The sequence below is a fragment of the Clarias gariepinus genome, chromosome 22 (assembly GCF_024256425.1).
Source record: "Clarias gariepinus isolate MV-2021 ecotype Netherlands chromosome 22, CGAR_prim_01v2, whole genome shotgun sequence".
Lineage (NCBI taxonomy): Eukaryota > Metazoa > Chordata > Actinopteri > Siluriformes > Clariidae > Clarias > Clarias gariepinus.
This window is the reverse complement of record NC_071121.1, coordinates 5,154,715-5,293,741: the sequence shown is the minus strand read 5'-3', so window position 1 is coordinate 5,293,741 and position 139,027 is coordinate 5,154,715. Positions and strand designations below refer to the sequence as shown.

Below are 139,027 nucleotides of genomic sequence, written 5' to 3'. Positions count from 1 at the left end.
CCTGGATTCTCATGACTGAAATCCCACACCTCGGAGTGACGGATCCGATCTGATTGGTCAAACGGGGCTCTGATGTTACCCAGCTACAGCTATGCAGGCAGCCATGGTCAGTCATGGATATGATTGGAAATAACCAACATTTGCATAATTCAACTCTCTGTAGACCTGCGCTGGCTTACGGAAATCTAGGAGGGAGTTTTTAACCTCCTGGAACATTGTGTTATCTGGTAAAGAATGTAAAGGAAATCTCTCTCGCACTCACACAGAACACATATTTCCCGTGAGCAGTGTTTTTTTTTCTTTAGCCTGGGTTGGCATGTATTGTCCTCTGTCAAGAATGCTACGGTGGAGACGTTACATACCTCAAAAAAAGCCTTCCTGCTTTTAGGAACATTACTGATAACATTCCAGTAGCATTTTCTGCATATGTGCAAGAAGAAGGTCAAAGTTTTCCTTTATTTGTCCATGAGACAGAGAAAAATTACCATTCAGCCTACTTGACAAAGGCCTGTATGAATTGGATAATCATGAAAAGGAAAAGGAAAAACATGGAACGTGTATTGTACTGTATGTTTGTAATTAGAGTGTTTAATATATTCTGTATGTACCTTTATCGGACTTAAGATTGCTGTACTGCACATTGTTGCTACATCCATTCCTCCATCCATTCCTCCATCCATCCATCCAAACATCCATTTAAGTTGCAATTGGCTGCAATGACCTACAACTTTCACACTAATGATCATTTCTGTTTGGGATATTACATTGTTACACACTTACACACCCAATGTTTTCCTATGGGCAGTTTGGAAACATCAGTTAGCCTACAACACATGTACTTGGACCGTGCAGGAAACCAGATTGCATGGAGGAAACCCACCAAGAACGAGGAGAACGTGCAAACTCCAAGCACGCACACCAGACGGGAAATCCAAACCCCCAACCCTGGATGTGTGAGATGTCATTGTGCCACCTTGTTGCCATAAAAAACTATAAATATGCAAGAAGTAGACATTTTTTAGTAGACATTTTCTACTACATGCTGCCGAAATATTGTTTTCTTTGACCGGTATCTTCATCAGAATTACAGTTCAAGTATTTTAAAGTCTCAAATTCAAACTGAACACAAAGAAAGCTGTATATAGATTTTATTCAGCCTGTGAAGAAAGAGCATTACTGACATTTTCACAGCCGGCATCTGATTACAAACTGAACTGATTAGGAGCGAGTCCATTTCGCTTTCCGCTGTGAGAAAATCACACTTCGCTAGCAAGGATTTAGATGTCTTTAAGAACACTGGCTGTGCTTTACACTATGTTGTTGCCCAAAACATCCACAAGATGAGAAGTCATAGTATGGTATTGGTAGAAAAACACAATTTTGGCCAGCGATACAGTATCTAATGGAGGCAGGTCCATCACTGTAGATGTGACATTTGGACACATATTGGTAAACAAAAAGCCTCGGAGCATGGACATGCTTCCTATCAGTAAACTAATTTTAATAATTTTAATGTAATATTATCAGCTAAATCAAACAAATCTTGGATTACTGTATATGCAGCTTTTTATCAGCATTACAGATGTCAAATTAGCCAAAAAAACTTTTAAAGAGATTGCACAGGTTTTTAATACACGCTGAATTTTCAAAACAATGGCAGGGAGCATTACACATTTACTAGAAGCACACAAAAAGTGTTAATTTTAAAATGTTTGGAATTAATGATTTAATATAATCTGCCATTACCAATTAGATATTTTTATATAACAGATGTTTCGTGTCTGAATCAGCCCTGAATCTGTGAATAGTTAATTATTTAAGATAATAATTATGACAAGAAAAGTACCTAGAAAATTATTAAATCCGCAAGTGTTTGTCTTTTTTTTTTTTAACCATTAAGTCCTGGTATTTTGGTTTTTTAACCATTAAGTTCTGGTATGTCTTTGGTTTCAAGCAACATGTCTTCATAATTTGGTGTAATTCTTCATACTGTAAGCCTTGTTGATTGAGCACAACTATTTGCGAAGAGTTACGAAGACTTGTTTTTTTAAAGATGAAGACTTTTGAAAACTGAAACTGAAGGCTTAGGAAGACTTGTTTAATAAAAACAAATAATTTTTTTTCTGGTCCTTTCTTTTCTTTTTCCTTTCCTCTACATTTTTCATAATTTTGTTGATTTTTTTGCTCAGTATTGAACTTTACTGTTCAATGTACAAGTAAAAGTTTAGTTAGTAAAAGCAAACGTAGTCACTTAGTATTGTAGTCTATGTGGTTCCGTAAGAACCCTATGAATTATGCCTTCCTTTTTCCCCCACTGGAAGGTTGACATTTGCATGGAATTGCCATGGATTTTCCCAGACTGCCACACACATACTAATTCCCATTAAATCTCCTGAGTCATCCTTTTCCTGTTCTGAACATCTTCAGCTTTCTATCTTATCAGTTTTCTGTGTTTAAAATAAATTAAAAAAACACTTGTTAAGCATAAGCACAATGGAAATATCAGGATTTTAGCTATACGAGTTCATAGTTCATCAAACCTTCTTAATAATTCTACTGTACTTACTAGCACTATCACATTTATCACCTAACACAGTGAGTATAGAAAAGAAACACCCCCTTTAAAATAGTCACATTTTGCTGTTTTTGTACAGTTTTTGTTTTATCCAGCTGTCTATACTTAGTGCAATTTTTACCATCCAAATGAAAGATTAAAAACAATGTACAATTTTTTTCAAAACAGAATCATAAATATGACAAAGGAGCACCCTCTCCTAAAAATTACTTGTAAACCCAAGCAGGTAAAGCTAATTACATTCTTAATGTGATCTGTGATCAGCTGTGGTCATTTTCATTAGCTCAGCATGAAAAGCTGGAGCATTTCAGTAGCTGGTAGTGCAAGTGTTTACTGTTCTCAGCTCACTACTTCAGCTCATTACCTCATTAACCATTGAGGTAATTAGCACAGTATTGGATTGTGTCATGTTGTTTGTCGCTTCTGTTTGCACATTTGCACGGGCACTTTATGTTGTCTTTTTGTTTGTACAGTATAGTACTTAGTTGTTGTTGTTTTTTATATAGTGTTAACACGTTAGCTTTTATTAACATTTATGTTGTTTGTATGTAGCATTCTCCTTGGTCCAGAAAAAACACTGTTTTGTTTCAATGTGTTCTGAAATAACAGTAAAACCCTACTTGACTACTTGACTTGACGTGAAGCAAAAAATCAACTATGGGTGCCAAGGCACTGTCAAAAGATCTCCAGGATGGCCTCCGAGTGGTAAAGCGCTCGCCCTATCATCCGGAGGTCGCTGGTTCGAACCCCGGGTGATGCTGTTTTCCTCTCACAGCCGGAGGCACAGAGAGAGCTGATTGGCCGATCAGGGGGGCGGGATGAGAGGTACTTGCGCTCCCACATTAGTCACGGCGCTACAGCCAATCAGGGGCGTCTGTGAGCTCGCACACACGGAAGGAGCGGCTAGCGCTTTCCTCCGAGTGTGTTACTCCGCCCCTAACGGTGCGTGAGCGAGCAGTTCGAAAAGATGCGGTCGGCTCGCGTCACGTGGTTCGGAGGAAACACGGGATAGCTTTCGTCCTCCCAACTGAGTGGTTGTAGTAGCCTTGATGTGTGTGGGAGCCCCCTAGTGACGGGGAGTAATTGGCCACGACTAGATTGGGGAGAAAATCGGGGAAAAAAGAATTGGACAGGACTAAATTTATTAAAAAAAAAAATAAAAAAAAAGATCTCCATGATAAAGTTGTGCACAAGTCATAGAATACAAAACATTTTTAAAGCCTTTATTGCTGCCTAAAAGCACAGTCTATTTTTAAGAATTAAAAGGTATTTGGTACAACAAAGACCCTATTTGGACCAGAATGCCGCTCCAAACTGGATGAAAGAGCCTGGAGGAAACTGTTCCGAGAGGCTACCAAGAGGCCTACAGCAACTCTGAAGCAGTTGCAGAAAATTATGACAAAGATGGTGGTCATTGTGTCGTGTGACAACCAAATTACAAATTCTCCACAAATGTGGCTTGTATCGGAGGGTTGCAAAAATCCAGGTGGTCAGATGAGATTAAAATTGATTTTTTTTTTTTTTTTGCCACAAGACAGAACGATTTATCTGGCAGAAATCCAATAGAACTCACTATCCAAATAACAGCACTCCTACAGTAAAGCATGGATGTGGAAATATGTTGGTTTTTGGTGGCCACTTGAATAGCAAAAGTTAGACTAAGTAAATACAGCAGGATAAAACAAAATCTGTGTCTGTCTCAATTTTGTTCAGCTAATATGTTTACAATTTTTACAGAACAGCTTGGTAAATAGAAATAATAATAATAATTATAATTATTATTTAAAAACACACACACACACACACACACACACACACACTAATAAAAAAGGGAAAATACAAAGCTAAGTCCGGGAAATCCTTATAAAGGTAAGCAAACTGGTTTAAAGGCTAACAGGAACTAGCGAGTTCAATAAGCAAGTGAATGAAAGAGGCTAATATCTGTACTGGAATGGATTATGAATGTAAGAGTAGCTGCCTATTATTAGCTCTTATTAACAATCAGGTTAACTGCTTCTCAAATTATTTTATCCAGTTGAACAGGAAGTAGTTTATTATTAACTGTGCAGAGATGTATGGGATAAATGTTGTCTTTTAAGGTATGGTGTGATGTTTTGGAGATACAAATTGCTCTTAGGTGTTATCTAATGGCATTGCATCAATGATTAAGAACCAGTAAGTACAGTAAAAGCTTGTGTAACAGTAAATACAGTAAAAGCAGTGTGGGAACACACAATATGTATATCTATTAAGTGTTTAATGGTGTGAGAACTTTGGACACCAAGAATAAAAAACTTGAAGACATTTTGTATTTATCCAGGTAAACTCTATTATATAAAAGTATAAGAGTGGAAACGTGACAAAAACATTTACAATCTAAAGGTAAATAATGCAAAAAATGACTCCAAATGACAAAAAAAAACAAAAACAAATGTAATTATATAGTGCATTGATCTAATATTGAGATGGGTGCTTTTTTTTTTTACAATGCTGTTGAATTCTAAACTCTGATTAGTCAGAAGTTGTTGAATAATCACAGCTTTAAATGAATTAACTTGTTTTAATAGATTCACACATTGCTGACCATTTGGGAACATCAGTTAGCCTAGTCTGCATGTCTTTGGACTGTGGGAGGAAATTGGAGTACCCAAAGGAAACCTACCAAGCATGGGTAGAACATCTAAACTCAATGCACTCACCCAAGACAGGAATCGTACCCGACAGTTCTAACCACTATGCCACCTTGCCACCAGGTCCATGATTGTAGAGTTGACATTTGAACTCGTATAGGTAAACAAAAAGCCTTGGAGCATGGACAAGTTTAGTATCGGTGAATATCAAGATAATATGCAGCTTTTTATCAGCGTTATGGATGTCAAATTTAATGGAAATACTTTTAGAGAGAGTGTACAGGTTTTCAGTAAACTATGCATTTTTAAAGATGACTGCAGGAAGAATTACACTTGTACACAACAGATACAGTACTTGATAAACACAAAAAGTGTATATATTTAAAAATGTTTGGAATAAATGATTTAGGGTAAGGCAGCGTTATTGGTGAGTAATTTTCATGTTATAGTAGTTTCATATCTGAATCAGCACTGAATCAGTGAATAGTGACTTTTTCTGGTTCTTTCCTCTCTCTCCTACCTCTCCTTTGTGGTTTTCATCATTCTGTGCCTTTTTTTTGCTCAGGATTTACACATGGAGATTTAGTAAGTATAAGCAAATGTAGTCATTTAATATTGTAGTGTATCAATATGGTTCGGTAAGAACCTTATGAATTATGCCTTCCTTTTCCCCCCATAGGAAGGTTGACATTTGCATGGAATTGCCCATGGGTTTTTCCAGACTCCCACGCACATACTAATTCCCCTTAAATTTCCTGAATCATCTTTTTCATGCTCTGAACATCATCAGCTTTCTATCTAATCAGTTATCTGTGTTATTAGAACAAAAAAATGACAGATTATTACACTTAAAGTTAAAAGTATAACAGAGTTTGTAGTTCATCAAACCTTTTTAATAATTGTACTGTAGCACTAACTAGCATTAGCATATTCATCTACTAGGCGTAGATGCTAGCGTGGTAAATAGAAATTAAAAAAACAACAACACAGTGATAGAAAAGGGAAAACACAAAGCTAATCCTGGAAAATCCTTTCAAAGGTATGCAAACTGGTTTGAAGGCTAACAGGAACTAGCGAGTTCAATAGGCAAGTGAGTGAAAGAGTACTGGAAATGGATTGTACACGTAAGAGTAGCTGCCTATTAATAGCTCTTATTAACAATCAGGCTAATGCTTCTAAAATGCTTTCAGCCAGTTGAACAGGAAGTAGTTTATAATTAACTGCACTGTGATATACACACTACCGTTCTAAAGTTTGGGGTCACTTGCAAATTTCTTTGTTTTTGTTTAGTGATTTATTTTCTACATTCTACAACAATAATGAGGATTTACACATATGGTTCATTTAGAGTTATCAGCCTGAAAAATGCCTAATTAACAGCCCCTCAGATTAGAGGCGTTATGAAGTCTTTACAGAGCATAAATAGCAGAAACATCTCACCATTAACTGTTCAAAGGAAATTAATGCATTTTTTGGACGCCTTCAGCATTCCCATGTAGAAAGGAATAAAAATCAGGAACGATCATGGAGTTAGAAAGTGACCCCAAACTTTTGAATGGTAGTTTATGTGATTGATATTGTCTTTTAAAATGTGTCACATGATATTTTATAAGCTACAAATTGCTCTTGGGTACTAACTAATGGCATCGTATCGATGATTAAGAACCAGTAAGTACCTTTAAAGTGTGTTAAATTAGACCTTAATGCTTTCATCATGGAAATGGAAACACACAATATGCGAACTGAGTGTTTAATGGTGTGAGAACCTTGGACACCAAGAAGAAGAAGCTTAAAGAAACCTGAGATTTATACAGGTAAAGTCTTTTGTATGTACAGTACATTAAAAAAGAATGAGAGTGGAAATGAGACAAAAAACATTTTCAATGAGATGGTAAAAAAATGCAAAAACAGACTCAACACTATTAAAAAAAATCTAATCTCACATTGAGACATCATGGGTTCTTATTTCACAATGCTGTCGAATTCTCAAATTTGATTAGTCAGATTAAATGATTGAATAATCTCAGGTTTAAATGAATGCAATTGTTCGAACACATTATCCTTTCTGTAGTAACAACTTTACAAAAAGATGTACAGTACTGTGCATTAGTCTTGAGCCCCATCATTTCTTTATATTAAATTAAATAATAGATTAATAAATTAAAGAAACTCGAAAAAAAAATACTGTAACAAACTGCAAAGTGCCTAAAGGTTTTTTTTTTAAATGGTTGATTATGTAACAACCTCAGCACCAACCTCATTTTCCCTCTTGTCTGTTCCAACCACTCAGCATCCAGCATAACCGGTCTACTAAGCACCAGTCTGATCATCTCATTCTCATTGGTTCATACTTTAAGTTAGGTTTTTTTTTATGATTGAATAATTCATATGTCACTGTGTGGCTTAACAAACAAAAAACATTTCTCTGAAACTGGACTGAAAATGAGAGCTATTCCTCAAGACTACATGAGAAAATAAAAGAAAGTCTGGCTCTTTGATAGCAAAATATGAAAAAATCAGGGATGGCACAAGACTTCTGCACAGTACTGTATATCTTGGATGTGACGCATATTCGCAATAAAATAATTGATTTTAAATGTTTTTTTTATTATTTAACATTAAGGTTGAGGTTTCTGTAAGGAGATACAGTATGCAGTACATACAGTAACACTTATGGGAGGAGTCTACAGTATCAGTAACTTTATCAGTAAGTTGTCCACCTTTTAGTAATATAATAGTTTGCTTGTTTATTAGCAACTTCTCAAAAAAGAAAAAAATCTGCCAAGGGAAAGACTATTATATTATATTATATATCACGTTTAAGTAGCTCACCCTTTGTCCTCTGTGTGCAGAGTTCTACCTATGCCTGGTGGGCGGGCATCCTATTGCTCTATGTTCCATAGAATAAGCATAAAAAAAACCTGCACCCACAAGTTATGCAGTGTACAGTACAGTACATAATAAATGAATGACTGTTTTATCATATTATATTGAATGCATTATAACTCAATCGGTAACATAAACTCGTTTTGGAAATGTCCCAAAACATATGATGCAACAGTGTGAAGTGCCGTTCATTAATAAATAATGCTTTTTTACTGTTGTTGTGGTATAAGAGGTATAAAACATCCCAGGATGTGCTGTTCTAGTAAAGTAAACAGTGCTGAAGTCTTGGAGGGTTTTGTTCCTAACATACTATGATGGAAAGCTAAGGGAAATCATAAGCATCTAGCACTAATATAGAGTCTTTTCTATATAAATATTTAAATGTTACGTAATTGCAGGGCTTGTTTTAGATAAACCTTGTGATTGGTTAATAACGTAAAGTCTCCTCGTTACTCCCGATTTTGATCTTCTTATTAACCATACTGCTTCTTGATTAAATCACATCTGAAAACCTCTTCATCAACCCCCTGCCAGTCTGCCTGCAGACAGAAAGCCTCCCCTGCCTTCATTAGCGTTCTCATTAGTGACAGTACAGCACCTCAATTAAGTCTTATCATTTCTTCTTTTTTGTTCAGGCAGGAAATGAAACACACTGATCCAGAATGTTATTACCCTTCATAAAAGGTTGAGCTGATATCTGTGAGTGTGTGTTATGGCTTGGTCTACTGAGTGCCTGGCTGCTCTGTATTCAAGGTGTGTCTGAGCCGTGACTCACGTAAGTCTCCATCAGGGTGCTGCACAAGCTGATTGGCCAGGGCACGCAGTCTCTCGGGCCAATCGGAAGCTGCTAAGATGACCGTCGAGGCATACAGGACGCACGGAGAAACCGCTGTATCCAAGCAACCCCCTCCCAGGATCAGATTAAGACCTCGGACAAACAGTGTTGAGGAGAAGTATGTCATTCCAACAAAGAAATCCTAAATTAGACAAAAAAAGAAGAGCACACAGGGAAACCTGTGCACATGGTCATATCAGATGTTTTGGATCTGATTCATATTGATTGTGTTTATACAGTATTTTGAAGTTTACTGAGATGCTGGACTTGAAGGTTTGGTTATGTTCCTGTTCAAGGTCATAGGAGCCTGTTGTACTCCTCAACAAGATATTGTGGCAAAGTATACAGTAGATCAGGGTGTTTTAATTTATTGTCATTTATACTGTATAGAATACAGTTTCCCCAGGTGCCCAACATATCGACTACAGTATAGCTAAATAAATAAATAAGGATTGTAAGTAATTGTGGAATCTTTTTAATGTAGTTAGCTAGTTACGTATTCTTTGATTTCAATGAATAATTGATTCATTATATGCATGTTTTACATTGTCAGAAATTTGAGACATAGTTGGACACTATTGCAGATCTGTGTAATCAAACACAGTGTGCTGACAAATGACAAAAGCCAGTGAAATGCAGAACATCAAAAGCCAGACACTGAGAAATGAAAAACAGGAACTACATAACTTTTTCATTTTTCTTTTACTTTTTTCGTATATATATATATATATATGTGTGTATGTATATATAATATTTACAAAAATATTGTTTGCCTAGTACTACACTGTATCTGACTACTTATACTGCTAATACTATTACTAGTTTTACCACTTTCAAGTCAAACCCGGACGGCTTTCAAGTCAAACCGGGACTTTTGATTGTGCTGAGAGTAAAAACTCCCTTTATTTTCTCTATATAATCCCGTGCTACAGGCTACAGTAATGCACTTATCCCAGTGTTTCACTAGTGCTTGGGCACCAATAAGGTAGGAAGTTTTCACAATCATTCACCAACACAACTCGCACTTTACAGGAAATCGTCTGGGAGTTATTGCCACATCCACCATACAGTCCTGACCTCGCTCCGGCAATAACTCCTAGTTTTTACGGTTTACTGCCTTAACAAAAAACTAATTCAACTTAGACTTTAGTCTAAAATGGTGGTTATTTTTTAAATAAATGATTTAGCATAAATTAGTGTTATGGATGTGATGTGCCTGAATCAGCCCCACAACATTTTAACATAATTCTTTCGAAATAGTAATTATGAGTAAACTAAGTAGAAATTGATTAAAACAGCAATTACTCTTATTCCTGACATTCTTTGTTTCTCATCCTTTCCCCTCCCTTTTCTTTTTTTTTTGTTAACATTTGTATGCCTCTTTCTGGTTTCTGATGTTCGGCATTGACCTTTACTATTTAATTTACAAGTCAATTTAGGCATATGTAGTATTTTTAGTGTATCAGTATGCTTTGGTAGGAACCCTATGAAATTTGCCTGTTCTTTCCCATGGTAATGTTGACCTTTTCATGGAATTACCCAGTAAGTTTACTTCTAATAGCAGTGTTTCTAACAGGAACCTGCTAAAATCAGGCATCTGATGTTTTCTAAGAACCCCTTCTCCTGAGTAAGAAGTACAGGGACTAATCTTTACAGGCTGACAGATCAGCAGTTTATCCCCTGATTCACGGTGATGATCAGCATCTTTATGACCTGATGCTGGCAGATTCTGTGATCCAGCCTCAGTAAGACTCTTTCTGTCAGAACACTGCTCACCTCAGCAGATATCAGGCTTATCAGTCTCCCTGTTGCCCGTAACACATAATGCTACAGTGTGTGTGTGTGTGTGTGTGTGTGTTAACTCAAGCAGTGCTGATAATTACCACAGCAAGCTCGGATAAGGAGCATCATGAACGGTCTTCCTGAACCGAAGACTTTTTAAGTAATATAATGTATTAACACGACGTTTACAATTCAAATGATTTTTATTTCAACAGCATTATGGGTAACATGATGAAGAAACCCTAAGAGGATCCAGACCTCTGGATTTTGACCTCTGAATTATAACATCTGATAATGTTATGTCATCTTAAACAACACTTAAATTGCTTATGTCATCCTGCATTTTATGTACATGTTGTGTTTCAATAATTACTGCTGCACTGACAGGTTCATGACCTAGCTCACTGCTACGATGAGCTACAAAGCTAACTGTATTCTAGCATAAGGCTGAATCCCGAATTCCTCTCAAATGCCTGATCAACAGCACTAATTATTGTGTTCAACAAGGATTCTACACCCTCTATAGCTTAAAAGTATTTTTTGTTTTTTTAGGTTTACTTTTTAATAGTTTTTTTCATTTTTTTACGGTATTTGGAATTCAATCCCAGAACAGTTAGTAAACTAAGGTATTCTAAAGCAGAATAACTGGAAACATAAAGAGACTTTCAGGACTGTCCACCACCTCCATGGTTTATTCTCCTTACCGTTTGGCTGCACAATAAAAGTAGGAATTTAAAACTACTTTATCTCCTGGTCACACATGAGCATTTAGTGAAAATAAGTCTTCCTTTGCCAAAACCAGATAACCGACTGTCAGTCAAACATTGAACTTCCTTTCGGCTGCTCCTGTCGAGGGGTCACCACAGCAGACCATCCAATCCTCGTACAACTTGGCACAGGTTTTATATGCTGGATGCCCTTCCTGATGCAGCCCTTCCATTTTTTTAACCAGGCTTGGGGCCAGCACCGCATGCAGTGGCTGGGTAGTATGGGGTGTGGCGTTGACAGTGGGGTTCGAACCCAGATCCTCAGATCCTTAAAATCAACAATTGAGAGCCTGAACACTCTTCTTTAGTGCCAAATTCTTGATCCTAAATTAGAGGAGATATTTTTACATAATTAAAACAATCCCACACATTTCACAGATCTTTCCTGAGGTATATAATCTACAATACATAAATAAACAATAAAACTGTAAAGTTGGTGTGTCTGTACATTGAAGATATTTTCGAAAAAATATTTGGGGGGGATGTAAGATGAGTAATAGAACACATCAAGATGGTTTTTGGAATTTTTGCCTGTCTGTTTGTTTGTGCACACATCACTTAAAAACTACTGAACAAATGTCAATGGGGTTTTCTCAGGTGTATTTGGCCAAGCATGTTGTAACAGATACTGTAGGCTTTGTTTCATATATTTGAAATGGAAATGGAAAATGGCCTTATGTCATAATAAAATCTACCTTAAAAGAAATCATTAGTTTATCTTAAAATTAAAATTAGTTCATTCCAAAATTTGACAGATGGCGCTGTACATTTTTTAAAACATACCGTGCAATTGAGTGTTTATTTCATGCAAACAAAGTCACGGATACAGCTTGTAAAAAAAATGACAATGTGCAAAAAAAATGTTTTTGCAAATTAACTTTTTAAATTGTTATAGTACTGTACATTACTAAAGAAATCTTTGGGTCATTTAATATGAAAAAACAAAACAAAAACAAATCTATGCTTTTTACAATAAAAAAAGCTGGTTAAATGCTGTTCTATACTACATTAATTTATGTCAATATTTATAGCTATCACCCAAAGTGTATATTTTATTTGCTTTTCCTGGATAAAACTTGATACTATCATTTTGGCAAGTCCTCACAAAACTAGAGAAATAGAAGTAATATTTACTTGAACCAATTGCATTCAGTGTACTGTAAGTGCATTTTCTTTTCAGATTATTCAAATTCCAGACTTATCAGAATAACAACAGCTGATCAGAGTTGTAAGGCAAATGGCTTTGTGTGCCATTAAGAAGGTGATTAGCTTCACCTGATTGAAATCATTTTTAAGAGAGGGTGATCCTTTTCCAAATCAGTGTTTTGTTTTGTTTTTTTTGACTTCTCCTCTGCAGCAGAGGTATGTTTTAGTCTTGCTTTCCTGGGAAGGTCTTCGTGAAAGCCAGTTTCATCATGGGGCTTGATGGGTTTTGCACATGCACTTGACACAATATTGTTCTTGCATTGACTCATAGTTTTTAAATTAAAAGGATTTTTAATTATAGAAAATATTTGGTGGATGAAAAAATTGAGGAGTAGAGGTTGTTAAAGAGAGAGATAGAGAGAGAGAGAGAGAGAGAGAGAGAGACTTCTCCATCCTCCTCTTTTCACATTACAGCTAAGAATGCTGTGTCATGGAGCTGTCTACAAGTGTGTGCCTGTGTGTTTAGGGCCTGAATTCCACAGCCCTGTTCCACCTACCTGTTTGCCGCTTCAGTCTGCACATATCATTCACACACTTCACAACAATGCTGAATGGGTGGATTATCCAGAGGTGATATCTGGCAGCACAGATGACGCACGTGTCACACTCACGCGCATACACACGCACAGGCTCACAAATGCAACCTTTGTTTTGTTCACAATAAAGCAGCCAGAAGGAATACTCATACTCTCTTATTTTTTCCAAAAGAGGAAATAAAGAAACAAATGAGTGTGAATGTGGCTGTCTGGACATGCCTGGTTTGAGTGTGTCATGGGTCGGTTTAACAAAAGCGTGCGAGGCTATAAATCTGTAGTCATGCAGGAAAACACATTAGATGTCGCCGGGGCTGAGTTCTTATTTATGTTTTAATCTCGCCTGTGAGATCTTTGATCTGCTTTGATCATGTTACAAACATGAATTACAATAATGAATAAAATAAAAAAAAAAATCAGTTTGTGATCAGCTTTCAAAATGTCTTTGATGTTCCTGTGCAAAAGAAAAGACAGGAAATCCACTAATGGTTTCAACTTTCTTACTTTATATTTGTTCTATTTTAATATTTAAAATACAAATATTTTACAATACCACAATTTCTCAACCTTTATTCCTTATTCCTGTTGGTATCTGTATTCAGTGTTACTGAATGAAGTAACTGGGTGTGGCCTAAACATGATGTTCATTATTACATACTATATAAACCCCAGGTTTTTATTATTTTTCTTTATTTATATCTTCAAAATTTATTTTTATATTTATTTTTTATTTTATTTATTTTTACATTCATCCACCTAGGAACCTCTGTAGTCCGACAGTCATTATTACTGTATTTTTTTCCTATTTTTACAGCTGTGGTAGGACCTCCAGTCAACTTTCACACACACACACACTACAGGCAATTTGGACCACCAATTAGCCTAAAATGCATATCTTCGGACTGTGAGAGAAAACCCACCAAGGACTGGAAGAACATGCAAATATCATATACACAGACCCATGGCAGGAATCGAACCCGGACCCTGGAGTTAAGAGGACACAGTGCTAACCAGTACATACAGGCATCATGTCAGCATCGATTTATTTAAACCACCGTTACCTCGACTAATCAGTTACCATGGCTCATTGCATATTTGTATTAAAGAATATGGTCTTAAGGTCAAATCATCAGACTTTATTGTAATTTCTTGTTTATTGAATGCCAGTGTGTGAACTTTCCCATTCCCATGGATTGGGACATTGAACAGCCAAAACACTTACAATTAAATTGAATATCACTGATTATCAGTTATATACCAATCAACTGGTCGGAGGATCATGGTCACCCAAGACTCATCTATGCCTGTGGACACCAAAGGCCATCTCGTCCAGTCCGATCCCACTGAAAAGCCAATGGCGCACTTTTTTTAATAAAAAAAAGTCAATGCTTTTTTTTTTATGAAAAAAAGTCAATGCTTTTTTTTTTTTTATGAAAAAAAGTCAATGCTGGACACAAAACAAAGCCTCTAAATTCCTCAGATGTCAACCTGATTGAACATCCATGGAATGTACCGGACAAACAAGTCTGATCCGTGGACATCCCACCCTGCAGCCCACAGAACCCAGCGGCACAGGGGGAACCGACACAATGCAGGGAATAATATTTAGCATTTTCGCTTTTTTTCTTGTTCAGTTTAAGCAAGTGAAGCATTGCAGGTAATGTATTTGTATTTGTGTACATCTCTATCACACATACAGTATAGAATATATTACAAAAAGAGAGGAGTGTGTGACATCTTAATATACTATTAAATTGGAATCTCTCTTTGTTGCCTCTCTCTCTCTCTCTCTCTCTCTGTCTCTCTTTCTTACACACACAGTGACACAGAGGCCAACAAGTCGCCAGGGCAGTCTGTCCATGTACATCTGCAGCTCTCACTCTGCGCACTTTAGCCTACACACAGCTGCGTCGGAATCTGCTAATCTGCCTGAGTCACCCTCTCTAATCTGTCATCCCTCTGTCACCAGTTCTTCATTCCTTTCAAATAGTTTTTTTTTTTCTGTTTAACTGGACACTCTGTTACTCGACAACCTTTCAGGACATACAGTCCAGTCCAGCGTGGTAGTCCATCCAGCCCCTGATTACGTCATTCTTGTTCCTTTGTGAGCTTGTGTACATTGAAACGAAGCACTGGTGGTAATGACAGTGATGTAAGATGACAGCAGAAGTTTAGTGTGAGCTGTAAGGCTATCCTTTGTAGCTTAAATCCAGGTGGTGAACTAATCACTAGCCAGAATGGATATAGCTTCAATTTACAGTAAGGACGACTATGTTTGGGGAAGAAGTTACAAAATGTGTGTAAAAATGAAATCACACCTTGAAGCGCTTAATTCTACGCTTAAAAAAAATTGATCCGAATAATCAGAGCATCTGATTTTGCAATTCTAGGTACTGGCTATACTGGTACAGTATGTCTCTGAACAGATACACATAGTTCTGGTTATGTCCACATTATGTCCTTTCACTTGACTAAAGTCAGCAGGCTGACCGGAACTTAGAGACCTTATTTTATAAAGGGTGTTCAAGTCCAATCAGGACTTTGCATTGCGCAGAATCTCAGGACACAGATATGAGAGAAAAAGCGACTTTTATTTCTCTACCTAATCGTCTCACTTGGATGTTTGCTTGGATACGGTCTGGGTAGAACGTTCTCTCAGTTCCCCCGGAGCCATGATCAGATGTCCTAGCCTTCTGTGTCAAAATGTTTCTTCAACTGATTGCAGATTAGCAATTTTCTGTGCTGGTTGCAGGCGGAGAGCTCTCTCAGTACCCATCATACCGTACACCCTGGAAATTCAGAAGGAGTTGCAGCACGGTCTGGACTTCCTCAATGTGATTGAGTTGAACAAATCTAATAGATCTAAACCATTTTAGATTCACAGGACTGCTTCAATCTAATATTCTCTGATTCAATAAATTTTCTCCAAACTGCTCCTGTTTGTGCATCTACTGTGCAAATCGCAGTCCTTAAAACTGTACAAACAAGTGCACTCTATGTCCGATTGAGGACGTTTGAGTGATTTGAATCTATTTGTGATCAATCATTTTTAACATGTTAAGCATTTGGAATTAATCAATGCTTTGAAGCACTTCTCAATGCCGTTGCGAAACTCTAAGAGCATTACCTGAACATCACAACACAATGGATAACCAGCAAAAGCATGTAAAAATAGTTAGTTTATCTCTCAAAAGTAAATATTTATGTCAATGAACAGGTCAACGACCTCAGAATGACAAGTCGTTGTGTTACTGTTGATGAGCAAGGTGGTCACAATGCTTAGTCATCTGGTCAGTATCACAGTAAACACTGTGAGCACACGCCTGGCCAAAAAATAAATAAAATAAATCACACACTCTTAGATTTCATTTAATTCCCTTAATCATTGATTGCGGCACACAATGTGGTGTTCACTCCATGTGCGAAAATGATTTCTCATGCTCCCAGAAGCACTTTTTCACATTGTGAGTCCTGGAATATGCCCGTGCCATCAGGAAAGAACAAATCCAAACTGTAGATGTCATTAATCTGGTGATTCAGTACATTCAGGTCGTCAACTGGCTTCATTTTATTGCCACACAACGTTGCTGAGTCTAGCCCTGACCCACTGAAGCAACCCCAGATCATAACACCGTCTCCCGAGGCTTGTACAGTGGACACTTCTGTTTATCCATCACGGATATGAGAAATAAGGTCAATCTTGACTCATCAGACCACATGACCATCTTGCATTGCTCCAAACTTCAATCTTTTACGGTCCATAGCAAACTGAAGACTTTTTCCTGATTAGTTTCAGTTATAACTGTTTTTTTCTTTTGGATACGCAGCTGTTTAGTCTCAATCCTGAGTGAGTTCTCATCAAACTGTGTGCATATGGAAATCCTCTTACTTTCACTATTAAATATACTGTACCTAAGGTTTTTATTGTTGTTTTCTTACCATGCAAACTTCACAAAGTGTTTAATGGTTTGTGCATTAAGGATTTTTTTTTTTCCCAGATTACGTCTCTTCCAAAAAGTTAACAGTTCGGCACTATCCTTCCAGGCTTTGATAATGTTTTAAAGGTTTTTTTTTTTTAATCCCAGTTTCAGGAATTTCAAATATCCTTAGTTGTTGTCTTTGCTTCATGCAGGCCAAAAAGTTGACCATTTTGAAACGCCAATTTTTTGCAGAGTAAATTCTGATCAAAACCTAGCCATCAAGCAAAGATTTGATGACACTGATTGAAAATGCACAAAGCTGCACATTTATCAATACAAAGTACAAAGTGGCACATTACTGTATGTGGAGGATACAGTACAGGACTGTACACATACAGTAGCACAGTATGAGGAATAACACTGCAGTCTTTCTGCACCTCCTGATGTTCCTGTCTATCTGCCCAAAGATTCCTATCTACATTTCAACGCAACACTGAAGAAGTCTTTTGGAACATCCTATCCATCGTCTGTAGTCGTCTGCTCCAACGTCCTCACATAGCGCATCACATGGCAGGAAGGTATTTAAGGAGAGCTGGTCGATTAAACGCTTTAAACATTCCTCTACACTGATGAAGTCAACATTCACCTGCGGGCAGCACGTGCATTTAGGACACATTTACAGAACAAAAAAGGCTAAGATAAATGTCTAGAAAGTACTGTACAGTATGTATGACATTATCACAACCGGTTCAAGCATTTTTGTTATATACAGTAATGACACATACTGTACAGTGAGCTAATGCTTTGATGTTTTGAATGGTAGACTATTAAACAGGGAAGCAGTATAATAATATTTTTTGATTAGCATGACATAAGTGACTGATAATGTAAGAAAGAGCAGACAGTTATACATAAGCATTATAAGCATTTTATACGTATGACGTATAAAAGTATTTGCAATTTGTTCGAAAGGTTGAGACATTGCTTTTATGATCTGCACAAATGACTATAGATGATGTAAAGTTTGTACAAGTTTAGTTGAGAATTTCAAGCCCTATTTGAGAAACATACCAAAGCGACTGAGAAATCCTGACACCCCTTTTTTTTTATTTAACTTCTATATTTACATTTATATTTAGCCATTTGGCAGATGATCGTATCCAGAGCGACATACATAAGGGCTTTGAAGTTTCCATCATGAAATATGTTCTTACACTGGTTCACTAGGTGCGGCACGGTGACTTAGTGGTTAGCACTGTCGGCTTGCACCAGGTTTGATTCCAGCCTCAGTGTCTGTGTGCATGGAGTTTGCATGTTCTCCTCATGCTTGGTGGGTACTCTGGTTTCCTTCCACAGTCCAAAAGTTAGGCTGATCAGCGTTTCCAAATTGGCCCTAGTGTGTGTGCCCTGCGATGGATTGCTGTCCATGGTGTACCCCACCTTGTGCCCTGGGATAGGCTTCAGGCATCCCATGACCCTGTATACAGGATTTACACACAGACCGAGTGGTTGATACTTATCGGAAGTATAATTCGTCATTTTACAGGGTTCACAGGGCCAGGAGACTTTGGGTGCAATTTGGGGTACACTCTTAACAGGGTGCCAATTCATTGTGGGCAATTTGGGAACACCAATTAGCCTGCATGTCTTTGGATTGTGGGAGGAAACTGGAGTACACGGAGGAAACCCACCAAGCCTGGGGAGAACATGCAAACTCTATGCAGACCCGAGGTGGGAATTAAACCTTCAACCCTGGAGGTGCGGGTCGACAGTGCTAACCACTACGGCACCATACCACCTGATGAGCAGGATGTGTTTTTTTTTTTTGGGGGGGGGTTGGGGTGAGTTAACCCAAATACCCAAGAAACAGATCAGGTCTTGGCTTAGAGTTGTGGTTTAAAGATTGCCAGTGACTCAGCTGTACAGACATCTAGAGGAAGTTCATTAATTAGTGAATGAACGACTGTTTCCTCTCTTTCTCTTCCTGATGCTCTCATTCTTTATACTGATTATCCTGTACAGGAGCCTGTAGCCTATCCCCGGCAACTCGGGGCACAAGGCGGGGTACACCCTGAACAGGGTGCCAATCATCCCAGGACACACAAGCGCACACACTCACACACTACAGGCAATTTGGAAACACCATGCCTAATCTGCATGTCGAACCCTCGACCCTGGAGGCCACAGTGCTAATCACAACGCCACCATGCTACCCACGACTGTACATCTATTATAGCTGCTGTGATGTAAGTGCTAACAGGAACAAGCATAAACATAAGCACAACATTAAACATAAAGATGAAACAATTAAATATATTTTATATTTTCTGTAAAAGATCCTTATTCTTTCTTGTTTTACTCCTTACACAGTTTTGCTAAATAGTATGGTTTAGGGGTTACTGCAATATTGCAATATTGCTTTTTACAATGTAAAAAGTAAAAAAATAAATAAATGCATGCATAACAAGATAATTATAAAATTATAATAATGATGAGACTGTGATGTCAGCTTTTGCCTTTCTGGTGGTGACCATTAAGGTTGTGCAAACTGCTAAGTTTGTCATGCTAAACCAACCGGGTATGATAGCAGACAAAACTGCGCATTAACTTTAAAAATGACTTCCTTATCGAATGAAGGCAGAGGAAATAGCGTGAGATCAGCCTGGCCCCTTTCATCCTCCTCTACTCGACAGCCTCCTACTTTCCTCAATCTCCACTATCATAAGGCTGATGGAATCCTTAATGACTTCCTAATACACACACACACACACACACACTCAAAGACACACTCACACAAAGAGCACCGGGAGCCAGTGTGTCTCCTCTCCTGCTCCATTTTATGACATTCCAGGCTCATGCTGGTCTAAAATAGCTAAGCTTGCTCTGCACAGGAAGTGGGGTGTGTGTGCACAGGAAGGAGCAGACAGGAGCTGGAGACAGCAGTCTGCTCAGCTCAGCTCGGGGTCAGGGGTGACATACAGCTCTGCTGTTCAGGAAACACATGCACACACAGAGCAATCGACATATACAGTGTATATTAAATGATATAAATAGCTGTTACGAATTTAATCCGGATATATATAAAAGTGGAGATAAGGGCAATATACTATGTTTAAAAAAAAAAAAAAAAAAAATTCCCTGTCTCTCCATCAATCTGAAATTCAAATACACACACTCCGACACTGGTTCACTTTCCCTCTTTTCCTGACTCAGTGCTCCTCAGGTCATCTCTCACTCTTCCCCTTACTTCACCACTTTCCATTTTTAGCTCTTTTTCATGGTTCGTCAGTGAGACCCCTGATACCTGCTGTCTTTTTAAGGGCTGATCAAGGCAATTCCTCAGGAAAAGGCTCTTTGATGGATGAAGATCTAAAGGAAAATGGGACATGGCATGACCCAGAGAGAAGGCGTCAGGAAAAAGCTAAGAATACAAACCACTGACTAGCATTTATTCCAGGCCCTCTCTGTGAGTGATTGGTGACCACGGGCAAAACCTTTTTTGGGCTCTTTTTAGCATTTTCAAACCTTTTTCCCCAAACATACAGAAGAAAAATCTCCGAAAAACACAAAGGGTCAGCAAAAGATAAGGAAGTATATTCAGCAAAACTAGCAGGACAACTTTCAGCGTAATTATTACTTAGACTGATTTATTATCTATAATTAAGGCACCTTAAATGTAAACAGTGTATCTTTTTTTTACCATATCTTTTCATAATTGTTGCATAACGTGAACTTACAATTTCCCTTTATGATTAATAAAGTACTATGTATGTATGTATGTATGTATGTATGTATCTATCTATCTATCTATCTATCTATCTATCTATCTATCTATCTGACTGTCTGTCTGTCTGTTTGTCTGTCTGTCCATCTTTCCATCCATCCATCCATCCATCCATCTATCCAATCATCTCAGTTCATAATGAACTCCCAGTCACACATTATTCATTAGAAGTTATAAACTATTCGTTCATTCCTGCATAGACTCTGAATAGTTATCTATGATTGATGGCTTTTTCAGACTTTTAATCACCACAATCTGATCATTTTGATTCGTACACATTTTCACATTTTATACAAATTTCCATAATTTTATTTTGAATTTGTGAAGTTTATGATTACAATTACAACTGTTAAAAGTGCAATACAAATAAAATTTAATTGAAGTTGATATTCTATTTATTACTCTTATGCCATCTGATCTGCCCAGATAGATAGATAGATAGATAGATAGATAGATAGATAGATAGATAGATAAATAGATAGATACTGTAGATACTTTATTGATCCAAAAGGAAATTTCAAACATTCATTAGCAAGGATAGTAACATAACAGACAATAGACATGTTGCACTTACAAATTGTCAATTGTGTAGGGTCATCTCAGTCAAACATAAAATCAAAAAAACAAACAATAAAAACCCTGCAAGATGACTATGATTCAACAGAAATGATTGAGAAACACGATATGGCCAAGGGCAAAGGTTAATGATGGTTAAGGAACTAGATGTGTTTATGATACAGAATGCCAGGTACACTTACTGGTGTATTCCGGTTTCGGCCAGCATGGGACACATTACACATTACACAGGCGAAAACCACAAACAAGGCCTATAAGATGATCATGACTCATGTTAAGGACTTGTAAATGATTAGCTTCTGATCAACGCCTGTCGTATTTGCAGAGACTAAAAACACATTGGGGCGCAGAAGGAGCGTGTGACGACAACAGTGTGAAGTATATCTAGATCAGAAGTCAAGAACTGAAACCTACATGTAAAAAAATATAGAAAACAAAAACAGACATTTTGTTCTGACTTTACTGTAATAGCCTTGAACTAGCTAGCCTTGTTAGGTTTCATCAGAAGCTGGTTTAGAACTTGTAGAACCTGGCTCAGATGAGAAAAATCGAGCTGAAGATCCAGAAAACGAGGATCATTCAGAGACATATTAAATCTGCTTGTAATTTGCAATGTTATATATATATAACAGAACACAGGTATGAAAGTTAAAACTCCCTTTATTTCTCTATATAATCTCCCGCTACACTAATGCACTTATCCCAGCGTTTCACTAGTGCTCGGATATCATCAAGGTAGAGAGTTATAAGTCGTAAGTTCATGTTTCTCCGAGCCGTGAACACACTGTACTGAAAAGTCAGGAAAATGCGTTAACTGAACCAACTGAAAAAACAACGTAATAACATATGGAGTAATTCTTACTAAATCACTGTCTTCCCCTCTGTGGTTTCCATCACGGCCTCTGCAGGTCTTTGACCCCTTTTAAACTTTAATGCCCTGCAATGACGCAACACTCTGACATACCAATCTCCCAGCACCTCTCCTACACACACAAACACACAAATACACACACACACATGCATGGAAACCCTGCTGGCATTGTTTATGTACTTATTTGCAAATCACTGCAAATGAGCTTACCATCGATACATGTATACATTTGAAACACAGCGGGCGAGAGACATAGAGTCGAAGTGTGAGAGAGATACTGGGGAAAAGTAAGGGAAGTAAGGAGTAGTAAGAAGTAAGGGGAAAAACATGATGACGACATCACTGTTTAGCGTCCATATGACTAACGCGGACAGAGATAGACTGTAGTGTCATTACACATCTATAAAAGTAGAAAACTATAACAAACACAGGCCTTGAAGAAACTGGATCACATGTGGAACTTGTAAATGATTGTCTTCTGATCAATGCCTGTGAGTTTAAAAACACAGAGCAGGAACACGTGCCAACAGCGTGGACTAGATCCAGATCAGGAGTCAAGAACAGAAACTTACATGATTACAATGTGTGCACAGCAACACACACACACACACACACACACAGACACACAAGAAAAATACCCGAATCACGCAAATCGGCTTATGATCAATATAGGTATACATGCTGAGAATGACAACACAAAGAAAGAAATAGAGTAAAGAAAAAACAAATGTAGAAAAACAAGAGAACCGACCATTAAAGGTCACTATAGGACATCAATGTGATGAAGCCGGTGGAGTTGTTGCATGTTGACATCATCACCTGTTTGAAATCACATCATTATTTAACCAATTTTCCTGATTACTAGCCTTAAATTGCTCCTGTCCCAACCTTTTTGGAAATGTGTTGAGGGTCTGAATGACAGGAAAGGATGTACTGTATATTTACAAATTAAAAGTTGACCAGACAAAACATGAAATATTTGTGTTTATATTGTCTGCAATGAAATACAAATCAAAGTGAATTTAGAAATCACTACTTTCTTTTTTTTATTGCGTTTTTTGCAATTTTTTCTGATTTGAGGTTGTAAAAGCACTATTGAAATTGGAAAAAAGTAGCATAAAGGTGGCACATTGGCGTAGTGGTCTGCGTTGCGGTCTCGCCACTCTAGTGTTGAGCGTTTAAGTCGCGAACTCGTGGAGTTTGCATGTTCTCTCCGTGCATTTTGGGTTTCCTCTGGGAACCTACAACCACAAAGACATGTGGAATAGGTTTATTGTAATTTCCAAACTATGTGTGTTCGCGTGCCTTAAAATGGATTGGCACCCTACCCAGGGTGTACCCCGCCCTGCCCAGGGTGTACCGATGATGAATAGAATACATTGAATACGTAAACTTTTTCAAGATAACTAGAAGAAGATCAGATATCAGAACTAGACAGTTCTAATAAAAATGAACAAGGATTGTTTGTTTGGTCTTTCCATAAGGCGACGGTGCAGAAAAGAAACAGTGTGTGTTTCCTGAGTGGAGCCTCGCTGGCACGCAGCTCCCTCCTCTTCCTCAGCCTCTTCCCCCAGTACATCTGAATAGAAGGTTATTCCCGCCCGTCCTCTGAGAGACTGGGACTGTCACACTGCGCCGTTGCATAATGAGGGAATGACTTTGTGCTCGCAAGCGAGTGTGTTCGCAGGAAGCCGATGTGGTGACTGAAGAATCTGAGGAAACGCTGATCAGGAAATCAGCTGGTGCACGCTCATTGTTAAGCATCTGAAGACAGTACACACACGAATAGACGCACGAGGGGACAGTCTTTTAATGACAGCCCGAGACGCCTGTCTAAACGGAAAGGATATAATAGACAGAGGGAGCTGTTTAGACAAAGCATCTGCATACTGGCGACACACTCGCACACAATGTGAAGGAAACAAAGGCACACTTGCTGTAAGGAGTCACGGTGTCTGCCATCAAGCTTAGAAACACACCTACACTACACACACACACACACACACCCTGTCCAGTTTTATCATTCACTATTGTCATAATATTGGCACGTGTGTTTTACGCACACACACTGGGTTGCACTTATACATCATCCACATGTAAAGAACAACTGATATGCCTCAGACATGCTTATTTCACTTAATATATACAGTATATATATATATATATATATATATATATATATATATATATATATATATATATATATGTACTATTTTATTTTCATAAAATTGACAAAATATTAATATATAAAATCTAAATTAATATATAAAGTTTAAAATCATTTCTGCGACTGTGACTGTTCCCATAATTTATTAGAATTTATCAGAAAATATATTATAATTAAAAGCACTGGATCTCATGTTGTTTACACAAAGGGAAAGAACATGGGAGTGCGCAGTTACAGAAAAATTATCAAAAACAGTGTGGTGTGACGTAATATAACACAATGCAAGTGGAGTTAGGATACAACCCAGAGGAGCTACAGCGCACTCCAAAGTGATTTGGTTAGATGGATGGATGGATGGATGGATGGATGGATGGATGGATGGATGGATAGATAGATAGATAGATAGATAGATAGATAGATAGATAGATAGATAGATAGATAGATAGATAGATAGATAGATAGACTACAGTCAAAAGTTTGGACACCCCTTTTAACTCCAGGGTCTTCCCTGATTTTTATTTCTTTCTATGCTGTAAAACATTGCTGAAAACTTCCCAAATATGCAATAATCTCCTTTGATCAGTTGATATTGAGATGTGCTCTGTAAATCCTTCATAACGGCTCTAATCTGAGGTGCTGTTTGTTAATTGGTGATTTCTGAGGCTGGTGACTCTAAATGAACTTCTCTTCTGCAGCAGAGGTAAGTTTTGGTCTTGCTTTCCTGGGAAGGTCTTCATGAGAGACAGTTTCATCATGATGCTTGATGGGTTTTGCAAATGTACCTGACACAATACTGTTCTTGCAAAAACTGTTCCAGGACAGCTGACTTCCGTGTCTTACAGTAACAAGTGACTGTTTTTACTCAATTCCCTAATGTTACATGTTATTTCATAGTATTGTTGTGTTGTTCTAGAACATAGAAAATAAATCCAAACTTTCGACACTGTAGATTAATAGATAGATACAGTAGGTAGACCAACCGATAGATAGATAGATAGATAGATAGATAGATAGATAGATAGATCTAAACAAAGAAAAAACAAAAAAAAAACGTTATATTCATGTTTGTCCATATTCTTGTGTTTCTTTGGCTCTATTTATTTTCTTGACACAAATAAATTGTCCATTTCAGCACTTTATGTGTTTTTGCTGTGGATTAGTGAAATCTAAACCACCTGCTGATGCAGGGACTGAATGTGGAGACAGCGTGGCTCAATCCAGATGTAAAATAAAATAAAAAAACAGTGGGAGTGACACTGAGAATTTAGGACAAGGCCAGGAACTTTTTTGTGGATTTTCCATCTGTGTGTATACTCTCGGGGGCGTCAGAGTGGTGTGTTCATGTCCTCCAATTCAAAGAGAGCCCAGGCCCCGCTGTGGGAGGAGACTGACGATCATAGTGAAATCAAAAGCAATGTAACGTGGCTGGCGTCCAATGTCACAATGTGTGTCACAATGTGCCCTGTGTCCACTGCAGCCCCGGGTGTCCTTGAATTGAACGCAGTCAGTGACGGTCAGCTCTGAGGGCAATAATAATGTTACAAGCCAGTGTGTTATTTCACAGGATTATTGACTTGCATCACCGTGGATGTCATTTGATTGTGGAGTGTGATGATGATATAATATCATTTAGAGACATTTGTAGACAGAAAATACAAACATACTTAGTCTGCAAAGCATGGTCATTATTCAGCTGAGTCATTTTCTACGCTGTTCTGCTGTAGGCAATAATGTAATTATCTTCACACTGTGATTCACCGTTGACTTGATGTGTGTGTGTGTGTGTGTGTGTGTGTGTGTGTGTGTGTGGGCATGTTTTAATATCTTGGTGAGGAACACATTTATACAGAAAATTAATCTTTGATTGTTTTGACCTTCTGAGAACATCTGGCAGGTCCCTGTTAGAAAAACTGCCTTTTTTTTTTTTTTGAAAAATGAGAAAGAAAACTTATTCTCGTGTGTGTGTGTGTGTGATTTTCATCTCCGTGCTTTTCAAAACGGGTTTCTCCTGCAGCATGGTCGTTTTAAGAATGAGAAATAACGGAAGAACCTGGTCATGGAGCAGAGCTGGAGGAAGCCTCAGGTCCATCATTAATTCGTTGCCACTCTTTCCGAATATAGCATGATGCAAAGAATTGCAGACTGTTGCAGACTGTCAGAGTTCACACAAGGAGTCGGTTACTGGAAGCTGGGAGATAACACGCCCACGTGTCTGAGGGCGACCTCCGGCGTTTTCAGCACATCGGAAATGAAGAAATATAGTCGCTAGATTGATAACGTACAGGCAGCGTGGGTGTGTGAGGCCTCTGCGTTACATAAGCGCAATGCTAGTGAGCAACAAGAACACCAGAGGCAACTGAAGTTGATCTGAAGTTGAATGGTGAGGCGAAGTATTTTAAACCCTAAAGGAATTGTTCAGTGAGTAATTTTTTAATTGGTGATGGATAGAAAGGCAGTTACCACTACATACAGTATAATTAAGGTGCATTGAAGTTTATATTAACAAATATGTTGGTTGAATTAGTAATTAAAGCAAAGTCAAGACGCAACAGTATTTGTGTCAAAGTTCAGACTGTAACCAATGTAGCAGCCTTTAAATCAATACTTTAACTTGAACTTTAATCAATTAATTGCAGGTCAAGGGCCTACCCTTTAGCCCATCAAGTGCGAGTCAAGGCTGAGACTTTAACCAGTCAAGTACGAGTCAAGGCTAAGACTTTAACCAGTCAAGTGCGAGTCAAAGCTGAGACTTTAACCAGTCAAGTGCGAGTCCAGGCTGAGACTTTAACCAGTCAAGTGCGAGTCAAGGCTGAGACTTTAACCAGTCAAGTGCGAGTCCAGGCTGAGACTTTAACCAGTCAAGTGCGAGTCCAGGCTGAGACTTTAACCAGTCAAGTGCGAGTCAAGGCTGAGACTTTAACCAGTCAAGTGCGAGTCAAGGCTGAGACTTTAACCAGTCAAGTGCGAGTCCAGGCTGAGACTTCAACCAGTCAAGTGCAAGTCCAGGCTGAGACTTTAACCAGTCAAGTGCGATTCAAGGCCAGTCAAGTGCGAGTCAAGGCTGAGACTTTAACCAGTCAAGTGCGATTCAAGGCTGAGACTTTAACCAGTCAAGTACGAGTCAAGGCCAGTCAAGTGCGAGTCAAGGCTGAGACTTTAACCAGTCAAGTGCGATTCAAGGCTGAGACTTTAACCAGTCAAGTACGAGTCAAGGCTAAGACTTTAACCAGTCAAGTACGAGTCAAAGCTGAGACTTTAACGAGTCAAGTGCCAGTCAAAGCTGAGACTTTAACCAGTCAAGTGCGAGTCCAGGCTGAGACTTTAACCAGTCAAGTGCGAGTCAAGGCTGAGACTTTAACCAGTCAAGTGCGAGTCCAGGCTGAGACTTCAACCAGTCAAGTGCAAGTCCAGGCTGAGACTTTAACCAGTCAAGTGCGATTCAAGGCTGAGACTTTAACCAGTCAAGTGCGAGTCAAGGCTGAGACTTTAACCAGTCAAGTGCGATTCAAGGCTGAGACTTTAACCAGTCAAGTCGAGTCAAGGCTGCGACTTTAATCAGTCAAGTGCGAGTCCAGGCTGAGACTTTAATCAGTCAAGTGCGAGTCAAGGCTGAGACTTTAACCAGTCAAGTGCGAGTCCTGGCTGAGACTTGAGACTTTAGGCTGATCAAATGCAAGTCATGTCTGAGAGTTTAGTTTATCACGTTCAAGTCAAGGCTGAGTGTTTAACTGATCCAGTTCGAGTTAAGGTTGAGACTTCACCCAATTAAGTACAAGTCAAGCCTGAGATTTTACCTGATCAAGTGTAAGTCGAAGCTGATACTATTGCCAATTAAGTTCAATTAAAAGCTGAGAGTTTAGCTGATCATGTGTGTGTCAAGGCCAGGGCTTGAACTGATCAAGGTTTAAACTGAGTCAAGGTTCAGACTTTAGCTGATCATGTGTGAGTCAAGGCTGAGAGTTTAGCTAACGGAGTCTTGAGCCAAATGTTTAAACCAATCAAAAACCACCACTCATACCATCCCCTTTATTTATTATGGAGATCATCCAGATGTCAAGGCCAAAAATTTTTTGAGTAGAAAGATATTTAACCTCAAACCTGCACGTACACACACACACACACACACACACACAACATCAGTGCCAGCACCCAACTGTATTTGCCCTGACCAAGGTGAATCTAACTTCCACATGGTTTCATTTCAGAGAGTGTGTATGGAGTTGAGTGTGTGTGTGTGTGTGTGTGTGTGTGTTTATTTAATTGCTACGACTCAGAAAGAACCCATTGACCTAATTAACCCAGGTTAGTGTAACCAGGTTAGCCAAATCCAATTCTGCCAAGTCACTGAACACATACAGTAAACACACACACACACACATACACACACAAACACACAAATACACACTGTGCTTATGCAATACAATGCAATACACAGGCACAGGAGTGATAGGATTTTCATGCAGGTCTTTTTTCTCCACAACCAGCGGATGGGCTGGGTAGCGTTGTTTGGCACACACACACACACACACACACACAGCTGCAGGAACTTCCACTGGCTACGTGATCTTCCACCGTGTATTTCCTGGGTCATGCGCAGGCAAAACTTTGAAAGATTAAGGGCAGGGCTCATGTCTAGCTTCATTCATTTTCCTTTCTTGCTTTTCTTGCTTTGAGTTTGTTTAATCTGGACGGTGTGAGTTTATTTCACAGGTTCCAGCGATAAGCCTTTCCGACATCCACCCTCGAGGGCCCGTACAGGAGCCTCAGGCTACACCGGCCTTATGCTTCCTTCTCACACCATATTTACACACACAACCCCTGCTCACCATTTTCCATGGCTACACTGATGAGGGTTTTAAACTCACACATGTGCGAAGAACGTGAGGTCCATGCACGCTACAATTCATTTTTTTTATATCAGAAAATAAAGTCAGCGGGGTTCATTACACGGTGTACACGCTATGTCTATGTCCCTATTTAGAGTTTTTTGTGATCTGAGGGTGTACCTGGTGCCGACACAATGCACAGAAGAGCATAAACTGAAGCGTTTGATACTCTAAGGAAGGTTAGGTGAGCCTGAGAGTATGGAACGTAAACATCTTCTAAGAAAAATTTAAAAGTCAAAATTCTTACAGTCGTCTGGAATTCTCAAGATCCAGTATTGGGACATTATGAGGAAAAAAGGTTCAACGATCAACAGTGCTCGTCACAGAGACGCTCATTTAAAAGACAAAGCCTAAACGCAGACGAGTGCTATTTAAGGACATCGTGATCTTGCATGACGACGCACGCCTGCACACTTCCGCCCACACTGTCGACAACTTCATTTAGAAGTGCTAAAGCGTCCTCCCTATAGTCCTGATCTCACTCCGTCACCTGTTTGGTCTCCTGGAAGCAGCCCTTCGAGGATGAAGATTCACTTCTGATGAAGAAGTGAAGACAGCGGTGCATTCGTTTATTGCGGGAATACAGAAGCTTGTTGACAGACGGACAAAGTCTATTGAAAGGCAAGGAGGCTATGTTAAACAATGATGTATTGGTCCATTTTAAAAGGTAATTATAATATACTTATTATAAATAATTTTTCCCTCGCCTTCGTATAATCTATTTTTACTGAAGCACGTGTTGAGATGACATTCAATCTAAAATATTTTTTAATGTTTTGTACAGTCTTGTGGCGTACAAGCTCGAGTGCACACTGTCGAAACATTTCTGCTTTTGTATATCCGTCACAGACTCATGTGAGACCATCACCCCTGGATTATGGACTAAATGAATAAAGAAGTGCTCCGAAGAAGTTAAACCTGCTAACATGAATAAAAGCCCTGCAGTTTACAGCAAAGCCAAAAGCGTGCAGAGCAGAACTGAGAGTGTTCTAGCACTGACCCTGCGGCTGCAGTGCGCCGATTCAGCATTTCTGTGGTCGGGTTCTGGATATGAACGTCGACCCGAGTACACGGCGCTCGGCCTCGCACGATAACAAGCTCTCTCGCGCATTTTCAGCACGCAGGACTTAGGCCAAGCCAAGGGAAACAAGCTTTTCAACTCTGTGCGTGCATATGTGTGTGTGTGTGTGTGTGTGTGTGTGTGTGTGTGGTGTGTGGGGAGGCTGTAGGGTGGGCATCGGCTACAATCAAGTCAAAATACAGGCGCTGAGCTGAGCTGGGTGTGGGTGCAGTCAGGCTCAGGGACGTGACTGAACCCAACGTGTTTCCTTTACTCTTTTTCTTATTTATTCAAGGGAAGATTCCATCTACTGTATAAGTCTTAAATACAGTACTCATTCATGAAGCAAAAGAATATAACCAGAACTGTATGAGGCGGGACTGGATAAACACTTCTAATTTAATCATTATAACGCTTACAATGACAAAAATGAACAAGAATTCACTTAATGAATTTTCAATCTTTGTAAGTCCATGATTCACTTATTCACTTACTTCTCCAAACAATCTCCTGTAATAACTGTTAATTCTTAAAAACTCAAATGGCACAGATCTGTGCCAGCAACACAGCATATGTCAATTATTATTATTATCATTATTTGATCATAAAAACAGCCAAAAAGAACATTAAAAACACGTGCTTATGTGTATCTGTGCTACTTCTTCCCCTATGTGACCCTTTTAAAAAAATTTTGCTGTCATTTTTGTATAGATCTTAAAAATGAACCAAAATTAAGTTCATCATATTGCCTATTTTATGCTAAACAAAAGCATATGTTATGTTATAGTGCACAATCCTGAGCCCTATACTGTACTGTATATGTTTATTAAAAAACAGCAGTTTTTTATAGGGGTGGAATGGTGGCTTAGTGGTTAGCACTGTCGCCTTGCACCTCCAGGGTCCGGGTTCAATTCCCTCTCCTGTCTCCATGGAGTTTGCATGTTCTCCATGTGCTTGGTGGGTTTCTTCCAAAATACTCCAGTTTCCTCCCTCAGTTCAAAGACATGCAAATTAGGCTGATTGGCGTTCCCAAATTGCCTGTAGTGTGTGAGTGTGAGACCCATCTCATGGGATAGGCTCCAGGCCCCATGCGACTCTGTATGAAGGATAAAGCAGTATAGATGATGAGCGAGTGAGTGAGTTAGAGTGTGGGTTTCATAAAGGAATCAGATTCTTTAAAATGGATGTAAAAGCTACCTCTAAAACACTTACCCTCCTTCTCGTAAGCAGATCTGTGAGAAATAAAGCGCTAACATGAACGTTTCCATAAATCATTCTGCATGTTTACGTCTGCACACCCCGCAGACGTAAACATGAACGTGCCATAAAGCCAAACAAACACCATAGTCTTGTCTATGTTTAGACATTTTTATACGTTTACTGTATACAGTATACATATTCGAATTCAATTCAATTCTCATCTTTTTTGGTAATTTTGTATAAGGGGCGTTCAAGTCAAACCGGGACTTTTGTCTTGTACAGACTAACAGGACGCAGGTATTTCTCTACATAATCCCCGGCTACACAAATGCACTTATCTCACTGTTTCACTAGTGCATAGACACCATAAAGTTTTCTCAGTATGCCGGAGTCATGATTGTACAGCCTGCTTCACGTCTGAAATGCTGGCCTCCCAGGAATTCCTTTAATGGTCCAAACATGTGGAAATGGCTTTGAGTGAAATCAGGACTGTACGGGGGATGTGGCAATAACTCCCACGTATGAGGTCGTGCATTGTCTTACAAAAACAGATCAAACTAGGCTGTTTTTTTAAGAGTACATAAAGGATAGGGCCATTAAAGGACTTCCTGGGGGGCCAGGGTTTGAGGGGTGACGATGATGTAAGGCGTCCAAGGATAAGTGCATTAATGTAGCAGAGGATTATATAGAGAAATAAAGGGAGTTTTTACCCATAACTGTGTTCTGTTATTCAGCACAATCAAAAGTCCTGGTTGGACTTGAACGCCCCTGTATATAAGCTAATGTCATTTACATTTGCCAAATAAAATGAGTTAAAAGATTCCCTTTGGTTACTGAGGTTAAGGGGAGATGTTTTATTCAGTTACAGTCATAATAATTATGTCAATAGAAGGTCCTCACCAGGATAGTAAGACAAGCAATTGTGCGTGTGTGTGTGTGTTAAAATTCACTTTTGCCACCCTAAACGTCCCATAAGGTCTTTGGGAAAGCAATAGCCTGGAAACCTCATTACACCTCACACACCGGTGTGTATCGAGAGCAAAGTACTGCTTATGAAATCTAAAGTAAATATTAAAAGAATGTGAGCATCATGTGGAGGGATTTTCATTTCAGCCTCAAAGACTTGAGAGCTGCTTCTTGATTTCATGGTAACTGGTCAAATGAATTCACCAGAAAAGTCTTCTTAATGGATTCGATTATTTCCATACATTTCATATACTATCTTTAATTTACTGATGTTGAATTTAGGTAGATTATAAAATTTAGTTAGGTTTACTAGTCATGGGTTAGGACATGGTTTTTGCATTTTGGACATAAAGTTAGCTTACCGATTCTGGTAGCACAAACATAATTCAAGGAAATTCCTTTTTGCTTCTATGCTACTTACAGGGTTGCCGGGAGCCTGGACACAAGGTGCCAACCCATCGCAGGGTTTGAGAACGGCAATTAACCTACTCTGTATGTCTTTGGACTATAGAAGGAAACCGGAGAACCCAGAGAAACTCACAAAGCAAAGCACAGGACAAGCAAACTTCATGCACACAGACCCCAAGACAAGAATCGAACCCTCAACCCTGTAGGTGAAGGTGACAGTGCTAACTAAGTTTCTGTGCGGCATATACAGTACTGTGCAATTTGTGCAGGTTTATATCTAAAACAGCTGTTAGGTTTTACTGAGCTTGCTGGAGAATATGAGTTCTTCTGGTAACTTTGTCACACTCGCTCCTTTCCATTTTTTCATGCAAATCCCAGGAGTGTACATTAGGTTTTTTGTTTCCATCTAAATAACTGGTCTGTCTTATACTATATATTTTTTTCATATGCATATGCATATATTCTTCTGTAATGTTATTTATATATAAATTTTTAAGTTATATATAGAAATACTGAATGATCTTGTACGTAATTATGCAGACATGATAAACATTTTTAACATAATTGGTACAGCATATAACAGTGGTTCTCAACTGGTTTGGCCATGGGACCCATATTTTTACATGGTCATCAAGCCGCGACCCAAATTTTTAGGAACTATAATACAATTTTAGGAATTATAATTAATTTGCATTTATTTGTTAACATACACAAGTAGTGACGGATAAATCATAAGAAAATCACCAAGACATACAAATAAACAATATTTTAGTGCTGTCATTTACTTTACATATTCGGGGTTGTACTTGCGCTTCGACATATTTGTTGCTATAATTAAAAGAAATTTCATGTGTCAAACGGTACGGTTGTCGCGCGCGCATTTCAAAAATAAAAGTCCTGTATAAGCAAAATAAGTTAAAAATGAAACTTGTGTTGTTTTTTTGACCACACATTTCGCGACCCACTGAAAATGTTCCCGCGACCCAAAAGACCCACCAGTTGAGAAACACTGGCATATAATATGGTGCCTAAGACTTTTGCACAGTACTGTATACACACACATACACTTAGTGTGTGTGTGTCTGTGATTAAACATTACATTTATTAGACATCGCCTAATTGCTGATTAATTTAGAACACTAAAGCTGACCAATGTGGTTCGTTCCACTTGAAGGTCCTGTAATCAGGTCTGCTTATTGTAAAAAGTAATTAGAAAATGGATGCAATAAGAGCCAGAAACCCATCTCAGTACATCCTGAGTGAGGTGCCAACCCGTCCCAGGGCACAAGCACACACAACCAATCACACCACGGGCAATGTGGTAACGCTAATCAGCCTACACTGCGTATATTTGTGATCTGAGTATGTAGAAGAAACCCACCACGCACGTGTGCAAACTCCACACACACACACACACATGTCTTAAGGTGAGATTTAAGAGAAATGGAAAATAATCACTTGCCACCTAGATCACCACCTTGGCCTTTTTATTTAATCAGTCGCAAATTAATACAATTCCATCAAATTAGATTTCTCGAAAATGTGCACAGGAAAAAAAGGTCAGCGTTTTTATTCGTCATAGAACAACATGTCAACATGTATTAAGGTGCTTAAACTCGTGGACAAAAATGAACAGAACCCTGTGTGTAAAGAGAATACTGTAAGGGATAGAATGAGATATCATATTATATCATATCATTAGTGCAGTTGATAAAAAAAAACTTACTAAAAAAACTTAGTTGTTTATAAACAGGATGTTCATGATAAATCGCCACACTGACTAACAGATTTTTTTTTTAACAAACCTACTCATATCTTATATATGCTTGCATTTGAAGTTGTAAATTGTTGCTGTTCCTCTATAATCCTGCAGGTGGTGCACTCTAAACTATCCTGAGTGGTGGCGCAAATTATGTATTATTAAGTTTGTTTAGTAACAAATATGGAATGATATAGTATTTAAATAATAAAAAAATTTACAAAATCACGATACAAATCGAATCGGTGCCTAGGTATTGTATCAGGAAGTTCATGGTGATTCCCATCCATATTATTATTACTCTGTTAAATTCTTCAATAAAGCATTCTCGACTGAGCTAAACTAAGATAAAGCCCTTGTACTCGTAGTGATCTCCGCCAGACACGCCTATGCAACGCCTCAGTACTTTACGGCGATAGTTTTAACCTCGGTGAAGAAGTGATAGGAATCTTTTCCTCCTTCTCTCCCAATGCCAGAGCTCTTCATTCCTCCAAACGGCAGGTTCAAATCTCGGATGAGCCAGCAGTTGGTCCACACTAACCCGGCCTGCAGTCGCCGAGCCACTCTGTGAACACGGCCCACGTCTCTGGACCACACCACCGCCGACAGGCCGTAGCGCACATCGTTAGCCCGTGAGATCACTTCCTCTTCTGTATCGAACGGCGTCACGCAGGTGACCGGGCCGAAGATCTCCTCCTGCATCACGGCGGAGGAGTCTGCCATGCCCGTGATCACAGTAGGCAGCATGAAGTATCCAGACGCATTTTTAGGAGGGAGGTTGAGGGAGTCGACCCCCTCTCCGCAGTGCACCTGAGCTCCTTCGGCCTTCGCCAGAGCCACATAACCCCGAACCTGAAACCACGACACAACAGCCAGGCACACCGAGGTGACGTTAAACATCTACCCTAAATAATATAAAAAAGATAAAGAAAATACAAAACAACTGGTTTGAAAAATCAATACATGAATTGAATAAATATTAACACAGTTGTAGCTGTTCCACATTTTATTATTGAGAAGGACTGCTTATGAAACCTAAAGTAAATATTACAGGAATGTGCGTGTCACGCCGAGGAAAATTCTACCAGATATAAAAGCAAATATATAAATCTCCAACCTAAGGGGAAAGTTACGGACTTTAAGCTTATAACCTAAGACTTTGTCTATTTGTCTTGCTGGACTGCCTCCATGTTAACGATTTAAATTCATTTGCTTTAAAAAACAATACTTCTTTAAAGTTATTTCAAAGGAAAATTGAAAAATGTTTTTTAGATATTTTTCCATAAATTAAATACTTTGCTTCAACTGCAACAAAACAGAATGGAATAGAATTTTATTCATTGTGGTTTTGCATATCACCAATTTTCTATCTGCTTTCGCTAGCTAGTAAGTGAATGCTAGCTAGCTAGCACGGAAAGCTGCTATGATACCGTAGCTATACTCTTCCAAAAGACAAATATAACAATAGGTTACATTAGAGCTGTGAATCTAATCTGGACTCTCGATTCAACAGAATTTGATTTGTGTGCTATTGGATTCCTCTGGTTTCCTCCCACAGTCCAAAGACATGCAGATTAGGCTAACTGGCGTTCCCAAATTGCCTGTAGTGTGTGAAGGAGTGAGTGCATGTGTGTGTGTGCCCTGTGATGGATTGGCACCCTGTCCAGGCCTCATGCCCTGCCCCCCTCGTGCCCTAAGTCTCCTGGGATAGGCTCCAGGCCCGCTGAATACAGGCGACCCTGAATACAGAATAAAGCGGTATAGACAGTATAGCGGTATAAAAGTGTGTGCATATTGTATTTTAGCTCCAGGGTCTCCTAGAACCTCTTAAGTTTGCTGCATTTTAGGGTTGCTGTCTGTGGTTTCACATGTTATCACTGATTCCCTATGAGTCTTCACCATCCATTAATCAAAATTCTATACTGATTATCCTGTGTAGGGTCATAGGGGAGCTGAAGCCTATTTTAGGGAACCTAGGACACATGGAGTGTACACCATGGCCAACACTGATCTTCCACCAGATTCTCCAAATTCCTCAACATTAAAAAACCTCTGAGTGTGAATGTGTAAACTTTGTGTGAACGGTGTCCTAGGGTACTGATATCTCATCCAGGTTGTATTTTCACCAGTGTGTTCTTCACCAGTATAAAGCACTTACTGAGGATAAATAAATTATTTCTAAGGATAAAAAAAAAAAAAAACTATTTTGAACAACGTATCCTGAATAAACATTAATGTGTGTTCATGCACCCTCGAAGCCATCCGAAACCCAAATGTCCATTCAGTGCTGTCCAACCGTCTGCATTAAAAGTTTTAAATCGAGTCAAACAGTTTTATTATCACATTGTCTGACCTTCTGTAAGTGTTCCTTGCTGACAAGCGCTCCATTCTGGTTCGAGGGGTCAGAGGGCGCGCCGGTTTTCCACTGGCGAGCCGCCTCTACAAACTTCGCTAGGAATTCTGGGTAAATGCTCCGTTCTACAAAGATCCTGCTGGTACAGAGACAAATCTCACCCTGAGGAAGGAGAAAGAGAATATAGAGATGAGAGTTTTATGAAGCATGAGCGCCTCCATCTGGCAGCACATATTATAGGTCAACCTTTAATATATTACCCAGAACTAAAGTAAACATTTTTAAAAACCTATTTTAACCAGATAAATTACTTGTATAAATATTCTATGTTTCTTTTTTAACACAATACCTATTTTGTTTGCTAAAACCTCAGGAAACCTCATTATCATGTGACCAGGTGACTTTTTTTTTCTTTTCTTTTCTAAATTACCCAAATGTAGCTTAAATTTACAATGTCTGCAGAGGACTGGTACAGAAATTAGCCAAACTTATGTAAAGGTTTTACAACTTTAAGAACAAGAGCCAAATTACATCTTAATCTAGAAAAGCAGACTTATTTTTTATAGTATGTGACACACTGGGACCTCTGGTGGTCAAACCATGGAACTGCATCAGATGCATAATTAATGGGACGCTCATGCGCGCAACCGTTCACAAATCACATTTTCATATATCACAATGCATCTTCGCACCCCTACTATTAAGTGCTAAATTACGTACTGTAACATAGACAGTACTAAAAAAAATTAAATTGTGAGCTGATTGGTTGCTCTGAGTAAAAGCGCTGACCTGATTAGAGAAGCTGGAGCGCACGGTGGTGCTGATGCACTGTTCCAGGTCAGCATCAGCGAACACGACGGCTGGATTTTTCCCCCCGAGCTCTAGGGAAAGTTTCTTGCAGTAGGGGGCGCTGCGCTCTGTTATCACCTGAGCTGTAGCCGTGCTGCCCGTGAAGGAAATTAGCGGCACGTCCGGGTGGGACACGAGGGCATTGCCTGCATGTGGACCAGTGCCAAACACTACATTCACAACTCCGGGTGGGAAACCTGCACACACACACACACAGATATGTTACATACAAATCATGTATATAAATACACACATGAACAGAAATGTTACATGAGAAGGAGGATGTTTCAAAATAAACTGATTATAAACATTAAAAAAAGCATCTATACACATGATATTAATCCTAATTAATGCTGAAAAAAACTATACAATGTTACAATCATGTGACACCATTTTGGTTAAACACACTTGCTGATAATTTCTTTCCTTAAATAGCATTAATAGAAACACAAGGTTACTATAAATATTTGCAATTATATGGGGAATAAATTACTCAGGAAAATCATTAGTAATGGAATGCTGCGGTGTGAACCAATCCAAAGTGGAATTCCTGTTCCTTGTCGGGGAAAAAAAACATCCTAAAGTTATAGTTTTAATTCAATTCAATTCAATTTATATAGCCCTTTTAACAATGGTCATTGTCTCAAAGCAGCTTTACAAAAATAAAAGAAATTTAAAAAAAAGAATTTTTTTTTACTCAGAAACTGCTGACACTGGAGACTCCTTCCAAAAATTTACCATACAAGTACCTGTGTTATTGCAATGAGCACATTATCTATGACTGATTCAGACCGTGCTCAGGAACGATTGCTCCCCCTTAATTTTGAACCTCTCTAATGAGACTGGCTTTTGCTTTACACGCACGCTGTACACACACATACAGACACAAAATAAAATATGTTTTACGCACACACACGTGGTCACAGTGTTATTGTAAACAATGCACAGATGTTGAGTATCCTGTACCAAAAAGAGACGCGCACTAAGACCCTGCAGAGGAGACGATTACCCACAATTCCGCAGCACAAGAGAAAGAAAAACCGTTGGCTCAGTTGTGACCTTGTGACGCTCGGCGTCAAAACAAGCGCATGCGTGAATACATACTCGGTACTCGTAAACCAAGATTTGTTCGTTTTCCAAGTCAAAATTTATTAAAAATCTTTGCTCGTCTTGCTGAACATTTGCAAACCGCATTACTCGCAATCCGAGGCTTCACTGTACTTGTCTTATGAGACACGATTAAACACAAGTAAAAAAGAAAATTTATATTTTTCGTGCTATGCCTAATATTATTGATATTTCATGAAAATTTTTCGAGTGTCTAAACAGTGATTTACTTCCATTCTCAGGTACAACTGTTTCCATATTTGATTGGATCCACTTACACTGGGTTAATAGGTTACTAACTAAGATTTGTTGTTTTTTTGGTGCACCAGTCCAAGTATTGAAGAAACAGATACATCGTGAGTCATCATTTAAAGATCGTCAAAAACTCGGCTGTACAGACATCTAGAGAAAGTTCATTTCACCACCAAGGTGCCAGAACAGAAAAGAATCTAAATCAATGTCTTCCTTGATCCCTCAGAGATGGTGGGATGAGGCAAGCAGTGGTGGAGGTTCCCGAGTGCAGAATGATTGTGTTTTTTACTGATCAAAATGAACCAGAAGTACTCTCGACTCGGAAACAATCCCAGGGTCCTAACGTGAAAGCACCCTGAGATATACCATTGGTATGGCACCACAGGAAATACTATCTGGTAAGCTGTACTGTACCATCAGTTGGACTTGCACATGCACAAACACACTCACCAGCCTCCTCCAGTAGTAGGCACATCATCCAGGCAGTGACTGAGGTCATCTCACTGGGTTTGGCCACCACCGTGTTCCCTGTAGCCACAGCAGGAGCGATTTTCCAGGTGAGGAGATACAAAGGCAGGTTCCAAGGACTGATCAGACCAGCTATGAGGAAATAAGAGTCTGTTATTATTTCCATCTCGTGCATAAACACACACACACACACGTATACACTTACCCACTCCTACAGGAGAGCGCACAGTGTAATTGATGCAGCCCATGTCGTCCATCTGACTGCAGTCGGTCAGGTGGTGCTGGACAGATGAAGCGAAGAACCGGAAGTTGTACGCAGCGCGTGGGATGTCAACATTTCGCGCAAAGTTTAGCGTCTTACCTGAGTAAGAAAGGACCAGTAATGAATTTGGGAATCGGCTGTTCCCTTTCAGGGGTCGCCACGGCGAATCATCTGCCTCCATCTAACCCTATCCTGTGCATCCTCTTCTCTCACCCCAACTAACTTCATGTCCTCTCTCATTGCATCCATAAATCTCCTCTTTGGTCTTCCTTTAGACCTCCTGCCTGGCAGTTCCAACCTCAGCATCCTTCTACCGATATATTTACCATCTCTCCTCTGAACATCTCCAAAACACCTGAATCTGGCCTCTCTGACTTTATCTCTAAAACATCTAACGTGGGTTGTCCCTCTGATGGACTCATTCTTGATCCTATTCATCCTTGTCACTTCCAAAGACAACCTCAACATCTTCAGCTCTGCTACCTCCAACTCTGCCTCCTGTCTTTTCTTCAGTGCCACTGTCTCTAAGTCGTAGAGCATCGCTGGTCTCACCACTGTCTTGTACACCTTTCCTTTCATTCTCGCTGATACTCTTATAATATCCATAATATTTCAATAATAATGGTACTAACAGCACAATCAGAATAAAAATGCACCATATTAACACCGGGATCGGAACAGTCTGACCCGATCCGGCCCAAATGGAACAAATAGGCAGAATGAGAGAGGGGTCTTTGATAATCTGTTTAATCTGTTTAGTGGGTAAATATTAGTCATGTAAACACTTGATTAGGTGGCGTGGTGGCATAGTAGCACTGTGGCCTTGCACCTCCAGGGTCCAGGTTTGATTCCCACCTTGGGGTCTGGAGTTTGCATGTTCTTCCCGTGTTTGGTGGGTTACATCAGGGTACTCAGATTTTACAATCATCAAAATCTTTTGTTATCCTCCCAACATATTAAACACTTCGTAGCGGGCAGAAACACTTTTCGCATATATATTCTGATTAAATGCTTTCATCATATAAACACACAGTTACTCTAATTAGAGTGAAGTATTATTGTCCATGAAAACATACTGTAGCTACTGTATCATTTTTATTCCATAGACACACTGACCGCTGTGTGATACCGTACATAACATAGTCTAACGATGGGAATCACGCAACACAGGATACCATGTTATCGTGATACCCAGGTGTCGATTCGATTTGTTTTGCGATTCTGTAATTAGCACAAATTTATAAATATGCTTATTGGGTATTACTTTTTTTTCAGATACTGTTACGATTCTATTAAAAACTAGCGAATAATTGCTAATCGCTCCTACCACACAGGATGCCGTGCTGCCTGCCAAAGTGTGAAGTTTTTAGCACCACCTGTAGGATCCTAGAGGAACTGCAACTTTTTAGAAGTTCATGTAGCGTTACCAGCCTCAGAAATCACTGATTAACAAACAGCACCTCAGATTAGAGCCGTTATGGATTTAGGGATTTACAGATGATATGTAGCAGACACATCTCAAAATCAACTGTTCAGAGGAGATTATTGTACATTATGGAAGCCTTCAGCATTGGTTTTATAGTGTAGAAAGAAATAAAAATCAGGAAAGACCCTGGAATTTAAAAGTGTCTCCAAACATTTGACTGGTACAGTAGTGTATACATTTAAAATGAATTTAAAAAAATTAATTGACGATAAATAAACAGTTACACAAAAGAATCAATTCCCCCCCCCCATCTCTATTAATAACATTCATATACAATAAACCAATCTTAGATACTTTAGACAATGTCTCAAAGACATGTATGTGTCTATGTGAGTGTGTGTGCGTCTGTGTGGTGTGTGTGTAGTGTTACCCTGGTCCTTAGACTCGGCCTGAGCGAAATCCTCTAGACGCGCTTCTATGAGATCGGCGAGTTTATTCAGGACGCGAGCTCTTTCTGCTGGACTCGTGGCTGACCAGCCGGGAAACGCGTCTTTAGCTGCTTTCACTGCTGCCTCCACCTTTACTTCCACAAGGATTAACACACACACACACACACACACACACACACACACACAGAGGATATTTTTTGGAGTGGTACTGTATAAACCCAATTTAATTAATATTTGCTCTGGTAAACACCAGACCATCACACCCATATGTGGTTCCTCAAACTGTTGCCTCAAAGTTTTATAACACCTGTATACTGGAGAATTACAATTTCCCTTTAATGGAACTTACAGGTCCAAACCTGTTCCAGCATAACAAAGCTTCTGCCCACAAACTGAGCTTCATGAAAACATGGTGTGTAAAGTTTGGAGTGGAAGAACTGCACAGAGAATGTCCTGAGGGCCGATAAACGATATCATATTGAATCGCGATTTATTTTATTTTAATAACGATAATAAGCTCTAGGCATTTTTTGCTCAATATGGATTAATCTAAGAGCCAATCACACAGCAGAACAATATGACAACAGCCAATCAGCGTGCAGCTTGCGGTGCCGTGCATGTCAAAGTTTGTTAATTTCCTACCGCACTTTGCGAAGCAAATTTGACACCAGGACGACAAATACAATGAGTGGAAGCAGCGACGCAAGTGAATCTAACATTAATGTATTCACACTGCCCTAAAAAACACCAACTTGCGTGTGGTTGTGCGCTGTAAAGGCAGATATAAATAAATAAATGATCGTCTAGACCTGCTTGACGCTTTTTAATAAATATGCATATATATTAAGCATGTTACATGACGTTAATGTTTTAAAAAGTGACTAATGCATCTGTTCTACAATAATAACGTGATAATTTCTCATAATTTATTTCATTTTGTTGTCATTGCATGCTTAAGCCATTATGTCAGTTTATTAGGGCAGTGTGAAGTAGCCTTTATTCAACGCCGAATTGTGGGATAAAAAATGTTGTTTCTCATTCTTGTTTGAAAATCTCAAAACATCGTAATTTATCATCACAAAATACTTTTTATCATCACAAACAAGTTTTTTTTTTTTTTTTTAATAAAAATCTTTGCCTTGTAAAGATTCTGAGCATGTGCCTATAGTATCTTAATTTTTAAGGCCAAATCCGTCATCTGTTTTTGTTAATAAACTATACTTTAAAATGTAATTTAATTAACTCTCTTATTTTTGTGGTTTCTGTGATTGTTGGGATACTGTTTTAAAGCTGGCAGCATTAACAGCTTATATCGAAATATATATTGTTACCGTTCAATATGGGTAAAAATTACCGAGATTACATTTTTGCCATATCGCTCAGCCCTAAAACCTATTGTGCAAAATTTTTAGTCATTTTTAGCCATTCAGATGGGTGACATAACTCGAGTACAACTTTTTTTACAAGCTTTTTGTACTTTGTCCAATTAAAAAAAGATATATAATACTGTATAATATATATATATATATATAACAATATAGATTTACTGTCCTCTGGAAATAACTCAACATACAGCCAATAGTGTCAAAATCGTTACCTGGCAGCATAAGTGAGGACACTCTAAATGATAACAGCTGTACATCTTTAACCATGCAAAGTCACATGACCTATTCATTACGTTCATGTGTTTGTCAGTGGACAATTATGTCTTCAGATATGAACCCTATTGAGCACCTGTGGGACGTCCACCCCAAGCGGAAGGTGGCGAAGCGCGTGTGTCTAACAACCAGCAGCTCCGTCATATCATTATGGAGGAGTGGAAGAGGATCCCAGTAACAACATGAGCAGCTCTGGTGAATTCCAGGCCCAGGAGGGTTAGGGACGTGACAGATAACAACGTTCACACAAAATACTGACACTTTGGACACAGTTTTGACATGTTCACTTAGGGTGTCCTTATTTTTTTGTCAGTTATTTTAACAATAAAGTCTGCATGTTGAGTTATTTTTTAGAGGACAGTAAATCTGTACTGTTATACAGGCTGCACATTGACTACTCTAAAGTACAGATGGAGCCACGCCAAATAGCCGCGGAAGTGTGAATGGCGTACGAATGGCGTACGGCTGCCTTATGCACGCCGTAATCCCCCCTCCTTTTCCTTCGAGAAAGGCGTGTCAAGATTTCACAGTAAACACGCCCATTCAAGCCCTATTTATGCATTTACCTGGTTCCACCACTAGATGGCGCTTCGTTCTCAAGGACCCGTTAACACAAGCCAGCAATTTAGTTGCGCTGAGTTGCAATCACGTGATTTTACCAACCCACCCCCACCGAACTGACGCTGCCAAACTGCACTAGAGATGAAGATGGCGGCTTAATGGACTAAGTAAAGGTAAGTGGTGTTTTTATTTATAAAATTTGTTTGGGATTAGTTTACAGTTTATTTTCCAGTTTAGTTTTTTTACCGGCCGTTTTGAAAATCACTGGCAGCACCAGCAACGGTCAGATGTGACTTTGGATAACTTAATGATCTGTTTACCAAGTCTGGAGTTAACATTACAGCTTACTGTCAGTGTCACAAACTCACAATGTCACTCCTCTTTAACTAAAAAAGACACTAAAGCTTCGAAAATACTATTAATGTCCCTATTACAAAAGCTGCACTACCGGATGAAGAGTGTTTGTGCTCTATAAAAATGCCTTTAGAATCTGACCGCGTGTTGTCTGGATTAATTCAGCATTTATTTATTCTTCGGGTAAGAGTTAATCTGCAGGTTATATCTGTGAATATAATGTGATGCAGTTCATGAAGGACACAAGCTGAGGATAGATGTACAGGAGCTCGCGAGCTAAACGCTCATAACCCGGTTTATATTTTTCTCAATTTGGCCGTGACTTTTCGCGGTAGCGCGAGCGCTTAGTTACCGAGATGGATAAAAACTCTGAAGTGTTTATCAGTTAAGGAGTGTGGGGGGGGGGGGGCAGGTGTGTGTGTGTGTTTGTGTGGGGGGAGGTGTGTGTGGGAGGAGATGAGGGGGGCTTCAGTACTCGGGTAGTTATAGTTTGGCTTCAGAGATTAACTAATATATACGAGTGTTATATCGCCTAACTTATTTGTATGAAAAGCGCATTTTAATTTAATGCAGACGATAATACAGACAGACCGGGGTTAACACTAACAAAGTTCAATGGTTAAAGTTGTCCCAGTTTATTTACATTCCAGAATTCCCCAAAACAGTATTTTACACACTCTGTGGTGTAGGTTTACTAATATCTTTTATATTTATTACAACTAGATATTCTGTAAAGTTTATTTATCTTTGTCTTCACTAAATTCTCCTGTTGTCTTTAATCAGGGCTCCGCTGTGGAGGATTGGGGGGTCAGACGGATGACGGTTGGCCTTTTGGAGCTACTGGAGGAGCCTGAACAAGCTGTTAAAGGGAGCTGTAGGAGGGATGACGTCACAGTGCAACAGCTTTAGAATGATGTTTGGTCAGGTTTACTGTATATTCTGAACATAGAATTGCAAAACGTCTAATACTTTAGGGGGGAAACAAAGAATTAAACAGTTCCATCTTTAATATTTTTAAAAAATGATATTTTAATATAAAAGAACCAGATAGAGACTGATAAGCAGCTGGTGTTATCCGGGTATTTTAATGACCTTTAAGCAAAAATTAAACATGTTTTCACCTGTTTTATACAAATTATTTGTTTTTACTTTTACTTTTGACTAGTTTTGAAAGAATAAATTTTATTAAGAAAAATTTATTTTAAGTCATGTGTGCGTGTTTTAATTGTTGGGGGATTGTTTGTGTATTTAAAAATACATTTACTTAAACCAACAACTTCAATGTGCAAAAAATGGGACCCGACGTTGTTTTAAATAGTCAAAGAGTTAGGCTAATAATAATGATAATAATAATAATAATAATTATTATTATTATTATTACTGGTTATAGAAACGAATGAAAACAACAGTTAAACACTTGATCATATGTATCTGTGCTAGTTTGTGTTTGTGACCCATAATCATTTTTTTTCTCAGTATAATGTTTTGGGGGGTTTTAAGAATCCATTAAAAGAGCAAAGACAAACTTGGAAGGTAAGAAACCTCAGTGGAGAATACTGACTATGACATGGTGCTAATTGCTCTGTGTGTGTGTGTGTGTTTGGCGGGGGGAGGGGTACTTCAGACTTACTTGTCTCTGCCCAAATGTTTGTGTTAAACCAACGGAGAAATGCAGGAGCGCGCGCGCACACACACACACACACACACCTCTCATCCACAAACGCTTTAACTGTTGTCTTGTAAATCGTTGATTAAACCTAAGAACACAGCTGTTCAGCATCAGTCCTAAACACAAGCGCAGGGTCTGTTTTTGTCCTTAATTAAAAGACACCAATATGTTAATTTACACAATGATAACATGTTGTTTATGTTTAATGTTTATTTTGCGGGAAAAGGTAATAAGCAATATTTAAAATAAAACAAACCAGGAAGTAAGTGTTTCATACATTAAGGTGCTGTGTATAACCAAGTGCTCCAACAGACATAGCAACAGTGTGTGCGCTGTGGGGGATTGGAAGGTGAACGAATATAATCATTTACAAGACAAAGGACGTTCAGAGGTGTGTTATACCCCCCTGCCACGGAATCGCTATCTTCAAAGAAAAGCCGCCGCCCCTTTTCATTCAAACGCGTTAGCGAGTGTTTTTCTTTCCCTACGCTCGGTTTTGTGAACACAGCTGCGTTCAGTAACACGATGGAACCAATTACCTAAACAGCAGCAACAACAACCATTATGATCACACTTTGTTGAATTTATATTGCTTAAATATTTCGCAGCTCTGTCCTCTTTGCATTGCTACGTGTTTATTTACTTCCTTTTCGCATCGTATAATGCACTCTAAAATCGACACTATCAAACTTGGAAATTATATAATATTCAATCAAACATCAAGTTATTAAAAGTAACGAATTTGTCACTACTCTTCTCTCATGCAGCACGGCTAAAAAGATAATAAAAATTACACCAAAGTGCTGCAGGTTTGGTGTCTGTGAGCTTTTCCTAATCAGAGTTACACGGGGGGCATTTTGTGGCTGCCCCAGTTACACTCTACTTAGATATTACACAGAGGAGAGTTCACTTCTGTTCTCTTCATCCTAGCTTAATTTCATCTCATGACATAATAGTAAGTTTTGTAAAGTCTGAGTTCATCTCCCCAGCCAGTGTTGTGTATGGGCAGGGTAGCATCATGGCAGGATTGGTGTCATTTTTATTATCTTTTTAGCCGTGCTGCGTAAGAGAAGAGTAGTGACGAATTCGTTACTTTCGTTACTAGACTATTTTGTCTGCAAGTGAAATACATCTATACGTTAATAATTTACACCACGATAACATTACTGCAGACGGATCTAGAGACGTGACTTTGAGACGTTCACAGTATATTCGAACCGTAGACAGAGTTTATTCTGCATAACATTACAAAACAGCCATGTCCAATAAAACAGTGCATCTTTAATAAGCCACATTGGTTTCGAGTCAGTAGTAAAATTAACGAAAGACTGAGAAGCCCCGTAATATATATATATATATATATATATATATATATATATATATATATATATATTTTTTTTTTTTAATGTTCAAATTAACGTTTCAGAGTAGCCTATATAATTTGTCTTGTCATCCGTTTACAGCGTTGGCTGATTTTGTGATTGAGACCCATGGGTTACATTGAAATATTTTTATTAGTATTAGTAAGCCAGTCTTTAGTAACCTTGAATAAATCACAGTATAAGCCCTCTCCCGCGCACGCTCTCTCTCTCTCTCTCTCTCTCTCTCTCACACACACACACACACACACACACACGTACACACAAACAAATAAAACATGAAATCGCGTAAAACCAAATGAAACTATGGCAAAAAATATATAAGCAGTAAAAATTACAGTAGTATCCTGTAGGTGATTCCTGTCCTGATAACAGGCGCTGACCCTCTGGAACTGTTTAGTTCTGTTAGTATTGTGTTCAAGTGTGAATGTTTATGGGGATTTAATCTGTCTCTGCTGCCGCATCTATTCACTGTAGTGATAAGTGATTAATGTCCCATCAGATCTTTAATGGGGGACGTTATACTGGTTAAATGACTAAAGACATACTGATCCGTATGGACAGATATTTGTTCCAGATATTATGCGTTATTAATCGATTTGTTTTGCCAATTTTTGACTATCAGCGAAAAAAAACATCAGCGAAAACATCAAAAATATAACGAAAACAAACTCAAGCATGAGTTAAATTTTAAGCGTTACTTTGCAGCAAAATATTATCTACCAGTGTATTAAACGGAAATAGATAAAATACACCGTAATGTAAAATACTGTACATAGCCCGCATTGTATTCCGTACCTACAACGACCGGTATAGATAAATTACAGATGTTACCGTGTCTTTAAGTATTATTAAGGATGTCGTAAAAAATATTGCAATAAGTAGTTTTATTAATTAATTTAATCATTAATTAAAAATAGCATAAGCATCATGGATTGTGTATTGAGTGATTTAAATCTGTTTTATGAATCGTTTTTTATCCCTCTTTTTTACCACATCATCTTTTTATGAAACTATGTTGACGTAAGTTATGTTATAAATATATATCAAATATAGTAACCGGCTGCTTGGACACTGCAGTCAACTGAAGCAGTCAATGCTCCATCTGGCGGAATTATACAGCATTGCAACCATCTTTTTAGAAAGCGCATGGGGGCGTTTATGGGGCGGGGCATCGTTAACTACGTCATCGCGGGGGATCACATTCCGTGCACGGATCGATCATGGTCCTGTCACGGTCCTGTCATGGACCTATCATGTTCCAAGCGGCTGTTTGACGTGGCTCCCACTGTATATCCATGTTTTCTATAGTATTGGCCCTTGAGAACATATAATAAAGTTGTTGCTGAATTGTGAGGGGTGTACTAACTTTTGTGAGATATTATGTAAATGTAAGTTTATTACCCTGTGCTTAAATAAACCGATGACATTTTCCCACTATTATATGGCCATTGGTCTGCCATGCGGAACAGGAATACAGGACCGTTAAGTTGACTTTTGGTTCTGCTGAATCATCATGTTTTTGTCGTTTGGTGGAGGTTGAACTCTGCTCACAGACTCCAGTTACTTTTTAATCATTACCTTGGCATGAAAGGGCAAAGTGCAGTCTGATGTCAGAACCGCTTAATCATGACTGCAGAGCAGAAAACTCTTTAATTAACTCATAGCTTTCTTAAACACTGGTAAATAGTTTAAGATAGATGATTTTGATTATGCCGAGACTAAGAGCTGTTCCTGGAGAAAAGGAAAGAATGGTTGGAGCTGACAGATGGACTACGGTAACTTACATATCCACAACCATGGCAAGCAGAGAAAAGATCAGGATATACAGTAAGGTCAGGTTTTAGGAATCTAAGGTGAATCCAAGTGTTCACACTGCAGGTAAAAGTGGCCTATATCCGGTTTCATAATCCGCTTTCAGTGTGACCTGTACTTGTAACAGTCTGAACAGATCACTATTATAAACTGACCCTCATGTGCGAAGGAACATTGTGTCACTGCAATCCTCCTCTATCTTCCCCTAGTGTGACATTACAACGAATGCCATGCAGGACTTCTGATCTGACTGTTTACATTACAAGTGATTTTTATCTGACTCTAACGTCTATCCTCTGAAACAGCACGCGTGTATCAGATATATATCCGATCTATGACCACATATGTAAGTGAATCAGCACCAATCTGAAACACACCAGATTTGTGGGTTTAAACAGCCTTAAAACAATCTGATTAAATTCCAGTCACTTAGGGTTGGCAATGTAAACACAGCCAAAGTAGTCCAAATTAGAACTGAAAAGATCAGATTCTATTTGAGCAACATGAAGGCACCTCGAGGGTCAGGATTCGATTCCCGCGTCAGGTCTGTCTGTTCCCTGTGCCTTGCACATGCACATTAGGCTAACTGGCGTGTCCAAATTGCCCAGAAAACAGAGTTAAAGCCACCAAGCACAGGGAGGACATGCAAACTTGATGCACACGGACCCTGAGGCGGGAATTAAACCCTCAACCCTGGAGTTGCATGACAACTGTGCTAACCACTATGCCACCGTGTCGCATACACACACTATATTGCCAAAAGTATTCGCTCGTCTGCCTTCACTTGCATATAAATTTGAGTAACATCTAATTCTTAATCCATAGGGTTTAATATGATGTTGGCCCCCGCCTCCTTTGCTTCAACTATTCCAGGAAGACTTTACACAAAGTTTAGGAATGTGTTTTTTGGAAATGTTATGTTCCTCCAGTGCACAAAACAAAGTCCATAAAGACATGGATGAGTGAGTTTTGTGTGGAAGAACTTGACTGATCTCAACCCGACAGAACACCATTAGGATAAATTAGAGCGGAGACTGCAAGCCAGGCCTTCTCGTCCAACATCACTGTCTAACCTCACAAAAGCACTTTTGGAAGAATGGTCAAAAATGTCCATAAACACACACCAAGACCTTGTGGAAAGCCTTTGCAGAGGAGTTACAGCTGCAGGAGGCGGGAGCAACATCATATTAAACCCTATGGATTAAAAACTGGATGTTACTCAAATGTATATACATGTGAAGGGAGGCAAGCAAATTTTACTTTAGGCAATATAGTGCATGTTCACATTCATAAAACTTTGAACAATATTCAGAATCTCCCTTACGCCTTACTTAGGACCATAAAATTCTGCTATTTTCTGATTTGCATTCTTAATCACCTAGCATTTACCTCCAGCAATGTAAATATTTATATACCAATCTGCATGCAGTATCTGTGGCCCTTCAGCTTTTCATATCCTGGGTAGTAAAAAGTTCAGTGCACGTGCAAACATTAGTCCTTTAGTTAATATGTAACAGATTATATACAACACTGCTTAAATGCATGCATGCATGCAAAAAATCTCATGTTCAAATCTAATTATGCAACTAAACCCACAGGCTCAGATTAGTCAACCATTACCTACTCCTCATATACTGTATCAGTGAACTACTTTATTCTCACAGATGCAACAACCTGACAACTCGGCACTCGTCCTGTGCCTCACGTGCGCCCTGCGCGCGCTCTCCTTACCTCCGGCGCACCGCTGTCCGGGACTCTGCAGTACACCTCTCCGGTGGACGGGTCGTACGAGTCCACGTGCCTGGGGCAGGGCACAAACTTCCCGCCGATGTAGTTCTCCAGCACGAGGGTCACAGACATGTCGTATCTTTTTAATGATTTTTTTTTTTCCTACCTCAGAAGCTTTCTGCAGCACGCGAGCGGTGGTAATAAAGTGTGCGCGCGGATCTGGTTCAGCGTGCGCTCTAGACCTCTGGAGGTGTTGCCAGATTGCGCTGATTTGAACTTATTTGCGCAGGTGGATAATGTGTAATAGTTTGTGGGTGGAGATGGTTTTACACGGCTGGCAATGAATAAGTCATTAAACAGTTCAGTGCTGTTAAAGGAAAACAATCAATGGTATCAAAGACAGATAAAAGATTATTTATTGTATTAATGAATAAAATAGGGCAGCACAGTGGTGTAGTGGTTAGCGCTGTCGCCTTGCACCTCCAGGGTCCGGGTTCGATTCCCGACTCTTTGTGCAAAGAGTTTGCATTTTTTCCCCAAGCTTGGTGGGTTTCCTCCAGGTATCCCGGTTTTCTCCCACAGTCCAAAGACATGAACTGGTTTGTAATACCTGTACACTGTAGAATTACATTTTTCCTTTAACGGACCTTTCAGGGCCAAACCTGTTCCAGCATAACAAAGCTTCTGCCCACAAACTGAGCTTCATCAAGACATGGTGTGTAAAGTTCGGAGTTAAAGAACTGCACAAAGAATGTCCTGACCGTAACCCCTCTGAGCACCTTTGGGATGATGTTGATAGAGCAACTCTTCCTCTATTACATGACAATGTCATGTACAGTATACGGTATAAAGTGGTATAGATGATGAGTGTGTGATAAGTGAAAAATACACACAGTGGCTCAGCAATTAGCATGCAGTGGTGGATTAGGATGGTTAACACACACATTTTACTTATAATGATTTAACAAAAAATAAATGCCATGTGTAATAGCGTTCCAAAAATACTGTATTGCAAAGCCTGTTGAGGCCTTGTACCCTGAGCCCCCTGGCATAGGCTCCATTCCTGCTGCACAGGATTGATGTTATGGAAAATACGTCATCACTGTTGTTGTGGCTTGTTAAAAACTACCTTCTTAAAATGGGGACATTACTGATTGTTGCAAAGTGCTGAAACTGGGGACTACCTAAAGATTTACTTTTTCTTTTTGGTTAAATATCAGCACACTTTTTAATGTTTTAAAAGGGCCAAATTATTGGCCCAAATTAAGCAAAAAATAATTTAAAATTAGAGTTATTGGATTGAGAGCTGTCCATCACATTATTAAAAATCTGGAAGAATAGTGCTGAACCCTTTTTCTTTTACAAAGTTGCTTTGTAAAAAATCATCAGGAGAAATCAGAGCTATGGTTAACAGTAACAGGATTTCCATACACACACAATGTGATGAGAACTCAGGATTAGGACTGAACAGGTGTGCAAAACACTTACCCTTGACCTAATAAATGTAAAGATTTAATACTGCTGGGGCCTAAAATTTATTTCACCTGGTTGTTTCAGACATTTCTTCGCCCTCGGTTATTAAGGTGTCTTGGATGTCAAGGCTGCTGGGCTAGACATGACCTCAAGTGTGATATTGCATTTATACAGCAGTAATTACTGTATAATAAAAATTAAAGAACTCTTCTGCAGACCTGATAATTCATTCATGTTTGGAAGGGGAAATAAATATCCTATGCACAAATCATCCAATGGGTTTTATGGATTTAGAACAACCCCATCTGGCAACCAGTTAGTGTGGCGTGTTTTTATACAGTAATCATTGGTTTTATACAGTTGTTAACCAAAGGTTCAATGCATCAATGCAATTTAATCCACAAAGAATCTAGAAACTTTTCAGTTAAGGATGGAATTTTAAAAATCAACTTTTAAATAAATAAATAAATATATATATATATATATATATATATATTTTTTTTTTTTACAAAATGTTCCATCCAGGTAGACAGATCTTATTCTGTTTTTGTAGTAAAATTAGGACTTGTACAACAGGTGTTGCATGTTGCAACTTGAAATTTTAAATGTGTAATTATTAGGAAATTCTCAAAAAACATGATGGTGTAGTTTATTTGCATTATTAAAAAAAAGAGTCAAGAGAAAAGAGTTTTACCCTCCTGAGATTTGGATTCAACTGTTGTGTACACTGCAGCTTCTTCTCACCGTTTCTCTTTAGAACCCCGATAGAACACCTTTGGAATTAATTAGAGTGGAGACTGCGTGCCAGGCCTTCTTGTCCAAGATCAGTGTCTGACCTCACAAATGCACTTCTGGTCAGACAAGAAAGGTCAAAAAACTCACCCTAAACACACTCCTAAGACCTTGTGAAAAGCCTTTCCTGAAGAGTTGAAGCTGTTATATAGTAGCTGCAAAGGGGGTGGGGCCAACATCATATTAAACCCCATGGATTAAAAATCGGATGTTACTTAAGTTCATATGCATGTGAAGGCAGGCGAGCGAATACTCCCTTATGCTTACTTAGTACCTTAAAATTCTGCTATTTTCCGCTTTGCATTTTTACTTTTTACCTCCAGCAATGTGAAAAAATCATACGGGATGGTGAAACTTGTAAAGTAAAACCATAAGGTCTATGCCATGTCCATGTGACCAAGTGGACACAGACTACCTGATTAATGTATGCACCATTCAAAGAATCTGACACATCCAGCAGCCATTTAGATGACTTTATTTTCATACCGAAGCAGCATTCAGATGTTTCGACAAGTTCAGCTTCATTAAACCCCAAACAGCAATTTAAATACGTTTCCCTCCTGCCAGAGTTTCTTATGAGTTCAGACACGTTCTTCAGGTGCTTCAGCTCGTCCTCTCCCCAGGAGAACCCTGACCAATGTGCGCCTGGCCTGCTTAAACCTCCTTCTCCCGGCTCAGATCGGTAGTGTTACATTAGTTGCACAGTTTAAGATTGTTGTTTTTATTAACTTTTTTTTTGTTGATGTTGTTAAACATAAGTGCAGGCCTGAGCAGGCTGTTCATTTCCATTCAGTCACAGGATTAATCAGCAACACTGAATACCAGAGAAAGGTGTCTTGAAATAACAATGCATATTATCATATTTGGTTCTGAGATGCCAAAGCCCTTGATGAAGAATTCATAAATAGACTCAAACAAGAACAAAAACAAACAAACAAACAAAAAAAAAGCACCCTTAAAACATGTCACCTCATTTAGGGTGAATTGGCCTTTTTCCCCCTACTAGCTTTTTTAAATATTTTTTTTTTAGCCAAATTAAGATTTAAATTAAGCTACGTAAAATAGTCAAATAATCAAAATGCTGTTTTTCAGTTTGTTCATCAGAGACGTCAAACAAACTGTGCTTGTGTGGTGTTAAAGAGCCACTCGTGAGACAAGGAAGGGGATCGGAGGCATGCAGACACAGAGACTTTGGGTGGGACTTGTTTTAGACAAGAGCGGATATGATCAGGATGAATATATGTGTATGCGTGTGTGTGTGTGTGCGTGCGTGTGTGTGCGTTTGAATGACTTTCAGTTTAGCGGTGGAACTGCACTTCTGTTCGGTGGCTCCTCAGTCCAGTTAGCATGTCCTGAAGGACGTCCTGGGTGCGGCTGCAGTTTATTCTTTGATCTACAATGTAAAAGAAACAGTTATTAAGAGCTAAACAATATGACATCAAAGCGTACTGGTAAGGGCTTAATGCAATTAGCATCATTGTGTTATCATAATTAACAAGACTCATCTCTAAACAGACTTTATAGTGAGCAGTGTTGGGGGACGTTACTTTTTAAAGTAACTAATTACAGTACATTACAAAATTACTGTCTTTAAAAAGTAATCAGTTACATTACAGCGTTACTTTCCGATAAAAGTAACTAGTTCAAGTACTTTTCCATTACGGAAAATAAAAACTCCTTTGTGATTCCTCATGTATGTTGTTTTAGTCAAGACCTTTTATAATTATTCTACCATCATCACTCAGTGAAGTTTGACCCATTATCTGTTAATTGCAAATAGCACTATCTCACCTACGCGGTTTTGCGCGGTGGCCATAAGTACGGTCCATCATGATTCACCGCCAGTTTTGGCGCTGTAATTAATCTCATTTGGCGCATCTTTCTGCACATCGGTACTGATCCACTGGCCTTTTACCCTCAGATTGTTTTTTTTTTATTCACATCAAAGCTGGGAGGTTGAACAAACCCAGGTCAGTTTGCTCAAGTGTCTGACGGCATTGGTGGCTCAGTGGTAGGTTCCTCACCTACCACGCGGGCGGCCCACATTTAATTCCTAGCCAATGCTTAAACTTCAGTGACTGGATGCAGGGCCGGTCCTAAACCCCGGATTAAAATGGGAGGGTTGCGTTAGGAATGGCATCCGGAGTAAAAACCTGTGCCAAGTTTTTGTGTGGATCAGTTGGTCTGCTGTCGCGACTCCTCGACGGGAATAGCCGAAAGACCAACGATTATAACATCTAATGTCAGAAGTCAGAATCAGCTGAGAACACTCACTACACTGAAGGAGGAAACCGACATCAGTTCTAATACAATAAAAAAATTTTCATTGCCAAATCAGTTTGCAGTAAGTAAGCTTTTAAATGCATTTTTGTTTGTGGATCCAGTTTTGAGCCCCCCCAAGATGTACGTACTGGAATACTTATTATTCATTGGGAATGTGGAAACGTTTAATGTTGTAGCTTGCTGCTATAGATCACGTCACTTTATAATACGTTTATGTATAACCTTCGCTGCAACAATGAGTGAGTGAGTGAGTGAGTGGGAGAACGATTGACTAAGCATGTGAGTGGGTAAGTAAATAAGTAAGTGAGCTAGTGAGTGAGTGAGCGAGTAAACAGGTAAGTAAATGTGTAAGTGGTTTAAGTGAGCTGGTGAGTGAATGAGCAAGTAATAAAGTAGGTTTACTGAGTAAGTAAACAAGTCACTAAATAACTGAGTAAGTGGGTAAGCAAGCGACTACGGAAATGAGTGACTGAGCGGGAAAGCGAGTGATAGAGTGAGTCAGTGAGCGCGTAAGTAAATGAGTAAGTGCGTAAGAGACTGACTGATTAAGTGGGCTAAGTAAGTGAGAAGGTAAATGAGCGAGTGAGAAGTGAGTGAACAAGTGAGTTAGAAAGTAAACAAGTGAGATTAAGCAAGAGATTGAATAAGTGAGTGAGTGAGCGAGCGAGCGAGCAAAAGACTGGGCGGGCGAGCAAGCAAGTGTGTGCGTGTGTGAGAGAGGAAGAAAAGGAGTGTGAGTGAGCGAGTGATACCTCTGTGACGACCCCAGCAGCGATGGTGGAGCCGACATAGCGCAGCATGAAGCGGCCGAGTTCTTTATAGTCCTTATAGAGCTCCAGAGCCACAGGTCTCTGAGTCTGAATCTCCACCACAGCGTTCTGACCTTTACCCAAACATCTACACACACACACAGACACACACACACACACACACACACACACACACACACACACCACATTGACACAACCGGCACGAAACGTAATCTTACCCTAAACTTTATCAACACAGTGCATTTATGAAATATTAATACAGTCTATTCCATGTGTATCTCCTTATTTGATAAAATAGCTTAATCAGAGGTATTTTGGGATTTCTTTAAATATTTTTATTCTCATGCAGTTCTTTAAAAAAGCGCATTGGTTTTAGCATTTTTAGACAAGAAAAATGTGGTTTGCATACTTAAAACACAAACTTATATAAATAAAAATTATTTAAAAAACCTAAATAATATGAAGCTCCCTGTATGATATGACTGCCGTCCATAAAAAAAAATACATAAAAGCATCAATAACATCTCTACATGTTGATAAGAAAAAAAAAATGTATTTAATAAATGGGATTTGGGATAAACAGCCCAAATAAGAAGAGCAATAGCTAATAATACATCAGATTAACGTATGTTTTTCTCTCATTTAAGTCATCATCAGGCCCTAATTACGGCTGCATTAACATGATGTGTCTACAGATTCCCAACACTATACCACACTCACTTGGGTTTCTTTTTCAGAACCTCGCCGCTGGTTTTGTGTAACACACTGACGAGCTTCCTGATGGTGGCAGGCTCACTCACTGTCTGGTAGTGCAACAGCACCTAATAATCAGAAACACAGTTTAAAATGATGCACTAGGTATGATGATAATGAATCGATTAATTGCTGTTACGAAATTAAATTATTAACAATGTATTAAGAGATAATGTTTGTTTTAAATGAGGATGCTCCATAGCTTGGTAGATCTGTTTATTCACCACAAGAGGGCGCAGTTGCCGATTAAACCAGTTAGATTTGTCTTGCCTAACGTACCATTAATAATTAATGATCGATAACCTCATCTTAACTATCAGTTAAGAAAAATGTGTGAAATCTGAAAGATAGGGCAAATGCAAATAGTTTAAAAAGGCAGACAGAAAGAATTTATTAAGATAAGCCTGAGGTTGAGTGAACTCACAGGGATTCCTTGTGTAACCGGGAATTCAATGTTAAACAGAAGGATTCTGGCTCGGAAGCGAGTGCAGGCCCTGATGGGCTCCTTGGGGTCACAGAAAACACAGCCGACACTAAAGAACAAGAACAACAGTGTGAATGCAAAAAGCTATAAGAGGCTAAGAAAAAAAAATGACTTAATGCTGTATGTTTACATTTATTTTATACATTGTTTTAAGTAGCGATAAATCATTAAACAAGATCAAAAGCATGCAGCGTTAATGCTTTACATGAGAAACATACTCAATATACACTGATCAGCTATAACATTAAAAACCATTTTGGGTTCCCCTAGTGCCATGTAATTTATCTTAAAATATTAATGTTATAATTCATATTAATAAAAAAAAACTGAAATGGTCAAACGAACAAAAGTAAAACTTTGCTACAATGTTTCTTTGCACACTCATTGTAAGAGAATCAGTTAGGTTGTGTTGTTAACTAAACTATTACACAAATGATTCAACTTTCATCAGAAGTCTAAAAATACATTTCCAATGATCTGTTTTATTTATGTTACTTGTGTGCACCCAGTTAATCATCTGAGATGAAATAATAAGATATCCAGTGTAGGTCCTGGAGAAGATATTGGATATTGAAGAAGACAGATCCGACATCAGAAGTGAAACACTTGGCCAAAAATTGGATCTAGGAAAATTTTTTGGAAACTGAAGCTAATTGCATGTAAGTGTTTTTTTTTTTTCTTCTTAGTTTGTTTGGATTAAATTGTACCTTGTACCTTATTTAAAATGAAAGTGATTTTCGTGTGAGAAAGAGTGAAAGTGTTTTTTAAGTCCTTCAAGTTAAGGGGGAAAAAAAGCCGGACGAGTATTATAGGAAGAGGATTGTTAATGACTGACACTGAGAAGGTTTCAGCATCGGTATAAGCATCTTAAAAGAGAAACTGCTAACTCTAATGATAATTGAGAATTCTGGGTGTGGTCAGATTAATTTTTTATGTCTATCTGAAGAGTCACTTTTAAAGGTCCCATATTTGACCTCAGACCTCCTGCAAAGTGTCTGGTATGTACCAGCTGAAATACACTGAACGGACAAAAGTATTTGGCCAAACCTGCAATGACACCGTATCCAAAAACATATACTTTAATATGGAGTTGGCACTCCTTTTGTAGCTATAACACCTTCCACTTTTCGTGGAAGGCCATCCACAAGATTTTGGAGTGTTTCTGTGGGAATTTATTCTGTAGAGTTGAGGTCAGGGCTCTGTGTTAGGTCCAGTCGAGTTCAACTCATCAATCCATGTCTTCATGGTGCTTGCTTTGTGCACTGGGGTACAGTGATGTTGGAACAGAAAAAGGCTTTAACCAAACTGTTGCTACAAAGTTCAAAACTAACAGTAGTGATGTCCAAGATGTCTTGGTACATTATGCTAAAGCATTAAGATTGCCCTTCATTGGGAATAAGGGACCTGACAAAAAATTTATTAACAGGTCCGGAGAAATACTTTTGTCCATATAGTGTCAATTTAGCTTTTATTTAATGCATTTTAAATACCTCACTTACCCTTTATTTCACTCTTTCTCCACATGCACTATTACAGCGTCTTCATACTGTAAATTAGTTACTCTTGAGGCACGCCACACCATAAAACAGAGCGGAGCAACAAGCCGGGGGAGAGGATATTTTTATGAGGTCACAATAGGAGAAAAATCTAATTAGCTTGTTTAAGCCCTAGTCAATTAAAAAAAAATGTGAAAAGGACATGAAGGTAATGTATTTCTCACTTTCTGTTTGTACAAATAAGCTGGGGACCGTCGAAATGTCTACATGTGACTAAAAAGCAAATTTTGCATAATAGGTCCCCTTAAAGTAACCCACAAAAGAAGAAGGGTGTAGTGAAATCAGGAAGTAAAATTTAATCATCTTGCCATGATTTCCGTTCACAAGAAGTCACGTTACTGGCATTTTTTTTAAAAACAGTTGCAAAACACACTATAAAGCCATCATTGTCCGGGTCTGCAACTCGAGACATACAATCCCATTATAATTACACACGTGTGGATGTAAAAAGATTTAAGGTATCGATTAAACTGTGTACATGTTTTACATATACATGTACATCCCTCTTACAGTACATCTCTATTACACTACTGCACTTATCCTAGTGTTTCACTAGTGCTTAGACAACATCTAAGTAGAAAGTTCTCTCAGTACCCCGGAGACATGATCGGACTGCCTACTTCACATCTGAAACGCTGGCCTCCCAGGAACTCCTTTAATGAGCCTAATATGTGGGATTGGCTTGGTGCGAGGTCAGGACTGTATAGGGGGAGGGATGTGGCAATAACTCCCAGCTGAATTCCTGTAATGTGCAAGTGGTGCTGGTGAATGATCATGTGTACAGTTCTCTCAGACAGGTTTGTCTCTTGCACAAATTGCTGACAAACCTTTTACAGGAAAGGCTTCAGTGGGCTCCGGGCCACCTCAGCCGGGATTGTCGTTCACGGACAAACAGCCTTCTTTAAAAAAACAAAAACAAAAAAAAAACGCGGGCCTCCGAGAAAGCGCTGGTTCGATCCCCGGGTGATGCTGTTACCTCTCACAGCCGGAGGTCATTGGCCGAGCTCTCTCAGAAGGGAGGGATGAGAGGTACTTTGTGCTCCCACAACACCAAACTGAGTCGGCTTCATTCTCGAGAAGGTCCTGGTTTGAACACCCCTCATGCATGTACAGTATGTAATATATTATTAAAAGCAATTAACATTATCATACTTACTGTAATATTGACCGTGTTCAGTTTAACAACACTTTTCTTTTTCAAATGCTTCAGTGCTCTCAGGTCCACTTTGTGCAGTTTTTCGATTGTCATAACATTTTGATAAATCTGCCACTTCCCCTTCTATAAACTCGGTCATACTGTACCTCTTTCAGTTTTCCAAATGAAACCAAACAGACCTCATTATAATTTTTGTCCTAAAAAAGTGGAGTATACTGTAATATGTTGCTTCCTGTACTGCCACACAAAATTTGCAGTTTTTTTTATTTATTTATTTTTTTACGAATCTACTTTTTATTGACTCAATAATAAATAATCATAAAATGAACATTTAAAACCAAATGTGTACTAAATTAAATTATGGCACGTAAGACCCTTTGCAAAGTACTGTACATGTTTTTAATTTGTCATGTTTAAAAATCATGTTTTAATGACTTGATTGTCTATAACCAAGGAAGGACTTTTTTTCAAATCCTAATTAGCTAGCCACTTTGCTAGACGCTTAGTGTAATGTAGTGTAGTGTGATAGGGTTTAGTTCAGATCGGCGTTTCTTGGTCCCAGTGGATGAAAGCCAATAATCAAGGTCAAAGTATAATACCATGTTGCAGGTACCAGTTCCCGAGACTGTAACCTTCATCCTCCACAGGAAAATAAATCTCCTTCTGCCTTTATCTACTTACTTGATCTTTATAATGTCCATCCCTGTGACGGTCAGACTGACGTGGTCACCGGCGGCCGCCCAGTCTAACGCCTCATCGTGAAGACTGATACCTACACACACACACACAAGACGCATGGTCAGATCACCACAAGAGGGCAGTATTACGTTACTGCAACATGAGACGTGATCTCAACACCAACCGTCAACTTGTTTTTCTCCTGCTTTAATGGTCAAGGTGAAGATTTTGAATTTGGAGCGCGCATACACACAAGTGACTGTATCGATGGTGTTACCTTTCACAGTGCAGGTCTCGTTGGGAGGCATGGCCAGCACTCGGTCGCCTGTCTGTACGAAGCCGGCTTCGATTTTCCCGGACACGCAGAAGCCAGAACCCTGATCTGAAAGCACATGGGGTTTCTCCTCATTACTCATGCCAAGCCATCATTGAAAGTAGAGAAGTTCAGGGACCCGGGCGGGAGAGGGGAGACAACAAACAACCCAAACACCTCAATTAACGTAAATGAAGCCCATTAGTCAGCGTGCACCCGATTTCTGTTGTACGTTTGTATAGTTTGGAATTAAGAGTTGCATAGTTCATCTTGTTCACAAAGAAAGAAAGTCGAAAAAAAAAAAAAAGATGAAAAGCGTAGTACAAGTGCATAGATACGACTCTTTGGAGTAAGTGGAAAGTTCTAGAAATTTCTCCACCCACTTGTGCACCTTTCAATCCAGATCCTGGTGTCAATAAGTTTTGACACCTTTCATCATTTTTAATGCTCATTTGGTAAAAAAACACGATGCCAGGGCCTCTGCTTCTACCTCAGAAACTCTGAGAATGGAAAAAAAAAAAAAAAGAACTGAAAGGTGAGAACAGAGCGATGGGCGAGAATGACTAATACGATATGCCGCAACACTGTGCGTGAAAAGTAAAGGAGACAAACGCTTTGTAATGTGAATTCACACCGTGTGTGCAAAAATGCAAAAAAAAGTGCTGAAATATAGCGAGAAAATGTGAGAACTGAAATAAATTAGCTTATGAATGCTTTCACACCTGTGAATCAGCGCGCAAATTAGATTCAGAATCAGAATGAAACTGACATATTTGTTATTTTGGTTAGAATATTGAAAATGGAAATACATTTTATTTCATTTAAAATTGAATATTATTTTTGAAAAATATAATTGATCTTGTGATCAATTAAGAAACATTTCAGGTATCATAATTAAATAAATAAATGCCATAAGCAACTAATCATTAAATGTTACCTTTTTAAAGCTTTTATAAAACTTTATTTTATAAAAAGGAGTGTTTTTCATTGCCAAAACATTCATTTGTGCAGACATGAAATAAATTCTGTCTTTTACTATTATTATTATCATTATTGTTATATGGTATATCTATATATACACTCCCCAGTCACTTCATTACATACACCTGTTCAACTGCTTGTTAGCACAAATATCTAATCAGGCAATCACATGGCAGCAACTCGATGCATCTAGACATGTTTAGGAAGATCTGCTGAAGTTCAAACCGAGTATCACGAAAGAGAAAGAAAGGACTTTAAATTTAAGTGACTTTAAACATGGCACGGTTGTTGGTGCCAGACAGGATGGTCTGAGTATTATTTCCTGAACTGCTGATCTACTGGGATTTTCACATGCAACCATCTCTAGGGTTTATAGACAATGGTGTAAAAAGAGAAAACACCCAGGGAGGGCAGTTCTCCAGGCGAAACTGCTTTGTCGTTGCCAGAGGTCAGACTGGTTCGAGCTAATGGAGAGGCAACCCAAATTCACACCAGGTGTCAGTCCTGTCTGCTAAGAACGGGAAATTGAAGCTACAATTCACACTTTTATTTCTGCTGCATGATTTAGTTCATAAGATCAGAATTACAAGCCTCGTATTCTTGGTGCTGGTGTAATGGTGTGAGTGAGATTTTCTTGGCATGCGTTGGGCCCCTTAGTACCAAGTGAGCACATTTTAAACACCATAGTCTGCCTGATTGTTGATGATCATGTTCCAGGATAACGCGCCATGTCACAAATCTGAAATCATCTTAAACTGGTTTCTTCAACATGACATTGAGGTCCCTGTACTCAAACTTCCTCCACAGTTTTTTTATTCTTTACATTGTATATTTGTGTCAAAGGTGAATAGGATTCACTTTTTGACGGACTTATGTACAAATCCGATGTACGAACGTGCTCCCGGAATGGAACTCAAATTCAAATTTTATTTGTCACATACACAGGCATACACAGTACGATATGCAGTGAAACTCTGATAAGTTGGGGACTAGGAAGGTGCACCTAGCAAACCGAAGTGGCCAGTGAGTGTACATTTGTTAGCAAATCAAATATCATTCATACAGTGTATGGAAAATGTATCTTAAATCATCATTTTTTTTTTGCTCATACATCAAGTGCTCATTTTCGTTTTCGACCAAATTCCCGATTGCGCAGCGCTCCTGCAGTGCTATGGCTCAGGCTCAGAGTGCATCACGATGTGCAATTTAGCTGCTCGCATCTACAAAAGGAAGAAAACCAAATACACACTGCATATTTGATTCACTTCCTGCAGTCGAATTGACTCAGACTTGAAACACTCTCTCGTTGCAAATTTAACTGCAATAGAGACTCACACGCTCCCGGACCGCCTGCTAGGTTGTGTATCCGGGTGTTAATGCATTTTTCTCACCTGTCCAAAATGAACCTTAAGGAAACAAGGAGGAAACACATTCGGTTTGGTTCCATTTGACTAAACCATGCATTCGTGAAAGCACCCTGATGGTCCCGGTTAAGAAGGTTGAGAAGTGTGTGTGTGAGATTTTGTGAGGGTGATGTCGCTGACCTTTAAAGACGTCTGACACGCAGAGTCTGAAGGGCTTCTCGACTGATCTCTGAGGTGCTTTGAACGAGTCTGCAGGAGAAAGAGAAAGGGAAAACCAAGAATCCAAGTTATTGTTTTTTTGGGAGATTTATGAATGACTAAGCCAGAGCTTTTTCAAATCCAGCACAGGCTGTTATTCACCAACACTTAAACACACCCACCGAACCCGGCAATTAACAGATTAGTTAAATCAGTTGTGTTTGAGCAGAAGGATCACCAAATACCGCTGGACAGCGGCCCTCCAGGGCAGGATTTGAACCCCTGGCTGTAAAAGGTTAACACTTCAGTACTTTCCTGGTCTCTCTTTTACTGTTAATCATATTCATGGCCTGGCGGAAAAAAAAAACTCCTCACCTTTATATGTCTACATACAAAGTGACACACAAAAAGTAAAAAATGTCTTTAAATAGAAGAATTAATGTTTGAAGCTAATGATCAAATTAGAAGTCTATATATGATGAATATATAAACATTAAACATTTCTTAAAGTAGCAGATGTTCCATGCAGAAGTGATTTCTTTCACAACTGTGGATCTAAGCTGATTCTGACCAAAAAACAAAAGAAAAAATGCCTATAGTGCCAGTCTTGAGCCCTCTCATTTCTTCATATTTTGCTTTTTAAATATTCTTATATTTTAATGCAGTCTTCTGGGAATAGTTGTCCAGGCTTTCTAAATGACTTATAAAATTTTTTTTATCAGTCTCATTTTCAGTTCAGTCCCTGTACCTATGCAGTTTCAGAGTAATGTTTTTTTTAGTTCAGCCACGCAGTGACATATAAAAGATTCAATCTCAAGGCATAAACCAGTAAGAAACAGGTACAGATGATGACAGATGATCAGGCTGGTGATTTCATATACTGCTGATGCTGAAGGGTTGAGAACGGACGAAAGGGGGAAACAACCAAATTGTTAAATGCCATATTTAGGCACTTGGCAGCCTGTCGCAGTAAAACACTTGTTCAAATTTGTTCCTTTAAATAAACCTGTCATAGAAAAATACATTAAAAAGTCAGAAACCTGAACCACACGTTGTTCAAGCATTTTCAGATCTGCTTCCTCCCCCTTTCTCCAAATTTATAAATATTGAGTAGGAGTCCACAATAGGAGTCCTCATTAATCAGTCTGCATCTTCTGTATCTGTCTTCATCGCTAGTCGCTCATTATGACATCTTTTCACACACCGGTAGTTATGGAAACAATCACTGATTCATTATCAGTTCTGTCGAGAAAACTTCCTGCCATTTTATTAACTCATTTAAGCATTTTTAAAAAATCATTATTATTAGTCCAAGCTCTTCTGTGTGCAAGCATTTATTTATTTTTTTCTCCATCTGAAGATATGAAACAAGTACAAATTGATTTTAATTTGCTATCAGAAGCCACTATTGAAAAAACTTGATTAAATCATTAAAAAATATACATAAATAAATAAATAAATAAATTCCTACTTAAGCCAACAAGGCTAATAAATATGTTTAAGAAGACGAACTGTTTAACCGTTGTGTCCGTTTTACCTTCTCGTGTATCATCAGGCAAGGATGGAAAGTACAGGTCTAAAGGCTCATTAGAGATCAATAATTAATTCAGTTACAGATTGTGATTCTTTTGTGTGATAATTTATGTATCGTCAGACTGACTCTAACAATTAAAGTTATCCGGAATTAATTGTGGAATTGTAATGGAGTGGCTAGCACCGTTTTAGAATCCGAACCCTATTGAGCTGTTGTGGAAGCAGCGTGACCGTATAGACCGGAGAAAGACTTCATCATGCCAATCCATCTTGTGAAGATGCGTCAGGAAGCACGGGGTGAAATCTAATCAGATTATCTTAAAAAATTGACAGCTAGGCTATAATTGCTGCAAAAGGTGTTTTTTATTTGTGATTAAGGCAAAGTTTAAAGGACACATTTATCACTTCCATCAAAATCATTGCTTCTAATTATTTCTAGCATGTCTTGTTCTTCAGCTACTGTATGTTATCTATTCAGACTAAATGTCATGTGTGCGTTTCCTTGAAAAACAATTACATTTCTAAATGATCACAAACTTTTAAGTGGTAAGTCTACTTCTTACTCGACACAAAGTTGGAAGTGAATATTTTTGCACTGTATGCTGTAGTATTACTGTACAATGTGACTCGAACTGAATTAGTTTACGAAGCAGGTGGGGTCCCTTAACGGGATATGCCCGTGATTACCTTAAAGTCGCCTAACAACCAGCAGAGGGCACAGAAATCTACGCACAAACGCCTTCTTTAAAAATCTATTAACTTTTGACACACAATTAAAATCAACACCGACTTAAATCAAAGGCGGTCAAAGCGGCGCAAAAACACCTACATGTGTGAAAACCTTTCTGGGTTTATCTTTTTGATGCACACACTACGTTTTACAAACCTTCACACCTACTTGCAAACCATGTGCAGCTCTACGGAAACCACAGTGTGTTTAAAAAAAAAAAAAAAAAAACACTGACCGTTCACACAGTGACACTATTTGTTTCTATTAGGATTTATTGCCATATCGGCATCTCAGGCTATTTCATGGCAGATACATATTAAACATTAAACTGATTTATTTATTGTTACAATATAATCGATTTAAAGAGTTGTGGAAAAGGTAAATAAAATAATAATAATAATAATAAAAACAAATAAATATCACCTTATAACATGGCCTTGGCCAGAAGAACAAAACTTGGTAAGGTTCTTTTGCACTTTTGCTAAAAACCGTAAAAGTTTTTCTGGTTTTGTCCTGCAAAATATGTTTTTTTTTAAATCTTGTTCTGGTAGAAATATGCTTCATGGTATTTGCTTCATGGTTAGAGCAGTGCTACGGTGCTGACATTTTGCAGCTTCTTCACCCTTTAATAAATACGCATGGGTTAAATTTGTATGTCCTATACGGCCCCTTGTATATACGACCTGGTCGTGACTGGATTCGAAGGGGTGAAAGCATCTTTTTCCCCCCATCACTGGGTTTATTTCCAATAATAAGTTGTTTTGGTACTGTCTCCATTCTGCTTGCTGTTTATTTAATATATACTGATTCAGTAAAGACAATATTGTGATGGTTTTTCTGTAGTTGGTCTTGATTAATCTATCTATAATTTTTGGGTACAGGATTACATTTACAGGATTGATATAGCGGTGCTGCGCGCTTACAAACAACCATGCGCAGACCTGCGGGCGCTACAGGCTCATGAAGAAAAAAATTAATAAATTTGTATTTGCATTGCACTAAGACAACATTCATTTTCTCAGCACACATCATGTGATTTAGTCCCATGTGATGTCATTACCAACAGGGAACAGTAAATGATGCTGCTATTTTATTTATATTTGGATTGTAAACGGTCCAAAACTAATCTCTGTGCCCTTAAATGAAACTAATACTGTGCCTTTTAGTCAAACCAGGAAATTAAGCGAATGAGTAATTAATGAGTATTAACACTAGCGCTACATGATGAATTCCTATCACAGAAAGTACAGAATTTCTTTTGCGCTTTTCCATTTGTGTACTGATCTAGATAAATTTACTATAAATTTATAATATAAATGTACGGGTTGATCAGCCGTAACCGATCCGCCTCGGACAGAACCGATTCTGTGGCGAGTGCACGAGCTTCTGAGTGGTGCAACAGAAACTCATTTTTATGACATTACATCATCAAAAGTTGCACATTAAAAAGCCTCCGATTGGCCTTTTACTCCAAACTCTGCGGTCGATTTAGTGTTGAAACACACTCATTACACACACGCTTACATCAGCCTCAAAACACAACGGATGCTGATTAGTCTTGAAATATATGCGTTACACACAACGGCGTCCCATTTGGTAGAAATAACAATTATGGCGAATGACCAAAATACATGCTGCTCAGTAACAATGTAGCTTTTTTTTGTTTTATTTAATTTAAAGTTAAATGTTAAGCTCTTGTATTTGAAGTCAGTTTGTATTGTTTAAATGCTGCGTTTGGTTTTTAAGTGAGAAAACTAATGTTATAAGGAATGGACTACAATTAAATACTCATGTTCAAGTCAGTTTTGAAGCTGTCGAATAGAGCTAAGGTAAAAAACTTTCTAGTTATGACCTTTTTTTTTTGTTTGTTTATTTCTTAAAATTGTAACAAAATTGGGATTGGGATATTAATAAAATCGTAATACAAATTGGCACCAAGATATCGTGATAATATCGTATCGGGTGGTCCCTGGTGATTCCCGTCCTTAATGAACATCAATTAACTCAAACTTAAAATATTCTAATATTTTGAGATACAAAATTTTCATGACCTGTAAGCCGTGATCATTAAAATGAAAACAAAAAAAAAGCTTGAAATATTTTACTTAAAATGTATTTCAATTTAAGTGGAATGAATCTAGATTATTTGAGAGTTTCCTCTTTTTAAATTAAATAACTATGTAATTTATATATATCATTTTTAAACAACTTTCTGGAAAAAAGTATTTTCTTTCAGAATTATCATAATTTTTTGAATATTTATGATAATTATGAAATAATAATTATGAAAGAAAACACTTTGTATTCAAAACTCCTGATTTTAAACTATAAGCTTTCACTCCAAATATTGACTGTTTATTTTATTACTCTTTATTACTCCTTATAGAAGTTTCTTTTATGTAGAAATGTTTTCAAAAGCATCTTTTTCTTATGCCATATTTTTTTATGTGCCCAACACTTCTACACAGTACTATAAGTGAAACAGCTGTTAGGTTTTACTGAACATGCTGGAGAATACGAGTTCTTCTGGTAACTGTCACACTCGCTTCTTTCTATTTTTATGCAAATCCCAGGAGCGTACATTACATTTTTTGTTTCCATCTGAAAACTGGTCTGTCTTATACTATATATTTTTTTTATAAATTTTTTAAGTTATATTTGGAAATACTGAATGATTTTGTACATAATTATTCAGACAAGATAAACATACATAACAAAATTGGTACAGCTCATAATATGATGCCTAAGATTTTGCAAAATTTTATGCAAAAACTTCCAAATTTAATTTAAAAAGAGGAAACTCTCATATTCTAGATTTATTCTATTAATATATACTTATACATTTATTTATTATATTATTTATATATAATCATTTGCCCGGCACTTCATAAGCAGGATCTCCCCTCTTGGACAAGGCTCAGGATTAACCGTCTGGGGCCTTTTTTTTTTTTTTTTAATGGAATCAAACTAGGCATGCTACAAATTTTATCCGCATTCGTGCGTGGGTTCACACACTGGTTAACTGCTGGAAAATCCTAATTAATACACACAGCACCAACTCGCAGGTTTTCTGCGTGAACGCAGAATTCTGCAAAACCTTAAACCTTGTATCAAAAGGACATACAGACCTATCTGTTCCAGCAGACTTGGGCCTTTGTACCAGGCACTGAGGGCAGCTTCGGTGCTTCTGGTGGTGAGATTCTGTCCTGACAGACCGCTGGTGGGGACGTAATACACATCTGAGTCCTGTAGAGCAATCACATCGCAAACAATACGTTAAACCGAGAGCACAGTACATTATCTACCCTGGAATTAGAGATAAACATTTAAACAGTCTATGTATGCACACACACACAGGAATATACACTGATCAGCCATCACTTTATGACCATCCATCAGATGTGGAGTACAGTAGGTCCCCGATTTTGACACCAAAATATGATGTCACTCACAGTTCCATTGGCCTTATATGACCCTGTCATTAGTTCAGCGATTTCCCTTTCTTGGATTACTTTTGATCAGTCGTGACCACTACAGACCAGGAACAAACCACAAGACCTGCAGTTTTGGAGTCTGCAGTTATGGCCCTTCTCACGGTAGCAACATTTTCAATATACACCTACATTTGCAACAGTGCCTGGAAGTGGGTGAGACATACAGTATAGGAGTAAGTGAACCTTTTTTCCTTAAGTTGATATGTTGAAAGCAGAAAAAATGGGCAAGTGTAAGGATCTGAGTGACTTTCACAAGGACCAAATTGTGATGTCTAGACGACTGGGTTAGAGCAACTCCAAAACTGCAGCTTGTATGAGATGTTCCCGATCTGCCGGAGTGGGGACAAACCAAAAGGAGGGAGATAAACTGGTGAACTAGCGACAGGTTCATAGGCGGCTAAGGCTTACAGTTGCACGTCCAATAGAAGAAGAAAAAAAAAAGTTGTGAATCAGTGTTTTGGTGATAAAAAAAAAAACACGTTACTTAATATTAGGCAGGTGGTCATAATGATATGGCTGATCGGTGCATATACAGTACTTGTTACTTACTGTGGTATAAAAGGTAAACAAATAGTTTTGTGTAAGAAAGAAGTCCCCGCTGTCTGCTGTCCCCCCAGTTGCAGGTCTGAGACGAGATTTTCCTTTACCGTAGCCACTTGTTGCTGACAAGTATTTTTTGTTTTTTTTTATTATTAATTGCTTAGTGATCATTTGTATATGGGTTAAATTCACCTCCAAATGGATTTTAAAGCATGTCATTATGTACTGCACTACATTTCGAAAACCTGTTTTGTACAATACATAAAACATTTCATAGGATGATGTTAAGAAACAGACCAGACGAGGGTGTGTTAAGAGTTAACTGTGCATCGTGTCAAGCCACATCACACAGACACTATGGCTTCTTTGGTTATTTTCCTGTACCAGCACACCCACGGACTGTTTTGTTTTCCACGTCATTATAAATAAGGGAAAGTACAAACAAGTGAGTCAAAGGAAAACCTTAACTTTTTTATTGTATATTGTTTATTACTAATTACTCTTACCACCCATAACATTAAAACCACAAAAACGGATCCGACTCGCGCCGAGCCATGGCCTCGCATTGACGTCTGAAGGTGTGAAAGTATCTCTGATTGAGACGCGAGGTGGATCATTTGTTCACTTCATCACAACCCACAGAACCGGATTGCGATCCGGGGAGTTTTGCAGGACAGCTCGGCACCCTGAACTCTGTCGTGGTCCTCGAACCCATCCCTGAACAACTAATGCTGTGTAGCAGGGTGCATTATTCTGGGTCTGCACTGATGTTTACTGTATGTAGGTGGTACTGTACATCTGGAAAAAGCGTATAGAGTGAAAAAGGTTCCTAGCAGAACGGCTATCATACCACCTTTCCCTCTGTCTTCCTCCCATCATGCATTCTGGTGCAACGTCTGTATAAATGATATAAAACCTGTGATTCATTAAACCAGGCGTCTTTCTTCTAAATTGCTCCAAGGTCCCGTTGTAATGCTCATGTTGGAGTCCGAAGCCAATAACGCCGGTTTACCAGCTCTCATTCACTGAAACACTTTCATTAGGTACTAATCCCTACGTCTGAAAGTCTGACTAAAATCACATTTAAATCTAGACTTAAATCTCATCTGTTGAGCTGTGCATTTGAATGAGCACTGTGCTGTGTCCGAACTGACTGCACTGTATTTTATGTTTAACTTGTACTTTTAACTGTTTTATTTTTATTCTAAAACTAATTTTAAGGATCACTACAAACTGTTTTTTTATTTTTAATAAAATTTTGCTATTATTTTTTATTTCTTTTTTATGGTTATTTTCTTCTCTTTGATGTAAAGCACTTTGACTTACCATTGTGTATGAAATGTGCTATACAATTAAACTCGCCTTGCCTAAGATGTCAACGGTTTTAACCAGGGGTCAGGGGTAGCTCTGGACTATGCTTCGGGAGGTACCAGGTTTAAACCCCACTACCACCAAGGTCCTTAATCCTCAACTGCTCAGATGTATAATGCAATAAAACATTTTTAAAAAGTCGCTCTAGATAAGGGCGTCTGACAAATGCCATAAATGCAAATGATCTGTGTTTATCTTTACTGTTTTAAAGAATACTTTTCATACTTCTTTCAAATATTTCCCGCACAAGAACCCTTGCTATTAATTTTTTGGAACATGGTCTTGCATTAGGATTATCCTGCAAACCACGATCTGGAACTGCCAAAGTGCATAAAATTTCCAGCCGGTGCGAGAACATCTCTCTCTATCTCATTTCTGAATATAGAGGACAAAATCAGCAGATGATAATCGGCAGACTTACATTGGTTTCCTGGTATCATGAAGCTGCCGACTTTTAAGCTGACAGCTTTATGATACCAGGAAACCAATGCATCATGAAGCTGTCATCGAACAGGTTTCTTTGAACTCCAGTGTATTAAAATGAGTCAGTCCTTATGATAGAAATCTACATCGGACCTTCTTAAACACCCAAACTAGCATCTCTTGCGAGCAGATCATCACATTTACGCTCGCGGGCTGTCTTACTGTACCTTGAACCCGGCCTGCTTGAGAAACTGGCCGAGTTTGGAAGTGATTTCTTGGAACCTCGACTGTTGCCAGTTCACCTAAGGTCGCAGACACACACACACACACACACACACACACACACACACACATGGGAGAAAGGTGGAGGAGGAGTTCTCAGAGGTTGGGGGAAATTTTGATTGACACTACTGTGGTTAATGTGGATTGTGTGGTCGCCTTTGTAACTCACCTGGTCCATCTTGTTGACAGCGATAGCGAGTTGGGTGACGCCGAGGGATCGTACGAGGAGAGCGTGTTCTCTGGTCTGACCGCCTGCCTCGAACCCGGCCTCGAACTCTCCCCGACTGGCGTCCACCACCAACACGGCCACGTCTGCCTGAACACACACACACACACACTTCTAGTCACAATCCTACTTAAAACAGCTCCCTACAAAGTGATCTGACACTTAGTCAGAGTCAAACTCCCCACCCCCCATCATTAACACAACTACACACACACACAAAACCACCAGAGTTCCACAACACTCATTTGCCTTAAAATGATACAAACTGATTAATATTTCACATAGAATAGTCAAGGTTGATGTGAGTAAAATATTACACCTGCACAGGGTACAAAATAAATTTGTAAATTCAACAAAAAAAAAAAAGCAGTAATAATTAAAAAAAATTACACCATTCAGAAATAAGAAGGCGAGTAGATTGATTGATTGGAAAAGCAAAAATAATGTTACTTTAAGCGATGACTTTAGACACAATAATTATGATCATGCTGTAACATGGCCTGTTTTTTTTTGGTGCATATTGAAATTTGTAACACCGTGCACATCCTATAATCAGGGTTATACCAGAGGCACGATTATGCCCATGTGGCAGAGTCTAAGTTTCGCTTTGACTCTTCTGGTAGTCCCTTAAAAACCTCACATCAAGAACAAATCGCACACTCAGGAAGGAAAAAAAAAGAAAAGGTTACACACGCACACAAATATAGATATACTATAGATATTCTATACAGTACATATATATCACATTTTCTCATGTTTGTTTGTAATAAATGATGCAACTCTCGCTATAGTTTGTTGGGAAATCACCTCCTACACCTCAGCATTTGGTGTACAGGAAATGAGGTCAAGCGTGTTCTCTACTTCCTGTAGCATGGACATGGTGTTGGTTCAAAAATTGTGTGTGTGTGTGTGTGTGCTCTTCTTTAATTAGTTCTCTCTCTTTCTCCCGCTTCATGTTCTTCCTAAAACACAAAGGCTTCACATTACAACCAATTTGGACACCAGGTTTCCGTGTTGTTTGCACTACATAACAGTTATTTGTCCAGGTCTATATCTAACTGAATAAACTAAACTCAAGCGGAGCTGTGTTTAATTCGGGTGCGGCCCGCGGACGTTTGCCAGCATCAGTGTCGCCGTATTTGTCTTATCTTTCTAGTCCACATGTATTGCAATAGGTTCTTTTGTTGCTCATGTTGTCGTCTTCCACAGGAGATTAAAAACCTTTGTGACAACTGTTGTATAACCCTTAGCGGAAAAAATACATCCACGTTTAAAAATGTCTGTTAAAAATATACCACATGGTCACGCTACCGTTTCATCGGATCCTCCTTTAGCTTGGATTACGGCACACAATGTGATGTCCAGTTCATGCATATAAAATAATTCCTGGTGCTCCCAGAACCACAGTGCGAATCCTGGAATATGGTCGTGCCATCAGGGAATAGAAACTCCACACTGTAGGTGTGATAAACTGTGATAAACATTCAGTACATTCAGGTCGTCGGCTGAGCGTTGCTGAGACTCGGCCAGGCCAACCGTAGCAACCCCTGGTCGTAACATTTCACAAGGGTCACATTATTGTGCTGAATCAAGCAAAAACAACAAATAAGGAGATTTGAAATTACTGGAACTTGGGTTCTACATATTATGAAAACGTTGTAGGATAGTGCTGAACCGGCAACTTTATGAAAAAAAAGTGGTTTGGGTTTTAAAAAAAAAAATCAGTAAGAGCATTTCCGGCGGCACGGGGGCGTAGTGGTTAGCCTTGCACGTTCCGGGTCCTGGGTTCGATTCCTGCGTGCATGGTGTACGCATGTTTTTCCCGTGCTTGTTGGGTTTCCCCCCCACAGTCCAAAGACACGCAGATTAGGCTGATTCCCGAATTCGGAGATGGTCCTCTGGAGAAGGACAAGAAAATGGCAACCCACTACAGTATTCTTACCAAGAAAACCCAATGGACAGCGCTCTAGGAAGGCCTGGCGTGCTTAGGACCAAACAGCTGTGTAATCAGAAAAGAGTCTTCAGTTTTCTAGGAGCATAAAGGTTGGACTTTGAAGGAATGTAAAAAAAAAAAAACGTCATGTGGGCTGATTGACACTTTTCCAGACTGGGGGGTTTAAAGAGAAGCACATGAAGCAATGCACCCATTGTGTATCGTGTCCACTGTACAAGCCTCTGGAGACAGGGTTATGATCTGGGGTTGCTTGAGTTGCTCAGGTCTAGACTCCGACAATAAAAGTCAGCTGATGACCTGAATGCACTGAATGACCAGGGTATCACATCTATGGAGTTTCACTTCCCTACGGGGGTACGGGAACATTCCAGGTGTCAGATTGTGAAAGAGAGATTGTGAAAGAGTTCTGGGAGAACAAGGAGTAATTTTATGGAGGAAAAACTGTTAAAGCTAAAAGTGACAATAGAATTTTAGTGTGTGTGAGACTTGTTTTTTCACCAGGAGGTGTATAAAAGCAACTGATTCAAATATCAGGCTTTAAAATAATATATATGTTGGATGTATTCCAACAGTTTATTTGTTCATCGTGTTTCTTGAAGTTTTACTGACATTTCTTTTATTCTGTGTATTTCATTTGTGTAGCAATTCCTGCACTTTTTATACTGCAGTTTTTATTCGGGGCAGGTGGTGATGCTTTAATACCACAACACACTCTCTCATTGCACTTTACAGTACTTAACTTTGCCTTCATGAAAAAAAAAAAGAAAGAAAAACACAAAAAAAGGAAAAAGATCGTTAAAATTGAAGCTGAAAAACAGCTTTGCTTATTACTTGTGAGACTGAAACTCCCAAACACACACACAGATACACACGCACACACTTTCTCCCTAGTTGAGCCCCTTTTTCTTTTCTCAGTGCACACACACCGCACATACAGAACAGCTTTCTCTCTACCAAACACCTTACTCAGCAGCCACTCGCAAGGAAATGAGTAAATCCGGCCAGTAGAGCGTGAGTAATTTCATTCATTCACACAAGCCCAAACAGAAGGAACACACTCATACGGAGAGTTGTGGTGCCACCCTAATCTACAAAGCAAAGATTTCATTCAGACTTTCAGAAACACAATTTTGCAAAGTCACTAAAACTCTCTCTCACTCACACACGCACAGACACGCACACACCCTGACAGGCAAGACACTTCCTATGAGTCCTTGTGTCCTCGTTTTGTTTTTTTTTTTGTTTTTTTTTAATTACCTGTGCCGCTCCAGTGATCATGTTAGGAATAAAGTCTTTGTGTCCTGGGGCATCCATCAGCGTCACGACTTTGGAGCCGGTCTCAAACTTGGTCATGCCCACGTCCATGGTCACTCCTCTGAAAGTGAGAAAGAGATGAAAAACAGAAAGACAATGAGGAGAGACAGGGAGAGGAAGAGAAAGAGATACAGAGATAGAGAGAGAGAGAGAGAGAGAGAGAGAACAATAAAAAAATTAAAAAGAGATGAGAGACAGGGCATGGGATAAGAAAGATGAGAAAGAGGGCATGGGACACAAGAGATGAGAGACAGGGCATGAGACGCGGGAAATGAGAGACGGCATGTGGGACGCGAGAAATGAGAGACAGAGCATGTGGGACGCGAGAAATGAGAGACAGGGCATGGGATCAAAAGAGGGCATGTGGGACACGAGAGATGAGAGACAGGGCATGTGGAACACGAGAGATGAGAGACAGGGCATGTGGGACACAAGAGATGAGAGACAGGGCATGTGGGACACGAGAGACAAGGGATGGGACCAAAAGAGGGCATGGGATGCAAGAGATGCGAGACAGAGCATGAGACGCGAGAAACGAGAGACGAGGCATGTGGGACGTGAGAGATGAGAGACAGGGCATGTGGGACGCGAGAAATGAGAGACAGGGCATGGGATCAAAAGAGGGCATGTGGGACACGAGAGATGAGAGACAGGGCATGTGGGACACGAGAGATGAGAGACAGGGCATGTGAGACGTGAGAGACAAGGGATGGGACCAAAAGAGGGCATGGGATGCAAGAGATGCGAGACAGGGCATGTGGGACGGAAGAGATGCGAGACAGGGCACGGGACGCGAGAGTAGAGAGAGAAAGGGGATAAAGATTGAGAAAGAAATTAAAGTGAGGCAGAGAGGCAAGAAACCAAAATTGAGCAAGTGACAAAGACAAAAGACAGAGTTATCAGACGAAACGAATAAGAGAGAGAGAGAGAGAGCGAGAGAGAGAGAAAGAGAAAAACAAAAACAGGGATATGGTTAGAAATAAGGAGAAACATTGAAGGGAATATAGTCAAGGAGAAGAGAGAGAGAGAGAGGGAAAGAGAGAATCACAGAGAAAGATTGAAAAAGAAAAAGAGAAGGACAAACAGAAACAAGAGAGCACAATATACAGAGAGGCAACGAGAAAAGAGAGAGCATGATAAGAAATGTAGACAAAGATGAGAGACACAGCGAGGCAAGAAATAGAGACAGGAGTCAAGAACGACAGATGAAAAAAGAGGTACAAGAAAGATAGATTAAAAAATTACTAAATGACTAGGTAATGAAATATAAAAAATTATATTTAAAATTGTACTAATATTAAAATGGTAATTTATGGACACCCTGTAATTAAAATCTATTTATAAAACAAGTGTACGTCCAAAGGAAGCTGTAACTGCCTGAACCGTGCAGCGTAAAGTTTCAGCTCGAGCCTGCACCTGTTTTTCACATCTTTATTTCTAAAATAAAAGCGAAGATTGAAAATGTGTTCGAAAAACAATAAATACACCGTAACGGTGTGACTCAGGAAGTGAACCGAACGTCCTCGAGTTAGAAAGTTCCCAAGTCGGAAGTTTGTAATGACTGTAATTCTGAAATGACTTGGGGGCGTGTAAAAAAAGAAAAAAAAAATATTTCAGCAGCTTAATTCAGACCTTTTCTCCTCGCACAGCGAGTCTGTTACACCGACCTGTCTCGCTCCTCTCCGGTCTCGTCCAGCACCCAGGCGTAAGCAAAAGACGCCTTGCCGGCTTTCTTGGCCTCCTGCTCGTATTTGTGCATGGTGCGTTTATTCACGTTCCCCAGCAGGTATAGGAGGTGACCCATGAGCGTGCTCTTCCCGGCGTCCACGTGTCCTATGCAAACAAGCACCAAGGGGTTCAGATTCAGGTCAGATTTTTTTGTAAAGTGCTTTTAACTCACGGTCATTGTTGCAAAACAGATTTACAGAATAAAAAAAAAATAATAAAAAACAATTATAATAAAATAAAATTTGTGTGATAAGGGCGAGGAAATATGAAATATGAAAAAGAATCAGGGAACAAGCCGAGAGCAACGATGCTGAGGAAGCAACCTCGAGAAAAACCAGATTCTACAGTTAACCGTTCCTCATTTTGGTGATAACTGATATCAGGGATTGATCTGAAGTCATACTGTGTGTTAGGAGGCTGAAAGCTAATTAAAACAGGAGATTTCGAGTTTGTGGGAGATTTAAATACTGAGCGACTGGGGAAGGTATAAGACGCTTGGACAAGCGGGCGGACACGGCGTACCTATGACGACCAGGTTGAGAAGCGGTTTCCCGCCCTGCCTCTGCTCCAGCTCGGTGCGGATGTTGCGCTGCTGTTTGGATTTGCTGGTGGACCGGGGTGGCGCCGGGGTTGCCGGGTCCTCGGTCGCACACGCCGCTTTAGACGGAGTCTCCGGAGCTGCTGGCGCCGTCACGTCTGGGCTCGGACCTGTGCGTACGGACGGGGTGACTCCATTCTCCTCTGAGCTGCACACAGACGACACAAGGTGTGCATTTTCTGCATGTCTTCTGAGCATTGGAGACAATTCTACAGTAGCAAAGCTTTACACCAAAAGCAAGCATAGGTGAAATTATTTCCTTTAAATGAACAGGGTCATGGGTGACCTGGAGCCCATGTCAGGAGACTTATGGGTACACCCAGTCCATCACAGGGCGCGCGCACACACACACACACACACACACACTCTCATTCACAAACTACAGGCAATTTGGGAACGCCATGTCTATTTAACCAGCCGTCCCTTCCCAAGTCTTTCTCCCTCTCTGTCTCTTTCTTTCGCTTTTAAAGTTATAACACTAAAAAACGCAGCTCGTCATGATACGAAGCATAAAAATGTATAAAGACGTGTTGTGTGAAAAGGATCTCATGATTATAAAACTTTTACCTCCGACACTGGAGATTCCTTCCGAAAATGCTCCATCAATGTACACGTGTGTAACAATTTCGCACAGATGTCTATAAGCAAATTGTTACCATGGTGACAAGAACGTGGCTGGAAAGTGTCCGCTGGAAAATTTGTAACACGATTGAAAAGCTTTATTTGAAGTGTTGCAAATGTTTAAAAATAATAATATTGATAATTAACCTGAGCTGAACTTTATTTGAAATATAGCTCGAGTTTTTTTTGTTTATTGACTATTCAAATGATTTCTTTCCTAGACAAACAGAAAGAAAGAAAAACAGCACTCGAGTTTTAAAAGCGTTTCTAGTTTCATGCTCCCCTTCCGTCCCCTTAACATTTCAACTTTTTAGGCTGTTAGTGAAATGTCCGATAGTGTTATGCTTTGTTCCAACTTGAGTCACTACAATAGTCGCTCCACCTGCAGAATACTGTGTTCACCCCATAATCCCCTCCTCCTCCTCCTCCTCGCACTCCACCTCCCCGCCATGGGTGTGGTCTGTGGTTTAAGGTGGGGAGGTGATAGTCTGCGGATTTCTATGTTTGCATGTTCATCTGAATAATCTATAAGCAGCAGCCACTCCTGTGGTTTTAATACTGCAAGCAAAAAGAAAAAGACAGACACACACACACACACACACACACAATCGCCTCTCCCTGCTGAAAGATCACCTAAATATGACCAAGCCAGAAATGTTATTGGTATAAGAATCATTTCCATTTACTCTATACATGGCCTGAAACTTCTGTACAACAGGGGAGTGTCACGTGCGCTGACATTAAAAGCGGCTCGTCAACAATAAGGTTCTGACTCAACTCGCAAGTCCCTTTTTTTGTGTGTGTTTTTTCTAACAGTAAAAGAAACCGAAAGAGCCTCGGCTCGGGTGCGCTCACCTTGGCACGTCGAAGCCCATGGTCTGCTTCTTTCCAGAGACGGTCATCCGGGCCACTTTCGGAAGCACTTCGGATTCGAGACGGGTCTCGGGAAGCTCACGGGGTTTGGCTGCGTCATAGGGAAACAAACTCGCTGTTACGTTATACTGTAGATACAATCGCAAGAAATGGCCTGAGCGTTAAACTAAAAAATATTTTGAAAAAAAAATAAAAATAATAAATGCACAAACTTTTTTTTTGCTCTTACTTTACTTGATTTATACGATACATTTTCAATAAAGCAAATCTTTGATATGCTTGTAGGTTTTCCCAATAAAATGCACGTTATATACTGTATGTGTAAATACCAAAAAATTAAAAAAAAAAATTAAACAAATACCATTTATACATCTACATTTGAAATACCCAGAGCTCAGGATTTTTTTTTCTTTTATTTCATTTGACTTCTGTTTTGATCATAAGTGAAAAAAGGATGGGGGTGTTGCTGGAAAGTACTTTAACATTGATAAGTTTGTTCTTTTTTTAAAACATCTCCACTTTTTGAGTCATTCTTTGCTGGTCGCAACAAACGGTGTGTAATTTTGAGATGTACTGTATAACGAGTGGGACGGTTAGTCACTGTAAAACACAAAACACATAAAAAACCACCTGTGGCACATTTATTATTTTTTTTTTTTTAAATGGTGTGTCATTTAGGGTGGCACTTGGCTAGTGAATGAAAGCAAAGGAGTTGAAAAGCGTTCAATTCAAAGTGAGATTTGTGATTGTACAGAATAACAGAACACAGTTATGAGAGTAAAAAAAAATCCCTTTATTTCTCTATATAATCCCCTGGCACACTAATCTAATCTCATCCTGCTAAATTTATCCGAGTGTTTCACTAGTGCTTGGAAACCATCAAGGCGAACGTGTAAAGTACGCCAGAGTCATGATCTGAAGGGCCTACTTCACGCTGGCCTCCCAGGAACTCCTTGAACATGTGGAAACGGTGTACGGTTCACACAGATGGGTGCGTCTCTTCTGCAAGTTGCTGACGAGTTATATACGCAGATTTCTGAAAGATGACTCGCTCTACTCGGACGGTGTTCACGGGAACGACTGCACTGGGTTCCGAGTCATCATTCCTTAAAACGTTCGAGTGTTTTAATTGTCGAGATCTTTTTTTCTGCACAGTTTTGCTTACTGAAATTTATGACTCAACTCTCTCATGATGCAAAGGCAAAGGTGATGTGCAAGAGTCTCGGAGAGACACACCGTATGTGTTAGCGAGTGTCTGTCTGTCTGTTTCCCCGCTAAGGTAACCGGGCTTTCTGTTTGCTTTGTCATTCCAGTACTCGCAGAGTCATTGCTCAGAGCCACAGACAGTCATCTCTCTCTCTGCAGCCTGGCTAGGAAAGAGTTAACTGTTCCCACGTCACTGACGGTTACGAGGCGAGAGCACGCCGGTGGCATTAAAGCCACAGGCTTTCACCAAGATGAACACACACACACATCTGGGATAACGGAGCCGAGCAAGCTGGCAGCATCACCTCGGCAGTATTCTGAAACCCGGCCTTTCATGCTTCATGAGAACTTTCTGACAGTGATAAATGTTTTGAAATGATTCAAACTTTTCTTCACGTCAAAACTGGCACAAGGTGCGGGGAAGGGGGAAAAAAAAAGAAAAGAAAAAAATAACTCAGTGGCTTATTTTGGAAATGTTTGAGGAGCCTGCTAGGCTCTGACTCACACCCATGATTCTCTACTAAATCCTCAGACGACATAATCTCTACCGGGCGGGAGCCGCCCGTATTCCTATTACACCACTCAATTGCAGAGAGCTCGATTCTGGTTGGTCAAAGATGCTGCAAAAAAATTTGAAAAAAAAAAAAATTCTATAGAAACAACTTGCGCAAAGTTCGCGAGCATGAAAGCTACAGTACATTCGGTTTTGGCCTATTAACTTTATAAAAAGAAAAAAAAGAAAAACAGGCTGGTAAAAGAATTTTTTTTTGGGTTGTTTAAGTCAAACCGGTACTTGTGATGAAATTTCTCGTGAACGAAGGCATAAATCCATATATATATAGCGACATCACCCATATACTCTTCACCTCACTCCAAGCCATCACACATTCCACACATTTGGGCCTTTAAGGGAGTTCATGGGAGGCCAGCGTTGTAGACATGAAGCATGCAGTCAGATCATGGTTCTGACAAGAAAAAAGAAAAAAAAACTTCCTACCTTGATGGTATCGAAGCACTAGTGAAACACTGGGATGAGTGCATTATTGTAGGGGATTATATAGACAGCAATAAAGGGAAGTTTTAACTCTCATAAAAGTGTTCTGTTATTCTGCACAATCAAAAGTCTTGCACGGCCCTCGTAGAAATCTACACCACCGCACCTAGACTTCTGTGGTCTAGGAACTAAACTTTTTTAGATGTGCAGAATAAGCAGTGCATTTAATCCATACATCCCTTGCTCTTACTTTTGTGGTTTCTCCTCGAACAGAAAAATGCAGAAAATAACTACAGTAAGTGCCTACAGTATATCCAATCCCCAAAACACACAGACCATACTGGTTTGCATATGTCGAGTGCCAAAGCTGCACACGACCTCAAACAGGCGCAAGATTGCGGCATGAAGACCTTCTGAAAATGCAAATGTCACGATAACCAGGAAACATCGCTGTCTTGAATTCCCCCCTAACGAAATACTGGGTCCTCTGACACCTGCGGCCATTTTTCCATCATGCGCTCTCTGCCTCTTCGTACATGCTTACTTATTGTAATAATAGAAAGTTACACATTAAAACACAAGACTTGCACACTTCACTACTTTTTTATATAATATGCAGAATGTATCCTAGGGCCGTACTGTAATCGGCCACATACAGTACTGTACAGTTTCACATGGTCTGAATCGTGGCTGACCTGACTGGCGTCTGAAACACGGGGTAAAGTTAACGACTTGTGTGTGCAGAGTCTGAAGGTGATTCAGGAACACATCGTGTGTTGTATTGGCAGAAGAACGAGGAGCAAGTCATTTCAGCAGGACGGGGAAAATCTACTACATAAAACCATGACTGCTTTTCTCATCGCGGCGCTGGTGAGTGCGGCACGTTTTCGTGTTTTGGGTCGATATCAAACAGGAATAAGAGTGTGATGACACATATGTAATTCTTTACAATTCATTTAAGACACAATCTAACTCGGAATTTTTAAAAAGCCTCAGTCTGCTGGTCAAATTCGATAAAAAAAAAAAACCTACACACTTCTGATTGTAAACTGTTCCGAGTTTCAGGACCAGCCAGCTCGCTATACGACACACTTCTTCTATTCTTGTTTAATAAGTTGTGTGTAAAAACAGTGACTAAAAACATTATTGAAATAATAAACCGAGGAAAAAAATAACTTAAAATAACTATAGTATGTATTGTAACAATTTATTATTAAATATAGCTGTAGTGGTGATTTTTTTTTTTTCTGGAACCGATATTTTTTCCAGACAAAAAGTCGTCAACACTGTTCGGGGTCCGGGTTCGGTTCCTGTCTCTGTGTGCATGGAGTTTGCATGTTCTACACCGTGCTTGGTGGGTTTCCTTCAGGTTCTTCAGTTTTTCCTCCTACAGTCCAAAGACGAGCAGATTGGGCTAACTGGTGTTCCCAAATTGCCCGTAGCGTGTGAATGAGTGTGTTTGTGTGCCATGTGATGGATTGGCACCCCATTGGCATGACTATCCTTCTATATCTCAAAGGATTCTTAACCCCACTTTCAATAATTTCAAACCTCCCTAGCTGTCGTCTTTGCCTGATGCATCCCAAGCATTAGATCCTGTTGAAACAGCAACTTTTTTTTTTCCTTTATAGGCAGTGGTTATGACATCTGATATAATAAATTCTAGAGTTCCGACAATAAATAAAGTCGATTAAGATTTTAAGTAGTTTGATTTTGTTGTACATTAAGATTAATAAAAGACATTAAGACATTAATAAATGTATGCAGATTTAAACTTTTATTTGTTTCTATATGGTCACCTCGTGAAGGCTGTGCAGCATCCTTTAATTATTAATTTTTTATCTCATGCCAAATAAAATCATATATTAATGATCTTATACACAGTAAGTGATATAAAATGTAAAACAAAATTCATTGGGCCGAATAATTACAGTATATCTTTCTACGTAAATAAACAAACACATCTTACAGAGTCTGTTTTTATTTTAAATATAAAAACATCAAAGTATACAAAATGAAAAATGTCTGGACTAATAAATTAAATTTCGCTTGATTTTTTATGGAAGTGTTTTTTTTATTGACTTAAACAAAAAATAAACATGCAGGACGAAAGTATTTCTATGGACATTTGTCCACGTCCACGCCACACAAACAACCTCACACGCCCCCCGTAACACCCCCCCTCCCCCCCCAAACACCCACAGCAAATCAACCTTTATCTTTTAAACACACACACAAACACCTGACTCTGCAGGCACAGCCACAAGGCCAGGAAGTGGTGTGGGGGGTTGAGATAATTCCTTCACCTGCATGTGCGAGCACACACACACACACACAGCGCAAAGTCGGCCACACCTACATAATATCTATCCTCCAGACACACAATAAAGTTTGTATTCTTACACTTACTTACACACAACATTGCCACTAGCACTTTCTATGTTTGATGTTGCGCTTTATGGTCAGGCGAACACGTTCTGTACCACAGAGATGTTGGTGCGCTTTCACTTTTCTCAGAAAAAACACTGTTCAGGGGCTCTGTGATCAAATCAGTGAGGAATTAAAACGCCCACGCTTACCGTAACGCCACCGTCCCTGACATGGCAAATATTATTTCAACCAACTAATAAGTCTAGATTATCATCTAGATCACGTTTACGGTTAACAGAATGAAAGATGACGATGATGATTGAACTTCCACAGAAAATGAAGTCAAGCTGCCATTAGAGAAAAGTTTGCCTCATCTTCCTAATTCTTTTATTAACTCTTACAATTGATAAATTGTTCCGTACTAGGAGGTGCATTCGAGTCAAACTGGGACTTGTGATGAAACTTCGTGTCGTGAAATTGTTTGACATTTACAGAAGACTACTTGCACATTACAGGAACTCAGCTGGGAGTTAAAGCAACATCACCCGCACAGATCCACACATTTGTGCCATTAAAGGAGTTCCTGGGAGGCCAGCGTTTTAAACATGAAGCATGCAGTCCGATCATGTTTTTCAGGCGTACTGAGAAAAATTTCCACCTTAATGGTACCCAAACACTAGTGAAATACAGGTTTCATTAGTGTATAAAAAGAGAAATAAAGTGAGTTTTTAACCCTCATAACTGTGTTCTGTAATTCTTTACAAAAATTAAAAGTCTTGGTTTGACCTGAACGCCCCTTGTAATACATCACCTACTGTATAAATGATCCTGATCGACAAGAAAAGCTCGAGTTATTCTAAAGCTCACTCCGAAGAGAACTTCGGCTCTAAGGTCAAAAAACAATGTCAAGCTTTTCTACGCGAACATTTTCATAAGAACAGCCCGAAGGACCTGATGACAGAGAAACAAATCGTCCCTCGCTCCCTCCTGAGGACACACACACACACACCCACACCCCCCAACAGCCACACCCAGCAGGATATGTAAATGTGCTCTTCCTAGGAAAACGGATCCGAGCCTCAACACCAAACATCAGTCAGGGCTGGAACCTTCCTAATTCATCATCACCTCACTTTCACCTGTCAGGTGTGTCAGGTGAGGACAAGGAGGAGGAGGAGGTGGAAGGATTTTATAATGCAATGACTTCAGTAATTAAATAAACAGGATCATGATGAGCTTGTTAAGGGTTTATTGTAAAACCTGTAGACATTAAAAAAACACTCGTACTCTCAAGTTAAACTGGCATTAATGACACTTTTTGACTTATTTTGTTTTATTTTATTATGATTTTTTTTTTTATCAAAGGTTAATAAATTAGAAGATTCTAAAATCCATGATATTTCTATTGATATTTTTATTTTTGTTGCTTTAGAGTAAAAATATAATTCATAAAGAATAAAAAAAAAAAAAATACATCTGGTATTTAGTGTGAACCTAATAAAACTTTATGATGATTATCTTTTGCAAGCGGACGTCGTTCGACATCAATTTGTCTAGAAATACAGTTTTCTCATCTGTACTGCACAAATTGTTTCTCACCATGGCATGAAAACCACGATTTATAGATTTGCTCACAAACTGACTCAATACAGTAGCGATACATTAAAAGAAGTCGTTTCAACCGTTATAATATTATCGAATCAAGTAGACGAGAGGTGTCCCACGAGTGCCAATATAGAACATAACAGCACTGGCACTTTGCTTAAAAGGTGTTAATTATCATCAGGTTAACATACATTATGAACAACTGCGTAAAGACAGTAATATTACACTCGAGGATGTGCTGTCGTACTGAATATCAGCCCGGCTGGGACATCTCCATACGACCGCATCACAGCCGTGCTGATATTCAATACGACAGCATGACCTCAAGTGTGACATTACTTAAATATTCATGATAAATTATTAAAACTGCAATACATGTAGTTTATTTTTGCATTCACTCACTAACTCATCTTTTATACCGCTTCATCCAGAATTCAGGGTCGTGGGGGTCTTAGGAGGCCTAGGGCACTAGGCAGGGAGATTGAGCCTGGCTGGGAATCGAACCCGGACCCTGTAGGTGCAAGGCGACAGTGCTAACCACTACACCACCGTGCCGCTTTATTTATTTATTAAAATAATATATTTTTCGTTTTTTTTTCTATCAGGATTTTGTGATCAAATTGGTGAGAAATTAAAAGCTCATCCTTGCCATAACACCATCCTTCCCAGCCATGGCAAATATTATTTTAACAAACTTAACTAGATTACCATCTGGATCATGTAAATTATCCAAATTAAAGATAACCATGAGAGGAACTTCCACAGAAAAATAGACAAGCTGTAACCTATATTTAAATTTCTATTCGAGACACTGCGGAAAAAAAATGCCTTATTTTTCGCTGATCCTTTTATTTACTCACTATCACGACTGGTTTGTACTAGGAGGGCTGTTCAGGTCAAACAGGGACTGGTGATGTAATGTCTGGTAAATAAAGTCATAAAATTAATGGATGTTTATAGAAGACTTACTTAGAAGTACGGTACGGTGAGCGTGGAACGCCTGATCCTTGGAGAAAAAAATAATGAGAACTTGGCATCAACTTGCGGAAGAGGCGAATCTGTCTGTGGGAACTGTACACACAGTCGTTCACTCGGCTGGGAGTGTTATCGCCACATCCCGCGTACAGTCCTGACCTCATCCCAATCCATTTCCACATGTTTGGGCTATTAAAGGAGTTCCTGGGAGGCCAGCGTTTCAGACATGGCTCTAAGAAAACTTTCTACCTTGATGGTAAGCAAGCATTAGGATATGGATAAGTGCATTAGTGTAGAAGGGAGATTATATAGAGAAATTTAAACTGTGTTCACAAGTCCTGCTTTGACTCGAACGCCCCTCTCACAGGTCTCTCGTCTCTCTGGAATGTGGGATTCCAGGTCGGGATCTCAGCCGCACACATGATCCAGCTGGGGGAGCTGTTGCAACACAAGTCCTGCACCAATAAGGCAAAACAGGAGAAAACCCTCGGCTCTTTTAAACAAAAACAACCTGCATCTGCCACGAGCTGCTGCAGTCTCGTTTCTGTGTCATGAGTGAGTGTACGAGCGCTTTAGAGATGGGGGGGGGAATCCCTGCAGCCAGGTTACACCATTCACATCTTACATCGAGCACAATTTACTCAACACACACGCACACCTGAAGGTTTGTAAAATACACTGACGGTGCACTGCTCCTCGCACTCCAGGTCACGCCGGAGGTGCGATCACGTGTGTATCAAGGTCTCCTCAGCTGGGTTTATTAGTCACCTCAAATGCTGCTGTGAACATTTGGGGAGGGACAGCACCCAGAGACTAGCAAGACCAAAAAAAGTAATATCTGCAAGTGAGCCACAGCATGCTAATCATTTGCAGTCTGAATAACAGGTCACCTCTTTCTCTCTCCCTCTCTCTGTTTTTCTGATTCTTTCTTACTATGACCAATTTATAGAACTTTGCACCGTTTCAGTGCATGACATATCTGCATTTCAGCAGAAGCCACAAAGTGCAAAAACGAGGGAAACGCAGCAGCCGACGGCCAGCTGTCACAGTCACTTTTTCCTGTGTAGGTGGCAAAAAAAAAACTAGCAAGAAAAAGAGGAGTGGAAGAGAAGTCTAAGGTGGTCAGATGGTATAAAGATAGAGTTGAACAAAGAGAATGGGGAGGGGGGGAGTCAATGAGAGTGGAAGATATAGGGACTAGTGCAAGATGATGGGAGAGATGAAGAAAAAGATTCAGAGAGTGAGGAAGAGATGCAGGATATTGAGGGGAGAGAAAGACAGAGAGAGAGACACACATGAAAAACAGATGGAGGAGCAGTAAGAATAAGAGTGGAGATCAGACACTTCCCTTATTTTTTTTTATTTTTTTTTGTAGTTTTTAGTGACTTGTGTCACTTTATTTAGAAGTGTATCTATTTATTTCTGTTATCTTGTGACGTGGTTCTGAGCTTTGGCAAAACACAAATTTCTGTGTTAGTCATGCCAAATAAAGCACCCTTTGATTCTCTAAAACTTAAACGATAGAGAAAGAGTCTAAACTCTCTACACTTCCCTAAAGAGAGCAAGTTCCTTTCACTGGAACTATGGGCCGACCCCCTTTCAGTCCTGTAAAAAAAAAAAAAAAAAAAAAAACAACCCCACACCAGTTCCTACATGACCGCGCACCAGTGCACAAAGCAAAGGTCCAAAAAGTCATGGATGAAAAAAAACTTGTGAACTCTTCGCTGTGGAAGAATTGACATCTGGCAAAAAGCATCTGGTCAGACAATAATGGTCGAAAATTCGGCGTACAGTAAGCACACTCCAACAGAAGAGTTGAAGATGTTGTAGCTGCAAAAGTGGGCAGGGCTAACATGATAGACAAGTTCATAAGCATGTGGAGGCAGGCGAGTGAATACTTTTGGTGATGTAATGAGCGAGACCTCCACTGAAATCACCACACACACACACACAATCCCAAAGTTTAACAGATGATGAAAAGTGAATATTTTTAGGAGAAGGTCCTACTGAAGCCCTCGCTGAAAAACATGTGTCAGAGTGCGAGACCCTGAGAGACACAACATGGACACGCCCTGAACATCTCGTACTCTAACTAATCAGAATGAAACATCACTACTGTTCAGATACTTACCTGACAGTTTCTGTTGTCAATATTGATTTTTTTTTTTTTGTTGTGATTGTTTTTTGTTGTTTATCTACTGTTTAATCGCATACAGTATGTGATACATTTACTTCTTACATTTAGGCATTTGGCAGACAACCTTATCCAGGGCAACTTTTTTTTTTTTTTTTTTAATCTTATTATACATCTGAGCAGTTGAGCGCTAAGGGCCTTGCTCAAGAGCCCAATAGGAACAACTTGATGGTCGTGGGATTTGACCTTCCGAACCATGGTTACCATGGCAACCATGGTTGACCTAACCAATGCATTAACCACTGAGCTACCACTGACTTTCTTAAAGAGAAGGAAAGACAGATGAAGAAAGATGTGGAAGGAGAGAAATAGAAAGATTTAGAGAGTGAATGAGAGGAAGGAAAAAGTGACAGTGAGGAAAGACAAACAGATGCTAAGAGACAAGGGGAGAAATAGAAAGAGCGAGAAAGGGGGGGAAAGAGAGATGCAAAGAGAAAGAGTGAGATGCAGAGATAAACAAATCCAGAGAGAGAGAGTCAGAGAGGGGGAGAAGAAATAAGAGAGATATGCAAAAAAAGACAGAGAGACAAACTTAGTCACTCTTTGCTCAATATGCTTTTGTTGATTTTTGCATTGTGCAGATGTGATTTATGACTTTAAGCACTGCTAAGCTGCGAGCGAGAGAGAGAGAGAGAGAGAGAGAGAGGCCCTGTCCATGCTCAGTCGTCTCTGCTGTCACACATCTCTCCTCAGGACCTCTGTTCAGCTAACGGACAAGGGGAAAAAAGAAAAGAAAAGAAAAAAAAAGACAAAAAAGAAAAAAAACGCTGAACACACCCGTCCGTCCTGACACAAACAGAAACAGAGAAGAAAACTGAAGGATGTTTTCGCCGGTAATACTTTCAGTGTCAGTCAGACACACACACACACCACAGACACTGTACATGCAAACAAGGGAAGAGAGAGATGCAAAGAAAGAGAGAGAGAGGGGATGCAAGACAGACATAGAAAGAGAGAAAAATAATAAGAAGAAAAGGAGGAGAGGATGAGAGAAAAAAGTAAGAGTGGGAAAAAAAAAAAGATGCAAAAATAATTAAGAAAGAGGATGAGAGAGACTGTTATGGAGAGACAACGAGAGAGAGAGAGAAACTATTGAGACAGACCGGGAGAGGATAAGAGGCGATGAGAAAGATGGTGAGAGAGTAAGAGAAAGACAGAACAAGGGAGACAAGATGATAGAAAGAGAGAGAGAGAGAAGGTGGAGAGAGAGAGAGAAGATCCCTTATAAGCGTGACAGATGTAAGGGCTTGCACAGTCGGGCCGCTCTGCACAGCGCCGCAGGATTCTCTGCTCTGATTGGTCAGTAGGTGTTGATGTATTTTCTTGAACAGCATTCCTGACAGTCGCTCAGCTTGTTACTGAAGAGCGGTGAGGTTTAGACTTTTACGGAAGGAGTCTCCAGTGTCAGCCCTCTGCAGCAAGCGATTGATTTGCCATCATGGGACTTTCCATTTTCCAGTTTCTCAGCATGACAAGTTTCATCTTATTTCTTCTGTTTTTATCTCTTCAACTTCAAAAGGGGAAGGAAGAAATGTTTATAGATGCTCGAGCGTACATTCTTTAGATAGTAAGGAACCAAACGTACGACTGGGAAATTTGCTGGGGTATAAAAGTAATAAAAAGCTTTACGGCATGCCACTGTGGAAAAACAATCAGCTTTAGAGTGATAACAGTTACCCCACTTTTCATCACTGAGATCAGAGCTGTATTTAGATTCCTAAGAGGGGCGTTCAAGTCAAACCGGGACTTGGGATGGAACTTTGTGACTTCACAGTACGTTGACGAGACTCTCAGCTGCAGTAAAACAAATGAATTGTGCAACGCTTTTAAAAGAAGGCTGTACGTTTGTGAATGACGATTCCAGCTAAGGTGGCTCGGAGCCCACTGGAACGCCTGATCCTTGTACAACCGCCTTGTAACTTGTCGCCAACTTGCAGAAGAGACGTATCTTTCTGTGCAAACTCTACACACAATGATTTACCAACATCACTTTTACACTTGAAAGAGGCCACGAAATATTCTGTAATAACTCTCGCTAGGACGAAGCAATCTAACCGAAACCATGTACAATGTGCTCCTCAGTATATGGAGCTTCAAACATGCTGGGATGCCCCTGTGTTGAACCGATAAGGTAGGCGCCAGACAGCCATCGTGCTGTTTTCCTCTCGAGCCCTCATTCCAAGCCATTTTCCACATGTTTTGGCCATTAAAGGAGTTCCTGGGAGGCCAGCGTTTCAGACGTGAAGCAGGCGTCCGATGATCAGGACAACTTTTTTTTGTTTGTTTGTTTTGCTCCAGAGTAAAAAATATAATTAAGAGGGAAACAAAATTATTAATAAACAGCATATTTTGAGAAAATAACAGGGACATTTAGCTATATGCATCACTCAGCTACACGGCTGTTAAACTCAATCATTAATTATCGTTAATTATTATTACTAATAAATTTAGTATTAAAATATGTATTCGTTTCTCCAAGTGCGTGTACATTTTTTGACGGACTCTTTGTATGTATGTATATATAAAATCCGCTACTTTAATGATGCAAACACTTTCTCTTTTTTTTTTTTAAATCATTATGAAACAAGTTTTGAGTGTCCACATGCCAAGAAACTGAAATATAAACCCTAAAAGATATAAAGTATGCACCTAATGTGTAATTTCTTTTTTTCTTTTTTTAAATGGATCTTTTAAAAAATCTGCCACTGAATAAAAATATTGTTCAGGAACCGGTTTGTAAAGTAAAGTTCTTACAGGATAGCGTTCCCTAATTCTGTCTGTATACGGAAGCCTGTAGTTGACTTAACTGCGAGCTACAGTAGATTAACCTAATAAAACTAACTCAACAATCACATTAAATTCATCATGCTGTAGGACAATCGAACACCAAGCTTATGTATCATTTTAATTAAATACATACAGCAAATGATTATTTATATATACACAGTACTGTACAAAAGTCTTAAGTCTTTATACGCTGTACCAATTTTGTTATATATGTTTATTATGTCTGCATAATTATTCAGTATTTCCATATATAACTAAAAAATTAATAAATAACATTACGGGAGAATATATGCATGGCTGTATTGCAAAAAAATATATAGTACAAGACAGACCAGTTTTTAGATGGAAACAAAAATCCTAATGTACACTCCTGGGATTTGCATAAAAATAGAAAGAAGTGAGTGTGACTAAGTTACCAGAAGAACTTATTCTACAGCAAGATCAGTAAAACCTAACAACTGTTTTACTTATAAAACTGAACAAATCTGTGTCTAAAACTCCTGATTTTTAAAAGAAGTTTTAACTCAAAATTTTGACTGTTTATTTTATTACTCTTTATTGCTCCTTATAGAAGTTTCTTTTATGCAGAAATGTTTTTAAAAGCATCCTTTGCTTATGCCATATTTTTGTATGTGCCCAAGACTTTTCCACAGTACTATAAGTAAAACAGCTATTAGGTTTTACTGATCTTGCTGGAGAATATGAGTTTCTGAAACTTAGTCACACTCGCTCCTTTCTATATTTATGCAAATCCCAGGAGCGTACATTCGATTTTTTGTTTCCATCTGAAAACTGGTCTGTCTTGTACTATGGTTTTTTTCTTTACAGCCATGCATATATTCTCCTGTAATGTTATTTATTGTTTTAAGTTATAGATGGAAATATTGAATGATTCTGTACATAATTATGCAAACATAAATAAATATATACAGTGGGGTAAAAAAGTATTCATTCAGCCACCAATTGTGCAAGTTCTCCCACTTAAAAAAGATGAGAGAGGCCTGTAATTTTCATCATGGGTATACCACAACTATGTGAGACAAAATAAGGAAAAAAATGCAGAAGATTACATTGTAGGATTTTTAAAGAATTTATTTGAAAATGATGGTGGAAAATAAGTATTTGGTCACCTACAAACAAGCAAGATTTCTGGCTTCAAAACTGGGACCAAAGTAATAAAGGCTACCATCAGTAACACACTGTGTTGCCAGGGAATCCAATCCGGCAGTGCCAGACGTGTCCCCCTGCTTAAGCCAATACATGTCCTGGCCCATCTGAAGTTTGCTAAAGAGCATTTGGATGATCCAGATGAGGACTGGGAGAATGTCATATGGTCAGATGAAACCAAAATAGAACTTTTTGGAATAACTCAACTCGGAGGAGAAAGAATGCTGAGTTGCAGCCAAAGAACATCATACCTACTGTGAAACATGGGGGTGGAAACATTATGCTTTGAGGCTGTTTTTCTGAAAATGGGACAAGGACGACTGATCCGTGTAAAGGAAAGAATAAATGAGGCCATGATTTTGAGTGAAAATGTCCTTCCATTAGCAAGGGCATTGAAGATGAAACGTGGCTGGGTCTTTCAGCATGACAATGATCCTAAACACACCGCCCTGGCAACAAAGGAGTGGCTTCGTAAGAAGCATTTCAAGGTCCTAGAGTGGCCTAGCCAGTCTCCAGATCTCAACCCCATAGAAAATCTGTTATCTAAAAGTTGAAAGTCCGTGTTGCCCAGCGACAGCCCCAAAACATCACTGCTCTAGAGGAGATCTGCATGGAGGAATGGGCCAAAATACCAGCAACAGCGTGTGAAAACCTTGTGAAGACTTAACGAAAATGTTTGACCTCTGTCATTGCCAACAAAGGGTATATAACAAAGTATTGAGATAAAATTTTGTTATTGATTAAATACTTATTTTCCACCATAATTTGCAAATAAATTCTTCAAAAATCCTACAATGTGATTTTCAGGATTTTTATTTTTTCTTATTTTGTCTCTCATAGTTGAAATATACCCATGATGAAAATTACAGGCCTCTCTCATCTTTTTATGTGGGAGAACTTGCACAATTGGTGCAACTAAATACTTTTTTGCCCCACTGTATAACAAAATTGGTATAGCATATAATATGATGCCTAAGACTTTTGCACAGTACTGTATATATAGTCGTGTCAAAAACATTCTATTATGCAAAATCATGTTGAGACATTCAGACAGGTCTCCAGTGTACGCATCTGTGTAGGGTAAAAACAGGGAATTTTTTTTTTTCAACTTTGCATGGTTAAATCAGATTTCTTTCGCCCCAATGTGACCTTATAAGTATATACCTCTTCCCTGCATTTCTCGGGGGGGGGACACAGACACTAAAACACCAGTTTGGAACTCGAGGCATGAACAAGAGTAGATTCTGAGAGTATTTCAGCTGGAGCAAGCACTTGTGAGTTCTGTGTTAATTTGTTATGGAAACAGTAAATCCTGGGACCTTTAAAAAGGCTTTGAAGCACCTTTAAAACAAAAACCTTGAAAATTTTATACACAAATACTTGGCGGACATGCTGATTTTCACGGGACTAATATCACAGGACCTCTGTGTTCGGCGAAATGTGGTAGGTCATACGTAGGGGAATTTTTACTTTACAAATGACTGACATGGCTGATTTGCACGGGATTAAGATCACAGACAAACTCCTCACACGAGGTCCCCAGATAATACTAGTCCTGTGTGAATAGGACAAAAGAATTAATTCAGTCACTTTTAGCTTTTATTATACACAATAACAAAACAATGTGGTGTGTAGTTCATGTGTGAACATTATCACAGTCATAGTCCTGAAGAATGGCGAACCATTGAGGGGAAAAATATAAAATAAAAAACAGGTTTTCAGGTTGTCAGCTAACTTAATTTTCTTGCCACATATCGATGCTCTGGAAATGCTCTTAGTTTCACTATTAAACAGCTCTAGCTTTAACTGCTGATTTAAAGAAAAACTAATTTATATGCAACATCAAGTGTTGTGATCTTTATTCATGATTTTTCTTTGTCAGTGGAAGAAATGTGGTCGAGAAAAAAAAAAGTTGTCAGTTCAGGACTATCCTTCCCGGTTTTGATGATGTTTTGAAGGGTTTGAAAGTCATAAAACCATCACCTAAAATCCCATTAGTGGTTTTCTCTGCTTGATTCAGACGAATATTTTTTTTTTGACCAGGCAGTGTGTTTGTGTGTGTGTATATGTAGAGAATGACTGCTGGTTCACAAATTCCTGAGGTAAAACTAAGGCATGACATTTCCCTTTTATAAAAATGTTTTATCCTTTAAGATTTTAAAGAAAGTACCTGACAAAATGTGAAGTTTTCTTTACAAATCATCCTATTTAAAGGCCAGACTATATAATCTGAGAATAACTGTATTAATACTGTAATAATTCTGTATTGTACTGGAAATCAAGTTAAAGATTTTTTTGTTCTAGATGCTGCGATATGTGTTTGTGTGTGTTTGTGAGGGAGGAGGACCTGAACGTCTTCACTTGTGGTTGGTCATGTACACCGCAGCAAAAAACCAAACCTTAAGTTACCCAGGATGCTCTGGGTGTGTTTGCACCTCAGTGTGGCCTGCAGGAACGCACAGGCTCACGTATGCACGAGATCGCAAACATGTGATAAACACCACAGAGCATACACACCCATTGAACTTAGCGCATTGTCACTTTGTGTGTTACTACAACCACATACACACACATACACACCCCTGCACGAGCATCGACCCAACCCATGCAATCACACATATGAATCTCGGCATATTGAAATCTTTATTTCGGTATATACACAAAACCTCAGGCCTACGCCCACATCAATCAAAACCAACCTCAGCTCGACATCAGTGCTTTAAAAGTACAGGATTTAAAAAATAATAATAATAATAATTTTCAAGCTTACGCACAAATGAATTTATCAAGAGATTTAAGAAATGCTTGTTTATATACAAACATATTTTTTGTATTTGAAATGTATAAACAGATGCGCAGAATTTCGGGTGTCCCCCAAAACCCCCGAAAAAAAGGTCTGCTCTCCATGTTTTCTCTCTTTCTGCCTCTGTGGTAAACCTGAAATCTTTCTGACATTGAAATGCCACATGGCAGCTGCACGAGATATTTTTTTTGTTGTTCTTCGTGGTGTTGTTATTGTTTTCGGTAAAGGCGTTCTCTCATTTTCGCACTTGTCTGGTGCACGTGTTAAAGACGGCGTTGTGATACTCAACAGGAATTAAAAATCGACTAGAAAAATAATCTGGTATTTTCTTTAAAAAAAAAACAATAATAATAATAATATTAATACAAGTGTTACAAAGAGACATTTAAAAACCAACTGGTCTTAATACTGATTTAAAAAAAGATGGAAGAAAAAAAAGCTGCTCTGAGAGTGTATTAACCTGGTTTGAGTCACAGAGTGCAGATAGAAAGTGTTTAAAAATGTCCCAGCCATGCGACTCGGCTTGTTTTACGTTAAAAAAAAAACCGAACCCCTGGCGAATACGCTCTAGTCTCTGGTGAACGCCTTCTTCTGATTGGCTTTGATGATGTCGTCAGGAGACGGCGTGTCAAAAGCGAACGGCGTGATGTGATGCAAGGGCAGACCCTGCGCTCGTTCTTTCATTCTCGGCATCTTGAAAGCTTGATGCCCCGCCCAGGTGCACTGGATCCTCGTCGCCGCGGTCCTCCTCCTCTTCCTCTTCTGCACGCACAAGGTGAGAGCGAATACGGACGGCTCGGCAAAAACCCCCTCGGTCAAACGATACGAGCGTGGCGAGACGGAGACGGGAGACCTGCGGGGAGTACCCGGCTCAGGCGACGTCTGCGACATGAGGACGCTTAGATCGACGTTTTGCGGTTGACGCACCTGCTTGGCCCGGACCGGTTTCTGTTCTTTGTGCTTTCGGTTCTGGAGCTCGGACGCCGCGGATTTGTGACGGGAAGCGAGATCCGATAAAGACGTGATTGCGGAGAATCCAGGAGGAGGTTTGGGAGGAGAGGGTGTAGTGAGGGACAGAGACAGGTTGTTCAGATCGAGGCTGTGCTGCGTTTTAGTATTTTTAGTGTCAGCACTGGTCTCTGTGAGCGTAGACAGGTTTTTCAGGCCTGGCACTGAATTGAAAAAATCGGGGCTGTTGCTCTGATGTTCCTGAATCAGCTCGGCCAATGAAGGGCTTCCACCACCTTGACCTCCAACCACAGACCCTTTATTAACCCCGTTGACTTGCACCGGCTTACTAGCCTGCCATGTGCTACCCATCGGTACTGCTAACGAACCAGTCGTCTTAGAGTCTTGTAGAGACAGACTACTCAGAGAGCATGACAGGAGGCTGGACGTGGGCTTCACTGAGGTGAGACTGCCCAGGCTGGAAGGAACCCAGAGACCACCAGAAATTTGGCCAAGTCCGGCGGAACTAAGAGACATCAGAGAAATGTTTGGACCCTGAGCTGGATTTGCACACTTGCGCTCATGGTTAGCCATTAGTTGAGCCAGAGAGCTCGTCCCTGCAGCTACACCACCGATTCCTGAATTTGGACTCGGTGTTAATGCGTCCTTCGAGAGACCGCCTGCAGAGACCCGACTGCACTCCTTCACGACTTTCGGCTCAGTCTGAGCTAAAAGATCACTAAGGCTGTACGAAAGCCCTGATCTGGACTGCGACTGCGTTAGCGCCGAGGTAACACGCACGACCCTGTCAGTGTTGTGTGGTGCAGAACAGGATAAGGCTCCTTACCTTACGAGGGCCAATCGCGTGCAGAGAGAATCGGTGTGATGACGAGGAAGGAGGATGAAGAAAAGGTAAAGAAGTGCAGGAAGATGATTGGCGAGGCACCGCAAGCGGCCATGCGACGGATGAGATCAGACAGAGAGAGAGAAAGGCAATACGTTACTCACTTAAATAAAGGGAAAGCAAAAGTTACTTTCTAGTCATTTTTGGACATTCAGATGGATGTCTGTCAAAAAATATATTTGTTTTTTTGTATTTATCATTATTTTTATATTTACCCATCTTAAACATGCCACTTAGAGTTTTATTTCCCCCTATTGTGACCTTAAAGTAAGAAACCCCTGACCCTGCTACTCAGTTCTGCGTGCTCTCTTGGTGAGGGTTGGGGGCGTGGCTCATTTCCTTTACATAAACACTAAAATGATGCATACTTAAAGGAGTGAAATGAGAGCGAGAGTTTGAGGTTTTTAAAAAAAATTTCATTATCTGAGGTATATGTCAGCTGGCACATTAGCGAACACACACACCCACACACACATACTCCAGGGGAGCTCTAAGAACTTTGCTAACTTATTAAACAAACTGTGAAATATTAAACCTGAGGTGATAAGTGCCATTTTATGCTCATTATGCGCTGTATCTCTTATTTTAGATTACACTTTTTCACTTTTGTCCAGGTTTAATAATGTGTTCAGGTGTTTTAATTAAATGTATCCATTCGATTGATCCATAGTATGGTAAGATCTTGTCTGATTATACAAGGTGTCCAGGATGATCGAAAATTATCTGAACAACATTTATACAGCAAAAAAAGTCTCTCCATTCAAAAAAAAAAATCCCTATAAAATGCAATAAACAATAATTAATGTGTGACTTTTTTCTTAAAAATACAGTCTCGGGCATGATAAAATTAGTAGGAAATTAGTAGATTAGTTTTACTGAACATCCTGCAGAACCAGACACAGTCCTTCTGAGGACTTTATCATGCCTACTTCTTTTGTTTTTGTTATTTTCTGAAAGTGATCTTGTACTTTAATATGCTGCCTTCCTTTTTGGTCTCCTGATATTTTGCTGAAAATAATTTTTTCTAGACTAATGATGTTTGAAAATCAGATTTTATTTATACAGAAAAAAAAAACACAGACAGCTTAAGATCCTAACCCCAGTACTGGAGGGGTTAACTAGGAGGTGAAGCAATACTGGATTGATCCCACTGTACATAATACCATGTTAGCAATACGGCAACAGCCTCCTTTTTACATGTAGATGCAACAACATGAGAGGCATTTTTAGGCAGTGACGAAGCAAAAGCACGCAGGTGTTGAGATTTTATGCACGACTGGAATCAGGCGGTAAAGCATCTGAGCCACATGATTCTACCTGATTGGGCCAGCTGCAGGGTGTACAGTTTTGTACAGCTTTTAATCCTGCATTTGACAAACCTCAAAAGTCGGAATTACGCCATTTTGATTCACAATTCAAAATCTTTTTTTTTTTTTAGGGCTGTATGATGTGCTTGGAACATCAGCCAGAGCTGAGCTGCTTTTACCATAACCAAGGTCTTTTCCAAATCAGAAAAAGACAAAGAGAGGTCTAAGGGAAAACAAAAACTAGCCAGGCAAAAACTTTTAAATCGGATGGGATCACTTTCTTATGTGTTCTCAGATCGGGATGCATGCTGCTTGCCGTCGTCGAGAGCAAAAATCAGATCTGTTGTTAGAAATTAGCAAATTATGAACCCATATAGCGTGAGTGAAGATGTAATAACGTGCCGTTGCAGAAGAGAGACGCTTCCATAATAATGAGGGTGAACCACCATAACATGGGGGGAAGAAAATTATTGAGCAATGTTGCTTCTTTTTTTTAACCAACATGCATTCCAGCTACAAAGTGTGGGAAAATGCTCACGTAAGCCTTTTGTTCATCAATTCAGCTTGCTATATGTGATGAGTAATACATATTTTCCTTCTTAAAACTCTGATCTGTTTATTTACTGTAATAGATTAAGAGGGGGAAAAAATCTACGTTGAGTCATCTACAGGACACACTTGTAATCACTAGCTGAACCTGCAGACTATCCAGAGTTCCTGAGCAGGAGTTGAGGTTTAACAGATTTTATTTATTTATTTTTAAAAAATATTTAAAATTTTTTACTGTATTTAAATCACATTTAATTTAATTTTGTAGTATAAACCCTGACATTAAGTGTAATGTGTATCGAGATCATTAAAAAAACAAATAAATAAACCATGAAAGCAAACGGAGCTCTTTGGTGTCTCAGGAAACTTTTCATAGCTAGCGCAGTTAGCTCACACTGCTGCTAATCAGCTAATCTGCTAATCCGCTTCTCTTCAGAAATGAAAACTATCAGCTCCTTAAAGCTCGTATTGAACGCCTGAAGGAAAAACAGGGGCTGTGTGTCTAAAACGTGCTCTACAGGATCTTTAAAGCATTTTTTTTTTATAATTTAGTATTAGAAAACTTTCAGACACCCTGTATAACATTTATATCCCCACAAAAAAAAAAAAACGTTTTTAAAGATTCCAGAGTGCAACTTTAAATTTAACTTAAAACTCCCAGGAAAAAAGGTGGGAATGAAACATCTGTCAAAGTCTCTCAAGGAATTCTATAGCGACCCGGTTTCACCTAACAAGAACATGTTTCCTAAGAACGCAAAGTAATTGTTGTGGAATTGCTGAGGGGGAGGATTACACCCTGAGGCAAAAAATATGTTTCTATACCAATTCTAAAGAATATAAAATGCTAATCCCACACTATGGCTGCTCTATCTATTACTGAAACGAACAATCGACTATTCGGATTTAGGGGGAAGTTCACATCACGGGCCATGGCACCACGGTTTTATACGTCACGTTTGTGATTACAAGTGACTTTTATCCATGTCTAATGTGGATACATCTGTCCTAACGCATTAACGTGCACATTTATACGTCTTTGCTCACACTAACTGGGTTAAAACATCATATATTTGCGCGGCAGATTATTCGTTTCAAACAATGTGATTTTTAGCCAAAAAATATGCTCGGGACGACGAGCAGTTAGTCAGCAGTATTTTTTAAAGGAAAAAAAAAAAAAAGAAGAAAGAAAGCCAGACACAACGCTTTAGCTGTTGCTAGCACTGGTAGGATCCACATAAGAAAGTGACTCAAATTTAGGAAAACAAATAAAATAATAAAATTTTAAAAAATCTGATTTGCGCATTTAGACAGCCCTAAAAAGAAAAAAAATTATAAAATAAAAAAATCTGTATCATAATGGGGTGAAACATCGGAATCGAGTCACTTTAGGCTGGTAATGTGAACGCAGCCATGTTCAGCTTTTAATTTCTTCAGTTTTTAAAATGAGCCTATAAAGACAATAAAGATAAATAAATAAATAAAAAGGTTAAAAATAAATAAAATAAAATAGTTTACTCACAAATGTGTGATTTAAGAACTTTCCTGCTGATACACAAAATATATATAAAAATATAAAAATCCCTAAAGCACGAATTATCTAAAACCAAGAATAAGCGAAGTAACAAGGAAAAAAAGAAGTTACTTAAAATTTTTTAATTTAAATATTAGGAAAACAGACATGACGATAAATCGAGCCACATTCGCCTCAGGTTTTGCGTTCTTTCCCCATTTACATGACTCTTGTACCTTTGGCCAAGTCTTCGAACAGTTGTTTTTGGCCTGGGTATGACTGAAATATGATATTTTGAAGTGTTTTTTGGTAATAAAGGTGTCCCCTTTTCACTTGAATCCAGTAAAGAAAAACATCTACACGTCAGAGCGCTTAAAGGTATTGCAAAAGTTACACAACTTACTTAGACTATGATTTTAGTAGACACTACACCGATTATTATTCACTGCACCCCACTTCTTGTTACTGTCCCCGTGTCCCACTCTCTATTGTCAAATTTCACATTTACACCACTGAGGAATATCAATCTAAAAAAAAAATCCAAACCCTGAACTGTCTGTCGGGTTTTGGAAAGTCCCTGGAGTTCGGACTTGGTTCGCTGAGACGTATTCTCCCTGCTGGGTGTGCGTACCTTTCTGTGATGGAGGGCAGGTTTTGGGCGCGGTCGTCTGCTTGCTGCTACTTTCTGCAGACAGGATGGAGTCGAGAGCTCGCTGGGGATCGCAGTCGTACTTCATCGCCGCCTCGCTCAGTGTGGAGTCGGGGACTGAGTCGCCCAGCACCGTCCTCATCTGGTCCAAACAGGAGTAGAGCTTACCTACACACACACAAACACAACACAGCCCTCATTGTAATGTTTTCATCAGTCAGTGTAGGTAGACGTCCCGTGGGATGTGCTGTTTGTTCATGAAGCCTGGGATTCCACAGGAACCGACAAAAAACATATAGGTGGGTGTGTGAACCTTTTTGCATGCACCACTCTGATATGAAAGTCATAAAACTTAATTTTTTTTTCCCCCCTGTTAAATGTTTGCTCTGGGGCTGCACCTTGTGTCATCGGGTCGAGCATCTGCGTGACCATGGGCGAGGTCGGCATCTCCACCTCTTCCTCGTGTTCCTCCTCCTCCTCCAGCGGCTCTACCTGCCGCTGCCTCGAGTCCTGCCGCGAGTAAATGAACTGAGCAGCTGTGGGAATAAAGCACAAGCGCACACACACATTAATCAGGAGATATCACCGGTAGGCATGTGTCGGAACAGATGCAATAAAATACTAATTGAAATTTGGTCCAGTCAAAACATGATCACGTATTTACTTTTGGCTTGCTGAATTAGAGCGCTCGTAAATTTATATCACTACGCCTTTGAAATCGTGGTTTGCCCTGGCTCCGATACATCTACATCTAAGCATTTGGCAGACGCCCTTATCCAGAGCGACTTACATTTTTTATCTCATTATACATCTGAGCAATTGAGGGTTAAGGGCCTTGCTCAGGGGCCCAACAGTGGCAACTTGGTGGTTGTGGGGTTTGAACCTGGGATCTTCTGAACCGTAGTCCAATGCCTTAACCACTGAGCTACCCCTGGCCCTACCCCTGGATACACTCGGTCATCATTAGATAAAATGCGAAAGGCAAAATATGCTGGATTAACATCTTTATTTCTCCCACGAAGCTGAACGTTTCAACGCGATCCTTCCAAGCTTTAATAGCTAAAGGGTTCGTAACCCACTTCCTGACATTTTCAAAATATTTTCTTTGCTTGATGCAGGCCAATAATTTGACCCTTGTGATATAATCTGTATAATTTATATCATAGTCTGTACTTACTTATTCTGCTATTCTTTTATTCTTATTTTTATTTGAGTTTGGCACAGTCGCTTTTAACTACTGTTGTACTTGTACAACCATGTGACAAATAAATCTTGAATCTTGTAACGCCAAGTGTTTTTTTTTTTTTTTGCCAGGCAGTGTATGAGTGCGTGTATATCAAATGTAGAACGTTCACTATTCCAAAACTTTGGACAATTTTTATTTGGCTACTATGTTTTCTAGTAGGTAAATTGAGGTAAATTTTAATAGCTAGATACTTGCTAAATCAAGCACACAAAAAAGTAAGTTTCAAAAAGCTGCCGAGATCTAAACTGAAAAAAAAGATGCTATTAAATTTAACAACGTTCAAATAATCCATTCTCTGCTCATGCAATCAATGCAAATACTTTATTGCAAACAGAGCGGGAGAGTACAGAAGTGTACTGTACATGATATTACAGCAGGGATGAAGACAAGAGAGAATCCATCGGAGGATTAAAGCTTGCTCCGGTCCTTTTTTTGTTTGTTTGTTTTTTTAATAAAATTTTCTCAAAATGAAAAAGGTTGACGTAAACCCATAATTATTTAATCCATACCTTCTTGCTATACACCAGTTCTTTCTGCATATACGAGCATAACATGAACATAAGCACTATGATTGCTTTTTTCTTTTCTTTTGAGAGTCTGTTTTGTTATTCAATATTAAAACTAGATTGAAAAAAATTTAAGAACTTTTAAACAAGTAAATCAAAATGTAGTTTTAAAACTTTTTTAAAGTGTCAAGCACTATAATTTACTATGTATAATCACATCCCAGGTTCAAGGCTACAGCATGACTTGCTAGGCACAGTACAGTGCAAACGTTTTGAGCTCATCCCCTTCCCTTATTTCTTCATATATATGATGTAGATTAAATTAAAGAAATGGGAACAAATGTTTTACTGTGACAGGCTGCAAAGTGCCTAATGATACAATTTAAAAACTGCTCATCTATGTACCAATCTCAGCCGCAACCTCGTTTCCCCTCCTGTCCGTTCCAACCACTCAGCATTCAGCATCAACAGTATAATAATTTCTTACTGGTTCATGCCTTGAGTTAGATGTTTTTTTATTTTATTATTTAATGCTTGAATGATTCATAGGTCACTGTGTGGCTTTTTTTTTCCTCCCAGTTTTTAGTTGTTTTTAAGTCCTCCCTGTCACTAGGGGGCTCCCACATTAAGCTTCTACTACCAATCAGTCGGGTGGGCCGCGGACTATCACGTGTTTCCTTGCTCACGCACCATTGGGGGCAGCGTAACACACTCGGAGGACAGCGCTATCCGCTCCTTCTGTTTGCGTGAGCTCACAGACGCCCCTGATTGGCTGTAGAGCCGTCATCAATGTGGAAGCCCAAAGTACCTCTCATCCCCCTCCTGTGAGAGAGCTCGGCCAATCAGCTCTCTCTAGAACTCGCGATCTCCGGATGACAGAGCGAGCACTTTACCACTGCGTCACTCGGAGGCCCACAGGTCACTGTATGGCTTAACAAGCAAAACACATTCCTCTAAAGCCGTTCAGGGGCCCGGACTTAAAAAATGTCAGATAAGGAAGCCTGGAGAATTATCCCTCAAGACTACATTAAAAATGCAAAAAATTCTGGCTGTCTGGAAACAAAATATGAAGAACTCAGGCGTGGCTCATGCATAGTACTGTAGGTTCATCCTGAACAAATGAATTGATTTTGCATTGATTACTTAATACTGTAGACACCAATGCGAAGAAAAGAACGTCTGAGGCAGCCTGGGGGGGGAAAACCCTTCGGATGTGGCTGCGGCTGAAATCTGGCAAACGCCCAGAAAAGATGCAAAATCAGGTATTTCAGTCTAGAACCTGCCTCTGACACCTCATCACAAACATCACTCCCTAATGTGACTGACGCTCTTTTTTTTTCCTTCTTTTTTTTTTTTTTTTTTTTAATAAATATGGTTATTGTAGAACTATACTCAATACTATACTAGGTTGAGATTATTAAGCTGATGTTTATCAGCAAGTCTAAAATGACCGGTTTGTAAGCAGCACAAATTCATGTTCTTAAAACGATCGGTGACGCGGTCACGTTCTCACTTCAAGTCAAAATGAGAAATTTAATCCAACAGAACAGAACTCACAGAATGAATCAGCGATCATCCCACAGCCGACGGAAGTCTCAGAGTTTAGTCGAAAGCTACGATAAGGCTTGTGTTTGTCGAATGCCGTGACTGACATGCAACTCAGGAAGTCCCACTAAAGAGAATGATGTGTGGATTACACTCATCAAAACGATTACTCGGATTTTACTGAAACCATATAATCTGCGATAAAAGTGCAAAAAGACAAACGCGATCGATACACGGCAGCTGCTTTAAAAAAATAAAAATTAATAAATAAAACATTTAGTGTGCTTTTGAGTTTAGCTAGATTTAAATATTTAAATGAAACGCTCAGTATCTTCTTTACTTCCGGAGGCAACTAAATTTAAAATAGCAAAACTTTGTGGTTTAAAACGTGCAAAAGAAAAACATGTTTCAGTTCTGTATATTTTTATTGTATATAGTATAATAGTTCATAGTAAAGCTTATTACAGTATTATAGTTCAAAATAATCTTTTAATAATCTTTAAGTGTTGTCCTCAAGCACTATGATTATGATGTGATGTGTTATTTGCAAAAAGGAACATCCAAAATGATAAATGTATTATAATGTTCATTTCAAGCCTCCTATGATTCCCACTTTTGCTTCAACGAATTTCACCCATCCTAATAAATTCATCGCGATTTGAGAATCTGAGTTACACAAAAACACACAGAGCGAAGTTTAGGGCACAATACAGGAACAACAGTGTAACAACAGTGTAAACAACACTGTAAACAACAGTGAAGACAGGGTAGATCAGACCACCGGTATCTTAAATAAGTAGATCAGACCACCGGTATCTTACACAGAGCAGATCAGACAACTGAAATCTTACGCAGAGTAGATTAGACCACCGGTATCTAACAAATTAGTAGATCAGGGCACTGATATATTACACATCGTAGATCAAACCAGTGGTATCTTACGCAGGGTAGATCAGACCACTGGTATCTTATGCAAGATTATACCACTGATATCTTACGCAGAGTAGATCAGACCAGTGGTATCTTACGCAGCATAGATCAGACCACCGGTATCTTAAATAAGTAGATCAGACCACCGGTATCTTACACAGAGCAGATCAGACAACTGAGATCTTACAAATAAGTAGATCAGACCACTAATATATTACACATTGTAGATCAGACCACTGGTAACTTAAATAAGTAGATCAAACCACCAGTATCTTACGCAGAGTAGATCAGACCAGTGGTATCTTACGCAGGGTTAGACCAGTGATATCTTACGCAGAGTAGATCAGACCAGTGGTATCTTACGCAGGGTTAGACCAGTGATATCTTACGCAGAGTAGATCAGACCAGTGGTATCTTATGCAGGATTTAACCAGTGATAACTTATGCAGAGTGGATCAGACCACTGGCATCGTGCGCAGGGTACATCGGACCACTGGCATCGTGCGCAGGGAACATCGGACCACTGGCATCGTGCGCAGGGAACATCGGACCACTGGCATCGTGCGCAGGGAACATCGGACCACTGGCATCGTGCGCAGGGAACATCGGACCACTGGCATCGTGCGCAGGGAACATCGGACCACTGGCATCGTGCGCAGGGAACATCGGACCACTGGCATCGTGCGCAGGGAACATCGGACCACTGGCATCGTGCGCAGGGTACATCGGACCACTGGCATCGTGCGCAGGGTACATCGGACCACTGGCATCGTGCGCAGGGTACATCGGACCACTGGCATCGTGCGCAGGGTACATCGGACCACTGGCATCATGCGCAGGGTACATCGGACCACTGGCATCGTGCGCAGGGTACATCGGACCACTGGCATCGTGCGCAGGGTACATCGGACCACTGGCATCGTGCGCAGGGTACATCGGACCACTGGCATCGTGCGCAGGGTACATCGGACCACTGGCATCGTGCGCAGGGTACATCGGACCACTGGCATCGTGCGCAGGGTACATCGGACCACTGGCATCGTGCGCAGGGTACATCGGACCACTGGCATCGTGCGCAGGGTACATCGGACCACTGGCATCGTGCGCAGGGTACATCGGACCACTGGCATCGTGCGCAGGGTACATCGGACCACTGGCATCGTGCGCAGGGTACATCGGACCACTGGCATCGTGCGCAGGGTACATCGGACCACTGGCATCGTGCGCAGGGTACATCGGACCACTGGCATCGTGCGCAGGGTACATCGGACCACTGGCATCGTGCGCAGGGTACATCGGACCACTGGCATCGTGCGCAGGGTACATCGGACCACTGGCATCGTGCGCAGGGTACATCGGACCACTGGCATCGTGCGCAGGGTACATCGGACCACTGGCATCGTGCGCAGGGTACATCGGACCACTGGCATCGTGCGCAGGGTACATCGGACCACTGGCATCGTGCGCAGGGTACATCGGACCACTGGCATCGTGCGCAGGGTACATCGGACCACTGGCATCGTGCGCAGGGTACATCGGACCACTGGCATCGTGCGCAGGGTACATCGGACCACTGGCATCGTGCGCAGGGTACATCGGACCACTGGCATCGTGCGCAGGGTACATCGGACCACTGGCATCGTGCGCAGGGTACATCGGACCACTGGCATCGTGCGCAGGGTACATCGGACCACTGGCATCGTGCGCAGGGTACATCGGACCACTGGCATCGTGCGCAGGGTACATCGGACCACTGGCATCGTGCGCAGGGTACATCGGACCACTGGCATCGTGCGCAGGGTACATCGGACCACTGGCATCGTGCGCAGGGTACATCGGACCACTGGCATCGTGCGCAGGGTACATCGGACCACTGGCATCGTGCGCAGGGTACATCGGACCACTGGCATCGTGCGCAGGGTACATCGGACCACTGGCATCGTGCGCAGGGTACATCGGACCACTGGCATCGTGCGCAGGGTACATCGGACCACTGGCATCGTACGCAGGGTACATCGGACCACTGGCATCGTACGCAGGGTAGATCGGACCACTGGCATCGTACGCAGGGTAGATCGGACCACTGGCATCGTACGCAGGGTAGATCGGACCACCTGTATCTTAAACGGAGTAAATCAGACCAGTGGTATCTTACGAAGGATAGATTAGACAAATGATAGAGTAGATCAGACCACTGGCATCTTAAACAAAGTAGATCAGACCACTGATATCTAAAGAAGGGTAAAACGTCTGTTAAAGCAGGGTAGGGGAGAAAAAAAGCAGATCTGGGAAGACTATAAGTATATACTCAGTACTATAATAGGTTGAAATTATTAAGCAATCAGTTCACACGCCATAATGTTTTTGAACGGCATGCACAATGTTTCCAACACATTGCACATTGGACACTGACGCTGTTGTGGTAAACACTTATGTGGTAAAATAGCGGAACACTGGCACACTCCTTGAAAACACACAGTTATCTGCAAATTTGTGAATTCTGCGTGAATTATCAAACACAAAGCCAAGCCGGATATTCCTAGATCGGTTTCTCTGCCTGTGCTTTTCATACGCGTTAAATTATTTCCACCTCAGCAAAACCCCATCCTAGTGAGAAGAAGTGTTTGCAGTTAGCGTACAAAAAACGCTTAGCTTTTTATATTTGAATCAAATGCGCGCTGATTGTTGAGCGCAAAAGAGTTTAACTCTTTTGTTGATTCTTCACTGCGACCAAATGCATGCCTTCCTTTGGAAATAACTACAGACTAAACAAAAGATTTTATATTGTTTATTTTTACACAGTTGCGCATTTTCTCTATCTTTTCTGACTAATTTCAAACACTGAGTCAACCTTACTGATGTCATTTCACATTCCATGTCTCAAAATGCCTGTTTGATTCCCATCACATTGTAGAATTATTTGAAACAGAACGAAATCATGTTTTATTACACAAAGAGCACGTCACTGACCCTGACGCTCTTGCAGATTCAGATAGTGAAATGAATCAGACACAGGGGTTACATCATTGCCGGTCCTGAAGAAGAACCTGACCTGTGTGTGTTTTTACTTTTTCCCTTCAACTACTAGTTAGCAGTTACTAACGACTTCTTTTTTGAGTTTGAGAAAACAAAAGTGTATAAATATAACATGCAGAACAGAAAGGTTTCTAGGACAAAGGTTGGAAACTTCACAACATATCCTACTGTAAAAAGGATGACCAGATCAGATTTAGTTCGATCGGAAATGTTAGTTTATTAAACCTGGAATCTATTCTATTCTGACCAGGATGAATGCATCACCTAGATGAGACGTCAGTTAAGTTATTAAAGGACTATTAGGGAGGAAGTGTGGAATTGGTGACACTGTGACAGAGTGTTTTTCATGATCTCACCTTATCTGAGCATTGAACTGGGGATTTTTACACTGTACAATAAAGATGGGGAAAAATCTCTTTGGTTATGAATCACGGTTCTTTTGTGTGCTGATTCTTGTATCGTCACACAGAGTCCAAAAATGTTTTTTCATGATTAATTACATTATAATAGGGATGCACTGGGCTGACTGATCAGACATGACCAATCAAGTTGGATTGAACCGATTCTGTGCAGAGTGCACAAGCTCCTATGTAGTGCAACATGAACACATTTTTGTACGATCTGCCTTTTTCTACAAATTCTGAGAGTGTATTAGTAGGGATGGGAGTCACCAGACACCTCCCGATACGATATCACGATGTCTAGGTTATGATTTAATTAAAATCACGATATTAAAGTATCGCAATTTTTTAAGTATTTAATATTACATTTTCCCCATTTAGATTTTGTTACAATTTTAAACCTTTTAAAAAAAAATTATCATTGATTAAATGTTTTTTTTTTCACTTAAAATCCAAGCGCAGCATTTAAACAATACAAACAAACTACAATTGCAAAAGGTTTAACATTAACTTCTCATTAAGCCAAAAAAAAAAAGCTAAATTTTTACTGATTTTTGCTTTTTATCTCTGTCATCCACCATAACTATTTCTAAACTAACTTTGCAAATAATTCACTCTTACCACACAGGATGCCCGTGGGTAGACAGCTTGGAGTGCTCCACCTTTTAACTCCTCCAACATCTCAAAACTCAACTTGGCAGTGACAATGCTAGTTAAGTGGTTGTGATTTTCATCTAATTTGCGCTCAGTGTTTTGAGACTTGTGTAAACGTGTAATGAGTGGGTTTGGGACTAATTCACATGCAGAGTTTGGAGGCTTTTAACACCTGTGATTTTTTTATAATGTACCGTTTCTTTATAATCCTACAGGTGGTACAGTCTAAACTATTCACACACTGGCATTGCGTGAAGTAAGAGGATACCCCCGGCCCCGGGGGCAGATCCTGACGCCTTTGTGCTATTATTACCTGCAAACCGAGTGTACGCTTAAGTCGCTGCTGCTCCTCCTACTGTATTACCTCACAGTACGACATAAAAGGTGGTGCTGTCTATTCATAATTCAATGAGACTGTCTACTAATATGCAGTGAGGGACGTCTGCTACACCGGCCAAACGGAATTTTTTTGACTAAGTGAAAAAGCTTATAAGAAACGTTACATTTAATTGCTCATGTTTAATTCCGCTGTGAAGCTGTGGAATAAAGCTAAGGTATAAAACCATTGAGTTATGTTTCAACTTTTATTTTCTTGTAAAATTCAGTCTAAAACTTGTAACAAAAAAAATAAAAATCAGGGAAAAATGTAATATCGAATCAGGATATTCATAAATACAGAATAGAAATGTTAATAGAACCGGCATCCAGGTATTGCGATAATATCGTATTGGGTGATCCCTGGTGATTCCAATCTCTTACATTTGTGATCATATAACAACGCCACAATACAAACCCGTAGCGGGTGAGATGCAGTAGTCATCATCCACCGAGTGTCCATAAATGTCGTCATCCTCAAAATCTGTAGGTTAAAAGACATACGAAAGGTAAGTTACAGGTATGAGGTCAAGACAACATTAGCACTTGAATGAATGAGACACAAAACCACTTTACCTAGCATGTAGCAGTTGTGTATCAAATAAATTAGGTTAAATAAATCATATACACTGATCAGTCATAACATTAAGGCCACCTGCCTAATACTGACTACATCCTGCTTTTTGCCACCATAACAGAGACGCACCGTGTCTTCTGACAATTTTCTATCAGACCCAGCATTAACCTTATCCTCAATTTGATCTACACTACCGCTACCACTGTAGACCAGAAACATCCAACAAGAGCTGCCGTTTTGGAGTTCCCAGTTGTCTAGGCATCACTATTCGGCCTTTTTCAAAGTCACTCAAATTCTTACACTTGCCCATTTTTTCTGCTTCCAACACATCGACCTCAGGGAGAAAAAAAAAAGCATAATTTGCTGCCTAATATGAATATATTTCATATTTCCATATTTCACTTCCAGATGCCATTGTAGCGAGATATTAAAAATGTATTTACTCCGAGAAGGGCCAAATTGCAATGTTAAGACGACTGGGTCAGAGCAAACTGCAGATCTTTTGGGAGGTTCCTGGTCTGAAGCGGTCAGAACATACCAAGTTGATCAAAAACCAGTGAACCAGCGACAGGGTCATGGGAGGCCAAGGCTTACTGATGTACATCCAATCAAATAGAAGTGCTGGTGTTATGAAAAAGTTAATGCTGGTTGTGATAGGATCATTACTGATCAGTACACACGGATCATTACTGTTTTCATGGGGGGGAAAAGGGAGGACCTACTTAATATCAGACAGGTTGTCGTAATGATGTGTACATAAAATGTACAGCAACAAAACACATTTACAGAAACAGACAGAATTGCAAACATTTATATTTGTAAGCTGAACAGTTTAAAGCTGACAGAGAAATCATTTAATGTTTAATTTAAGCTTTAAGCACTTCTTTATACTTCTGTATTACTCCTGATCATTACACAAATAAAGCATTTCTCTCTAGTTAGCTAACCTAGCCATCTAGCCAAGTCAGCTCTCCATGTGTTCAAGCAGTCCAAACAGATAATACTTCTTTCCTACAATAAAAAAAAACCTCACACACTGTTAGACACAATCCAATGCTGCTTATACATGAATAAATAATCAAATCATATAAACACAGTAGAGTTAGCAAACTTAGCTAAGCTAAGTACAAAAGCTAACAGAGTTAACAAGTTCAACTGACTCCAAGACAAACAAACAGATTAACAGGAATCACCTTCATCGTAATTATACCCTCGAACATTCCTGTGGCGAGACATGATAATTTTATTTTAGTTTTTTTTTTCTTAGTTTTGTTTCGTTTGTTTTGTTTTGTTTTTTTCTTCTTGCTAAAAAGTTGAAGCATATGCGTGCATGGGCATAATTCTGACGTCAGCACCTCACTGCAGCACAGCCGCCATGATGCTGCTGAGCGCTGCGCATGCGTACGACACGGCAAGCCGGCGCTCGGGCCTTTCAAATTAAAAGTCACTGGGTGACGTAATAAAAAAAGATATATTTAAATTAAAACTACATTACTATGTGTTTTGGAGTTATTAATTAAAAAAAATTAAGCATATATTTATAAGTATATACTTATACATATTTATATCCAAACACACACACACACTGACCAGCCATAACATTATGACCACCTGATTAATATTAGGTAACTTCCCCCTTTTGCCACCATAACAGTGATGCACTGTCTGATCTGTCATCTTTATGTCACAACCAGCATTAACCTTTTCCTCCATTTGATCTACACCAACGCTTCTATTGGAACGGACTCCCCATGTACATCAGCCCCTACAGCTACTGTAGCTCAAATTTCTGAAAAGGCTAATGCTGGTTGTGATGGAAAGGGGAGATCTGGTAAAATTTACGCATGTGATCATATTGTTGTAGATGATCAGAGTATGTATGGCTGGTGTAGCGGGCATTCCACACTATGTAACAGTAGGGAGTGTCATCGAATGTAACTGTCGACAGGGTGACAGGGTCATCATCACCTGTTAAGTCATACTGTGAGGTAATAATATATCTAGGAAAACAATGGAGCAGCATGGAGAGCGGCAGCAGGTTGACTGTACTTGCGGTCGGTTACCCCTTTGTAGTATATGAAATGTACAAAAATACTATTTCGTTCTTTATAGCAGGACATTGAAATACATTCACTCACTCATTTACTCTCTATACCCCTCGTCCAGTTCTGGGTCACAGGAGATTTAAGCTGACTTTGTGCACGAGGTGGGGTACACCCTGGACTGGCGCATCACAGGCCACATAAGCCAATTACTGTATCTTACCCTGCATGTCTTTGGGCTGTAAAAATAAACATGATTATCCAGAGGAGACCCACCAAGCATGGGGAGAACATGCAAACTCCACACACACACAGTCCAAGCCAGAAATCGAATCCCACTAGGTTAGCTAATTAAAGAGAACACTTCATTTGGGTAATGATCAGTAATACAGTATTTTAAAGAAGCTTAAGTGAAAAATATTCATTCTTTCTGTCAGCTTTAATCGGTTGCACTTAACAAATATGAGCGTTTGCTCCCATCTTCCTCCCAGCCTGCTGGGACATATTGTACTGTACTCATGAGAATCATAATCATTAGCTCAAAGACAGTGATACTGTATATCAAGGTGAAGGAAAATTCCCCATGTAAAAGTTATCTCCCAGCGTAAATTGACTGTCCCGCAGCTGCTGTTCCTTGCCTACTTCTGGAAACCACCTTATTCCACCCACCCCCCGTCACCCCTACCACCACCACCACCAAGCTGCTCCTATCTCTCCCTGTCCTCTCCAGCAGGGTTCGATTTCTGGCTTGGACTGTGTGTGTATGTATGTGTGTGTTGAAACAAAGGCAAGGATAAAACTAAATTATTAATCAGTACTGATAAGTGCATAATCTGTAGGGTTCTGTATGCTGTATTCACACCTACACACACACACATATGCGTTGGTTAACACAGGTTAAAGTAAAAACGGCATGTTGGAAACTTTTCTTAATTTCCATGTCTGTCAAGGTTTGAGTCTAAAGACATGCAGTGTAGATGGATCAGTGTTTCCAAATTTGCTCATAATTTGTGATTGGTTGGGTGAGTGAGTGTGTGTTTGTCCTGTCATGGGTTGGCACGCTATCCAGGGTGTAACCCAACTTGTGCCCTGATCCCCACTGTGATAGACTCCTGTGGCCTTAAACAGGATAAACAGAATAGACACTGGATGGATGGATGGATGGATGGATGGATGGAATCCATTTCTCTCCTTTAAGCAAAATGGCAGTGCCAATCAATATCAAATTCTTCTGATCATCTAAAACTTTGCTATCTTGATAGGCGTGGTCTCCACCAGGATCCTTCAGTGTAAACATTCTCAGCGAACATTTTAATGAGGATGAAAATGATGTAAATCTCATGCTCTGGCCTTCACACTCACCAGCAAATCTGTCCCAATTATACAAATCTGTATACAATTATACATGACAATGCCGAAGTTGTGAAGCGTCTAACGAGACAGTGCTCCCCACTAGCCATCTTAGAGATGGATTATCTCAAGATCCATCTCTCCAGCACGGCTCCAAAGACGTGCAGTATCACATGCAGCATGTATCGATGCTGTTCTGTGGCCCCGCAGTGGTCAAAAAGCTTACTAAGAAGGTTACTAACACTTAATGATGCATGTACGAGAGCCCTGAGAAAAAGCACGACTCAAAGTTTCCATTAGCTCTGGACCCTCTCAAATGAACTGCAACCGCACTATCCAGATGAATCAGAGTTGTGAGTGTGTGCGTGTGCGTATGCGTGCGTGATTGATCTTCCCCAGCAGTCTGCAGTCTTGTGCTTAAAGGTGTCATTCACATCTGTATGACATTTGACACTTGAGTGCAGGTCTAAATTTAACATGGAACAAAAACAGACACCTGCGTTACACACACACTCGAGTCTGAGGTGCACTTGCGTGATGCTTTCTTAAACTGACCTAAATACACTGAGAGTGAGGAATGAAGGAAACGATAGGGTTTAAGAAACAGAAAGAGGGCAAAGGAGAGAGCTGAGAGAGAATATGTGACATTTCTTTGAATATTTTGAGGCATTTTAAGGGAAATACTGAAGTCTGAAGGCAATATTATATACTATATATTATATAATATTATCTAAATGCACATAAGTGTAAATGAAATGCAAAATTGTTGTACATAATAAAGAGTTATACATAATTAAACATGTTAAAAATGTAGCTTTGAATGAGATTTTTTTAAGCAATTGTTAAGCGAACCACACCTTCGGTAAGCGTTTTGTCCCAGTCACGGTAATGATGGATCGTGAGTCAGTCCCGAGAATGCAGGGAGTGAAGCAGTGATACACTCTGGAAGGGATGCCAGGCCATCACATGGCGCCACACACACACATGTTTGGACGCTGATTCAATTTACAATGCCAGAAGAAGATGCAGAAGTTGAAACAGAAAGAAACAGTACAGTGATGAGTCTCTCAGCCATAATAAAGCATTTGAACGGTGCAAACGTTTTACATGACTATTCCGGCCAACCTCAGAGCCCACTACAGCCATTCCTGTCAATATTAAGTGAATCGAACGGCTGACCGTTAAATAATCTACATATAACTTGTCACCAATTTGCAGAACAGACACAGCTTGCATATTACAGTTCCTGGGAGGCCAGCGTTGCAAGAGGTGAAGCATGCAGTTTGATCATGTCTCCAGCATCTACGTTGATGGTATCCCAGGGTTGGAATAAGTGCAAATGAAATAAAGGGGGTTTTTAGATCTCATAACTGTGTTTTCTTATTCTGCACAAATCAAAAAGCCTCGTGTATGCTTGTTTTTGCATCTGTATGCGTGTGTTTGTGTGTGTGTGGTTACTTCCCTAAAACCTGATCCAGAGAGAAGTGACAACGAGCATGCATGGTCAGAGCAGACAGATGCAACAAGTTAGATTTAAATTCATACCTCAGAGCGTGTGTGTGTGTGTGTGTGTGTATTTGCGCATATGTGTTGGTACACACGTGACGCTGTTCATGTTGGTCTCCATGGCGACCCATACGTAATATGGAATGGCGTTCACAGTGACAGACTTTACTATAACGGAAATATGTAATAATGAAACCTTTTATCTAACGCCATCAGTGTAATCAAAACTGCAAACTCACTTTAGCAGTTTTGTACTCATTTAATAAAAATGCTTTGGAGCACAGGTGTTTCTTATAATGCATACCAGAGTCTCTTCCGATCATAATATAGTTATTATTGCACAACTGTTATTCGTGTTCTGTAGTACTGCGATCTTGCACAATCGAAATTTTTCCAGGTGATAGCTGGAAATACTTGCTGCAGTCCAACTCTTCCTAAACAAGTCAGATCACTTTTATCAGGAACAAACTTTCCAAATGCATCCATTTCAGTGTATCCAATGTACTAATTTTTAATGCTGGAGAAAAGAAAAGTCAGTTTAGCAAAAACCTGGTGCTAATTTGTTGCTCGGTTGGTGCTGTGTGTTCGTTCTTGCCATTAGTTAACTTTTTTAGGATTTGAGTTCTTCAGACTTAACGACGCTTAACAGGAGATATTTTTTTAGGTTTTGACATTCTGAAATGTGAAAGTTTGGAAGACGATCTGTCTGACCGAGGTTGCTCTCCAGACTGGAGGACTAAAGCGCTGCTTCATCGCTGTCTTTCTTAGCGTGTACTACAAACTAAATTTAAAAAAATAGGCCAACTTGTATTTTAACCTAAATACATATTGGATGGCATTAAAGACCATATATTGTTTATGAAGATTGTCATGCAAGTCATTCAGGTTTTTCCTTTTAACACTTCCTTTTAACACTCCTTTGATTTTCTTCCAGATCTATGTAATGAGTTCTGAGTAACCTGTGACTGAAGGCTCCTCCCCGATAATCCGCACAACCCTGTTTTGTGACTACCACCTTTTTTCTTTTTTTGTTTAATAAAGTAACCCACAAATCCTACTCCTGTGGTTGAGATGCATGGATGAGCATGTTTAACCCCACGCAGGGCGGCAACAATACCCCATAGTCCTCAGGAACATCAGCGCTCAGAGACAATAGGCCGACCCGAGCGATGTGATCGGACATGACTGCAGCATCGTGAAGACTAACAATAGCGATAAGAGCGTGTGCAACTTTTGTTGAATGTAGAACAAGTTTCATGATGAACACATCATGATCAGAGAATAAGACTCATTTCAGTTACTATAAATTGACCCTAACAGATTAAGACATAAAGTATTATCTGTTCAACCGTAATTTAAACAATGCTTTGGCAACATTACACTGGAAGAAAGAGATGTGCAGTTTATGTTTATGTAAAAATAGGCAGTTGTTCAAGGACATTTAGACCGGAACATATGGATGAGATATGACCCCCCCCCCCCTTCAGTTATCTCCAGTGTTGCTAACTTACTTGCTGGAATTTGTGACAAGTTTAAATACCTTTATATAGTGGGACAAATATAGTGATATTATGAGCGAACATTAGGGACTGTCCTGTGGACACCTTGTCCACATTTGAGCTACTAGTTATAGGAGTTTAGAGAAAATTGTTGGACTGACTTACCACCAATCCGTAAAGCCTGATTGAAAGACGCTGGACATTTTCCTAATGATCCCTTAATGATCAGTATTTTTTACTAAAGAGAGCAATCATTGACCACTACTGTGCCTAGTGACTTTTCGCTAATCGCCATTGTTCGCCGTGAGTAAGCGCTGATCAAAATTGCTATAAATAAACCACTGATCACCATTGTTAATGACGGATTACTGATCACCATTCTTTCCAATAACCAATCACTGATCACTATCATTATTAATTTTTAATGATCAATTACTGATCATGGGTTTCATTAACAACTAATCGCTGATCACCATTGTTACAAATGCCCTATCATGCCCTATCATTATTGCCCAGATTTCCTTCTCCCTAGCCACCTCCTCCTCCAGCTGCTCACACATGGAGATACCAAGATGCTCCCAGGCCAGACAAGAGATATAATCTCCCCATCTAGGCCTGGGTCTGCCCTGCGGCGCTCTCCCCAGTAGACATGCCTAAAACACCTCCCTAGGTATAAGGATCCAAGAGGCAGCCTTATCAAATCTACCTTGAGCTCCGCCCAGATGTTTGAGCTACTTATTTTTGTGTCTGAGCTAACTCAGACTCAGTCCAACCCACCCTCTGGCAGAAGGTCATTTCCACTGTTTCAATATGCAACCTTCAAATCTTTCAGTCACAACTCAAGCCCCTTGACTGTGCTTAAAAATTCTGTAAGATTATGAAATCCATAAAGATTATGAACAGAATCAGTAATAAAGGGCAGCTTTCTCTGAGTCCAACAAGTCTCACCTGATGATGATGATGCAGGCCAAACTCTCATCCCATTTATAATTACGGCTGCTCGTCTTATGGCCCTTAACCCCATACTCTCTAAGAGCCTTCCAACGGTATCTTTAAGTCAGATGTAATATGCAATATTACCACAACCTAGGTGCTGATTTGATTTGTCTTGTGATTATGTATCACAATTGTATAAATATTCGAATGGTATTACAATTATTTTTAAAATTTGTCACAATTCTAAACAAACTTAACAAATAATTTGCTCCCACCACACAGGATGCTTTGTCGCCTGGCAATGTGTGAATAGTTTAGAGTGCACCACTTGTAGGTTTATATAGACAATACAGCATCATTTTTTAACCTTAAGTGCAAACATATATGAATTAAAAAGTAATTAAAAAACTTTATTTAATGAAAAAAAAAAGGTTTGGTGATGCATTACTGTAATTGACACATAAACGAAGCATGCTATGGAAAAGAAAAGATTTTTCCATCATCTTTACCAGCAAACAATTATTGATGACCATTGTTCCAAAAAACACACTTACTCACACACTTATGATCTATACCTCTTTCTCCTGTATACAAGGTCACAGGGGGGCCTGGAGCCTATCCCAGGAGTCACACTACAGGCAATTTGGAAAACACCATTTACCCTAATATGCATGTCTTCGGACTGAGGGAGAAAACCGGAGTGGCCGAAGAAATCCCACCCAGCAGGGGGAGAACATGCAAACTGCATTAGCACAGACCTGAGGAGGAAATTGAACCCGGACCATGGAGGTGCAAGGCAACAGTGCTAACCAATAAGTCACTGCCGCCTGTTCCCAACAACCAAATACTAATCACTCTCTTTTATTTTTCACCATCACACTTTTTTAAAATCAGTTTTTAGACTCATATCGGTGATAAGTACAACTAATAAACACAAATTACACCGTCAATAACTGTTTCAGTTCATGTTTATTACCTGTCAACTTAAATAAATAAATTAATCGTGAGGCCGTGATGAAAAAATAACTTCTTTCTGTAAGTCATAAGTGACTGTATGTTGACTTTCATTCTAATGAAACTTTACTCGAAGTATCTTCCTTTTTTCACATAATGCATTTTAATCAGCATATCACCGACGATTAATGACGTCATCTGGAGACTTCGGGCAACTTCTGAGTGTGCATCAAACTTTTTCCTTAATGGAATGGAGAAATATTTTTCAATTCGTTTCAGGAACGGAACGACATGGAATGATACCTTCACTTCTTTAAAAGTGAAAGTGAGAGTGCAAAAGTGGGAGAAGGTGGATTTGTGGAAATAACGACATGTCTGGAGTAAAAACGACCTTTTATATGATATCCAGGTTTATTTAAAAATGGCTCAATACTACAAACACACACACACACACACACACACACATTCAAGTTCCTCCTTTATCTCGAAAAACATTAATTCACTAAAACAATCTCACACACCCGAGTTTAGCGCGACCAGGCGACCGAATTGGCGCGCTGCACGCACCGCGCATGCGCGCCAGACAAACGCGCCAAATTTAGCGGGAGGGAACGGGGAGGCGGCCGTGCCAAAGAGAGAGCTTTGTCTGATGGATGGTGTGGTGTGTTTACAGTCTGGCTCACTCCCCCTTGATGTGAGCTTAATGTCAGTCCACTTCCTTCTCATAGCGGAGACCAGGACCTTATAGCGAGCACGCCTGCACACACACACACACACACACACACGCGTGCACACACACGCAGACGCACTGAGCGCACTAAACTCCTCTCACCTTCCATCACACGGGATGGCGAGGCGACCGAGACACAGGTAAGCATGGATATTTTAAAGTGCATTAAGAGCATTGCTAATAATGCATGCTGCTTCTCTTGATGATGATGTTGATGATGAAATTTGTGCGCGTGCTACAAGTCATATTTCTGTGCCCGCGCTTATCTTCTCGAAATGAGTTTAATCAAGTAGTGGGGGATATTTCTGAACGGAATGTCTTTTTTTTTTTTTTGCATTATTTTAAATATCGCATGTTAAACTTCCAAGCTAGCATTTTTTTGTTTGTTCACTATGTCGTAACAGTTCCCCGGCGCGTGCAGTGCAGTAACAGGTGGCTCGGTGGTCATGTGAGTGAGCTCGCGAGTAAGCTCGCGAGTGAATGAGCTCGCGTGCGGTGGTCGCGCGCTCTCGTTTAAAATTTCATTCATTCGCCGCGCGTGCGGGTCCGTTGGGCCAGTTGTGAAGGAAGGGTCAGGTGGGTGCAATTACTTTTTGGAAACGAGTTAGTTACCTGAAGCGAGAGGGATTCTTATGTCTGTAGCGGCTGGTGTGTTAGTAAGAGCTGTAGTAGGTAAAAAAAAATAGACTAAATAACGTACCAGCGCGTTTTTTTTTTTTGACGTAACGTAACCGTGCGTTAGCGCTGAAGGAAAGTTCGAGAGTTACCAGGGCAACGAGATTACACCGGGTTTGTTAATATTAGTTAATGTTGTAAGACGATATGTTTCATGCTTAAACAACGTTTGTCGTGTGTGTGTGTGTGTGTGTTCAATCTGGAGTTCAGCTTTATGCTCGTGTATTAGTTTTAGTCTCCATCTGTCTAAATTGACCCTAAACTGAACCCCAGTCTCTTCCACGTCAGAATGTTTTTTAGTCTAAATCTTTTAATCTCGGTGATTATTTTACCTTTCATACCAGTGGTTTAACTTGTTCCCGTCTTTAACATCATGTTTAAGCTCTGTTTGTGACTGAAAAGTACAGTGCAAAAACCCCACAATACCAACAATATTAATAAACATTGAAAGATATACTTTCAGCACACAAACGCTTTTGTTTTTGTGATTGTTTTAAAGTTTCTGCAACACGCTTTCGAGGCGTAAAAAAAAAAAAAAAAACATGAAACGTGCAAAACCCGAGCGCACGCGAAGGAAGCACGGGGTCACGCGCGACCAGTTAGCTCTAATGCCCTCTCCTGTCACAGAGGCGCGAGCGCGCTTGTTATTGTCGTTGTTTTTATGTTGTTGTAGTTTGGTTGTTGTTTGGTTGTTGTTTTTTACCCACTACTCGGTTGCAAACACACACACAAACATGCATGTATTTTTAGTTAAATAAAAAGAAGTAGTTTAGTAAATTATGTGTCTATTATGTAAATATAAAAGGTGCATAATTAGTTGTTTAATTTTAGCCCCATTTTGAGTAATTTACAAAGCGTCACGAGCCTTACACTCATTCCAGTCTCTCTTGATGAGAACGAGCTGTATAATAAAATGAATATGAAAACCCAAAGATACCCCTACTTTTTGCTTTTCTTTTTGCTTTTCTTTCTGCTTTCATTAGCCAAAGCACCTCTGACATCTTCCTTGTCTTTTATCACTACACTAAGCAGTAATGATAAGCACAATGCTTACGTTACGTACACACACACAGCACATAAACTGTGACACAAAAGCCAGGTGAGCACGGGCTTCCACACATGCCGTGCTCTCTCCTGATTGGCCGTGAGCCGGCCAGGTGAGTTTAGTTGAGCATGTGGCTGTGACAGGACCAGTGCAGGTCTGAACATGCAGCGGTGGGGAAACAGGGCCGCTCCACGTTCGCGTGTATCTGTGGAAACCAAAAACATGAGAACAGGTTTCTCTGAGTCTGCAGGCACTACAGGTTCAGCCACTTTACTTTTGTTTTGACTGTGTTATCGCTCGATTTTTCTATCATTCATGACAGTATGACTAGGGGGCTGTTTGTAATTCGCTATACGTCATCCTCAGTCTCTTTTTTGATCATGTAATTGACTCAGATTCGTCTCTCACTCATTATATTGCTGTATCTTTTTATCTCTTTTGTTTAAACCCTGTCCCTTCATTCCTTCCTTCAATTTTCTGTCCTTCCTTGTTTTCATGATCTTCTTACCTTCTTTGATTACCCCTGATCGCCCCCTACTTATGCATTTCTTCTCTGTTGATCATCCCTGCTTTCTCTTTTCCTGCAGTGTTTACAGCAGTGACGAGGATGATGACGATGTGGAGATTTATGATCATGACTATGATGCACCGTTAGCCAAAACAGGAAAACGTCACCTTGGCAAAACACGATGGACGCGCGAAGAGGTACACGGAAGCACTTTTAAAATGTTTTGACCCATGTTTATTTTTTTCATTCTATTTATTTATTTATTTATTTTCCCCCATATAAAATATATATGGTAAATTTTGGAAAACCAGCAGGAATTAAATAAATACCTATATAGATATTAATTTTAATATTAATATTTAAACTATGCTTTTTGAATGTAAAGTACATGTGGTTCTAGAGACCAGCTTAAAAAATCTCCATCTCCATTAATGTATAATGTCTGGCTTTTTTTTGACAGGATGAGAAGTTAAAAAGATTGGTGGAACATCATGGCTCAGAGGATTGGAAAGTCATCGCCAGCTTTTTGCCTGTACGTTTGTTTGTCTGTGTGTGCGCTCACATTTTGGGACTTGAGGGGGTCAAACAAGGTGTGGTGTGCTAGATAGGCGTATTTGCATGTGAATGGGTAGAAGCTTCAGGTAGTATGGAGGCACTGGTTCATGGCATAATTTGCCTATTCGGGCATCCCTTTTAGATTTACTCAGTCTGGCCGAGGGACAGGGAGGGCAAAGGAAAGTGCTTTGTTTCAGAATCCACCATGCACCTGCTGACACACACACACACACATATTTATATATATACACTTACACAGACATGCATGCACGGATGGCGACAGCTATAAATCACTGTAAATGAGAATGAGAAAGTGGAGATGTTTCATTTCTGAAGCACTCATAGGGGAATCCACGCACCTGGCCATCTCAGCAGTCTAACACCTTCAGTAATTCATGCTCCAAAACACCAACCACACAATAACTTACATCCTGTTAGCGTATTACACAGCACTAACAGAGCGGCGCTCATAATCTCACGGCGCTCATTGCTTATTCACACCAGCAGCATCCTGTCAGAGTTATTTACAGACACACACACACAACATAATTAAGCTTTATGCATGTGTGATTACACTTTCGCAATCTTAAAAACCATTCTTGCTCGTTACAGAACCGCACAGATGTCCAGTGTCAGCACCGCTGGCAGAAAGTTCTCAACCCAGAGCTCATTAAAGGACCCTGGACCAAAGAAGAAGACCAGAGGGTACGTGCATTGCCTGAAAACAAAAACAAAAACAAAGACAGCTCAGAGCATCACAGTATGAACATTTCAGCAGAAAAAGCAACTGCTTGGTGTAATTAATGATTAACTGTACGGAGCAGGTGTCTGACTCTGTGTCACCAATTTTATGGCCTGCCGACAGTCATTAGGCAGGTGGATATTACAGATATTTAGATACATACCACTATCTATGTGCTGCCTTAACACAGTTACGCAATTCAAGTTCCCCTTCTGTATGTGTGTGTGCTAGCACCTTCTTGCCTTCCTGTACTCATAGATCGATCTCTTTCTTTTTCTCTCTCTCTCTCTTTATTCATCTCAGGTGATTGAGCTGGTGCAGAAGTACGGGCCAAAGCGCTGGTCAGTGATAGCGAAGCACTTAAAGGGGCGTATTGGCAAGCAGTGTCGCGAACGCTGGCATAATCACTTAAACCCAGAGGTGAAGAAGACATCCTGGACGGAGGAGGAAGATCGCATTATCTACCAGGCGCACGAGAAACTCGGCAACCGCTGGGCCGAGATCGCTAAACTGCTCCCGGGCAGGTCAGAACAATAAAACCTATCTACAGCAACAATTTTATCACAACCAGTAAATAGAGCTGGATAATATTTTTGCCTTGTTACTTAACCAAAACCTGTTCATATCCTCCGGTCATTCTGTTTATATTATCTGCGTACGTCTAATAATCAACCCCGTCGTCCCACAGGACCGACAACGCCATCAAGAACCACTGGAACTCTACAATGCGCCGCAAAGTGGAACAAGAAGGCTATCTGCAGCACACGTCCAAAGTCAGCTCATCACCTATAAACAGTAGCTACACGAAGCCGTCCCACTTGCTCAACTACAGCCACACTCCAACCAGCAGCTCGATGCCAGCTAGCCCAATCACTAACCAGTACCCTTACTACATCTCCGACCCACAACGAGTAAGTATTAGCCATGATGCGTAACACTAATATTATGACGTCAAAACCCCACCAGGAGTAAAAAATTTTTTTTAAAAAGTAGTGCTTATTGTTCAGACGTAAACAAACAACCTGCTACATACACATTGAATACACACAGTAAACATCACAGTACGCATCATAATGACTCATGTTGACGACACAGTATGAGACTGTCATCATCATCATTGTGAACTCATTATCTGTTTCGTCATTGGATTGGATGTTTAGGTGCCGTTTCCATTGGCGTTGCAGCTGAACATCTTTAACATCCCTCAACACGGCACTGCAGCTATACAGGTAACCCAGAAAACCTCTACTCTTTTTTTTATTTTTATTATTAATAGTTATTAATTTATTCTACCCTCGCTCTTGTAGCACATTATATAGATAAGCGTCCGATATCGTATCCTAACTCGACTCGTCTCTTTGTGTGTTTTGGCGTTCTTCAGAAACACTATAACGAGGAAGATCCTGAGAAAGAGAAGAGAGTAAAGGAGATTGAGATGCTTCTGATGTCGACAGAGAATGAGCTAAAAGGACAACAAGCACTACCCGTGAGTGTGTGTGTGTGTGAATAATTGGAGGAAGCATCTGGGGGTCTATTTCACATTCTAACTGCTTGGCTAAGTGATGCAACATGCCCTTATCACACCACAAACTCTGTTCAAGTCCTTGTGCAACACAGAGCCCCCCCTCTTCTCCTCCACCCCTCCCAAGCACATCATTCAACAAGTCAAGTTCCCTTTCTCTATCCTCTCTTCCTCCATCATTTACTATCTCTTTCATTCTCTCACACGCAGATCTCCATGGCCAGTTACACATGGGGTCGCGGCCCTTTGACTGACACCTCATTAGGCGTGGCTGTCTCCGTCCCAGCCCCACCCTTGGAGCAAGGCTGCCTTCCGGAGGAGAGCGCCCACGGCAACACGAACAGCCCAAACAGTAGCAGCGGCACGAACGGTGGCAGCAGCGGCAGCAACGCAGGCAACAGCGGAGTCCTCGCGGCCCTGCCAGAGTTCATGGACGCCATCGACTCTGTAAGAACTTATTTATTGAAATAAATACTGTATGTACAGGCAGAATGTTTCATTTCCCAGACAAGCTTAGTGTTTGCACCTGACAGATGTTGGCACATATTCGAAACTATTACAGAGTGTCCTGAGAAAGAAAAAAATGTAACACTATGGATAGTATATGAACAAACACGCAGGCTAAAAATCATCCTGTCTGCATAACCCTAATCTAATCTTCTCAGAACACCCCAGCGTGGGCCGACAAGACCTCTAATAGGACTTTGACTAAAATGACTAAGGCCGCCAGTTCGAAAGGCGAAGAGAACGGATTCTTGTCATTCGCTTGCTCTACGCCTAAACGCTCTGACACAAGCAGCCTGCCCTTTTCTCCCTCTCAGGTACCGTCGGGAGACCCGTGTCATCCGTAGTGCTAGAACGAGTCCGGCTGTGAATCACACTGATCATGTGAATCTTGCAACACTAATCAAGGAGTAGTCAAATCTAGCAAATAATCACGTCAACAATCAATTCATGTTTCTTCATGATTTTTCATTATCTCATCTCATCTCGCTCTCTCTCTCTCTTTCTCTCTCATGAGATCATGTAGTATGCATCCAGGAGATCATATACCTTATAAATTAAGACTTTCATAAGCAACCGCATGCTTATGAACACTTAATTTAGGAGTTGGAAAGACTGTATGTCTTTATGAAATTCACCAACAGCTATTACTACTTTCAAATCAGCCTGAATGCAAAAGTGACCCGCCTGGATCTTTAAGCCTTTTGACATTCCTCCCTCGGATGCCTAAATCTGAAATTGTTTTACCTTTTTTTTATTTTTTATTTGTTTTTTTTAAGTACTGCCTCTTCACTTCACCATTTAGGTGCAAGAACCTTTCATTGTCACTGTCCTTTTGCATTCAACATGCTCCATGATGCTAATGTTCCATTATGAGCAGAGATTAGATAATATAATGGGTTTTGCATTCCTATAAGAGATGGGGAAATTAGAAAACCTGCTTTTTTCAGATCTCCTTTCATAACTCGCATGCACCTTTCTAAAACACAGCTGCATTCTCTGAAGTGTATTCTGTGGCTGTTTGTTCCTTTACACACTCAAATGCAGGTGTGTGATGAAATATGTCTGACAGTCGCAACCCTTTTTTAACTCTCTCTCTCTCTCTCCTATTTTTCCAGTTCTTAAACGCTTCCGTGAGTCCAGACTCGGACAGTCAGAGCCTACCCGTCTCACCCTCAGGCGTGTGCTCCCAGAAGCCACTGCAGCCCGACCTTGCTCTGCACCACCAGAAGGAGAATGAGATGTGAGTTTCTGTTTTGACGTATTAAACCTTAAACAAATTGTAACTATTTTAATGCCATTCTTTAATATGAAAAGGCCGTTAGCTGATTTCTCCATCCTCTTGTTATCAGGTTCAGGACCCCGACTCTAAGGCGCTCCATCCTGGAGTGTTCTCCCCGCACTCCTACTCCATTTAAAACAGCACTGACCATGCAAGACAACAAATATGGACCGCTAAAGAGGGTGAGAGTTTGTGTATAATGTGCTTGTATTTACGATCAGTGTAAAAGCAGTCGTTATGCACATGTGTTACAGTATATAGTGCCATAATTGTAATTTTCGCGTGCTGCGTTGTGTTTAGGCTCACAGCCCTCCTGTAGACGCAGTAGTTGGGGTAATTAAGCAGGAGCCTCAGGAATGTGAAGTGAGCGCTGGAGGAGCACATCACGACCAGCCTCCGCTGAAGAAGATCAAACAAGAGGTGAGTTTTCTTGTTATGTAACGTTTTATTACATCCTCCGTCGTGGAATCTGTAATTAATCTCTACTAGTATATGTGTTGCGTACAAAAGACACGCGAGTGAGTTTGAATTGTTGTTGTAGGTCGAGCCAACATGTCTGCAGTGGGAAGGCCAGAATCTTCATGCTCAACTTTTTGCTTCAGGTGGCCCCACCCACAACGTGCCGGTGCGTGACCTTTCACTTATGATCATGTTGCTATATGTTTTTAATCAGTGTGTCTATTAGTATCATTGCTCATTTATGATTATTTTAATTATATAAATATGACGTAAACATAAAGCAAACGTCCTCAGATAGTATGAGATGATATCACTATATCAATTGCCCCATCGTCCAGTTCTATATTTCACCCCTGCCCTTTGTTTGAACTTCTTTAATGTAAGCCGAAATACAGAAACAAACTTCTGTCTGTCCCTCTGTGGTTTATTAGTGGTGTAATATTTAACCTCTGCGCTGTTCCGGCTCTTCACAGGATCTGTTGACGAGCTCCTTGCTGATGCTGCCTGGACCAGAGAAGAGCGAGGACGGACATAAAGCTGCTCAGATGCCCTGCAGAACTCTGGGTAGCCCAGTGCAGGTAACACAGCCTCTTCCTATTCACATGTGGTGTAATAATTTCCTGTCAACTAGTTTAGTGTTTGTATAGTGTGTTAAGCAAAAGCAAGTTAAACACGCTTCTTGAAATGATTTCGGATCAGTATTAAAAAAAAAAAACTTTTCAACAATTACAAATGTTGAATATAATAAGCCCGGAAAGTGTATTTATATATATATAAAAAAAGTGTATATATATTTTTTATGATTTAAGACCAAAACCCCTGATCAGATAATCTCCAGCTAGTATTCTTACTAACATTTCAATAGCAAGCGAGATTTGTGTTCAGTTTAAGTATGAAGGTATTTAAGAAAGGCTGTAAACTTAGTTTGTTTACTTTTACGCCATGAATCCAAGTGTTGTGTTGCGCCATAAAATCATAAAACGATGACTTATTGTATCCTCCCCCCCCACCTTCTCTTCCTACCCCTTTTGCCTCTGTCTTCCTTCTCCTTAGCACATGGGCACATGGGAACAGGTGCTTTGTGGGAAGACCGAGGACCAGCTTCTGCCCTCTGAGCCGACACACAAATACCTCAACAACTTCTGCTCCCGCACGCTGGTCATGTAGGAGACACGGGGAGTGTCCAGGAGCGAGGTCGAGACACAGTAGACAATCATCCTGCAATAATGGAAAGAGAAAACACTTCATGGCCGATCCTAAGGCGGGGTCGAGTCATTGTGGTACGTGATTTGGGAGAGGCGTAGAGCCATTCTATTAGACTGCGCAGCCATCAATTAAGCTGTGCTTTCTTTTCCTGTTGGATGTCAGCCAACCAAAGAAAATGAAACTCGTTTTATTTGTTTGTTTGTTTTGTTTTTCTACTTTTTTCTATTTTGTTTGTGGCCTTTTTTTATTTTTTTAATAATGTTGTATTATATATTTTGTATTATACATGGGGAAATGAACTGTCTATGAGGGCTCTAATTGTATGGAATTTAATATAAATAACAATTTGTAATAATTTATTATTTTGTATTAAGAATAATTAACTTTGACAGGCGCATTTGTCAGTGTTGGACCCCAGTATTCGTGCATCCTGTTAATTTCTAATCTATTATGCGTTAACAGTAAGGAGCGTGTTTCCTTCGAGCATTACCATGATTTACACCCTGTAGCCCAGCAGTGCTGCCTCAGAAATGACACAGAAAGATGTTTAAAAGCTGCACCAGACAAGATGCATTTAATAACCAAAGCACTGATTAGAGTACAAGTGCCTAATAGTTCACATTGCCAAGTTCAAAAATAATGCGTGTCCTTAGAAAGACACTCATCATTTCACTAGTGTTACCATTTCAAAAAAAACAAAACAAAAAAAAATGTGCAGGATTGAAATTAAGATCCTGTTAGCACTATATTTAAACTTGATATCAACAAAGCAAGATTTCAATTGAACAAAAATAAAAGTGTTGATTTTTCTTTTGATTTACAACCAAGCTAAAAACAAAACAAATACGTTTACCAAGCAAGCTTTCATATCAAAAGCCTCAGTGACACAAAAAGAGCTTTTGATCTGATGGGACATTTCTTTTACATTACATTTAATTTTCATAACACTTTTTTTATACTCCAGTGTGTCAATGGTATTGCTAATTTTACAAACACTGAAATTCTTTCTAAACATTTTTAAACATTTTTTTATTTTATACCTGTGCCATTTGTTTGTGATGTTTTATATGCTTTTGATACAAAGAATATTGTGGCCAATCAAAAACATTTAGCAGTAACGTTTTTGTTATTTGCTGCCTTTTATTGTATATGGAAAGTACAAACACTTTTTTTTATATGCATCAAACATTTTCTACACGTTTTTTGATATGACCTTTTTTCTAAACTGCCATGTGAATAAAGTGTGTTTTTGGAACTTTCTGTGGTTTCATTTGTTATTCCATAATGTGACAAACAAATTTTTTGCAGGGTGGGTGGCAAATTTTGTTTTATGAATATAGAATAAAGTTATCTATGCATAATAAAAATATAAGTATGTATGTGACTCGTTAAGTAATCAGGAACCATCAGGGGTTTTATATTTTCTCTGGCGCAGTGGTAGCTCAGCGTAACAAGGCTCTGGGTTACTGATCAGAAGGTCGGTAGCTCAAGCCCCAGCTCCACCAAGATGCCACTATTGGGCCTTTAACTCTGTCTGGTCCAAGGCTAATCTTGCTCTCTGAACCTAGCTTTATAACACTGGAAATGGGAAGAAAGAAAATTACTGTGCAACACACAGTATATGTTCTTCTTTTATAAACATTTTATTTAAAAATTTTCCAAAAAGGAGGAAACTGTAGTATTAAAAGTGAAAATGTACAAAAATCTTCCACCATCATACTATATATATAATGTTACCGAATAAAAATTGACATATCGCACACTGGGCTACTGATTAGCACTGTTGTCTCTCGCCTCCAGGGTCTTGGGTTTGAATCTCAGCCCCAGTCTGTGTGGTTGATGGGTTTCCTCTAGGTGCTCTGGTTTTCTCACACACACTCCTGTGACGTGATGTAGGCCGAGTGGCATTTCCAAATCATCCATATTGTATAAGTGTGTGTTCTTGTGCCCTTGGCGGCCCATCCATGGTGTTCCAACTTCGATTCCCCTTGATAGAAACCGGGCTCCTTTGACCCTCCACAGGACACCTATATAGACAATTTGACAGTTTAATTTTAGGTTGCGACGTTTACATTTTCAAAAGGTTTAAGTTAAAAGTTCCTCAATTCACTCATCAATTTGACTCATAACCTTTAGAGCTAACTTACTTTTGATAGCAGCATCACAAATCATACATCAATAAAACATAAAGGTTTAGATTAAATACCGAATGAATATGAGGTCACCAAATCATAGCAGAGTATGTAAGTATACTTACAGAGTGTTTTTATTTGTTACAAATAGGTCATTTCCCATGTGCTCAGAAGTAGGCCACGTACAAGGAAAGTAGGTGAAAGAGCATGGGGCATGAAGCATTCGCACAGAAGCGAGAGGTTCATGCTGATAGAGTGATCAGGGGTGGAAGATAAAGAGCAAGGGGTGTGAATGGTAAAAAAAACCCCTCATTATAGCACTGCGTAGTGACTTATAAATGATCTCTCTGCTGTCACAGCACACTCCTTTAGCTACTACACATGCAAATGTCTCTAACTGTATTGCCCCAGGCTGTCCAGGATTTTCCCTCATCATGGGCTACTGCAGCTTAGGACTTCAGGGTTTCCGGGATCCAACTACCGAGGCAACATTTGCACAATAATACAGTCCACGTCATCAGTCAACCTGTCAACGAAAATCTACTTAATACTCTGTATTGTCGATAGGCACTTTAATAGGAACACCTGCCCACGTCCGCATTGATATGTTACATTCAATCAGCCAATGTGCAATAAAGCAGTGCAAAGCATTTAGTTATATATATATATATATATATATATATATATATATATTTATTGATTGATTTATTTATTTAACAGTATTTTTAAGCCTGTCTCCTTAGATTCCTTTTCCTGGCTGGGATTTTGCAGTTCACGCAGCACAGGTTTAAAGCATCATGTCATGCTTTTCTGCGCACCACGATTGGCAGGAGTGATTCATTGCCTTATCGAAGCCTTTCTTTACATACAGCAATTGAAATAATATATAGTGAGTCATCATATATGTCATCATATATATCATATCTATCATATATATCACATCATATATGTCACACACACACAAACACGCTCCGCCTGAAACCCCTTACCTTTAACTTGTAACTTTTAACACAATTTTAGTCATGGGGTTTTGTTGCTGAACTGATAAAAGGTGGCACATACATTCCTAAATAAACAATGCACAAGCCTTCTTTTTGTGTCCTTTAACTATATATATATATATATATATATATATATATATATATATATATATATATATCTGTAAGAACACACACACACACACACACATATATATATATATATATATATATGTGTGTGTGTGTGTGTGTGTGTGTGTGTATATATATATATATATATATATATATATATATATATATATATATATATTGCATTTTTATATTAATAACCTTGCTTTATTAGGTTTGAATTTCTGCAATAAAAACCTTAAAAAATAAGTTTTCTGAAGTCAAGTGTTGGTGTATGTTCTATAATGTTATGCAAATATCTAAGAATATTAAAAATTTGGAATAATAGTACAGTATATTAATATGTAAGTAATAAAATATTGTCATTGTTGGTAAACTGTGGTGGCATAAAAGGAATACAACATTATGGGATGCACTTACTGTAGGTGCTCAAGTCAAACCAGAACTTTTGAAGTCAAACCTTTTCTTCTCTATATAATCCCCTTTTACACTAATGCACTTAACCCAGTGTTGCAATAGTGAACGAATACCATTAAGGTAGAACGTTTTTTCAGACATCTCAGAATGCTGGCCTACTAGGAACTTCACTAATGACCCAAGCTGATGGAAATGCCTTAAAGCGAGGTCAGGACTGTACGGTGATGTACTGTGTGGTAATTTTGCATCATTTGCACCTTTCGTATGCTTTTACACTTTCACTCAAGAGCAATTCACAAGTACTGGCTTGACTTGAACACCCCTCGGTTTCATTTAATATTAACCATCATCATTTTTATTCTACATTGTTGATGATTCGTTTACTGTAAAACCATACCACATTATTATTATTATTATTATTATTATTATATTCTGAAGCCTCCCTATTAATATACCGAAGTCAGACACAGGGAGAAATTCTTGAGAAATTATCTCTCTGTAATTGCATTGCTTCTAATATAAAAGTTTCAGTACAAGTACAAGTTGATGGCGTGTTCTGCAGCACACACAAGGTGTTGGTGGATTACTGCAAACGGCCCCTTTAAAATGTGAAAGGAAATACAAATTTGTACTCGCGTGTGTAAGCTTGTGGGTGAGAAAGGATGGTAACGTGAATGTAGGAATAGGTGCTAAAGCGCGTGGATGTGTAAGGTCTCTCGAGATCAACCTTTTTCCTGTGTGGCTGTCAGAGGCGAAGGCCAGGCTCAGACCAGGGCCTAAATTTACAGCTGCTCAGCTCTCACATCCCCTCCCAGATGGCCACCTGCCCGCTCGAGCCTGCTCGTATCACCCAAACTCTACAAACACACAATTCAAATCCAGTCACTTTTAATCTAGAGTGTTTTTAATGATAGTGATAAGGTTCTGATCGCTGAAGGAGCGAGCCAGAGGATGAGCGGGGGTGAAGATGAAACCCCGAGAGGAACCTGTCCCAAAAGGGAACCCGTGATCTTCTGGGTGACACGATTACAAACCCTGAGTGTAGACGAGTAAAGACAAACAGTAGTAACTCTGAGAACCTCAGATCATTTGCTTAGCAGATTCAGTTTGCTTCAAGAGCCTTCAGTGCTCCAGGTGGGGGTGGGGGTTGGATTTTTGTGTCATGGGAGGAGGAATTGCTGATCTCTCTGACGTCTCTGCTGATCAATTACTCAAGACTGTCCCCGCACTGCACATGAAACATCCATTATGTACAATTTTTCCATGGTATTCTCCCTGATTTAGTCGTGTTGAATTCCCACTTGCCTCTTCTTCTGATGCACGTCATCCTGACAATTATATCTTTTTCGCTGTTTACTTTTTGCTGCCTACTCATTGTTATTGAGCAGCGGCGGAAACCACACTCGGAGGAAGGCTGCTGAGGACGGCCCCACACGGTCTGCTTGGAAACTCGTGTGGTGACCGAGGGTGGTTCTACTTGATGACCGTAAAGACGGTCTTAGACTAAGCTGATGCAGGCAGTTCTTCTATGATAGCTTGTGACTGCAGTTGCTCGATAACAAACAGATATAGCAGGGATTTATTTATGGTCATACTATCTGGTATAACCCAAGTGAGGGTGATTTCCCTCTCGAGTCTGGTTCCTTTCAGGGTTTCTTCCTCTTATCATCTTTCTTGCCTGGCTTCCTCATCAGGGACAAGCTCACTCACCCACTCACTCCCTCATGGGCTATACCGCTTTATCCTGTGTACAGGGTTGTGGGGGGCCTGGAGCCTATCCCAGGAGACTTAGGGCACGAGGCGGGGTACACCCTGAATGAGGCGCCAATCCCTCGCAGGGCACAAACACATACAAGCACACTGACACGCACAAATGTTCATTTGCATACTACCGGCAATTTGGGAGTGCCATTTAACCTATTCGGTTTGTCTTTTGATTGTGGGAGAAAACCAGAGAACCCAGAGGAAACCCATCAAGCACAGGGAGAACATGCAGACTCCATGCACACAGAACTGGAGGCGGGAATTGTTCCTGGAGATGCAAGGCTAACCACTAAGTTATCGAATTGAAGTGAATTGATTCAAAAAGCGCTATCCACCTCTTCCGCCTGCATTAGTTTACAGATGCCCAAGATTGGCTAGTGTCGTTATGGTTGACGTGGGAGCGTCTGTATGGCATTCCTCCTGCCTCCCCGCTCCCTCCCCCAGACAATGTGACCAATTTGATTTCTTTAGGCTCCTGGGTACGGACGCGGGAAATATTCTGCAAGACCATTCCAGACTTTAAAACTGAACAAAAAATCCAAACTCCTTTTTTTGACATAGTTATTTACAGGTCTCTGATTCCTACCTTAGTCCTCTCCTGAGGACCATCACTCCTAACATGATGACAAGTCCGACCGTATTCAAGTAAAAGCTTACACTAAGCCGGCCACGTTGGAAAGTTTGTCTGTCAATGCGCTTTGAAAAGTCATGTCAGTCGACCTAGTAAAGGTGACCGAGGATTGATGGACGGATTAAAGAAAAGACAAAGCGACAAAAGGACAAAGAGACAGAAAGAAGAAAGCGAGACACAAAGCCATCGTTTGGAAAAGTTTTGTTACTGTATCAGATGCCCTTTGTGAGAACATTTTGTATGTGTTAGAGAAAGAAAGAGAGAGTGAGAGAGAGAGAGAGAGAGAGAGAGGGAGGGAGAGAGACTGTGCATGCTGTGGGTTTGAAACGGAAAGGCCTGTCAGTGAAGAGACATGAGCAGACTTTCAGAATACACGTATAGCCTCTGTGAAGCACCATACACCTGCTGTCTGAGAAAGAGCGAGAAAAGGAGAAAAAAAAAGAGAGGCAGAATGAGAGAGAGAGAGAGAGAGGGAAAGGGGGGAGGGGGAGAGATCACCAAGCCAATGTGACACAAAAAACAAAAACACAGGTGCAAAGAAAGTTCCCTTCACACACACACACACACACACACACACACACACATACCATATGTTCACAAATACGAGCACTAAGCCCCTACATTCAGGGCCTCGACGTTGGAAACATGGTCTACAGAACTTTTCCGATGGTAAGTGACATCACTAATGCCTGCCGGGCCTCGTCCAATCAGCACGCACGCATCACTCTATACGAGCACCCCATATACACCAACCAACCTGCTGCTAAAATTACCCCTCAGTCAATCTCACCCCTCCTTCTTTCCACTTTTGGCAGGTAATCATGCTATTTCGTGTTGCTTCTAACAACAATTGAGGCTTGATTTAAAAAAAAAAAAAAAAAAAAAAAGCAGGCGCCCGATCGGAGCCAAGTTCACATTCAGCAACAACACCAGATGTCGAGTTGGTGGCCTGTTGGTGTGTTGTTGATTCGCTTCATTGCTCTTAAAAGCGGAATTGTAAACCGGTGTGACGAGTGCGTCGTGGGCAAGGGCATCTAAAATCGATCTGCTAATAATGATCGGCATAAGAGCATCTGCTCAGTGATGTGAAGGTCATTCGGAAAAGAACCTGGAAGCTGGCAGTGGAAATGATGACATTACTGCATTTTTGCACGCACATAGTACTCATTTACTCGCTCACCTTCATTAAGCACTTTTCCGAGATCTGAGTGTCTGGGTGGATCCGGAGCCTGTCCTGGGATCAGAACCTCATATATATATATTTGATATATATATATGAGTGATTTATTTGAAAGAGGTCCTGAATATTCTGTAATAACTCTCACTATGATGATGCAATCTGAACCAAAAAAATACGCAACATACCTTGATGTACTGTTTGTGTAATCGACTGCATTACATATGATGCAGGAAGTGACCTCTGTTTTCTGACAGACACATTTCAACGCGGCGCTCCATGTTCCTGAACATACCAGAACCGGTGACAATGCCTGACTCTTTTCTCCATATTAGCACGATGGCTGCGTGGCGCCTACTTTATCGGCCCAACTCAGGGGCATCCTGGTGTGTTCGAAGCTCTATATACTGAGGAGCACATTGTACTTTATTTCGTTCAGATTGCTTTGTCCTAGCGAGAGTTATTACAAAATATATTTAGGGCCTCTTTCAAATGAATCATCCTGTACCTCTCTCTTTCTATATACATATCTATGACTAAATTATTACATCATCTTAATGACAACACCTCTTTGCATAGAACTATTTGCACCATCCAGTCCCACTACACACATATTTTATTATTTATATTAAGTATACAATTTTAGTTTGGGTATTCACCCTGAACAAAAGTTGGATTTCGTTCATAAATCTGTAATGACGGCCTTTCTGGAATTTATTTTTCACTTAAACCCGATCTTGGCTGCCGAATCTTAGAGAACACCTGCAATCTGATATTGAGGCTTTTGTTTTAAAGGTGTGGCCCCATTTCTTTTTTTTCTTTCTTTCTTTCTTTTAGATTACTTAAGAGTGGAAATTACATTCGTAAGTAAAATTAAAACTGAATTAGGACTGAATATTCAACGCACATTCATATCATGTACATAACTACAACAGGTTTTCATGTCGAAGTGAGACATTTGATTGTGCAGAAAAACAGAATATAGTTATGACAGTAATAATTTCCTTTATTTCTTCATAAAGCAACATCAGGGTAGTAAGTTTTCTCAGTATGCCTGCTTCATGTCTGAAACACTGGCCCACCAGGAACTCCTTTAATGGCCCAAACGTGTGGAAATGGCTTGGAGTGAGGTCAGGACTGTATGGGAGATACGTCTCTTCCACAAGATGTTTATCAATTTTCAAAGATTAGGTGTTCCACACGCTGAATGTTCCCAAGAACACCTAAAGTGCGCTCCGCACCACCTCTGCCGGATCGTCATTTACGGACATATGGCTTTCTTTAAAACCCATAAAGTTCAAGCGGCACAGATCCGTGCCAGCAATACAGCAATGGTCAATGACTGATCAAAAAAAAAAAAAAAAAATAACTGCTTATACAAAAGTCCTGCAGTGGGTGTTAATGACATACAGACATTGAACTGCACATTTGGGTTTTCAGATATGTCAAGTAGAACCAAAGTTAGTGTAAGGTTTCAAATGCAAAACATTTAATTGCTACGGAAATGTAAGAATGGCATCACAAAAATGCTGAACTCACAAAATGTTAGTATTTGTATTACTTTTAGTCACAGAAACAACCGAAAACAACCATTAGAGCACATCATTTTATGTGTCTGGGCTATTTCTTTGCCTATGTGGCCCATTTTTACATTTTATTTGCCCAGTCATGTTAGTATAACAGATTAAAATGGAATAAAATTAAATGCACCATATTGCATAGGTTGTGCAAAAAACAACAATATACAAATTTATTGCAAAAATTATTTTTTAAAAATGGCTAAATGCTCTGGGTTTTTTAGGGCTACAATGTTTTCACCATTCAAATGTTTTACTGCCGGTAAAAGTCTCATCATCATACTGTGCTTGAAGTCTTCTGTAAACGTCAATCACTTTTACACCTTCATTCACCAGAAATTTTATCACCATTCATTGACTTGACCGCCCCACAAGTTCCCGTTTGACTTGAACCCCTGTTGGGGATCAGATTTGGAGAACTGAAAACCACGCTGTCAGGTGATATTTCCAAGAAGGAGTGAGAATACCTAGTGGGAATTTTTGGTTGTCAAAATGTTGTGATGAGGTTAATTTGGGAACATTATAGACAATTTAACAATGTTGGTGTTAGGTTGTTTTTGAAAGAAGATTTTGAAGGAACAATGCTTATAAGTGCACTTACACAACAATGAGCACCACAAAAATACTGGACAACAGGAAATTACAGACATGCTAAATTGGAAAGCAGCCAAAAGGGTAAAAAAAAAAGTTGACGTCTGAGATGTGTTCTGTGAAAGAGGACGTGATACAGTTTGGATGCTGTGCAAACACCATCTTACACTAGAGTAATTTAGGAGCTGAGATGCACATCACTGTAATATTTCTGAAAAGAAAATTAAACATAAAGGTAACATTAAAGCACTAAGACATGTGAGACATAAGATACACACGCTGTATGTGGGAAGCTGTACATACCAATGTCTGCTCGGAATCCGAATCACTGTTAGAAACTAAAGGGTCCATGGATGAGTGAATGTATGGTAATCGGCATCAACGCTCCAAAAATGGTCACAATTCCATTGTTTTGAGGTTGTATTTGCAACCTTGTGCTTGGATCGTTCATTCAACATTACCTGAGCATCACTTTATCAAAGTCATTCTAACTTTCAAAAGCAACATTGTCCTGAAAGTGTATGTCATCACAACATTGTTACGACTACATTATAACGCTCATCCAATGTTGGGGTTCCTGCCAGGTATAAGGTGTAAAGAATGGAAGTGGGATGAGCATTGAGTCTTGAGGAACTCCTATTAAGTGACAAGATGAGTCAGATTGAAAGCGAACAGTAGCGACAAATTGGAGGTAGATATGATCTGAAGCCTCACCAGTGACACCAGTCAGGCACACCAGCCATGTCCAGGCAGCCACATGTCACAGCACACTGTGATTTGCAGCGATAAGGTCCAGGGGAACAAGTAGATTTAGTAATCAACATTCTTTGCTGTACTGCAGTTTGTGGATGAATGTTGTCTGATCTACAGATCCATCTGCTCCAGTATCTATGCATCTCTGTACTGATGCCTACTCAAGCAGGTTTTTGTGTAAAAACAGATAGATTCAGTCCAGCCAAGACAGAATCCAAATTACATGTTTTTTGGATCAAGTGGCAAAAAAAATACAAGTTCATCTTTAGTAATTGGCTTGGGTAGAGGTCCATTACTGTCACCAATTTATATGTCCCACCTTTGAACATTTGACATGCAAAGTGGGGAAAAAACTTGGATGCTTCGCTAAAAAATTTTTTTTTTCTTTTTTTTATATATATACTTTTTTTCTTCTATATTTCTATATTTTGTGATACTTTTATTATGCCCTTATTTGAACAGTTTATTTTACTAGTTAAATTTATTTTTCTTTAGTA

At 39.7% G+C, this 139,027-nt stretch overlaps 3 protein-coding genes across 4 annotated transcripts; 1 reads left to right on the top strand and 2 right to left on the bottom strand.

The window, feature by feature from the left end:
- Window positions 1-34,514: 34,514 nt before the first annotated feature.
- aldh8a1 (aldehyde dehydrogenase 8 family, member A1) lies at window positions 34,515-51,416 on the bottom strand. The gene is made up of 7 exons (XM_053481996.1): window positions 51,145-51,416; window positions 41,959-42,106; window positions 40,046-40,201; window positions 39,823-39,972; window positions 37,954-38,210; window positions 37,165-37,326; window positions 34,515-35,663 (listed from the first exon to the last, which is right to left on the bottom strand). The coding sequence occupies exons 1-7, from the start codon at window positions 51,271-51,273 to the stop codon at window positions 35,211-35,213; spliced, it is 1,455 nt and encodes a 484-aa protein (XP_053337971.1). The 5' UTR covers window positions 51,274-51,416; the 3' UTR covers window positions 34,515-35,210.
- A 2,448-nt stretch (window positions 51,417-53,864) lies between these two features.
- Window positions 53,865-112,257, bottom strand: hbs1l (HBS1-like translational GTPase). Of its 2 annotated transcripts, XM_053482274.1 has the most exons (18): window positions 112,061-112,257; window positions 110,709-110,774; window positions 101,996-102,133; window positions 101,580-101,765; window positions 79,612-79,720; window positions 78,060-78,283; window positions 77,477-77,642; window positions 75,753-75,870; window positions 72,485-72,631; window positions 72,261-72,335; window positions 69,334-69,451; window positions 63,925-63,993; window positions 61,364-61,468; window positions 61,090-61,180; window positions 57,637-57,745; window positions 57,180-57,280; window positions 56,442-56,586; window positions 53,865-54,799 (listed from the first exon to the last, which is right to left on the bottom strand). In XM_053482274.1, exons 1-18 carry the CDS (start codon window positions 112,101-112,103, stop codon window positions 54,788-54,790), a joined length of 2,022 nt encoding a protein of 673 aa, XP_053338249.1. In that variant the 5' UTR covers window positions 112,104-112,257; the 3' UTR covers window positions 53,865-54,787. The 2 variants fall into 2 exon arrangements, with proteins under 2 accessions (XP_053338249.1, XP_053338250.1); XM_053482275.1 differs by lacking the exons at window positions 53,865-54,799; window positions 56,442-56,586; window positions 57,180-57,280; ... (9 more) ...; window positions 78,060-78,283; window positions 79,612-79,720 and adding an exon at window positions 95,552-97,520.
- Window positions 112,258-119,829: 7,572 nt separating this feature from the next.
- On the top strand, window positions 119,830-129,628 carry myb (v-myb avian myeloblastosis viral oncogene homolog). Its single transcript, XM_053481773.1, has 15 exons — window positions 119,830-120,024; window positions 122,192-122,309; window positions 122,573-122,644; window positions 123,280-123,372; window positions 123,713-123,933; window positions 124,098-124,320; window positions 124,570-124,638; window positions 124,791-124,895; window positions 125,142-125,378; window positions 126,554-126,678; window positions 126,788-126,899; window positions 127,018-127,137; window positions 127,259-127,342; window positions 127,650-127,754; window positions 128,230-129,628. The coding sequence occupies exons 1-15, from the start codon at window positions 120,002-120,004 to the stop codon at window positions 128,341-128,343; spliced, it is 1,821 nt and encodes a 606-aa protein (XP_053337748.1). The 5' UTR covers window positions 119,830-120,001; the 3' UTR covers window positions 128,344-129,628.
- The last annotated feature ends 9,399 nt before the right edge of the window (window positions 129,629-139,027 follow it).

Bases quoted from the DNA above. Each gene is read 5' to 3' on its own strand.
- aldh8a1 (XM_053481996.1), bottom strand. From the start codon at position 51,273: ATGTCTGTGACCCTCGTGCTGGAGAACTACATCGGCGGGAAGTTTGTG. The intron at 42,107-51,144 runs GTAAGGAGAGCG...GTGGAAGTAAAG, and splicing joins CGGACAGCGGTGCGCCGGAG to GTGGAGGCAGCAGTGAAAGC. The intron at 38,211-39,822 runs GTGAGTGTGTTT...GTGTGTGTGCAG, and splicing joins CCTACTACTGGAGGAGGCTG to GTTTCCCACCCGGAGTTGTG.
- hbs1l (XM_053482274.1), bottom strand. From the start codon at position 112,103: ATGTCTCGCCACAGGAATGTTCGAGGGTATAATTACGATGAAG. The intron at 75,871-77,476 runs GTCGGTGTAACA...TCTCACTTTCAG, and splicing joins ACCGGAGAGGAGCGAGACAG to AGGAGTGACCATGGACGTGG. The intron at 61,469-63,924 runs GTCAGCGACATC...ATGTGCTTTCAG, and splicing joins CGTGTCAGACGTCTTTAAAG to ATCAGGGTTCTGGCTTCTGC.
- myb (XM_053481773.1), top strand. From the start codon at position 120,002: ATGGCGAGGCGACCGAGACACAG. The intron at 122,310-122,572 runs GTACACGGAAGC...TTTTTTTGACAG, and splicing joins CACGATGGACGCGCGAAGAG to GATGAGAAGTTAAAAAGATT. The intron at 127,343-127,649 runs GTGCGTGACCTT...GGCTCTTCACAG, and splicing joins GCCCCACCCACAACGTGCCG to GATCTGTTGACGAGCTCCTT.